Genomic DNA, 144,179 nt, shown 5'->3' on the forward strand with positions numbered 1-144,179 from the left:
TTGAAGGACAGGTAGTTAATGCCGGCCGCCAGTTTTGGCTCTAATGGCCGTCTTGCTCGTGGAGCTGCCAGGTAGCGGTCTACCACACCCAGCAGCTCTTCCTGGTCCTGTACCCCAAGCATACTCCCAACATCTTCGGCCAGTAACCCCTCTTCTTGACCAGTCCAGCCCTGGTCGCCAAAACTGCCCTCGGTTGAGGGGGAAGCGATGGCCAGTGCGTTGTCAGGCACTGTGGTGGGAGTGCCTGAACTCCCTTTGCGAGACTGCTCCATCTCCCGAAGCAAGTCTCGCTGGAGCATTTGCTCCATGAGCCTCTCCAGGCGGCTCAGGCGGCTGTCTCTGCCCCGCGCGGGCGGTGAGACGTCCCCGTCTGAGGAGTCGGATACCACCGGCCGGTTGGTCTTCCGTGCTGCTTTACATCCAGCCCGCTGCTCAGGCTGCGCTAGCGGGACTGTGCTCGGCACGGTGTCGGGGATAGCGGACCGCAGGGTTTGCGGTCCTACCGCTTCTTGCCCCCCACTGATGGAACGCTCCTCCGTTGGAGTCGAACGGGGGGCGGACTTCTTGACTTGTCTTGATTTGCTCATATTCCTGGTGAGAAAAAGCAAAACAACTTATTTTTGGAAAAAACGACCTCAGAATAAACTTACCTGACGGTCCGTCTTTTTTAAGCTGCAGCGGGAGCGCCCTGTACTCCCGTTCGTCGCTGTTGCACTGCGTGAACGCTCATGTCGCGCATGCGTGCTGGACGGGTTCTTCACGTAGTCACTCACGTGACTCCAAAGTAAAATTATAAAATGGATCAGTCTCAGACATGCTAGCATGGGAAGCAGGCACTCATCTATGGGAGCATCAGTGATTTACTCATCTCGCACATTCTAAAGCACTCATCCACATTTCACCTTTGCTCCATGTTCCCAGTTCTCAGTCCACAGGAAGAGTCAACAATGGCCTGTTTCCTTGACCATCGTTTGGTACTTTTTTGTACATTTTTCATTCATTTGTTCTATATCTCCCTACATCACCATCTATATCTCTCGTTTCCCTTTTCCTCTGGCCATCAGTCTGAAGAATCATCTCGACCCGAAACATCCTTTTCTCCAGCGATGCTGCCTGTCCCGCTGTGTTGCTCCAGCATTTGGTGTCTATCTGAAATTTCGACTGTCCATTTCCCTCCACAGATGCAACCCGAACTGCAGAGTTTGGTTTGTGCTCCAGATTCCAGCATCTGCAGAATTTGGGTCTCCGTAAGGAGAAATTTAGTAGTTAGGAATACAACGCCAGGCAGAAAGTGCAAATAAGTTTATACATTTTTTTTAATGTTTTTTTTTATTTTTTTTATCTTCTGTTTTTATTTAATTGGTCTCCAAGCATGAATGAACTTTTGTGTTTATGCACAGGACAGTCCAGACTAAGTACTTCTAAAATGTAATCACTTTAAAGACCTTTAAGTACAGCATGTATAAAAAGCACAGAATTCCAATTCCTTTTTTGTTAAGGGATAAACATCGACCAGCATGAGATGATGGAGAGGAACAGGATAGTGCTGGAAACAATTGCAGCTGAGAGGGTGAATGGGATCGCTGACTAAAAGAAGAACGTGCAGTTCTCCCTCGGTGTCCCACCTCAAAGAGATTTAGTTTTATTTCTGGAGTCATTGAGTCATAGAGTGATACAGTGTGGAAACAGACCGTTCGGCCAACATGTCCCAGCTACACTAGTCTCACCTGCCTGCGCTTGGTCCATATCCCTCCAAACCCGTCCTATCCATGTACCTGTCTAACTGTTTTTTAAACAATGGGATAGTCCCAGCCTCAACTACCTCCTCTGGCAGCTTGTTCCATACACCCACCACCCTTTGTGTGTAAAAGTTATCCCTCAGATTCCTATTAAATCTTTTCCCCTTCACTTTGAACCTTTGTCCTCTGGTCCTCGATTCCCCTTCTCTATCCCTCTCATGATTTTGTACACCTCTATAAGATCACCCCTCATCCTCTTACTCTCCAAAGAATAGTGACCCAGCCTACTCAACCTCTCTCTACAGCTCACAACCTCTAGTCCTGGCAACATCCTTGTAAATCTTTTCTGAACCTTTTCAAGCTTGACAATATCTTTCCTATAACATGGTGCCCAGAACTGAACACAATATTCTAAATTTCTACCCCCATTCTTCACACTAGCCATAAGTACTGAGGATAAAAATGTTATAGTGAATGCTATGTAATTGAGACTCTTTCTCGCTTTTACTCTTCCCCAAAGGGAAGCAGAACTACTTTGAAAACCCCGGCTGTAGTGCACACTGAAGCCTGTAACCGACCTAAAAAAACACATGCATTTTCATTGGCACAAAAAGCTGGAGTATCTCAGCAGGTCAGGCAGCATCTCTGGAGAAAAGAATAGGTGATGTTTCAGGTTGAGACCCTTCTTGGGACAAGGCTTCAGACAAGACACTTTGTCTGAAGAAGGGTCTTGACCCAAAATGCCACCTATTATTTTCTCCAGAGTTGCTGCCTGTCCCGCTGAGTTAAGCCCCGTCCCACTATCACGACCTAATTGGTCACCTCTGCCGAGTTTGCCCTTGACTCATACTCGCAGCATGGTCGCCACGAGGTCGCAGGAGGTCTTCGGAACTATTCCTCATGCTTGTGAGTGGTCTCCGCGTACTCGTGGCCTCAAGTAGGTCACGGCGTTTTTTTCCAGCCTGATAAAAAATGTCCACGAGTAAAAAAAAAGGTCGGCATGGAAAAAATTGATACATTTTACTCTTAGGTAGGTTGTAGGTAGGTCGTAGGTAGGTCGTGATGGTAGTCGCAGGTAGTCGTAGATAGTCGTGGGTCGTTAACTGGCCCGAGAAAAAAAATGCAAACATGACATCATTTTATTATGTGATCATTTTCTACTCGTAGCTAGTCGTAGATGGCCTTAGGTGTGGAAGACTGAGGTCAAGGGGGGTCATAGGAGGTCGTAGGAGGTCATAGACATAGTCGTAGGAGGTCGTAGACATAGTCGTGGGAGTTCGTAGACATAGTCGTAGGAGGTCGTAGACATAGTCATGGGAGGTCGTAGACATAGTCGTAGGAGGTTGTAGGAGGTCTTTTATTTTGGCGAGTCAACATGACCTTTACAATTTTTTCAACTGGTCTAGGGTCGTGGATTAGGTCGTCTAAGTGGGTCAGGCCCTTTACTCCAGCTTTTTGTGTCTATTTTGGGTTTTAACCAGCATCTGCAGTTCCTTCCTACACAGCATTTTAGGTTGTCTTACATCCCTTTAGAGTAAGGGTCCCCAACCTTTTTCATCCCGTTTACCCCTAGCAACTTTAATAGCACTTAACAATGTTATTTCATTTATTTATGAACAACTAATGATGAACAGATATACCAGAACCAAACACAGTCAGTCAATGAGAAAAAATATGTACAAATCCAGAATCAACAAATTTACCCCCTGATTTACCCCCCTCGGTAGGCGAAATTTACCCCTTGTGGGTAAATTTACCCCAGGTTGGGAACCCTTGCTTTAGAGTATCCCAGATTTAAAACCAGTTTAAAGGAAATTTAGTATCCAAGTAACGAGTCTCCACAAATATTAATCTGATAATTGTCAGGTTATCTATGTCAGTAGCTGGGGAAATAAATATTGCCTGGTGAATGTCCCCTGCTGTGAGTGTTTAAAACTCTGTCTGAGAAGCCGTAATCTGCCCTGGTTTGAGAGAGACCACATACAGCAATGCAAAACTCTCTCAGTACAATGCACCTGTACCAATACTCTCATGTGTTATGTATAGCATGGCATGAAAATATCAGTGGAGACTTTCATACATGCTTCAATAGATCAGAAGAATTCAAACACTTGATAGTTAAGGGCCTGTCCCACTGTACGAGGTAATTCAAGAGGTATTTCTCCCGAGTTTTCCCCTGAAATCGAAATCGGAGAATGTCCGTAGCGGGTCCGTAGGAGTTCGTGGATGTTTTGCAGCGGCTCGTACGAGTAAAAAGTAACACATTTTTTTCATCACGAGTGTTTTTTTACTCGTGGACATTTTTCACAGTGTTGAAAAAACGTCACGAGTTTACCGTATTTCCCGAGTTCCTACCGTTACTCGTACGAGCCGCTACGAAACATCCACAAACTCCTACAGACCCGCTACGGACATTCTCCGAGTTCGAATCAGGGAAAAACTCATGAATTACCTCGTACAGTGGGACAGGCCCTGTACATATTTCCTCTGTTGGAAATGAACGCAAGTGGCTCATTAGCATGTGTAAATGTTGAATTAATAGGCTGTAAGAGATAACTTGATTCATCCTAATGAAACTTCAATGCATTACATTGTTTATATTACTTTATGTCTTAAGACTGGGGAAAGACCGGCTTTCTTGGCTACATTGATATTTTGGTTTGATAGTTAAGAGGCAGTGATCATGATCATGTGATAGGAGCAAAATTAGGCCATTCTGCCCATCAAGTCTACCCCGCCATTCAATCGTGGCTGATCTATCTCTCCCTCCTAACCCCATTCTCCTGCCTTCTCCCCATAACCCCTGACACCCGTACTAATCAAGAATCTATCTACCTCTGCCTTAAATATATCCACTGACTGTCCCCACTACCTTCTGTGACAAAGAATTCCACAGATTCACCACCACCCGATGGTTTAGGTTGGGATTTTTTAATGGATTTTCTTGACTCATATTTAACAGTTTGTGTATTTTTACTTGATCCACAGAATCTACGCTTTTATCCTTTTGATGTCGATTGCTATGCCTGAGCCAACAGCATCAAAGCATGAAAAACATCTGAGCACCCTCACAATAACTGAGGGGGAGCAGTGAGAGAGGGTCTCTTGCAGAACGAGGAGGAACATGACTTCCAAAGTAGGCAGCTTCAATGAAGAAGTTGTCCTTCTCTCTCTGGTGGGAATTCTGCAAGACCCTCTCTCACTGCTCCCCCTTGGTGATTCCAGAGCTGCTGCCTGACCCGCTGGGTTACTCCAGCATTCTGTGTCCACCCTTGTTACCAACCCTTACCTGGGTTATAGCAAGATTGTATTTCTTCTCACTGGAACAGATTTGAGACCTCATAGACAGTTGCTATGCCAGGTGTCCCTCCATGTAGAATGTGGAGCCCTTTGGGTTAGCTTGTTAAACCTTCACTACGATATGATACAATAGAACTTTATCTATCCCAGGAGGGAAATTGATCTGCCTACAGTCATAGAAACACATGAAACATGAAACTAAAGTGACAAGTGGAAAGGTTTGGGGATGCGCAAAGATTGGGGGGGGGGGGGGGGGGAGTTAGTCTACCCAACAGAAGGGAGAGGATTTATACATATGGGTATGCATATGAGATGTGAAAATACCATTATCTGAACAAGGATTTTGAATTCCAGCCACTCGTGCAAAATGTCTGATGAGCAATTCAGATACATTACTGTCAAACTGGCTGTTGGGTTTGTCCTAACAGTTCCATTGGATGTTTTCAAATTTGTCATATTGGAAATCTCTGCAGTAAACTCGGCTGCAGGAGGCGGCTGATCAGGAGGTCCGGGCCGCTGAGGAGGAGGATGTTCACCGTCGGGGTTCGGCGTCGGCGTTCCACCAGCCCGGCGTGAGGGCCTGAACATCGGGCCACCCGGGGCGGCGACTGCGGGTGCTAGGAAGGCCTCGACCACGAGTGAACATCTGGGAAGAACGGAGGGGAGGCTGGCTGGACTATGGTGCCTTCCTCACCTTGGTGCCACTGTGTTATGTTGTGTCGTGGACTTTCAGTGTTTGTGCTTTTTTTAAAATTCTATTTTATTTTTAATATGTTTTATTATTTATTATTATTTATTTATTTTTATTTTTATGATACTGCCTGTAAGGGAAATTCATTTCGTTGTCTCTAACTGAGACAATGACAATAAATTTGAATACAATACAATACAATACAATACTTTGGAGAGGATATCAGCGTTTTGACATTGGAGCAAAAAACTGCCGATGATGGAAATCTGAAACAAAAAGACTGCATCATAGGTACACAAAAATGCTGGAGAAACTCAGCGGGTGCAGCAGCATCTATGGAGCGAAGGAAATAGGTGACGTTTCGGGCCGAAATCCTTCTTCAGACGTATGCATCATATGTTGATTGTTTATGGGATTCAATTTACCACATGTGTAGCTTTGCACAGTTGAGATTTTGATATTCTGGACCTTGTTTGGGAAGTTAGTGAACCCAGTTGCTAAAAAGAAAGTAACAAAGAAACACAAAACATAAATTAATATTTTATTTCTATTATACATGTTATTAAGTGGCATGACTGAAAATCTAAAGTGGCATTTCGGTGAAATTTTAAACATAACAAAATTCTAGTCAGTAAACAATATAATCATATAACCATATAACAATTACAGCACGGAAACAGGCCATCTCAGCCCTTCTAGTCCGTGCCGAACACTTACTCTCACCTAGTCCCATCTACCTGCACTCAGACCATAACCCTCCATTCCTTTCCCGTCCATATACCTATCCAATTTATATTTAAATGATAAAATCGAACCTGCCACCACCACTTCCACTGGAAGCTCATTCCACATAGCTACCACTCTCTGAGTAAATAAGTTCCCCCTCATGTTACCCCTAAGCTTTTGTCCCTTAATTCTCAAATCAGGTCCTCTTGTTTGAATCTTCCCTACTCTCAGTGGGAAAAGCTTATCCACGTCAACTCTGTCTATCCCTCTCATCATTTTAAAGTCCTCTATCAAGTCCCCCTTGAACCTTCTGCGCTCCAAAGGATAAAGACCTAACTTGTTCAACCTTTCTCTGTAACTTAGGTGCTGAAACCCAGGCAACATTCTAGTAAATCTCCTCTGTACTCTCTCTATTTTGTTGACATCTTTCCGATAATTTGGCAACCAAAATTGTACACCATACTCCAGAATTGGCCTCACCAATGCCTTGTACAATTTTAACATTACATCCCAACTTCTATACTCAATGCTCTAATTTATAAAGGCCAGCACACCAAAAGCATTATTTACCACCCTATCTACATGAGATTCCACCTTCAGGGAACTATGCACAGTTATTCCTAGATCCCTCTGTTCAACTGCATTCCTCAATTCGCTACCATTTACCATGTACGTCCTATTTTTATTTGTCCTGCCAAGATGTAGCACCTCACACTTATCAGCATTAAACTCCATCTGCCATCTTTCAGCCCACTCTTCCAAATGGCCTAAATCTATCTGTAGGCTTTGAAAATCTACTTCATTATCCACAACACCACCTATCTTACTATAATCTGCATGCTTACTAATCCAATTTACCACAGCATCATCCAGATCATTGATGTATATGACAAACAACAGTGGACCCAACACAGATTCCTGAGGCACCCCACTAGTCACAGGCCTCCAACCTGCCAAACAGTTATCCACCATTACTCTCTGGTATCTCCCATTCAGCCGCTGTTGAATCCATCTTGCTACTCCACTATTAATACCCAACAATTGAACCTTCTTAACCAACCTTGCATGTGGAACCTTGTCAAAGGCCTTACTGAAGTCCATATATACAACATCCACCACTTTACCCTCATTAATTTCCCTAGTAACCACTTCAAAAAATTCAAGAAGATTAGTCAAACATGACCTTCCAGGCACAAATCCATGTTGACTGTTCCTAATCAGACCCTGTTTATCCAGATGATTATATATATTATCTCTAAGTATCCTTTCCATTAATTTGCTCCCCACTGACATCAAACTAACAGGTCTATAATTGCCAGGTTTACTCTTAGAAACCTTTTTAAACAATGGAACAACATGCGCAGTACGCCAATCCTCCGGCACCATTCCCGTTTCTAATGACATTTGAAATATTTCTATCATAGCCCCTGCTATTTCTACACTAACTTCCCTCGATGTCCTAGGGAATATCCTGTCAGGACCTGGAGACTTATCCACTTTTATATTTTTCAAAAGTGTCAGTACTTCTTCTTCTTTGATCCTCATAGTTTCCATAGCTACTCTACTTGTTTCCCTTACCTCACATAATTCAATATCCTTCTCCTTGGTGAATACTGAAGAAAAGAAATTGTTCAATATCTTCCCCATCTCTTTTGGCTCTGCAGATAGCTGTCCGCTCTGACTCTCTAATGGACCAATTTTATCCCTCGTTATCCTTTTGCTATTAATATAGTTGTAGAAACCCTTTGGATTTACTTTCACCTTACTTGCCAAAGGAACCTCATATCTTCTTTTAGCCTTTCTAATTTCTTTCTTAAGATTCTTTTTACATTCTTTATACTCCTCAAGCACCTCATTTACTCCATGCTGCCTATAATTATTGTAGATCTCTCTCTTTTTCCAAACCGTCCAATTTCCCTTGAAAACCATATAACCATATACCATATAACCATATAACAATTACAGCACGGAAACAGGCCATCTCGACCCTTCTAGTCCATGCCGAACACATAATCTCCCCTAGTCCCATATACCTGCGCTCAGACCATAACCCTCCATTCCTTTCCCATCCATATAACTATCCAATTTATTTTTAAATGATAAAAACGAACCTGCCTCCACCACCTTCACCGGAAGCTCATTCCACACAGCTACCACTCTCTGAGTAAAGAAGTTCCCCCTCATGTTACCCCTAAACTTCAGTCCCTTAATTCTCAAGTCATGTCCCCTTGTTTGAATCTTCCCTACTCTCAGTGGGAAAAGCTTTTCCACGTCAACTCTGTCTATCCCTCTCATCATTTTAAAAACCTCTATCAAGTCCCCCCTTAACCTTCTGCGCTCCAAAGAATAAAGCCCTAAATTGTTCAACCTTTCTCTGTAACGATATTAATATAGTTGTAGAAACCATGTCTCTTTCCAATTTTTACTCTTTCCTTTCAACTGAACAGGGACATAAAGATTCTGTACTCTTAAAATGTCACCTTTAAATATCTTCCATTTCTCTACTACATCCTTCCCATAAAACAAAATGTCCCAGTCCACTCCTTTTAAATCCTTTTGCATCTCCTCAAAGTTAGCCTTTCTCCAATCAAAAATCTCAACACTTGGTCCAGTTCTGACCCTCTCCATAATTATATTGAAACTAATGGTATTGTGATCACTGGACCCGAAGTGCTCCCCAACGCATACCTCCGCCACCTGACCTGGCCAAACCTACCCCCCCCCCCCCGATGATAAAGGAATCAGGCCATTTTCAGTTGTGGGCTAGGTAAAACGAGTTGCAGACAATGAGACGCAACAAGACGAATTTGAAGCTGATTGGAGAAAGGGGGGATGCAAAGGTTACTTGGAGTTAGAGAAATCAATATTCATACCGCTGGCTTGCAGCTGCCCAAGTGAAATATGAGGTGCTGTTCCTTAAATTTGCTACAAATGCTACGATGCTAAAAAATGCTACAGGGATTGAAACCAATGATAAAATTTACAACACACCATCTTAGTCCAAACCATGATTAAATACAAGGTAATATTTCTCAAATTTAACTGCGCAAGATTATCTTCAAAAATATAATCAATCATACCAAACAAGCTTGCCAATAAATTGTGAACTTGCCAAAAAGCTGGAGGCTTAGGTTACCTTCCAAAGTGTATAATTAGAGTTCTAAGAGCTGGGACCCTGATAATGAAAGAGTGTCTAATAACAGATTGAAGTACACAAATATCCTACTTAACAGATTTGCTCTATTGCTACTTTTTCACACGTCATTCAGTGAGTCTTTGCCGGCTCGCTGTGCAATCACGTAAATCCCCTTCCCTCACTTATTTTCCTATTTCCTTATTCTCTCACACAGGCTCATCAACTCCCCTCCCTCATCTAATCTCCTCCACGCACCTACACCACAGTAGACCATTAACCCTACCAGCATGTCTCTGAGATGTTTCCAGTTTGTTAATATTCTACACATATATACAGTAGATATGATACTTTGGTTGCATAGGAAGGAACTGCAGATGCTGGTGTTGCTCAGCTAATGAACGGGTCTCGTTTCACAAGGCATTAGTAAGCTGCAGTCAGTTTCAAAGCGGAGGAAAACTATTTTGCACACTGGAGCAATATCAAGAGCTAAGCAGACAAAATGTGTAGAAAGAAATGCAGATGCTGGTTTACACTGAAGATAGACACTGAATGCTGGAGTAACTCAGTGGGGCAGGCAGCATCTCTGGAGAGAAGGAAGGAATGGGTGACTTTTCTGGTCGAGACCCTTCTCCGGACTGATCCCGAGACGTCACCCATTACTTCTCTCCAGAGATGCTGCCTGACCCGCCGAGTTACTCCAGCATTTTGTGTCAACCATTGAACAATTCCAGCTTGGAGCAATTGCAGAGCTTGCCAGGGTCAGGGGAGAGGGAGACACAGAGATATGGAAGTGTAAGGTATGAGAACGAGACATCAAAGGGGATGCAGATCAAGGAAAATGTGGAATAGATCATTGTTAGGTAGACAAAAGTGCTGGAGAAACTCAGTGGGTGCGGCAGCATCTATGGAGCGAAGGAAATAGGTAACGTTTCGGGCCGAAATCCTTCTTCAGACTAATGTAGGGTGGGTGGGGGGGAGAAGAAAGGAGAAAGGAAGAGGAGGAGCCAGAGGGCTGAGGGAGAGCTGAGAAGGGGAGAAGAAAGCAAGGGCTACCGGAAATTGGAGAAGTCAATGTTTATGCCGCTAGGGTGCAAACTGACCAAGCGGAATATGAGGTGCTGTTCCTCCAATTTCCGGTGGTGCTCACTCTGGCCATGGAGGAGGCCCAGGACAGAAAGGTCGGATTTGGAATGGGAGGGCGAGTTTAAGTGCTGAGCCACCGGGAGATCAGGTTGGTTAATGCGGACCGAGCGGAGGTGTTCGGCGAAATGATCGCCAAGCCAAGTCTCACCGATGTAGATCAGCTGGGAGAAGGTGACAACGAAGCATACAAAGATAAAGTTTAATCAGGGGGACAGTCAGACTGGTCGGAGAACTAGGATGGGGGAGGGATGGAGAGAAAGGGAAAGCAGGGGTTACTTGAAGTTAGAGAAGTCAATGTTCATACCACTGGGTTGTGAGCTGCCCAAGTGAAATATGAGGTGCTGTTCCTCCAATTTGTGTTGGGCCTCACTCTGACAATGGAGGAGGCCCAGGGTAGAAAGGTCAGTGTGGGAATGGGAGGGGGAGTTAAAGTAATGAGTAACCGGGAGATCAGGTAGGTTGAGGCGGACTGAGCGGAGGCGTTCTGAATGTTGACATTTTTTTTATTGGGGCAAAGTAAAAAAAAGACTATAGATACAGCGCGGAAATAGGATCTTCGGCCCACCGAGTCCGCGCCGACCAGCGAACCCCGCACATTAACATTATCCTACACATACTAGGGACAATTTTACATTTATACCAAGTCAATTAACCTACAAACTTGTACGTCTTTGGAGTGTGGGATGAAACCGAAGATTTCGGAGAAAACCCAGATAGCCACGGGGAGAAGGTACAAACTACGTACAGATAGCACCTGAAGTCGGGATCGGACCTGGGTCTCTGGCACTGTAAGCGCTGTAAGGCAGCAACTCTACCGCTGCGCCACTGTGCTGCCCACAATTATGGTGTAATAATTTGGTGTGACAACTCATTTCACCTATAAAAGACCCACTCGGTTTTTAATTTGATTTTTATTTGAGTTCTATCATGGTTATAGAGTTATAGATACATGGAGTCATACAATGTGGATAGAGGCCCTTTGACCAAACCTGCCCAAACCGCCAACATGCCCCATCTACACTAGTCTCTCCAGCCTGTATTTAGCCTATATTCTAAACCTATCCAATCCATGTACCTGTCCAAATGTTTTTTTAAGTATGGCGATATTACCAGCCTCAATCACCTCTTCTGGAAGCACATTCCATAAACCCACCATCCTTTGTGTAAAAATGTTGCCCCTCAGGCTCCTATTAATTTTTTCCCCTTCACCTTACACCTATGTCCTCTGGTTCTTGGTTGTGTGATCCATTCTCATTTTTATTCCTCAACTTCTAAAAGTTAATCTAATTACGTATGCAAGTTAATCTAATTACTTATGCAAGGTACTTAAGCAGACTATTATCTAAATGGTGGCCGATTAGGAAAAGGGGAGATGCAACAAGACCTGGGTGTCATGGTACACCAGTCATTGAAAGTAGGCATGCAGGTGCAGCAGGCAGTGAAGAAAGCGAATGGTATGTTAGCTTTCATAGCAAAAGGATTTGAGTATAGGAGCAGGGAGGTTCTACTGCAGTTGTACAGGGTCTTGGTGAGACCACACCTGGAGTATTACGTACAGTTTTGGTCTCCAAATCTGAGGAAGGACATTCTTGCCATAGAGGGAGTACAGAGAAGGTTCACCAGACTGATTCCTGGGATGTCAGGACTTTCATATGAAGAAAGACTGGATAGACTCGGCTTGTACTCTCTAGAATTTAGGAGATTGAGGGGGGATCTTATAGAAACTTATAAAATTCTTAAGGGGTTGGACAGGCTAGATGCAGGAAGATTGTTCCCGATGTTGGGGAAGTCCAGGACAAGGGGTCACAGCTTAAGGATGAGGGGGAAATCCTTTAAGACAGAGATGAGAAAAACATTTTTCACACAGAGAGTGGTGAATCTCTGGAACTCTCTGCCACAGAGGGTAGTTGAGGCCAGTTCATTGGCTATATTTAAGAGGGAGTTACATGTGGCCCTTGTGGCTAAAGGGATCAGAGGGTATGGAGAGAAGGCAGGTACGGGATACTGAGTTGGATGATCAGCCATGATCAGATTGAATGGCGGTGCAGGCTCGAAGGGCCGAATGGCCTACTCCTGCACCTATTTTCTATGTATCTATGAAAGAACGGAATGGGTGACGTTTCGGATCGAGACCTTTCTTTGGACATATATGAGGTCACTTATGGCAAGGAGGCTGATCAGGGTAGATAATTGTGTTGGGACTGCTCAGACATACAATAAAAAGAATCAGAGAAAATATACTAGATATTTGGAGCCCATTCGGCCCATCATGTCCATGCCAACTGAGCAAGAAGTAAAAAGAAATATCACGTGATCCATATTTGGCAAATATAGGCTCTATAAGGGTACAAATGCAGTTTTTTAGATAAAATGGTTTTGGCCTCTAACAGCCTTTCAGCAGTGAGTTTCAGACCCCTACCACCTTCTGGGTGAAAACTTCCTACCTCACTCTCCCTCCAACCCATCTGCTACTTAAGTTAAATTTATGCCATCCTGTTTTTGACCCCTCTGTTTTGGGAAATGCGTCTTTCCTATTTACTCGACCTAATGGGCCTATCCCACTTGGCGATTTTTAGGCGACTGCCGGCGACTGTCATAGTCGTTGCAGGTCGCCGAAAAACTGGCAACGTTCGGCGATTTTTTAGGCGACTGCCGGCGAATACGACAATGGAATTCACCGAAGTCAGCACCGGCGGCAACGTACGTCACCTAGCAACAACCTACATTAACCTGGCACCAACCTATGACAGCACCTACATCAAGCTGCGCTCATTGGCGTCAAACCCAAGGTCACCACTGTCGCCGAAAATGTTTCAACATGTTGAATATCCAGCGGTGCAAATGTCTCTCCTATTTGTGATAAATATCTCCTCCAAGAAGCAACCATAACCCATTCCTTTGCTTCCTGTACAAAATTACAAAACTTCCAGAGGGGAATTTTTGATATCTTTTCCAAAATACTTAAAATAAAATTAGATCAGGACATAAAATTGATCACGCTAGGTATGTCAGAGGCCTGTTCTGAGCTAACGTTATTTCAAAGACGTTTTCTTAACTATGGCCTGATAACGGCAAAAAAACGAATACTTATTTTGGAAACAGACAACAGTCCCTACAGTGAAGATGTGGATCACAAAAATGTCCGAGACACTACATTTGGAAAACATTAGGCTTGTCTTGGCGGATAAACCAGATCAATTTCTCAAGACATGGACACCCTTCATCGAATTCTTAAAAGGGGGGGGGGGGGGGGGGGGGGGGACGGGGGGACGAGGGGCAAGGTATATCTCCACCTTTCTTTTTCTTTCAGCCTCACTACCTTGGTAGTTTAGGGCTTTTTCTTTTGTTCTTTTTCGATATATCTTTTCACTTTTCACTTTTTTCTTCTTGTTTTCTTTTTCTTTTCTTTTTTCATTTTCAGGATATAAGGTTAAAAATGAAGTTGTACAACAATTGTATAATTTTAGATGCCAAATGTTTTATCTTTGTACAATTGCTTCTAATAAAAATATTTAAAAAAAGAAGAAAATCCAGCGGCGATCAGAAGGACGCTACGACCCTTTGGGCATCTGAGGAGACCATTCACGTAGATACAGGCGACACCCAGGCGACCATGTGGCGACAGCCTAGTGGTCAATAGTCGCCTAAAAAATCATCTTAGTCGGACAGGCCAATAATGCCCTCATCACTTTATAGATCGCAATTAAATCTCTTTTCAGTCATTTCTGCTTCGAGGAGAATAACCCCAGCCTATTCATTTGTTTCTCATACCTACAGTAAGTAACTAAAAGACTCCAGTCCTGAAAACGTTCTTGCAGGTCTCTTCTGCACCACAGATTGACACAAAAAGGTGGAGTAACTCAATGGGTCAGGAGGTACTCTGGAGAAAAGGAATAGGTGACGTTTCCCTTTCCGCTGACTCTCAGTCTGAAGAAGTCCCCTATTCCTTTTCTCCAGAGATGCTGTCTGACCCGCTGAATTAGTCCAGCTTTTTGTGCCTACCTTCGGTTGAAACCAGTGTCTACAGTTCTTATGTTTAAGAAGGAATTGCAGATGCTGGAAAATTGAAGGTCGACAAATGTGCTGGAGAAATTCAGCAGGTGAAGCAGCATCTATGGAGGGAAGGAAATAGGCAACATTGCCTATTTACTTTGCTCCATAGATGCTGCCTCACCCGCTGAGTTTCTACAGTTCTTACATTTCTTCTGCACCCCATTCAGTGCAATCACATCTTTCTTCCAAAGTAGTGAACAGGGCAGTGTACAAGATGTGATCCAGGTGGCAAGGCTGGTACCACAGTGTATCAACGATCAGACAGTGTGACACACTGACTTCTTCAAAGAACCATCACACCATCATATGCTCCAGATATTTTCTTCCTTAAAAATAATTGACCTGTACAGGTGAATAACTCACTTCATGCACAAAATTACATCATCAATTAATTGCCTGCAGGTTTGAAAGTACGAAATCAACTATTTTTTTACAAAAATATACCCACACGTATATAGATGAAATAAAACCCTGTAACAGTCTTCTCAGTTACAAATACTTCACTTATTAGATGTATTTAATATCCCAGGCACACATACTTCCAATGGATCACTTTTCCAGATAGACTTACATACACCTGATCTCCGTGGATTATCACCTTGTCATGGTGGAGAAGCTTGTGTGGACCTGAGATCCTTAGAGTGATGCCGTCTGGAGCTATGCTCCTGGTAGGGTCACCCATGGCGGTAAGGTCGAGGGGGAGGTCCCTGACAAAGAGCAATCCAACCAAGACCTCAACGGTGGGACAGGTGGAGGACGATGGCTGACCTTAGTGGAGCGTCACAACGGCTGGGAAGGCGGATGAAGGCTGCAGCAGAAAAGGGTCCCCGGTCGTCTTGGACTCCATGTCACTGGATCCTGACCCAGATTTGTCAAGGACCATGTGGTGGCTGTCTGTGCACCAGTCTCCCCACGTTAAACAAAGTCACGCACAGGCGTCCTCCCAAAAGAGGAGTCAATCTCGTTTCCAGTGACGGCCGATGACTGCAAAACAACTGTCGCTTTACCATAATTACACCCAGAACTATAAATGCATTGCAGTACATCATTTCTAAAACCATCTGTAAATGACTCTCATTTAATAGCCAATGTTAGATATTTTATATTTGGTACATTATTAGACACTGTCAACCCAATGCAGTATATTTTAACTTTGTTTCTTTTGTTGTGTCCCTGCTTTCATTAGCTCCCCTTTGATTCTCTGTTTGGACCAGAACTATAATCTTCCCTGCTGACCTTTTAGGAGTTACAAGGCCACTTCTTCAGCCTCTGCTCTGTGTTGTCTCCAATGGTCACAGCCCTCAGGCTACTGTTAACACATAAACCTGTATGTCTTTGGAGTGTGGGGTAAATCGAAGATCTCGGAGAAAACTCACACAGGTCACGGGGAGAACGTACAAACTCCGTACACACAAGCACCCTTGTCAGAATAGAACACAGGTCTCTGGCACTGTAAGGCAGCAACTCTACCGCTGCACCACCGTTCCGCGCCTCATGGTCTCATGTTTTCCATGGAAATGTTCCTGGGTTCTCCCCAGGCTATGACAGGGCTCTGTTCCTGAGAACTGTTCCTAAATCAGAAATGGACTGTAGCCACATATCGGAGAGTATCACAGACACAGCCTTGACAGGAGTGGGCATAAGTGAGTGATGAGTGAGTGTGAGTGAGTGAGTGTGTGTGTGTGAGTGTGTGTGTGAGTCTGAGTGAGTAATGGAGTGAGTGTAAGTGAGTGATGAGTGAGTGAGTGAGTGAGTGAGTGAGTGAGTGAGTGAGTGAGTGAGTGAGTGAGTGAGTGAGTGAGTGAGTGAGTGAATGAGTGAGTGAGTGAGTGTGAGTGAGTGTGAGTGATTGTGTGTGTGAGTGAGTGAGTAATAGAGTGAGGGATGAGTGAGTGAGTGTGAGTGAGTGTGAGTGAGTGAGTGTGAGTGAGTGTGCGTGTGAGTAAGCGAGAGAGTGAGTGAGTGAATGTGTGTGAGTGCGGGTGTGAATGAGTGAGTGTGCGTGAGTGTGTGTGAGTGGGTGAGTGTGAATGAGTGTAAGTGAGTGATGAGTGAGTGAGTGAGTGAGTGAGTGAGTGAGTGAGTGAGTGAGTGAGTGAGTGAGTGAGTGAGTGAGTGAGTGAGTGAGCCTGCTTTGCTCAGCTGGACCCAGACCCCAACTGTTGCTCAGAGGGTGGAATGGGCGGAGAGGGAACGCATGTGGAAATGCCCCATTCGCAACTGCCCCCAATTGTGTGGTAATTTGATGAAACAACTAATTTTCACCATGAAAGCCCCACTGTTTTCAATTTGAATTTGATTTCTATAATGGTTATAGAGTTATGGAGTCATAGTCATGGAGTCATACGGTATGGAAACAGGCCCTGCGGCCCAATTTGCCCACACCGACTAACATGCCGCATATTCACTAGTCTAACATGCCTGCATTTGGCCCTTATCTTTCTAAACCTGTCATATCCATGTACCGGTCCAAATGTTTTTTAGACAATGTGATAGTACCTACCTCAACTACCTCCTCTGGCAGCTTGTTCCATACACCCACCAGCGCCTGTGTAAAAGAGTTGCCCCTCAGGTTCCTCAGGCATCATCCACTTGATCAGAAGATGCCTGGAGTCCTGCTGGCCCATCAAATGTCCCTTCATGTGTATGGGTGGCGGGTGTATGGAACAAGCTGCCAGTGGAGGTAGTTGAGGCTGGGACTATCCCAACGTTTGAGAAAGAGTTAGGCAGGTACATGGATACGACAGGTTTGGAAGGATATGGGCCAAATCCAGACAGGTGGGACTAGTATAGCTGGGACATGTTGGCCGGTGTGGGCAAATTGGGTCAAAGGGCTTGTTTCCACATTGTATCACTCCATGACTCTATGTATGAGCCGTTCATAAGTCAAGCATTCATCACCTGAGGAGAACGTGCAAAGTTGCTGTCTATGCCTGCAGTCTGCCAATGTCTGGGAACACAGATTCTTTGGCATCTCTTAAGTCTTCCTGTGGCAATATCTGCCCCAGAGGAGTGAACTGTATACAAGGACATACTTCCTACTGATAAATGTGGCAATGATTCAGCGACTACTGTACATGACCTTCACGCAGTTCTCCACATGAATCTTACAAACTCAGCTTTAACACATGGTTTATACAGAATATTGAACTGGCAATTATCACACCACGAGTATATATTTAACACACCAAATGAGAGAGATTTCAAATTCCCAAGTAAAAATGTCTAAAAAATGTTTCCTCCACATTGTAGTAACTTTCTGTATGGAGCAGTGGAACCATCTAAAGACATACCTCTACTCCCTTAGAAGGAACTTAGGAAGTTTAGCATGTCCCCACCAACTCTCACCAACTTCTACAGATGCACCATAGAAAGCATTCTACCAGGATGCATCACAGCTTGGTTTGGGAACAGCTCCATCCAAGACTGCAAGAAATTGCAGCAAATTGTGGACGCAGCCCAGACCATCAAACACACCAGCCTCCCTTCCCTTGACTCCATTTATACCTCATGCTGCCTCGGCAAGGCCAGCAGCATAATCAAGGATGAATCGCACCCTGGCCACTCCCTCTTCTCCCCTCTTCCATCAGGCAAAAAGGTATAGAAGTGTGAAAACGCACACCTCCAGATTCAGGAACAGTTTCATCCCAGCTATCATCAGGCAATTGAATCGTCCTACCACAACCAGAGAGCAGTGCTGAACTACTATCTACCTCATTGGAGACCCTCGAACTATCCTTGATCGGACTTTGCTGGCTTTGCCTTCAACTGAACGTTATTCCCTTATCAAGTATCTGTATGCTGTAAATTGCTCGGTGGTAATCATGTATTGTCTTTCCGCTGACTAGATAGCACGCAACAAAAACTTTGGCTGTACTTTCTGCACATGACAATAAACTAAACTGAACTGAACATGGGGGTCAGGTTTGATTCTCACTTTGCACTGAGAGTTGTGTTGAGGCAGGGTCTGGTGAAATTCAGAGCTGGTACTTTAGTAAAGAGGTCAGGAGTATGTGTCCTGATCGCTGTCCAGTAAATGGCGATGAGGACTAGGATCAGCCCTGAGGCTCTGCTCTGAGAAGGACCAGGAGGAACTGAACTCCCCTGACGTCCAACATGGAATGTTGTCTCAGCAATGTGCCAAACCCCAGTGAAAAATGAACGAGGAGACTACTGCATCGTAAAGTAAGCATTATATGGTATAATTACTGCTTGAGAGTTCAATGCTCATCAAATTCTTCTTTAATTAGCACCTCCATTCTAAGCAGAGGAGGAAGCTCCCATCATTATGTCTGGCAATGCTTGGTGCAGCAAGTTAAGAAGGGAATGAGTAAGAAGGAAGGGTCTGAAGAAGGGTCTCGATCCAAAATGTCACCCATTCCTTCTCCCCAACGATGCTGCCTGTCCCGCTTTTGAAAGCCCCACTGTTTTCAATTTTATTTTAATTTGATTTCTATAATGGTTATAGAGTTATAGTCATGGAGTCATACGGCATTCCAGCATTTTGTACCTATTGAAGGAGGGAATGACACAGCTGAGAGGCTGAAAATGGAAGGTAGCTGTAGGATATTGTGTTCTTATTCATACGTTAGGCTCTAGTGCCAATGTATTTCACAGTACTGTCCATACAGTTTCAAAACCGTCTAAAATAAAACAAATCTGCTGTACTACACAAAAGTGCTACACCATAAAGGGCTCTCTGATCGTGTTATATATGCTTCCAAGATGGCGCCTAACCCAGGCGACAATTTGCCTGCTAGTCTCAGAAGCAGATTGCCAAACACACATTACAATCGCTCCACACTCTTAAATCTCTACTCCTACAGCAACATTTCTTACTTTATCTTTACACTGTAAATGGCTCGATTGTAATCATGTTTTGTTTTTCTGCTGACTGGTTGGCACGCAACAAAAAAACTTTCACTGTACTTCGGTACACGTGACAATAAACTCAACGGAACTGAACAGAACTGACATAGTCTTGAAATAAAATAAGAGCCCTTCAGATTAACTTCCCAACCAATTACTCCATGCAAAAATTGCTATATATTTTATCCTCCATCTGTTTTTAAATTATTTATGTTTCCAGCTTGAGTTATATTCTATTGAGCCAGTGCCCAGGTTTTATGGTGAGCGTAGACTTATCCTGTTCCAATGTCCATCTCTGTCCTGATTCACGGCCACAACAAAGAATTTTGGGGCCTAGCACTTTTTTTTGGATGAAGCCTAAGTTTAAGTGCAAGGCAAGCAGGCCTTATGCAAGTAAATGGCCATGGCCTCTCCTCTGCTACATCCACTAGTATGATAGTTCCTTGAGTGAAAGGGCAGAGCAGTTAGGTGCGTGATCTGAGGTTTCTATCCAGTTATAATGTGTAGGTAAGAGGATTACAATTACAAACCTCCCTTCCATTGACTCCATTTATACCTCACGCTGCCTCGGCAAGGCCGGCATCATAATCAAGGACTAATCACACCCTGGCCACTCCCTCTTCTCCCCTCTCCCATCAGGCAAAAGGTGTAGAAGTGTGAAAACGCACACCTCCGGATTCAGGGACAGTTTCTTCCCAGCTGTTATCAGGCAACTGAACCATCCTACCACAAGCAGAGAGCCGTCCGGAACTACTATCTACCTCATTGGAGACCCTTGGGCTATCTTTGGTCGAACTTTACTGCCTTTACCATGCTCATTAAATCTATTAAGTTAAAGCTATTAAGTTAAAGCTATTAAGTTAAAGCTCATTGAAATTTGCTTCCATTGTACTCCCCAACAGCCATTTGATAAGCCATTTGATAACCTTCTCATGAAAACCGACAATTAAGGGGTGACAGAAGCTGTCAATTCAGGAGAATAGACACAAAATGCTGGAGTAACTCAGCAGGACAGGTAGCAATATCTGCATAGAAGGAATGGACGACGTTTCAGGTCGAGACCCTTCTTCAGACTCAGGGGAGAGGGAGACACAGAGATAAGGATGTGTAAGGTGTGAGAACAAGACATCAAAGGGGATGAAGTTCAAGGAAGATGTTGAAAAGATCATTGTTAGCTAGGAGAAGGTGAAAGCAAACAGAGATAAAATGTAATCAAGGGGTCAGTCAGACTGGTCGGAGAACTAAGAAGTGGGAGGGTTGGAGAGAGAGAATATTCAAGATTCAAGATTCAAGAGAGTTTATTGTCATGTGTCCCTGATAGGACAATGAAATTCTTGCTTTGCTTCAGCGCAACAGAACATAGTAGGCATGAATACAGAACAGATCAGTGTGTCCATATACCATTATATAAATATATACACACATGAATAAATAAACTGATAAAGTGCAAATAACATATAATGGGCTATTAATGTTCAGAGTTTTGTCCGAGCCAGGTTTAATAGCCTGATGGCTGTGGGGAAGTAGCTATTCCTGAACCCGGTGGTTGCAGTCTTCAGGCTCCTGTACCTTTTACCTGAAGGTAGCAGGGAGATGAGTGTGTGGCCAGGATGGTGTGGGTCTTTGATGATACTGCCAGCCGACTGCGATAGATCCCCTCGATTAGGGCGCTCAAGTTGCCGAACCAAGCCACGATGCAACCGGTCAGCATGCTCTCTACTGTGCACCTGTAGAAGTTAGAGAGAGTCCTCCTTGACAAACTGACTCTCCGTAATCTTCTCAGGAAGTAGAGGCGCTGATGTGCTTTCTTAATAATTGCATCAGTGTTCTGGAACCCGGTGTTCTGGAACCAGGAAAGATCTTCAGCGATGTGCATGCCCAGGAATTTGAAGCTCTTGATATCAACGGCAACGGAAACTTTATATCAACGGCAATGGTTACTTGAAGTTTGAGAAGTCTTCGAGTTTGTACGGTCTCCCTATGACTGCATGAGTTTTCTCCAATATCTTCGGTTTCCTCCCCCACTCTAAAGACGTGCAGGTTTGTAGATTAATTGGTTTGCTATAAGTGTAAATTGTCCCTAGCGTGTGTAGGATAGTGTTAGTGTGCAGGGATCGCTGGTCGGTGTGGACTTGGTAGGCCAAAGAGCCTGTTTCCGTGCTGTATCTCTAAACTAAACTAAACTAAAGTCAATTAGACACTCTAAACTATCTCCAAACTAAACTAAACACTGGGGTGTTCGTTGCCCAAACTCAGGCGAATGTTTGCTGGGGCTTCTCCCAAGGCCCACTGAAGCCAATAGCAGGTGATCAATGAAGTTGGACTTCTCTCTCATTCCCTTGCTGCCGTTTTTCCACCTCTCCCCACAAGCTTTGACCTCGTGGTTACCAAGCCTTAATGTCTGATTGTCTCATTCCAGTCTTGTGCCTCCCTAACATTCTCTGGGGTACTTTGAGAGGAAAGTGAATGTCACTTCTGAGGTACAGATCTTGGGTTTGATTTCTTTCTCTGTGTTTCGTCACAGAGTCACGGCACCTTGTGCAATCATCAGGGCTGGGGGGAGGTGTAGGGCAAGTTTAACCTGTCTGAAAAATAGCACTGTCGGCTTTGTGTCTTTTTTTGTAACCTATACTTGGTCTCCAAGGATGCTGCCTGACCCACTCTGAGTTATTCCAGCACTTTGTGTATTTTGTGTGTAACCCAGCATTTGCAATTCCTTGTATCACCATCGATAGTGCAGCATTCTACCAGTCTGCTCCAAGTGTAAATGTGCTCAAGTTAGTGATGTGGTGTGTAAACTCACAAATCTCTAACGGAGGACCAGGAAACACCACTGAGCCACAACTGTTTTTTAAACTGTGAACTTTTGCACTCATTTTTTAACTGTTCTTTTTCAAGCTTAATTTCTATTTTGCCCTTGGTGCAGGCTACTGTAAAACTTAATGTGCTAATATGTTCTCAGAATTAGTTCTTACAATAAATATTTGGAACTTTAGCCCAGAATTTTGCTGCACCTGCCACTCGATTAATAATAAGAAGTAAGCCATTTAGAATGGAGATGAGGAAAAACTTTTTCACAAGGAGAGTTGTGATTCTGTGGAATTCTCTGCCTCAGAGGGCGATGGAGGCTGGTACTCTGGATGCTTTCAAGAGAGAGCTAGACAGAGCTCTTAAAGATAGCGTAGTCAAGGGATATGGGGAGAAGGCAGGAACGGGGTACTGATTGTGGATGATCAGCCATGATCACATTGAATGGCGGTGCTGGCTCGAAGGACTGAATGGCCTACTCCTGCATCTATTATCTATTGTCTATTGTCGACTTGAGGAGCTGTGAATAATGTTTTACAAGGAAATCAACAGATATGTCTACTTTTCTCCTTTCAGATGTATAACAATGTGATCTATATGCAAGTATAGCCAAACCTACAAGATGTATCAACGATCAGTGTGTATTTTGAGGAACCAGACTTAGTTCGAGAAAGGTGCAAGTATTTTATATCAATGCACAACTTACCAGTGTTCAATTGACAAAGTCATCCAGCAAAACCTTTTTCAAAAAAAGAGGGTCTACCCTGCATCAGCTTATCAAAAAACTGCCAAAATGAATATTATTGCAATGAACAAAGTTTTTCAAAGAGCACAGCACAAAACATTTCTCCCGGAAAGAGGATATATTTCAAGTGTTTTAATGGTCATTTCGTCATGTTTTGTCTGCAATGATTGCTAGGCAAATCAGACTCTGCTGATTGGACACAGTAATGTTTTTAACAAGGGGCCACTGCCTGTTTAAATGTGAGACAGGGTGTGTCATACAAATGATACCTGCATCGTAGTTGTAACCAAAGAGCATAGAGCGGATCTATGATCTTTGGCAGGAACTCACTCAATTGCACGACTGTTACATTGACATGAGCTCTTGCTCTCATCAGCCATACTTGACACTTGGAAGGACTGCCGACCCAAAATGGACAATTCCACAAAAAGCAAAGAAGAAATTGAGTGAGTATAGATTCATTTTCCGAATAGAAATGAAAGGATCTTGTAGCATTTAATGTGGTCATTGCATCTTTCTCTATTAGTTATCCAATGTAAGATTATTTCTAGCTACCAGCTAATGAACGTATCATGAAGACATTCTATTCCCTGGAGTCTATAATACAACTAGGAGTAACTAAGAGAAAAAATAGTTCTAAACATAGTTGTGCCAATACTAAGACTATTATTGCCTTTTTAATCTGTATGGAGTTAAATAAAATAAACAGGTGGCGCAGTGGTATAGTTGCTGCCTTACATCGCCGGGTTCAATCCTGGCCACAGGTACTGTCTGTATGGAGTTTGTACGTTCTCCCTGTGAACGTGTGGGTTTTCTCCGGGATCTCCGGTTTCCTCCCACACTCCAAAGATGTACAGGTTTGTAAGTTAATTGGCTTTGGTATAAGTGTAAATTGTCCCTAGTGTGTGTAGGATAGTGTTAATGTGCGGGGATCTCTGGTTGGTGCGGATTTGGTGGGCCGAAGGGCCTGTTTCCGTGCTGTATCGCTAAACTAAACTAGAGTAGAAATTAAGGATAAAGATGTCATTGTACAAACGCTTAATATACATTAAAGTAATTTAATATTTTCTCTGTGGCTGCAGTGAAGAACTTTATTCATTTGAGAGGTTTGATCAATGCAATAGATAATTGCTCTTCGAATATATTTATTGTGCATTTATTTGTTTGTGGGATGTATGTGCTTTTCATGAGATACATTAGGTAATACCTCAATTTGCAGAAGGTGGTAATAACTCAAAGCTCTCGCCATAAACAACAAATTAATTCAATTATTAATGAAATATTTTCATATTTAAATGTGTTAACCTGCCATGAAGTCAGGATGTTGCAACACGTTTGGTATGGTGGGTAAATAGCCAACTGTTTCTTTGTTCCTACCTTCACAACATGAAGGGGATGTTTCTCTGTCGCTGCTGCCTGTGTTTTGTTTTAGTTTAGTTGAGAGATACAACGCAGAAACAGGTCCTTCGGCCCACCGAGTCCGCGCCGACCAGCGATCCCCGCACATTAATACTATCCTACACACACTAGGGACAATTTTCAATTCATTCCAAGCCAATTAACCTAAAAACCTGTACCTCTTTGGAGTGTGGGAGAAAACCGAAGATCTCTGAGAAAAAACAGAGAAAATCTCGGAGAGAAGGTACAAACTCCGTACAAACATCACCCGTAGTCAGGATTGAAACTGGGTCTCTGACGCTGTAAGGCAGTAACTCTACTGCCACGCAACCTTAAGGTAGATAAACCTTACAGGTTATGAGGAGTACTGAGGAGTTTGTACGTTCTCCCCGTGACCTGTGTGGGTTTTCTCCGAGATCTTCGGTTTCCTCCCACACTCCAAAGACGTACAGGTCTGTAGGTTAATTGGCTTGGCGTATGTGTAAATTGTCCCTAATGTGTGTAGGATAGTGTTAGTGTGTGGGGTCCGCTGGTCGGTGTGGATTTGGTGGGCCGAAGGGCCTGTTTCCGTGCTGCATCTCTAAACTAAATGAAAATCAGAGGATAAAAGTGAGAACAAATTGAAATGTGTAAAATTATGAGATGTCGCAAGATGGTGAGAGGGAAGCACATTTTTCCATAGAGAAGTTGATAACAAGTCTATATAGAGTTAAATTAATTAGTGTAAGAATTAGAGGGATGTTGAGGACATATTTTCACCAGAGTGCAAATAGATTCCAAAGTGCTATTATCAGCTGCAATTGCTTTCTCCCTATACAATGCTTTAGGATTGAGGATGTGTTTCTTACACTCCAGTTTTGTGGGTTCCCAAGTGACTGCTGAGATTCTATCCAGGATGTATACAGGACTTCTGTCTGTTCCTCATGATGGCCTCCAGGTCCTCATTACCATCACCTTGGGTATTTTTAACGTGGAAATTGAAAAGAGTCTTGATTAGTAAGGGTGCAAAGGTCATGGAGGGAAGGCAGGAGAATAGTTGAGAGAGACAGATAGATCTGCCATGATTGAATGGCGGAGTGGGCAGGATGGGCCGAATGGCCTCATTCTGCTCCAATGACATGAACTTATGAGCTATCCTGAGTGCTCCTTCGTTACTTTGAGGTTTTATGGTCAAAGACATTCTCTTGCGTTTGGCCTCGCAAATTGGAGGAACAGTATCTCATATTTCACTTGGGCAGCTTACAATCCAGTGGTATGAATATTGATTTCTCTAATTTCAAGTAACCCCTGCACCCCTCTCTCTCCATCTCTCCCGCACCCAAGTTGTACCAGCTTCATGGTCGTCTTGTTGAGTCTCATTGTCAGTTCACATTTTCACCCAGCCCACAGCTAATAATGGCCTGTTTCCTTTATCATCGTTACTTTTTAGCATATCTTTCATTCATTTGTTCTATATTTCTCCACATCACCGTCTATATCTCTCGTTTCCCTCTCCCCTGACTCTCAGTCTGAAGAAGGGTCTCGGCCTGCAACGTCACCTATTCCTTTTCTCCACAGATGATGTCTGTCCCGCTGAGTTACTCCACCTTTTTGTGTCTATCTTTGGTTTAAACCAGCATCTGCAGTTCCTTGGTAGACACAAAATGCTGGAGTAACTCAGCGGGACTGGCCGCATCGCTGGAGAGAAGGAATGGGTGATGTTTCGGGTCGAGACCCTTCTTCAGACCGAACCTGCAGTTCCTTCCTACACATCCTGGAACCCTTTCTTCTGTTTTCCCAGTAATATCTTCACATGACTGAGCTGAGAATAATGTGTGTTTCAGGAGAACTTGCCCATTCAGCATGTTCCAAGCAACACACAAGATTTAACAAGATGTTTTGGTGTTGAATTTCTTTGAATACTGTGTTGTATTTTTATTAGTGTGCTGCATGGACATCAGAATTTCCCCTGAATAAGGGGATTAATAAAGTATTTATCTATCTATCTATCTATCTATCTATCTATCTATCTATCTATCTATCTATCTATCTATCTATCCCTTTATTATTTGAAATATTTGATTGGATGAGTTGGTGAGCACAGCATTAGATGTACTGAATTAGAAGGGAATAACATTCACAAATTGATTTCCAATCTTAATCGGGCTCTGCCTCGACCAACTGTATGGGGACAGGGCTCCAGTAAAGGCTCTGGTCAGACTGAGCTGAACTGAGCAGTCTATCTGCAGTGTGTTGCAGTCAGCAGCAAAATAACCCATGGAGCTCACTTAGAGAAAGTAAACAATCCCTGGACAAAACCCCAAAAATATACGTGACTTTGTAAAACATCTAATCCTTGTTTTCATTGAATTGAGCTTCACCAGATACAAAGAAAGAATTATTATTTAGATAATATATTTTCAAGGGTGTTTATGTGCATTTTATGTATGATTTACCTGCCTCAGCAGCATAATCAAGGACGAGTCGCACCCTGGCCACTCCCTCTTCTCCCATCGGGCAAAAGAGATAGAAGTGTGAAAACGCACACGTCCAGATTCAGGGACAGTTTCATCCCAGCTGTTATCAGGCAACTGAACCATCCAACCACAACTAGAGATCAGTCCTGAACTACTATCTACCTCATTGGAGACCCTCGGGCAATCTTTGATTGAACTTTATCAGCTTTATCTTGCACTAAACATTATTCACATAATTCCCTTCATCATGTACCTGTAAACTGTGGCTGGCTTGATTGTAATCATGTGTTGTCTTTCCGCTGACTGATTATCACACAACAAAAGGTTCTCACTGTACCTCAGTAAATGAGACAATAAACTAAACTCAATTTAAGTTTTTGTGTGGACAAAAATGCTGGAGAAACTCAGCGGGTGAAGCAGCATCTATGCAGCGAAGGAAATAGGCAACGTTTCAGGCTGAAACCCTTCTTCAGACATTTAAGTTCTTGTGTGTTGTCTGAGATGCTGCTGCTAGCAAGATTTTTTTATTGTATCTGTACCTTGCTGTATTTGTTTCCATGACAATAAACTTGACTTGACTTATCTCAATGGGATATGTACACAGTGATCCATTTAATTAATCAAGGCTTCATCTCTGTAAAACAATTAGGGCCTCTGAAAGCAAATCCCAAACTTTCCAAAACACAAACTCATACTGTAATCATGCAATACAGTAAGTTCAATTTAATTTGTAATATCCTAAGACTTGAGCTTCATCAAGGTAGATGTATACCTTTATCTCATCCCATTTACATCACCACAGATGTCTGTTCTTGTTCATCGGGATGGATGGACATGTAGTGCCTCCTCCATCATCCACTGAGCCCACTCACCATCCAGAACGACCAGATTAGTCTTTGTACTTAGACGCAGTTATAGTTTATTGTCACGTGTACCGAGGTACAGTGAAAAGCTTTTGTTGCGTGCTAACCAGTCAGCAGAAAGACTATACATGATTACAATCGAGCCATTACAGTTTACAGATACATGATAAGGGAATAACATTTAGTGCAAGGTAGAGCCAGCAAAGTCTGATCAAGGATAGTCCGAGGGTCACCAAAGAGGTAGATAGTAGTTCCGCACTGCTCTCTGGGTGTGGTAGGATGATTCATTTGTCTGATAACAACTGGGAAGAAACTGTCCCTGGATCTGGAGGTGTGCATTTTCACACTTCTATACCCTTTGCCTGATGGAACAGGGGAGAAGAGGGAATGGCCAGGGTGCAACAGGTCCTTGATCATACTGCTGGCCTTGCGGAGGTAGCATGAAGTATACATGGAGTCAATAGAAGGGAGGTTGGTGTGTGTGATGGTCTGGGCTGCATCCGCAATTCGCTGCGATTTCTTGCGGCCTAGGATGGAGCGGTTCCCAAACCAAGCTGTGATGCATCCTGATAGAATGCTTTCACTGGTGCATCTGTAGAAGTTGGTGAGAGTTGTAGACAAGTTCAGGCCTCCACCTCAACACCCGAGTCCTTCTGACTCCTGCATCCCCCGCCCACACAATAATCTGAGTCCTCAGTAGCTACTTGTATTAGATGTATTGAAATACAACCAGTAAAAGAAGACATTTGTTTTTAAACAGGTCAACTTGGGATTTATTTAATCTCCATAAAGTCCGGGATGAAGAGGAAAGTCAAACGACGTTGATGGGAGTAGTGAAGTTCCTTTGCTGCTTGAGCCTTGGACTCCTTGTTCTGGGTCTTGCCTTCCTTAGCAGGGTAAGTTGAAACATTGCTTCAGTGATGTTTTTTCAAATAGAGTTTGTTTCAGTGATTAAAGTTAATATGTTATTGTCCTCGATGAGCTGACTGAAGGTAAATCAAATCTCTTCAGTCTACAAGTATTCCTGACAGATTTGTCCTGCTTGGAGCTACCTAGAATCCATCTCATCAGATTCTGTCCACTGCATCTAAACAGTGATTTAGATTGGCACAGACACAGAATGCTGGAGTAACTCAGCGGGACAGGCAGCATCTCTGGAGAGAAGGAATGAGTGATTTGTAGGTCAAGCCCTTCTCGATCCAAAACGTCACCCACTCCTTCGCTCCAGAGATGCTGCCTGTCCCACTTAGTTACTTCACCATTTTGTGTCCACCTTCGGTGTAAACCTGCATCTGCAGTTCCTTTCTACACATTCAGATTGGAATGTTGGCTTGTGGCCCAAGTTGCCCAATTTGCATTCTTCTTTGTATGTATCATGGATAGCTCTACCCAGGATAGACAGAAAATGCTGGAGTAACTCAGCGGGACAGGCAGCATCTCTGGAGAGAAGGAATGGGTGACGTTTCGGGTCTGGAAACCAGCGTCTGCAGTTCCTTCTGACACAGCTCAACCCAAATGCCTGAAGATCCTTGATGGGCTGATTTCGCTCTCCGAGCCTTTTCATTCTATGACTTATTTATCAATTTTCCTCTTGTACAAAATCAGGCAAACCACTGTTCTCATGAAAGATTTTCAACCATAACGTTAGTTTGTTTTTTTTCTCTTCTGATGTTAAATGTCCATAAACAAAGTTCTAGAGATACACTTTATATATCAGATTAGTATGGAATACAATATTAAATGGAATGAGGATATTGCCCTCACTAGGGATGGAGTTTAGAAGAATGACCTTATTCAAGCATATCCGAAGGGGGCTTAACAGGGCTGATGTTGAGATATTTACACACGTGGGGATTCCAAAATAAGGGAATGGTCATTTAAAACTAAAGTGTGTAGAACCCTCTTCCCTCAAAGCGAGGTGGATCTCTGTAACTCTCCTCCCCAGAGAGTGGTGGAGGCCAGATCATTAGATATATTTAAGTTGGAAATGAGTAAGATTGAGGAAGTAAAGGTTATGGGGAACTGGCACAGAGGGGAAGAGGAGGCGAGTGATGATCAGCCATGATCATATTGAATGGCAGGCTAGGCTTCATGGGCTGAATGGTGTACTGTTTCCTTTTGCGCTGGTAGCATTAGCAAATTAGATTTCCTTCGCGGCTCTATTGCTGTGAAGTATTATATCCCTGTTCGTCATTTTCGCCAACATTGCCAGAGACCAGTGAGAGTTTTTACAACAGTGATCTCACGTGCAAGTCGCCTTCTTGGACTAGCTCGTGAGATACATGTACTGTTTGGTGCATCTCAGTTCATGACATGGTGGTCCGTAGAATGGCCAGCATGGAAAAAAACTCCATGAATACACACTATCTATGCTGGTGTTAATGGTTCACTTGAGTCTTTGACCATTCAGTCTCATCTGACTCCATTAGCAAAAGCCTGTCCCCTTCCCTTCATCCATCTTCCCAATAAATACATTGATATTATTCACCTCAAGCACACCATTTGCTAGTGAGCTTAACACCCTCGCCACTCTTTGGGTGAGAATTTCGCAGTTGTACTCCCAGTAACGTTACTGTATTCCATTTTATACTCATGTAGCAATGTTACAAAATTTTGAGATTTAAAAAATTAAGTCTGTAATTTATCCCATCAGATAAAGCATAAAAAGAAGTTTAATTTGACCCCTAATTCACTTTCATATCTCAAGTATTTAAAAAGTTATGGCCATTTTCATACTCGGAAATGAGCATCTTGTTCCCTATTGATTTTCTATGGACATAACAAAAAAGCTGTGATCGTGGACAGTCAAAAGCCCATAACCTTCTTAAAAATTAAGAGAACTGAATGAAATTTTCAGTTATCGTAGATTGAACCATTCTGAAACAAATATAAAATAATCTTTCTTGGATGACCTGAAATTAAAGCATATAATTAGTTAGTTACCCAAGTGTAGCTAATTTCAAACTTCAATTACTAGATCTAAACATCTATCCATTTCTTAATAAATGATTAACATTTTTAAATAGCCTAAGTGTCCAAATAATATTCATAAATAATTCACAATAAAACATGATTTTTAAATCTCATTTACATTAATTTATAGGCCAAATGGAAGGAATTTAGTGTTCAATTGCTGTAAATTAAAGTCCATTTTAAATCAGCTTTCTAGTGGGTTCCTGTGAACGCGCTGGTTTAGAACGTTCACATTGCGCTAGATTTGTGCCCTCAAATGCCCAGAAAAATACTGCGGGATATAATGCGCCCAAAATGAGCTACTCGCAATATTAAACTTTGTATAAAGGGATCTTAAGAAGCCCTTTTTAATGTAAAAATAAGCAGCCTACCTTCAATTGTTTGCTCTATGCGACCCTGACAGCTGCCGGTGGTTGCGGGTTTAGAGATTGATTTTTAAACTACTATAACTATTATACGAGGCCTTTAAAACTAATAATAGCTTTTGCGACGGGGTCTTCCAGCGATTTTTCGTTAATAATTAACTAGGCTGAACATCTTCGATTTGAACAGCCTAGAGAAAATCGCGTTTTAAACCCGCCCCCCTCTAAACGGCGCCAAAATCGCGCACACCCACAGCGACAGATTTTCAGCGACGCTTCGGGTAGGCTTTGCAACATACCTAACTCATGGCCTTGGGATTTTGTCCTCTATCTCAAGCAGAAATGCTCTCTTGTTTCCTTCTCTTCGAACCACTGACAGTTGTAGTGACATTCATATGGTCAAAAGTGATAGGACCAGAATTAGGCCATTCGGCCCATCAAGCCTACTCCGCCATTCAGTCATGGCTGATCTATATCTCCCTCTTAACCCCATTCTCCTGCCTTCTCCCCCAAACCCCTCACACCCATACTAATCAAGGATCTATCTATTTATGCTTAAAAATATCCACTGACATGGCTTCCACAGCCTTCGGGGCAAAGAATTCCTCAGATTCACCACCCTCTGACTAAAAAAATTCCTCCTCATCTCCTTCCTATAGGAATGTCCTTTAATACTGAGGCTGTGACCTCTGGTCCTAGTCTCTGTCACGAGTGGAAACATCCTCTCCACATCCACTCTATCCAAGACTTTCACTGATTAGTATGTTTCAATGAGGTGCCCCAATGGTGTTCGACAGCTTTCATCCATAGGTCTTCGGTCCTATTCATCCTTCCCATAAAATGCAAAGTCACAGTTACTAGGCTATCCTCATAAAAGTATTTTAGATCCTCTCCAGTACTGATTCCCTTTTTACAATACGCCAGTCTGGATCACACACACACATAGTTTGAAACATAAATTCTCTGCTTTCCATCTCTCTCCTCTGGTAAAGAAACATTGGTGTTTGGGTTTCGACCATCCCCAAACCTAACCATCCCCTCACTAACTGCATCCATAGTTTTATTGGTTCGATGGATAATTTATTGTCATGTGTACTTGGTACAGTGAGATTCTCAGTTTGCCTACTGTACAAGTTTGCAAGAGTCGCCACGTATATTGGTATGTGTGTTTGTGCTTGCAGATCCCTTTGCTCCACTATCTCAGTAGATCCACACTCTCCAGCACGCAAGGACTAATTTCTTTATTTCTATATCACAAACTGATGGAGGAAATTAGTTGTCAATTACGTGACTATTTTTCAAATTTGACCCCATGTCTGATGAGTTTGGCTTAATAAACTCATCAGGAAGGCTGGCTTCGTCCTGGGGGTGGAGTTGGATTCATGGGAGGTGGTCTTGGAGAGGAGGATGCTTCTCAAACTGTGGAAAATACAACTCACCCCCTCCATGGCACAATAGTCAACCTGAGGAGTACTTTCAGCAACAGACTGGTCCCACCAAGATGCAGCACAGAACGCCACAGGAGATCCTTCTTCCCTGTGGCTATCAAACTGTACAACTCCTCCCTCTTCTATCGTGGGGTAGACTGAGACTGACTCACCACCCCTCCCTAATCTTTCCACATCCCCAATCCTTTCCACTCGTCACTTTAATTTCACGTTTCATGTATTTTGTGTTTTATGACTGTTGGCAGATCAATGGGATAAATAAAGTTCTATCATATCATTTCATATTGTAAATATCTTGCCATTACTGAATAATCCTCCCTATTTGGTGTATAGCAACCGTTGCATTGTTTATAAGCTTTTAGCGACGATTGTGAACTTCTGCCATAAATGTGGTAATTTGTGTGGAATGGAGTATTTCTCCCTTCTGGTATTCTGGCCAACTCTCTCTCTGTCAGCTGTCTGTTCCAGCAACCACCCACATCTCTATATTTCCTGACCCTATTCAATGACTTCTGTGATGCACCTGAAGGCAGTTGAGTCCGTGGCACTGTCTTAAAGATCCCTTGGAGTGAAGAATAGTTTACATATGTGTAAGAAGGAACTGCAGATGCTGGTTTAAACTGATGATAGACACAAAGCTGGAGTAACTCAACGGGTCAGGCAGCATCTCTGGAGAGGAGGAATGGGTGACATTTCGGGTCAAGACCCTTCTTCAGACCGAAATGTCACCCATTTCGAGATGCTGCCTGACCCGCTGAGTTACTCCAGCTTTTTGGATCTGTCTAATAGTTCACATATTCTAAGTGATCAATACCATATCAAACTAAGTGATTAATACCATATCAAACTAAGTTATTAATACTATATCAAACCCCCCCTCTCCTCCCCCTCACCTGTATCCACCTCACATAGACACAAAATGCTGGAGTAACTCAGCGGGACAGGCAGCATCTCTGGAGAGAAGGAAAGGAACCCTTCTTCAGATTCGCCTACCACAAGCCAGGCTTCAGCCTCCCCCTCACCTCTCCTCCCCCGCACCACAATGTCTGAAGAAGGATTCAGACCCAAAACTTTGCCAATCCATATTCTCCAGAGATGCTGCCCTGAGTTACAACATTGCAACACTGAGTTACTCCAGCATTTTGTCTGACTTTTGCAAACCAGCATCTGCAGTTCATTGCGTCACCCTATCACCTCAGGAGTTTGATTAATACATATTGTGTATAGATGTAATATAAGTTTTATTTTGTGCTAACAAAGGCACTATTGTGTTTTATCCAGGTTTCACTTCTGCTGCTAATTTCGGCCACAAGCGATGGTTCAGTACACTTCACCAACAAGCCCTTCAGTCACTTAATCCTTGGCTGCATCTTGATAATTCCCAGCATTTTGACTGCTGCTAAATGTCTATGGAAACTTTCATTCCATACTGAGTCAATGCTCTCAGCAGGCAGCCTGGCAACGGTAAGTCATTGAGCTCAGAACATTTACATCGGGGAGACTCCGCTCAGTCCGCAATAACCTACCTGAACTCCCGGTGGCTCAGCACTTCAACTCCCCCTCCCATTCCCAATCCGACCTCTCTGTCCTGGGTCTCCTCCATTGCCAGAGTGAGCAACACCGGAAATTGGAGGAACAGCACCTCATATTCCGCCTGGGTTGCTTGCGTCCGGATGGCATGAATGTTGAATTCTCCCAGTTTTGCTAGCCCTTGCTGTCTCCTCCCCTTCCTTAACCCTCTAGCTGTCTCCTCCCATCCCCCCGCCCTCGGGCTCCTCCTCCTCCCTTTTTCTTCCTTCTCCCCCCCACCCCCCATCAGTCTGAAGAAGGGTTTCGGACCGAAACGTCGCCTATTTCCTTCGCTCCATAGATGCTGCTGCACCCGCTGAGTTTCTCCAGAATTTTTGTGTACCTTTGAGCTTAGAACATAAGTGAGTTTAGAACATAAATATATTGAAAAAAAAATCTACTTTCAAAAATAAAATTAGTTTCAGTTACAGCTTATTGTCACGTGTATCGAGGTACAGTGAAAAGCTTTTGTTGCGTGCTAACCAGAAAGACAATACATGATTACAATTGAGCCATTTACAATGCATAGATACATGATAAGGGAATAACGTTTAGTGCAAGATAAAGCCAGCAAGGTAGATAGTAGTTCAGGACTGCTCTCTGGTTGTGGTAGGATGATTCAGTTGCCTGATAACTGTCCCTGAATCTGGAAGTGTGTGTTTTCACACTTTTATATACCTCTTGCCTGGTGGGAGAGAGGAGAAGAGGGAGTGGCCAGAGTATGACTCATCATTGATTATGCCGCTGGCGTATAAATGGAGTCAATGGAAGGGAGGTTGGTTTGTGGGATGGTCTGGGCTGTGTCCACAATTCGGTGCAATTTCTTGCGGTCTTGGATGGAGCTGTTCCTAAACCAAGCTGTGATGCATCCTGATTGAATGCTTTCTCTGGTGCATCTGTGGAAGTTGGTGAGAGTTGTAGGGGACATGCCTAAGCCTTCTAAGGACGTAGAGGCGTTGGTGTGCTTTCTTGGTCATTGGTTCAATATGGGTGGTCCATGAGAAGTTGTTGGCTCAAAGGAACTTGAAATTTTCAACCATCTCTGCTTCGGCACTATCATCGCAAACCAATTGAAAAAATATCTTCTGACTTGGTAGCATTTGGTGATTTTGGTTAACGGAATGCAGCATAGGATATAATGTATAATGTACAGCATAGGATATAATGCAGCACAGGATCTAATATATAAGCAGTAAATATTAGAAATACTGGTTGAAATGCCAACAAGTTGTTGGAAGATAAGAAGATGCTGAGAGAGATCTAGTTAAATTGAGAGTTTGGAAAATGGATGTGAAATCCGGAGTGGTCAAAGAAGTCGGCAATGGGGAGGGCGGTGGGTGGGGGGAAGAAACATCGTTGTTCTGGACGTGTGTATCATGGAGGACTTGCAGGGTGTGGAGCTGAGGTCTTGGCTCAGATATATCCCGCGGTCTAGGCATAAGCTTAGGGGCGACCGTGCCTTTGCGGTTGCAGCTCCTAGACTGTGGAACAGCATCTCCTTTCCCATCAGAACTGCCCCCTCCATCGACTCCTTTAAGTCAAGACTAAAACTTATCTATACTCCCAAGCCTTTCCTGACGTCCACTGAGCGAGGGCTATATGTATATATGTATGTAGTTTGTTTGTTTATACTATTCTTATAACAAATGTAAAGCACTTTGGCCAACGAGAGTTGTTTTTTAAATGTGCTGTATAAATAAATGTGACTTGACATGACGATATCAGTTTGATATTAGATAAAGATGCGAGAAAAATGGTGAAAGCATAGCTAAGCATCAGATCAGAAGGATCTTAGAGGTCAGATGCAAGCAAAGAGGAGGAAGGAAATGGAGCAGTGCTGCGGACCCCAGCACCACCCTGCAAGCCCTCAATCATCCACATGTTCAACACAACAATGCTTCTTCCCCCCCACCACCCCATTGCCTAAGGTCTGTTGAAGTTTGTATCCCTCAACAACTTAAGGGCTGAAAATATGAATGAACACTTTTGTGAAAAACTCCAAGGAGGATTTCCCTAACATTTATCAAATAGTGACATGGGCTTTATTTTATCCATGTGAGAGGGCCTGGGTTGAATGTTTCAACACCACCCTGAAGTATTGGTCAGAATCACACACACACATCTCTGGAGTGGGACTTGACATGAAGATCTTCAGATTGAGTGCACAAGCACCCCCCCCCCCCCCCCCCCACCAAGCCAAGCCAAGACAAGGACACGAACAGGCCACAAACACATGCGTTTATCTGGATAGTCCAAACTATTCAGAAGCTGCACTGATCATTACGATTCTCTTGCTTTTCTTTCAGGTGTGCCTGCTGGAAGCAGTTGCATCCTTTGGTACGGCATCGCTGGTTGTCATCTGCCTTCCCCAATATGACATCCTGACAATGGTGTTCATTTCCAACAGTATTTGTCTCATCCCATCCATACTACAAGTGATCTCTCTGAACATCAGCCATCGCTTCAAAGTTGCAGCACCTCTGGCCGGGCTTCTCCTTCTCTTGGGTGGCTATGGTCTATTTCTCTTTGTCCAGATTTCCTTTACCTGAGGAGACACGATGGGATGTCCTTGGGTCTTGTCATTTTATTCTCAGTTTTAACTTCCCTAACCTGGTGGGAGAACTTCATCTCCAACTGGAAGCATCCAGTATTTAGACGTCTGAGATCTGACGTGGATAAATGCAGGAACGTGATGAGCCTGTGCATAAGTGTAGTGAGAACTCTTGTTACTGCCTGTGTTGTGGGAGCTTGGATTCCTCTTCGGGGGCTGGAGTGGGCAACTATCACTGACGTTGCATCCCATGAACTCAGAATAATCCTGGGCCTTCTGGGGGTGCAGGCGGGGGCATCGGTCTTGTGTTCCTGGTTTGGGGGCGTTGCATGTAAGATCCACGCTGTGAAGCGAAGCTTTGGTCTCCCTTTGATCCTCAATACTCCCGTGGTGCTGGCTGCTTTCCTGTTAGTGTTTAGTGTTCATTACAATGAGGTTCTGCAGACAAACAACGGTTTGAATCTCTCAGATTTCTGTGCCAGTTCCATTGGTGTTGCAAATAATATACCTCGTGTGGAGGTCCTGTATTCAGAAATCATTCGCAGCATCTGCAACCAGAGAGATATAGTCAATGTGCTCAGTGTGAGTTTAGTGGGAGCTGCTGGGGTGTGCTGGTGGGTTGGACTCATCCTCACAACAATCTACGTGTGGACCCAGAACGTCAACAGAATACAGCGGACGTCAGAGACCTTTGTTCGGAGAATGTACGAAGCTGCCTTCTTGGAACAATCCATGCTGCTGAACACAAGGCTTCACATCATTCCACAGCGCACAGAGGAGAGCGATCCAAGGTACTGATACTGTGGTGCGATGGCTAGTTAATTGGTCCCATCACCATTCTATTCCTATTTCTGTTCCTACTTAAATTGTTTTACTCTTTGATCAAATTTTAAATTATACCCCTTTCTGTGATTACACTATCCTGCATGCACTGGGGACAATTTTACAGTTATGCCAAGCCAATTAACCTACAAACCTGTACGTCTTAGAAGTGTGGGGGCACCCATAGTCGGGATTGAACCCAGGCCTCTGGCGCTGTAAGCACTGCGAGGCAGCAAATCTACCGCTGCGCCACAGTGTCGCCCCTTTTGTGGTTGTGATTTCCATGTTCTTGATATTTCCTGAAGGGGAATTTCACATCAGTTCTTCTTTGAAATAATATTCAGAGAACTTTAAAATCAGACCAACCCAGCTACATTTTCATCTTTAGGTGCGTGTGGTTGTGTTAGCCTGCCTGATATTTTCTAGTACTACCATTTTATTGTACAAGTACAACCTATCCACATCTGGTTCATTCAAATAATAATTGAAGTCAAAATTCTGCCTGTTGCTATTAAATTTTTTTTATTCTGCAGGAAAACGAGACGAGAAAATCTGATGATTTATATATGTGCTACCTTATGGCATGAAACTGCTGGGGAAATGCTCCGTTTAATATCGTCACTGTTCAGGTACTCAGGATGAGGTGTCTGGTTTGCGCAATTATATTAAATAGGAATTAATTAGGACATTACTGAATATAATGCTTATTTTTTAATTAAGTGCTGAAATATATGTGTCTATTCCCCTCTTAATGTGTCACGGAATCTAGATGAAGCAAAATGACTATGGCATGAGACTAACAAGACAGTAGGTTGTGAGGTTATCAGATGAATGCAAAAGGCATCAATTCTCATGAACCTTTCAATAGCAGTCAATGAGTAGAGATTCACTTTCACTGGGATTAAATGCTGCTCATCATCTACCATGCGGGAATCTCCAAAACACATCTTCAGTCATTTAGGTCAACAAACTTATTATTTGTTTGTAGAGTTGTGGGCATTGTTGGAAAGGCCAACATTAGATGGTCATCTCCAAGTGTTCCCTGGACTGAGTGGTTTACTGGGCCATTTCACTGGTCTGGGAAGAATCAGCCGCATTGCTGTAACTCTGTAGTCATAAGATCATGTGATCGAAGTAGAATTAGGCCATTCGGCCCATCAAGTTTATTCCGCCACTCAATCATGGCTGATCTATCTCTCACTCTTAACCCCATTCTCCTGCCTTCTCCCCATAACCTCTGACACCCGCTGCACCATCGAGAGCATCCTTACCAACTGTATCACAGTATGGTATGGCAACTGCTCTGTCTCCGACCGGAAAGCACTGCAGAGGGTGGTTAAAATTGCCCAACGCATCACCGGTTCCTCACTCCCCTCCATTGAGTCTGTCCAAAGCAAGCGTTGTCTGCGAAGGGCGCGCAGCATCGTCAAGGACTGCTCTCACCCCAACCACAGACTGTTTACCCTCCTACCATCCGGGAGGCGCTACAGGTCTCTCTGTTGCTGGACCAGCATGTCCAGGAACAGCTTCTTCCCTGCGACTGTTACATTACTTAACTGTGCACCTCGGTGACTGCCAACCCCCATGGACTGTCGGTACGTATATATATTTATTGCTCATTATTCTATGTTCTAGCTTCTGGGGAGAAGCTAACTGCATTTCGTTGTCTCTGTACTGTACACTGCACAATGACAATACATTTTGAATCTGATAAAGTTTGAATCTGAATCAAGAATCTATCTATCTCCCTGCCTTATCCACTGACTTTGCCTCCACAGCCTTCTGCAGCAAAGAATTCCACACATTCACCACCCTTTGACTAAAGAAATTCCTTCTCAGCTCCCTCCTAAAAAAACGTCCTTGAATTCTGAGGCCATGACCTCTGGTCCTAAACTAGTGGAAACATGCTCTCCACATCCACTGTCCAAGCCTTCACTAATCTGCACATTTCAACGAGGTCCCCCCTCATTCTTTTAAACTCCAGTGAGTACAGGCCCAGTGCCGTCACAGATAGGAGGGACAATCTAAGAATGAGGCCAATTGTAAGACCTGAAGAAAGGTCTCCACCCAAATAATCACCCCATTCCCTGTCCCGCTGAGTTACTCCAGCATTTTGTGTCTATCTTCGATTTAAATCATTTAAGGTCATTTAAGACTAAGGTGAGAAAATCTTTTTCACCCAGAGAGTTGTGAATTTGTGGAATTACCTGCCACAGAGAGCAGTGGAGGCCAAGTCACTGCATGGATTTAAGAGAGAGTTAGATAGAGCTCTAGGGGCTAGTGGAGTCAAGGGATATGGGGAGAAGGCAGGCACGGGTTATTGATAGGGAACGATCAGCCATGATCACATTGAATGGCTGTGCCGGTTCGAAGGGTCGAATGGCCTCCTCCTGCACCTATTAAAAAAAATAATAATCAGCATCTGCAGTTCATTCCTATCCATTAAGCCTTAATCCTTAAGCCTCTTAAATGCCACTATCGTATCTGCCTCTCTCACTATCCCTGACAGCCTATTCCAGGCACTCACCACCCTTTGTGTAAACAAAATGGTCCTCCACATCTTCTTTAAACTATGCCCCTCCCATCTTAAAGCCATACTCTCTAATCTTTGACATTTCCACCCCAGGAAAAAAGTTCTGTCTACCCTATCTATGCCTCTCATAATTTGATATACTTCTATAAGGTCTTCTCTCAACCATATAAAACCATATAACCATATAACAATTACAGCACGGAAACAGGCCATCTCGGCCCTACAAGTCCGTGCCGAACAACTTTTTTCCCTTAGTCCCACCTGCCTGCACTCATACCATAACCCTCCATTCCCTTCTCATCCATATGCCTATCCAATTTATTTTTAAATGATACCAACGAACCTGCCCCCACCACTTCCACTGGAAGCTCATTCCACACCGCTACCACTCTCTGAGTAAAGAAGTTCCCCCTCATGTTACCCCTAAACTTCTGTCCCTTAATTCTGAAGTCATGTCCTCTTGTTTGAATCTTCCCTATTCTCAAAGGGATAAGCTTGATCACAGAGTTGATGTCTATCCCTCTCATCATTTTAAAGACCTCTATCAAGTCCCCCCTTAACCTTCTGCGCTCCAGAGAATAAAGACCTAACTTATTCAACCTATCTCTGTAACTTAGTTGTTGAAACCCAGGCAACATTCTAGTAACTCTCCTCTGTACTCTCTCAATTTTGTTGACATCCTTCCTATAATTGGGCGACCAAAATTGTACACCATACTCCAGATTTGGTCTCACCAATGCCTTGTACAATTTTAACATTACATCCCAGCTTCTATACTCAATGCTCTGATTTATAAAGGCTAGCATACCAAAAGCTTTCTTTACCACCCTATCTATATGAGATTCCACCTTCAAGGAACTATGCACGGTTATTCCCAGATCCCTCTGTTCAACTGTATTCTTCAATTCCCTACCATTTATCATGTACGTCCTATTTTGATTTGTCCTGCCAAGGTGTAACACCTCACATTTATCAGCATTAAACTCCATCTGCCATCTTTCAGCCCATTTTTCCAAATGGCCTAAATCACTCTGTAGACTTTGGAAATCCTCTTCATTATCCACAACACCCCCTATCTTGGTATCATCTGCATACTTACTAATCCAATTTACCACCCCTTCATCCAGATCATTGATGTACATGACAAACAACAAAGGACCCAACACAGATCCCTGAGGCACCCCACTAGTCACCTGCCTCCAACCCGACAAACAGCCATCCACCATTACCCTCTGGCTTCTCCCATTCAGCCACTGCTGAATCCATCTTGCTATTCCTGCATTTATACCCAACAGTTTAACCTTCTTAACCAACCTTCCATGAGGAACCTTGTCAAAGGCCTTACTAAAGTCCATATAGACAACATCCACTGCTTTACCCTCGTCAATTTCCCTAGTAACCTCTTCAAAAAATTCAAGAAGATTAGTCAAACATGACCTTCCAGGCACAAATCCATGTTGACTGTTCTTAATCAGACCCTGTTTATCCAGATGCTTATATATATTATCTCTAAGTATCTTTTCCATTAATTTGCCCACCACTGAAGTCAAACTAACAGGTCTATAATTGCTAGGTTTACTCTTAGAACCCTTTTTAAACAATGGAACAACATGCGCAGTACGCCAATCCTCGGGGACTATTCCCGTTTCTAATGACATTTGAAATATTTCTGTCATAGCCACGGCTATTTCTACACTAACTTCCCTCAATGTCCTAGGGAATATCCTGTCAGGACCTGGAGACTTATCCACTTTTATATTTTTCAAAAGTGTCAGTACTTCTTTTACTTTGAAACTCATAGTATCCATAACTACTCTACTCATTTCCCTTACCTCACATAATTCAATATCCTTCTCCTTGGTGAATAACGAAGAAAAGAAATTGTTCAATATCTCCCCCATCTCTTTTGGCTCTGCAGATAGCTGCCCACTCTGTTTCTCCAATGGACCAATTTTATCCCTCGTTATCCTTTTGCTATTAATATAGCTGTAGAAACCCTTTGGATTTACTTTCACCTTACTTGCCAAAGCAACCTCATATCTTCTTTTAGCTTTTCTAATTTCTTTCTTAAGATTCTTTTTACATTCCTTATACTCCACAAGCATCTCATTTACTTCATGCTGCCTATAATTATTGTAGATCTCCCTCTTTTTCCGAACAAGATGTCCAATTTCCCTTGAAAACCAGGGCTCTTTCCAATTTTTACTGTTTCCTTTCAACCGAACAGGAACATAAAGATTCTGTACTCTTAAAATGTCCCCTTTAAATGTCCACCATTTCTCTTCTACATCTTTCCCATAAAACAAAATGTCCCAGTCCACTCCTTTTAAATCATCTCGCATCTCATCAAAGTTAGCCTTTCTCCAATCAAAAATCTCAACCCTAGGTCCAGTTCTGACCTTCTCCATAATTATATTGAAACTAATGGTATTGTGATCACTGGACCCGAAGTGCTCCCCAACGCATACCTCCGCCACCTGTCCCGTCTCATTTCCTAACAGGAGGTCCAGCACTGCCCCTCCTCTAGTAGGTACCTCTATGTATTGCTGCAAAAAACTATCCTGCACACATTTTACAAACTCCAAACCATCCAGCCCATTTACAGAATGTGTTTCCCAGTCTATGTGTGGAAAGTTGAAATCTCCCACAATCACTACCTTGTGCTTACTACTAATATCTGCTATCTCCTTACATATTTGCTCTTCCAATTCTCGTTCCCCATTTGGCGGTCTATAATACACCCCTATAAGTGTTGCTACACCTTTCCCACTTCTCAGTTCCACCCAAATAGCCTCCCTAGACGTGCCCTCCAATCTATCCTGCCAAAGCACTGCTGTAATATCTTCCATGACTAGCAATGCAACACCTCCACCTCTTGCCCCTCCAATTCTATCACACCTGAAGCAACGAAATCCTGAAATATTTAGTTTACAATCACAGCCCTCCTGCAACCATGTTTCACTGATCGCCACAACATCATACTTCCAGGTGTCTATCCAGACTCTAAGCTCATCCACCTTTCTTACAATGCTCCTAGCATTAAAATATGCACATTTAAGAAACGTCTCTTCTTCTCTGTTTATTTCCTTTTTTTTCTTTCTCCTCTTGTGTCCGAGTGCTTCCCTTTTCTGCTTCCTGCCTCCCATTCTGTCTACTAGCTTTCTCTATTTGAGTCCCTCGCCCCAACCATTCTAGTTTAAAGTCTCCACAGTGACCTTTGCAAATTTCCCCGCCAGGATATTGGTCCCCCTCGGGTTCAAGTGCAACTCATCCTTTCTGTACAGGTCCCACCTTCCCCAAAAGAAGTCCCAATGATCCAGAAACTTGAATCCCTGCCCTCTGCACCAATCTTTCAGCCACGCATTTATCCTCCACCTCGCTCCATTCCTACTCTCACTGTCGCGTGGTACAGGCAGTAATCCTGAGATTGTTACCTTTTTGGTTCTTTTCCTTAACTCTCCTCCCAACTCCCTAAATCCTCCCTTCAGGACCTCTTCACTTTTTTACCTATGTCATTTGTACCAATATGTACCATGACCTCAGGCTCCTCTCCCTCTGATTTCAGGATATCCTGGATGCGTTGAGACATGTCCGAGACCTTGGCACCAGGGAGGCAGACCACCATCCTGGTCTCCCGACTGCGTCCACAGAAACGCCTATCCGACCCTCTAACAATAGAGTCCCCAATTACTATTGCCCTCTTCTTTTTTTCCCTACCTTTCGGAGCAACAGGGCCGGTCTCTGTGCTGGAGGCCCGTCCGCTGTTGCTACCCCCGGGTAGGCTGTCATCCTCATCCGTACTCAAACAGGAGTACTTATTTGCAAGGTGTACCGACATTGGAGTACTCCCTCGTTCCTGCCTCTGCCCCTTGCCCTTCCTTAGCGTGACCCACATGTCTCTCTCCCGTGGTTTTGGAGTGACCACCTCCCTATAACTCCCCTCTATGACCTCGTCACTCTCCCTGACCAGACAGAGGTCATCGAGCTGCTGCCCCAGGAACCAAATATGGTCCCTTAGGAGCCCCATCTCTCTGCACCTGGTGCAGATGTGGACGTCTGGAGGGCCATCCGACACCATGACCTCCCACATCTGACATCCAGAACAGTACACTGCTCAGATTGTCATTCTCTCGCCTTACCCTGGATCCGATACCAGTATAATACAATAGAAACTGCTGGGAGAAATCAGCAGGTATCTGACACAAACAGCTGCTCCCTCTTGCCCTTTAAACTGCACCTTTATTATATAAACAAAAAGCACTGTACCTTTAGCCCACTGTACCCTTAGCTCACTGTACCTTTACTAAAGCACTGTACCTTTAGCCCACTGTACCCTTAGCCCACTGTACCTTTACTAAAGCACTGTACCTTTAGCCCACTGTACCTTTAGCCCACTGTACCCTTGGCTCACTGTACCCTTAGCTCACTGTACCTTTACTAAAGCACTGTACCTTTAACCAGAAAGCAGAAATGCTAACCTGAGGTTGCACCCAATCAGCTGCTTCCTCTAGTCTGCTTCTGCCAATCAGCGGCTTCCACCAGAACCCTCCCTATGAAGTGTGGAACGTTACGGGTTTTGGTAAAAGCCCTGACCCTCCTCCACTGTCTCCAACGGTCCCGGGCCTCTGTGAAAACAAGCCCCGTGCCCGATTTAAGTACTCACCGCCCTGACCCTCCTCCACTGTCTCCAACGGTCCCGGGCCTCTGTGAAAACAAGCCCCGCGCCCGATTTAAGTACTCACAGCCCTGACCCTCCTCCACTGTCTCCAACGGTCCCGGGCATCAAGGTCGATGTTTCGGGGAAAACAATCCAACCTCTTCTCATCCTCTCCTTTAATAGACGCAGTGGCTGGTAAACCTCATCTTCAGCCTCTCCAAAGCCTCCACATCCTTCCTGTACTGCGGCAACCAGAACTCTGCACAATATTCCAAATGCAGCCAAACCAAAGTCCTAGAAAGCTGCAACATGTCTTCCTGACACCTATCCTCAATATCCTGACCAACGAAGGCAAGCATACCATATGCCTTTTATACCACTCCATCCACTTGTGTTGCCACTTTCAGGGAGCTATGGGCTTGGACCTCAAGATCCCTCTGCACATCTGCTTTAAAGATCTTCCCATGAACTGTATATTCTCCCCTCACATTCGACCTTCCTAGGTGCACCCTTGCCTGGATTAAATTCCATCTGTCATTTCTTCACCTATTGTTATAGCTGATCCATACAATATTTTGTCATCCTTCCTCGCAGTCCACAACTCCACAAATGTTGATGTCATCTTCAAACCTACTAACTAAGTGGTCTACGTTTATGTCAGCAGAGGTCCCAGCACAGATCCCTGTGGAATACCACTGGTCACTGACCACCAGCCGGAATCGCTCCCTTCCACCACAATTTCCTGGGTTATCTCTATTCCCTATCTTAAGCAAAGGAACAACATTAGCTGCTCTCCAGTCTTCCGGGACCATGTTAGAGAAGATACAAGCAACTTTGTCAAGGACCATGCCATCTCCTCTCCTGCTTCTCTCTCAAACCTGAGACAGGTCCTTTCAGGTCCTGGGGATTAATCTACATTGATACTCTTCAAGAGCACGAACACCACCACCTTCTTGATCTGAAACTGCCCTTGCATATTAGCCTACCCCACAATAATCTCACAGTGTACCACGTCCTTCTCCATGGTGAATACAGGCGCAAAGTACTCATTTAGTACCTCGCTTACATTCTCTGACTCCGAGCATAGATTCCCTTCTTTATCCTTGAGCGGTTCTATCTTCTCCCTGGTTACTCTCTGGATTTTAATTTATCAAATAAAGCCTTGGCATTTACATCTGAAACCTCTCTATGAAACCTAGGAACGTTGAGCTGCCGGTTCCATCTCTCTCGCAACCAAGCTTCCAAAATGGCCACAAAATCATAGTATTAATCCAGCCTCATCTACTTTACAGATGATTCTCCTTGTGTTGAAATAAACTTACTTCAGCCCATCAGTTCCAACATGTCCATTAAACTCTTCCTGCCTGTCCTAACCTTTACCTTCCCATCAGTGCTTCCATTTGCTGACATAGAAACATAGAAAACATAGAAATTAGGTGCAGGAGTAGGCCATTCGGCCCTTCGAGCCTGCACCGCCATTCAATATGATCATGGCTGATCATCCAACTCAGTATCCCGTACCTGCCTTCTCTCCATACCTTCTGATCCCCTTAGCCACAAGGGCCACATCTAACTCCCTCTTAAATATAGCCAATGAACTGGCCTCGACTACCCTCTGTGGCAGGGAGTTCCAGAGATTCACTACTCTCTGTGTGAAAAAAGTTCTTCTCATCTCGGTTTTAAAGGATTTCCCCCTTATCCTTAAGCTGTGACCCCTTGTCCTGGACTTCCCCAACATCGGGAGCAATCTTCCTGCATCTAGCCTGTCCAACCCCTTAAGAATGTTATAAGTTTCTATAAGTTCCCCTCTCAATCTCCTAAATTCTAGAGAGTATAAACCAAGTCTATCCAGTCTTTCTTTGACTCTGGTAACCCCCCCCCCCCCCCCCCCTCCCCCCACCTACCCCCACCTCGGCACTCTAAAACCCTCCCAGATAGCACTAGTGAACCTTCCTGTGAGGATGTCGGTCCCCCTCCGGTTCTGATGCATCTCATCCCTCTTGTACAGATCACCTCAGCCCCAGAAGAGATCCCGATGGTCCAAGAATCTGAAACCTTGTCAGCTGGTTAGCTCACCCTCCTCCTTGAGAAAGGTCAGCCGCGGCTCACATAATGTTATTAAAGATGTAAAGACCCAGCATGATGGGGCTGACCTATCTCTCACCCACTGGTGGGAGAGTCTAGGACCAGAGTTTATAGCCTCAGAATTAAAGGGCGCTCTTTTAGAAAGGAGGTGAGGAGGAACTGCTTTAGTCAGAGGGTATGTGTCGGAAGGAACTGCAGATGCTGGTTTTAACCGAAGAGAGGCACAAAAAGCTGGAGTAACTCAGCGGGACGGGCAGCATCTCCGGAGAGAAGGAATGGGTGATGTTTCGGGTCGAGACGGGTCTGAAGAAGAGTCACCCATTCCTTCTCTCCGGAGATGCTGCCCGTCCCGCTGAGTTACTCCAGCTTTTTGTGCCTCTCTTTGGTAAGACGGAAGTTAATCTGTGAAACTCATTGCCACAGAGGGCTGTGGAGGCCAAGTCAGTGGATATTTCTAAGGGTTATGGGGAGAAGGCAGGAAAATGGGATTAGGAGGCAGAGATCAGCCGTGATTGATTGGCGGAGTGGACTTGATAGGCCGAATGGCCTAATTCTACACCTATAATGTGAATTTGTGTGAACTTACTTGCATCGTGCTGTGAGCTGCACTCCATTTGATTTCATGTTATGTGGTATGGTTTGTGGGAACCTGGTTAGGTCCTGACCTCCTGCAGACATGTACATCGTGCGATTTATCACTCTGTATTATAGTGTCAGACTGAGCAGAGGAATGGAAACCAACCTGCGTTACTTCAGCTGTTCCTGGGTAGGATACAGCTTGCTACATTTAAATGCTGCAGACTTAGTTCACACAGTATTGCCCACAGTCAAGCTTTGGACAGCTACTCTGTTCCCATTTCACAGTTGTTGCTTCTCTCAGTGGGCTGACGGTTTGTGAATCCATTTCTTTCCCCACCCACAGGCTGGACAGATTCAGGGAAAAGCGCTGGAAGACTTCGGATAAAAGTGATGACAGCTTTGACTTTGAAGTCCACGTCATTTTTGACGACGCCTTCAAGAATGTTACAGACAAGGAGGCGGGCACCAAGAAGAGAGTGATTAATGAATATGTTGAGTCACTTATCAGCGCCATCGATGAAACGTACAGGTATGGAATGCTTCTCTTCTGAGCTTTGCTTCTGACAACCAAGACTTTGCAGAAAACCTGACTAGAAACATATTGCACTAGGTTTAATTTTCATTTTTAATTATAGAGTCAAGGAGTCAGAGTCGGCTGCACAGAAACAGGATCTTTGGCCCAACCTGTCAATGCCGACCAAGATATAACCATATAACAATTACAGCACGGAAACAGGCCATCTCGACCCTTCTAGTCTGTGCCGAACACATCTAAGCTCGTCCCATTTCCCTGTATTAAGTCCAAATCCCTCTAAACCTTTCCTACCCATTTTCTTGCCCAAGTGCCTGTTAAAATATTTATTGTATTTGCCTCAAGTACATTCTCTGGCATATATCCACCACCTTCTGTGTAAAATAGTTGCCCCTCAACTTCCTATTACATTTTTCCATTATCGCTCTTGACTCCCATACGCTGGGAAAAAGACCGTGTGCGTTTATTCCCCTCATGATTTTATGCACCCTAGGATCATACTTCAGTCTCCTACACTAGAATCCTAGCCAGTCCAATATCTTCCCATAGCACAGGGTCGTAAATCCGGGCAATATTGTTGTAAATTTCTTTGCACACTTTCTAGCTTAATGGGATTTCTATAGCACGATGGAGAAATCTGAACACAATTCTCCAGATGCAGCCTCATCCACTTCTTGTACAACTGTAACATCATGTTACAACATCTATACTCAATTCTCTGACAAACCTTCTGGAATTTCTTGAGGATATAACTAGGAAAATGGACAAGGGAGAGCCAGTGGATGTAGAGAGCCTGGACTTTCAGAAAGCATTTGATAAGGTGACATGGATAGCAAATTGGCTGGCAGACAGTAACTAAAGAGTAGGTGATTAACAAGTCCCTTTCAGAATGGCAGGTAGTTACCAGTGGGGTACTGCAAGGCTCGGTGCTGGGACCGCAGCTGTTTACAATATATATTAATGATTTAGATGAAGGGATTAAAAGTAACATTAGCAAATTTGCTGATGACACAAAGCTGGGTGGCAGTATAAACTGTGAGAAGGATGCTATGAGGATGCAGGGTGACTTGGACAAGTTGGGTGAGTGGGCAGATGCATGGCAGATGCAGGTTAATGTGGATAAACGTGAGGTTATCCATTTTGGTGGCAAAACAGGAAGGCAGATTATTATCTAAATGGTGTCAAGTTGAGAAAAGGGGAAGTACAACGGGATCCGGGGGTTCTTGTTCATCAGTCACTGAAAGTAAGCATGCAGGTACGGCAGGCAGTGAAGAAAGCAAATGACATGTTGGCCTTTATAACAAGAGAAGTTGAGTATAGGAGCAAAGATGTCCTTTTGCAGTTGTACATGGCCCTAGTGAGAACACACCTGGAGTATTGTGTGCAGTTTTGGTCTCCAAATTTGAGTAAGGACATTCTTGCTATTGTGGGAGTGCAGCGTAGATTCACAAGGTTAATTCCCGGGATGGCGGGACTGTCATATTTTGATAGAATGGGGCAGCTGGGCTTTTATATTCTGGAATTTAGAAGGATGAGAAGGGATCTTATTGAAACATGTAAGATTATTAAGGGTTTGGACATGCTAGAGGCAGGAAACATGTTCCTGATGTTGGGGGAGCCCAGAACCAGGGCCATAGTTTAAGAATAAGGGGTAAGCCATTTAGAACGGAGATGAGGGAATACCTTTTCACACAGAGAGTTGTGAGTCTGTGGAAATCTCTGCCTCAGAGGGTGGTGGAGGCTGGTTCTCTGAATGCTTTCAAGAGAGAGTTAGATAGAGCTCTTAAAGATAGCGGAGTCAAGGAATATGGGGAGAAGGCAGGAACGGGGTACTGATTGTGGATGATCAGCCATAATCACATTGAATGGCGGTGCTGGCTCGAAGGGCCGAATGGCCTACTCCTGCACCTATTGTCTATTGTCTGTGAAGGCCAAATGTGATAAAAGCCTTCTTCACCACCTATCTACCTACAACTGCACTCAGGGAACTATGCACGTACTCCTAAATCCCTCTGCTAATTAGTTTATTCATGTCTGGGATTTGTTCATGTTCATGTTCATAGTTTATTCATGTGGGATTTGCAATTGACCATCCCTAACTGATTTGGAGACCCAAATTCCACATGTCTCCAATAACTTATAAACTTCTACAAATGCACCATTGAAAGGATACTGTTGGGTTGCATCTCAGTTTGGTTTGTGAACAGCTCTGCTCACGACCACAAGTAATTACAGGGAGTTGCGGATGTAGCCCAGTCTATCACACACAGACCAGTTCCCCAACCGTTGATTCCATCTATACTTACCTTGGAAAAGTATCCAGCATATATCAAAGACTTATCCACACTTCACATTCCTTCTTTTTCCTGCTCCAATCAGACAGGAGATATAAAAGTGGGAAAGTGCGTAAAACCAGACTCAGGAATAGCTTCTTCATCTCTGTTATCAAGCTTCTGAATGGTCCTTCCTTTAGCTAGATTACCGTTTGATTCCTTTCTACTCCATTGCTGATATTGAACTTCACCTCTGGAATATGTGTGCTACAATGCTGAGAACAATATTTTGCAGTCTCTATAATAATAATAATAATGGATGGGATTTATATAGCGCCTTTCTAATACTCAAGGCGCTTTACATCGCATTATTCATTCACTCCTCAGTCACACTCGGTGGTGGTAAGCTACTTCTGTAGCCACAGCTGCCCTGGGGCAGACTGACGGAAGCGTGGCTGCCATTCTGCGCCTACGGCCCCTCCGACCACCACCAATCACTCACACACATTCACACACATTCACACACAGGCAAAGGTGGGTGAAGTGTCTTGCCCAAGGACACAACGACAGTATGCACTCCAAGCGGGATTCGAACCGGCTACCTTCCGGTCGCCAGCCGAACACTTAGCCCATTGTGCCATCTGTCATCCCGCCATCTATAGTCATAGAGTCATAGAGTCATAGAGTGATGCAGTGTGGAAACAGGACCTTTGGCCCAACTTGCCCACACCGGCCAACATGTCCCAGCTACATTAGTCCCACCTGCCTGCGTTTGGTCCATATCCTTCCAAAATGTCCTATCCATGTACCTGTCTAACTGCTTCTTAAATGTTGGGATAGTCCCAGCCTCAACTATCTCCTCTGGCAGCTTGTTCCATACATCCACCACCCTTTATAACCATATAACCATATAACAATAACAGCATGGAAACAGGCCATCTCGGCCCTACAAGTCCATGCCGAACAATTATTTTCACCTAGTCCCATCTACCTGCACTCAGACCATAACCCTCCATTCCTTTCCCATCCATATACCTATCCAATTTATTTTTAAATGATAAAATCGAACCTGCCTCCAAAACTTCCACTGGAAGCTCATTCCACACAGCTACCACTCTCTGAGTAAAGAAGTTCCCCCTCATGTTACCCTTAATTCTGAAGTCATGTCTTCTTGTTTGAATCGTCCCTAAACTCAATGGGAAAAGCTTGTCCACGTCAACTCTGTCTATCCCTCTCATCATTTTAAAGACCTCTATCAAGTCCCCCCTTTGTGTGAAATAGTTACCCCTCAGATTCCTATTAAATCTTTTCCCCTTCACCTTAAACCTATGTCCTCTGGTCCTCGATTCACCTACTCTGGGCAAGAGACTCTGTGCATCTACCCCATCTATTCCTCTATTATTCCCTTTGTAATTCAGTTCAGCCTGATAGTGTTTATATGTAGTATTATGTGCACACAATACAAATCTTTTTACTGTACCTTGGTACACGTGACAATAATTAAAATAAATGTAAAATTCTAAGAAAGACCATGATATCCTTGTGATTATTAACATTGTTGTGTTTTAGAATATTTCAGAAAAATATCTCGACAAAGTCTTTGGGTGGTAAAGATGAAAGTTGTGCTTCAGGAAGGAAAGTGATTTCCACTCCCTATGGAGGACGACTTTGCTACACTTTACCTTGTGGAAATGTTCTACACATCCACCTGAAAGACACACAGTTTGTCCAAAACCGGAAAAGATGGTCACAGGTTCGATATGAAACTTTGCTGTGCTGTCATGAAACAATTAGGCTGTTGGCACTTTATTTCTCACATGTACTGAGGTTCAGTGAAATTCATCTTTGTATACAGTTTAGTACAAGTATCGCGATGCATAAACACTTAGATACATATTAGATAAATCAACAAAATAGAGAGAGTACAGAGGAGATTTACTAGAATGTTGCCTGGGTTTCAGCAACTAAGTTACAGAGAAAGGTTGAACAAGTTAGGGCTTTATTCTTTGGAGCGCAGAAGGTTAAGGGGGGACTTGATAGAGGTTTTTTAAATGATGAGAGGGATAGACAGAGTTGACGTGGAAAAGCTTTTCCCACTGAGAGTAGGGAAGATTCAAACAAGGGGACATGACTTGAGAATTAAGGGACTGAAGTTTAGGGGTAACATGAGGGGGAACTTCTTTACTCAGAGAGTGGTAGCTGTGTGGAATGAGCTTCCAGTGAAGGTGGTGGAGGCAGGTTCGTTTTTATCATTTAAAAATAAATTGGATAGTTATATGGGTGGGAAAGGAATGGAGGGTTATGGTCTGAGCGCAGGTATATGGGACTAGGGGAGATTATGTGTTCGGCACGGACTAGAAGGGTCGAGATGGCCTGTTTCCGTGCTGTAATTGTTATATGTTATATGGTTATATGGTTATAAGCATCTCAGATACAGTACAATGCACTGAGACAGTTTGGCGCCATTTTCAAGTCTCAGTTGTTGTAAGTGCAGGGATCTTGACCTGACCACGAAGGCCCATTGTCCTGATAGCATTGTGGGGTCGGCCTGGCCAAGCATAGCAGTGGTGTCCTTCACCGCTGCTCCACTACCGTAGTCAGCATCCTGTCCACGTGCTCGGCCTCTTGGAGCGGCACCCGGTCCAGCCAAACCCCAAGCAGTTGGCAGGGCCTCCAGCGGCCCGCTCCCCCCTTGAGGCTGTGCACTGCCATAACCGGTGAAGGGCCTGTCCCACTGTGGTGATTTTAGGAGAGTCTGTTCCCGCCACAAGCTCACAACATGATCGAGACATGGTCATAGATAGTCACTGGTAAGTCTCCTTCATGGTCGAGAGGAGTTCCCGCATAGTGGTTACTACTCTCGGCCTCAGTTTGGTCGCGGAAAATGTTTCAACATGTTGAAAAATTTTCTGCGAGCAAAAATTGATCGGCATGGAGAAAATCGCTACTTTTGAACTCGTGGTGTAGTGGTCGTGGGGTCACCATGTCGTTGTAGGTAGTCGAGGTAACTGTAGGTAATCTCCTTTGCTGACCGGGCATTTTAATTGGCTCATTGGGGAAAAAAAACGTAAGCATGAGTTTTCAGAACCAAGGAAAACCGACCGGTAACGTTAAATGTCCGCACCCACAGTGTTTCGGGGATTGCTGTTTCAGGAATTAGACAAACAGGTGATGAAAGACTGGCAATTTGGTGGCACGGTGGCGCAGCGGTAGAGTTGCTGCTTTACAGCGTTCAAGAACCGTGTTCAATCCTGACCACCGGTGCCTGTCTGTATGGAGCTTGCATGTTCTCCCCATGACCTGCATGGGTTTTCGCTTGCACCACCGGAGCTTGGGGAATTAACTAGAAATGGTCATTAATTCATTTTGTCCATTGTCAATAAATTATCTATAGCATAGTCCTCATACAAACAGCACCACATGCCTGAATTTCTGGACATTGTCACCATGTTTAGTGGTGGAAGGTCCAGGGGCTGAAGTGTACATGATCATGTTTATGAAATGGAGCTGTCTTCTGCTGAGGAAGGTCCCTACTTCTGTTCAGAGTGTTTGCTCCGTTCACAAGCCTTTCATGTAACAGTGATCATAGTGGCAGCTTATTCATCTTTCTGTTTCAATCTGTCCTTACCCCAAACCTTTAACCAGCACGTTTTCTGTGCAGGTGATGTGTATGTACTATCTGCTGGGCTGGAGACTGTACAGGAAGCACTTTGTCTGCCAACAGCTGCATCCAGAGGATGTAACTAAAATACATGCAAGGCTGGAGGTGAGTAGGATGTGAATACTGGTGGAGAAACACATGAGGCCGAACTCCGCGTGGAGCAAAACTCAACTCTCTTCTACTTCACAGACTGAGAAAAAGAACACGTACATTCTGACTCTGGATGGAGACACTGAATTCCAGCCATCTGCCGTGACTCTGCTGATCGACAGACTGAGGAGATACCCTGGAGTTGGAGCAGCTTGTGGACGGATACACCCAACTGGGTTTGGTAGGCCTTTCCCCTGCTGTTAAAGTCGACTTATTCACCAAAAAGGTTTTCTCCAAATCAAACCCCGCTGCCATTATCATTTCCATCGTTATATATAGGGCGGCACGGTGGCGCAGCGGTAGAGTTGCTGCCTTACAGCACTTGGTCCCGGTTACAGGTGCTGTCTGTACGGAGTTTGCACGTTCTCCCCGTGACCGTGCAAGTTTTTTCTGAGATCTTCGGTTTCCTCCCACAATCCAAAGACGCGCAGGTTTGTAGGTTAATTGGCTTGGTGTAAGTGTAAATTGTCCCTAGTGTGTGTAGGATAGTGTTAATGTGCGGGGATCACTGGTTGGTGTGGACTCGGTGGGCCGAAGGGTCTGTTTCCGCGCTGTATCTCCAAACTAAACTAAACTAAACGTTAGATCAGTAGTTTAGTGGATGGCAGGGAATTTAAAGTGCAGTTTAACAAAGATGTAATTGCATGGCACAAGAAAATGGAAGAGGTTTGGCTCCCTCTTGTCTCCATCTTGTTCACACCCAGTCTTGCCTGCAGCAATTGTAGATAGATTACACAGAATCATCTGATGAGAAGCGTTAAGTTCGTGATGTGGGATATTCCACTGGTCATTTGATTGGGTAAACCAGTGAGGAGATAACGTCATCAGAACTATGTACAGGAATAGGATTTAACAAAGGCCAGGTTAAAATTCAGGCCTGTTAAAATTCAGGCCTGTTTCAGAAAGTGTGGAGAAAACAGCCAGCATTCACATCCTACTCACCTGGAACTCTGCAAGCATTTTAGTTCCATCCTTTTGATGCCGCTGTTGTCATGTTTAAGCGGCACGGTGGCACAGTGGTAGAGTTGCTGGCTTACAGCACCAGAGACTGGGGTTCGATCCTGACCACAGGTGCTGTCTGCACCGAGTTTGTACGTTCTTCCTGTGATCACGTGGGTTTTCTCCGGGTGCTCCAGTTTTCCCCCACGCTCCAAAAACGTACAGGTCTTTTTAGGTTGATCGGCTCGGTAAAAATTGTGAGTTGCCCCTCGTGTGTAGGATAATGTTAGTGTGTGGCGTGATTGTTGGTCGGCGCGGACTTGTTGAGCCAAAGGGCCTGATTTCCACGCTGTATCTCTACAAGTGTCTTAAAGTCTAAACGGCCTGTCCCACTTACGGGATTTTTTTGGTGACTTGCCGGCACCCGTCATAGTCGCAGGATGTCGCCGAAAATGTTGAAAATGTTGAAAATGTAGTGGGGACCAGAAAAAGGTACGACTCTTTGGGTGACTACTCACGACCATACAGGCGTCACCCCGTGACATTAAAACCCGTTAAAAAGGCAAAATAAACATAAGCTCTTTTAAAAATGCAACGAGAAGTCCCCTGTTATAATTACAGGTGTGTAGGAAGGAACTGCAGATGCTGGTTTACACCGAAGATAGACACAAAATGCTGGAGTAACTCAACGGGACAGGCAACATCTTTGGATAGAAGGAATGGGTGATGTTTCAGGTCAAGAGCTTTCTTCAGACTGAGACTCAGGAGAGAAGGAGATACAGAGATAAGGAAGTGTAAGGTGTGAACATGGGGCATCAAAGGGGATGGGGATCAAAGAAGTGTAGAATAGATGCAGAATACAGGTGTTGCTGTCAATATGTAAATGGCGCTTCTCAAAGCACAGGAATCTGAAATCCAGTGAGGACAATTTTAAAATGAAAGACCTTTGAGCAATAGGTTAATGAATTGACATACAGTCTCCATCCTAACTATGTGGTTACTGCTATTTTAAAATACTTTTTTCTGCATCCTAGGTCCGATGGTGTGGTACCAGAAGTTTGAATATGCCGTCAGCCACTGGCTCCAGAAGACAGCTGAACACGTGCTGGGCAGTGTGCTGTGCAGTCCAGGTTGTTTCAGCTTGTTCAGAGCCGCAGCCCTAATGGATGAAAATGTTGTGAAAAAGTTTGCGATGAAGCCCACGACAGCTGTGGAGCATCTACAGTTTGATCAAGGTAAATGTGTGTCGGCCGCATACAGTCAGGGCACTTGGTTTGAGGGTGCAGAGAAGATGACTTCAAATATTGGCAACAAGACTCAAACTTCGTACAACTCAATCAAATTCTGTCCTGGAATTCCCTTCGCAGCAGCTCCCTTTTTCCTTTCATAGATATAAGGGAATCCTACAAGTGGATGTTCACAAGTTGACAAGGATGCTGCCAGGACTAGAGGGTCTGAGCTATAGGGAGAGGTTGAGTAGACTGGGACTCTATTCCTTGGAGTGCGGGAGGATGAGGGGTGATCTTACAGAGGTGTACAAAATCATGAGAGGAATAGATGCACAGGGTCCCTTTCCCAGAGTAGGGGGTAATCGAGGACCAGAGGACATAGGTTTAAGGGGATGGAGAAAAGATTTCAAAGAAATCTGAGGGGTAACTTTTTCACACAAAGAGTGGTGGGTGTATGGAACAAGCTGCCAGAAGAGATAGGGTACACAAAAATGCTGGAGAAACTCAGCGGGTGCAGCAGCATCTATGGAGCGAAGGAAATAGGCGACGTTTCGGGCCGAAACCCTTCTTCAGCCAGAGGAGATAGTTGAGGCAGGGACTATCCCAACATTTAAGAAGGAGTTAGACAGGTACATGGATAGGGCGGGTTTGGAGGGATATGGACCAAGCGCAGGCAGATGGGACTAGTGTAGCTGGGACATGATGGCCGGTGTGGGCAAATTGGGCTGAAGGTCTGTTTCCACACTATAACACTCCAAGTGGACTTGGGTGGATCTTGGATGGGTGAATCGTGTATTGTCTTTAAGCTGACTGGTTAGCACGCACAAAAGCTTATAACTGTACCTCGGTACGCGTGACAATTAACTGTGTGAAATGGAAACTGGGTGAATGTGTGATGTGATGCACTAATTCCAGGGACCTCTGTGGTAAATCTGCATGGCGTTTCTTTAAAGAAGGGGTGTTGTTTCCAAGACTGCTCATGCTTGTCCTCGTTTAACCAGAGCTTTGTACAGATGTAGCACACGTCCTACCCTCTTATATTCCCAACCTCCAGAAGCCACATATATCCTATCCACATATCCACATGTCTGAAGAAGGGTTTCGGCCCGAAACGTCGCCTATTTCCTTCGCTCCATAGATGCTGCTGCACCCGCTGAGTTTCCCCAGCAATTTTGTGTACCTATCCTATCCACATCTTCTGTTTGTTTTTGACAAAGTAGCTTCTAATTTAATAAACTAATGACTAAAATTAAACATATTATTAAAATAATATACCTCCAAAAATGTATCAAACGATATGGGTCACGTTGCCAGAAACTTAAGTAATGACATTCTTCTCCTTATCGAGTCCACACACAAGATTAGATGCTGTTCAGCCAGAGCTGAATCTTGGCATCTGCATACAATGGTGTCTGTCTTGTTGCTTCTTGTGCGTGGTGGTGGAAAGTTTGGTGGAAACAGGGCCGCGACGTGAACGCTCTTTCCTTGACCCCAATAATGACATTGATACTCACAGTCTTTGATATTACAATTCATGCGACATTATAGGCTGCTGTACATCAAATTCGAAATTCGTAATTCGAAAAAGCACAGGTACTTATCAGCTCCGCTCTGAGGACTTGTTCTTACTAACTGTACCTAAAGTCCGTACTGAACTGGGGAAAAGGGCATTTAGTTATGCTGCGCCCTTCGCATAGAACCAGCTGCAGAATGAACTGAAACTTAAGGAGCTGGTTTCTATAAACAGATTTAAATCCCTTCTTAATGATGTTGAAGCGGGCTCTTCTGTCTGTACATGCTTTGTTTGATGATGTTCTGACTGTGACTCTATTTATATGTTCTCTGTTGTTTTTTTTAAAAATTATTGTCTGTAAATGTGGAACTGTGCTGCTGCCTGTCTTGGCCAGGACTCTCTTGTAAAAGAGATTTTTAATCTCAATGAGACTTCTCCTGGTTAAATAAAGGTTAAATAAATAAATAAATAAAAAATAGTGATGTCCCAGTTGCTGCGAAGGCACCCTATGAGCTGCTTAAGTTCTTTAAGGGGCTGATTGCCTAATATTTTGAATTGAAATGAAAAATACAGCAAGGAAACATGTTCCCGATGTTGGGGGAGTCCAGAACCAGGGGCCACAGTTTAAGAATAAGGGGAAGACAATTTTGAATGGAGATGAGGAAAAATGTTTTCACCCAGAGAGTTGTGAATCTGTGGAATTCTCTACCTCTGAAGGCGGTGGAGGCCAATACTCTGGATGCTTTCAAGAGAGAGTTAGATAGAGCTCTTAAAGATAGAGGAGTCAGGAGATATGGGGAGAAGGCAGGAACGGGGTACTGAATGTGGATGACCAGCCATGATCACAGTGAATGGCGGTGCTGGCTCGAAGGGCCGAATGACCTACTCCTGCACCTATTGTCTATTGAAACAGGCCCTTCGACCCACCGAGTCCACGCCGAATATAGGTCAACTGTTCACACTAGTTCCGAGTTTCCCATCCACTCCCTAGACACTAGGGTCAATTTACAATTAACTTACAAGCCCACACATCTTTGGACTGTGGTGGGAAACCGGAGCACCTGAAGGAAACGCATGCAGTCACAGGGAGAATGTGGGAATTGTACACGGACAGTACCTGAGGTCAGGATTGAACCCAGGCCTCTGGAGCTGTGATGCAGTAGCTCTATCAGCTGTGTCACTGTGCTGCCCACTGTTTCACATTCGTTAAGGCGCTCAGCACCTCCTCGACTGTAATGTCGACTGTCCTCAAAATATCTCCATAGCTTGTCTCAATAACCTGTCCCAATCTTCATGTCTTCCTCCACAGTAAAACCAGAGGAGAAATACTCATTGAGGACCTTGCTTATCTCCTGCATCTCCACGCAGAGATGGCCGTTTGGTTACTGGGGAGACCCTACTCTCTTTAGTTTTAGTTTTAGAGATACAGCGCAGAAACAGATCCTTCGGCCCACGAGTCTGCACCGACCAGCAATCCCCGCACATTAACACTATCCTACACACACTAGGGACAATTTACACTTACACCAAGCCAATTAACCTACAAACATTTCGCCTTTGGAGTGTGGGAGGAAACCGTAGATCTCGGAGAAAGCCCACGCGGTCACGGGGAGAACGTACAAACTCCGTACAGACAGCACCCGTAGTCGACATTGAACCCGGGTCTCTGGCGCTGCAAGTGCAGTAAGGCAGCAACTCTAGCGCTGCGCCACCGTGCTGCCCTATACTATAAAATACTATAGATCTTTCCCCTTTGCTTTCACCATCATCCTTTTTTTCATTTAACCCTACCTGTCTTGCGTTAAAAGATCGTCCTCTTTGTCTTTCCTTTTCTTTTCTCCATATTCTGCAGTTTATATTTGTTAATGCGGTGCCTCGTTGGCTTCAATTTAGACCTGACAATGCCGAGAGCTCACTAATTATAAAGTGATACTTTACAGGTGAAGACCGCTGGCTTTCCCTCCTGCTGCTGCAGCAAGGCTGGAGAATCGAATACTGTGCAGGATCCGACTCCTACACCAACGCCCCTCGGGATTTCAAGGAGTTCTTCAACCAACGGCGACGTTGGGATCCTTCAAAAATAGCAAATGCCATTGAGTTGTTGGGTAATGGATTTGCAGCTTCAAGGAAAAACCCATCCGTTTCAAAACCATTTCTCCTCTACCAGATCTTATACTTGATGGCAACGCTTGTGGGGCCATCAACCGTCTGTTTTCTGATTGCAGGTAAAACACCAGCCACATAAACACCATCATTGCACTTAGTTTTGTTCTGTACAACAACACAAGGGCTACTGCCTTACAGCCCCAGAGACCCGGGTTCAATCCCGACTCTGGGTGCTGTCTGTCCGGAGTTTGTACGTTCTCCCCGTGACCTGCGTGGGTTTTCTCCGAGATCTTCGGTCTCCTCCCACACTCCAAAGACGTACAGGTTTATAGGTTAATTGGCTTAGTGTAAATGTAAAAAATTGTCCCCAATGTATGTAGGGTAGTATTAGTGTGTGGGGCACTGGTTGGTGCGGAATCGGTGGGCCGAAGGGCCTGTTTCTGCGCTGTATCTCTAAACTATACTAAACACATGTTTTAAAGGACCTCTGAATTAACAAATAAAATTGAGTTTTTAGGGAGTCCTGGATATCAGGACACAGTATGGGTATATGGGTGTCAGAGGTTATGAGGGGAAGGCAGGAGAATGGTTTTAGGAGAGGTTTGAAACTTACAGAATAGTGAAAGGCTTGGATAGAGTGGATGTGGAGAGGATGTTTCCACTAGTGAGAGAGTCTAAGACTAGAGGTCACAGCCTCAGAATTGAAGGACATTCTTTTAAGAAAGAGATGAGGAGGATTTTCTTCCAGAGGGTGGTGAATCTGTGGAATTCTGTCCCATTGGAGGCTGTAGAGGCCAAGAATTGATTTTTTTTAAGGCAGAGATAGATAGATTCTTGATTAGTACGGGTGTCAATGGTTATGGGGAGAAGGCAGGAGAATGGGGTTAGGAGGGAGAGATAGATCAGCCATGATTGAATGGCGGAGTAGACTTGGTTGGCAATATCACTGATGAGACACATAAACTATGACTTAGGAGGAGACATTGCTCACCTGTATTCATGATTGCTTCTTAATATTATGCCCACATTTGAGTGACATTTTATTTTTCCAACCCACTCCCACTCTGACCTCCATGTCCAGTCTGTCTTCCTGTATGAAAATAACAAGGTTTAAGGCTCAGCCTCTTATCTGTCATCTGGACATATTGCAACCCTCTGGGTTCTATATGGAATTCCACAATTTCAGGAAGATTGCTTTCGCTGTCCGTATCAAAACTGGCCATTCCTGCTGACACAGCTCATTTTTTCTCTGGCTCTCAATGTCCCTCATCTCATAGCTTTTGTTCCAATTGTCTCTCTCAAACAGGCTCCATGAAACCGTAGCTTGGATGATCATGGCCACTTACCCACAGAGCAACTCTGGCTTTACCCTGTTAGAAATATTCCTTGTCAACTCCCCATCCCTCCCTCACCGGCTCTGTAACTTACAGTCATTTCCTTCTTTTCCCATTCGGGAACAGGATCTTCAAGCTGAAACTTCAAGTTTCTCTCTCTGCAGATATTAACTGACCTGCTTAACCTTTCAGCATCCCTGTATTTATTTCAGGTTTCCTGCTCCTGCAGTTTTTGATATTCACATTGTGGTACAACTTAGTAGGGGGAATGATTTTATTCATCAACGCAACTAATAAGTCTAAAGGGGCTGTCCCACTGCAACGACCTAATCCGCGAGTTCAGAAGAGTTTGCCCTCGACTCATACTCGCAGCATGGTCGACACGAGGTCTTAGGAGGTCTTTGTAACTCTCCTTCATGCTCAAGAATAGTCCCCGTGTATTCGAGACCGCAGCTAGGTCGCGGCGTATTTTTCAACATGCTAAAAATGCCCGCGAGTAAAAAAAGGTCGCCATGGAAAAAAATCTAGATTTTCTTTTCTCGTAGGTTTAGTCGAGGTAGGTCGTAGTACGTCAGCATGTTATTCGTAGGTAATCGAGGGTAGTCAAAGGTAGTCGTAGATAGTTTTCAACATAGTCGAAGGGAGGTCGAAGGAGATCGAAGGAAGTCGTCTTCACTCTCCACTATTCAGTGTCCAATTTTTCTGAAGCTAGTCGAAGCTAGTCTTCCACATAGTCGAAGGAGGTCGAAGGAGGTCTTCCACATAGTCGAAGGAGGTCGAAGGAGGTCTTCCACATAGTCGAAGGAGGTCTTCAACATGACACTTTTTCAAACTCTCCTAAACTCTTCTAAACTCGCCAATTAGGTCGCCGCAGTGGGACAGCCCCTTAAAGCTCTCCATGCCTGAGAGATGAGGAAACAACCTTTGTAATTCGGGCAAATGATGTGTTGGAAGATAGACACAAAAAGCTGGAGTAACGCAGCGGGACAGGCAGCATCTCTGGAGAGAAGGAATGGGTGACGTTTCGGGTCGAGACCCTTCCGCGAAACCTCACCCATTCCTTCTCTCCAGAGATGCTGCCTGCCCCGCAGAGTTACTCCAGCTTTTTGTGTCTATCTTTGGTTTAAATCAGCATCTGCAGTTCCTTTCTTTGTTGGAGGGTTTACAATGCAATTGTGCAGTCAACAGATTACACGGACACTCACCACTAACTGAAATTTCAGCTGAAACTTAATCTTTTTTGAGAATCTTATTTTCTTTTTGTGAGGTCTTGATTATGAGGCATGTTCTTTCAGCAAACATAGCAGTGTAAATGAAATATTGGGAGAAAACAGCTGAGGGCAAGACCTTCATCTGAACAGCACCACAACTATGACACAGCAAAAAAAACTTGGTCATGAATGGATTTTTCTTTAATAACCACAATTTCTCCAGCTATTTCCATACAGGCAGAGGTGGAAATATGAGCCCAGAACACTTCTCAAATGATTGATGGCAGTCCCTTTAATGTAATCGTGGAAGCTTCTTATTCAATCACTAGCTGAAGACATTTCCCCTCATTGTTCTTCAACCAACGATGACGCTGGGATCCATCAACAATAGCAAATGCCATTGAGTCGTTGGGTGATGGATATGAATGTGTGGGGAAGCTTCAAGGAAAAATCCCATCCGTTTCAAAACCATTTCTCTGCTATCTGATCTTATCCAGATCATCAACTCTTGATGCCATTGCCTTAGAATAGAACCAAGCTGCCCATAATGTCCATGCACTCTCTGTGGGGTGGTTTTCTATATCTGATGCCCATTGCTCTTGGGTTCCAGAGGATCTTGTGAGCCCAGAACTAGTGACAGCAGCAAACAGGCTGAGTAAACAATCACTGGAAGAATCCTTCTAGACAGCACATTGACTTTAATTTAGTTTAGTTTAGAGATACAGTGCAGAAACAGGCCCTTCGGCCCACTGAGTCCATGCCAACCTGCAATCCCCACACATTAACACCATCCTACACACACTGGGGACAATTTACTTTTATACCAAGCCAATTAACTTACAAACCTGTACGTCTTTGGAGTGTGGGAGGAAACCGAAGATCTCGGAGAAATCCCACGCTGGTCACCGGGAGAATGTACAAACTCCATGCAGATAGCACACGTAGTCGGGATCGAACCTGGGTCACTGGCGCTGTAAGGCAGCAACTCTACCGTGCGCCAACTCGTATTTTAACATTTTGCAGGGATTAAAATAAACGTTGAAGAACACAAAACAAATTAAGGTAGATTTAGGTTCATGTTTATTATTGTCACGTGAACCATGGTTCAGTGAAAGGCTTTGCATTGCATGCTATCCGATAAGATCAAATAATATTATACATTAATACAATCAAGTCAAATTCAAATACAATAGGTAGAGCAAAGGGGAGGATACAGAGCACGTTATATCATTCTCAGCATTGTAGCACATCAGATACAGAGACAAAGTCCAATGCCTGTAATGGGGTGGAGGTGAATCGGTCAATATCCTGGTTTATGGAATGACCATTCAGGCTGAAAACAGAGGGGAAGAAGCTGTTCCCGAGTCTGGCGGTGTGCGCTTTCAAGCTTCTGTACCTTCTTCTTGACAGGAACAGGGAGCAGAAGGAATGACCCGGAAGAGACAAGTCTTTGATTATGTTAGCTGCTTTCCTGAGGCAGCATGAAGTGTAGATGGAGTCAGTGGGGAGGAGTCAGGTCTGTGTGATGGATGAGGCTCCATCCGCAACTCTTTGCAAATTCTTGCTTTCTTGGGCAGACCTGTCCTGAATGAAGCGATGATGCAAACCAATAGTGTGCTTTCTATTGAACATCTGTAGAAGTTTGTTAAGGCAATTTAGACGTCTTTTTCAGCGACAGCCAGAGAATATCCTGTCGCCACATGGTCGCGGGGTGACGCCTGTATTGTCACGAGTTCTCTCCTCAAGTCTCTTAACTTTTTTTTGTCGCTGCTGTATTTAGAAATTGTCATAACCTTTCGCCGACTGTGGGCTTGACGTTGCCTGTCTTCTCCTGTCGTAGATGCTGTCGTAGGTTGTCGTTAGGAATACGCCGGGTGACGTTGGTTGTCGCTGGGTGCTGACTTTGGAGAAAATCCATTGGCGACTACCTACAGTACGTCAACCTATGTCAACCGGCGACACGTACCGGCGACTGAATTGTCTTTTAGAATTAGAATAAAGGAAATTCTAATTCTAATTCTAATTCTAATTCTGAATTGTCTTCAGTTGTCGCCGACAGGGTCGTAGCTTGTTGTAGCTTGTCGTGGGTGGACGCAAGTTGACTTCGGTTGTCGTAGGCTGTTGCCTGTGTGGTCGTAGGTTGTCGTAGGTGTGGTCGAAGGTGGACGTCCCAAGTCGCGAGGAATTGTGTCGCCGGTTGACGTAGCTTGTCGTAGCTTGACGTCGACTAGGTGGTAGCTTGTCATAGACATTGTCGTGGGGAGGGGGGTCCAGAGAAACCGGTCTTTCAGCGTCCCGCTACGACTGTGACTGTCGCTGGCAGTCACCTAAAAATCGCCTAAGTGGGACAGGCCCTTAAGAGTCATTGGAGACATGCCAGATTTCCTCAGTACCCTCTGGAATTAATGTTGAAGTGCCTTCTGGGCTGTTGCAACAATGTGGTCTGTCCATATTAACACCAAGGAACATGAAGCTCTCAACATCTCAGCATCAGCACCATTGATGTTGTGTGGGGCACGGACTCCACCATGCTTCCTGAAGCCAATAACTAGCTCCTTCGTCCTGCTGACATTGATACTGCAGGTTTCTACAAAAGCAGAAGACATAACATTTTGATTGATGGAAATAAAAATCAACACACAAGTTACTTGGGGCCAGGGAGGTTTTAAATACTTAATCATTATTGTGTAAGATGATTAATAGCTCACCTACCCCTCAAGCGACAAGGTATAAAATGCTCAGTTTTTCTTTGTCATGTAGATGTCTTGTTACCACCTGTAATTCCTGTCAGGCCACTGTTGGTGTGATGAAGGCAGGTGTGAATCTGGCAACAGCTTCAGGATTTCCATGTTTCACAGCACTCGCACACACCACAAGTTTCATTTTAGTTTAGAGATACAGCGTGGAAACAAGCCACCGAGTCTACGCTAACCAGCGCTCACCCCATACACTAGCACTATCTTACACACTAGGGATGATTTACAATTTTTAGCGAAGGCAATTAACCTAAAACCCACACATCTTTGAAGAGTGGGAGGAAATTGGTGTTTAGTTTTGTTTAGAGATATACCGCGGAACCAGGCCCTTCGGCCCATCGAGTCTCCACCGACCAGCGATCCCCACACATTAACACTATCCTACACACACTAGGGACAATTTACACTAACACGAAGCCAACTAACCTACAAACCTGCACATCTTTGGAATGTGGGAGGAAACCGAAGATCTCGGTGAAAAGGTGGAGAACGTACAAACTCTTTACAGACAGCACCCGTGGTCGGAATTGAACCTGTATGCGCTGTAAGGCAGCAACTCTACTGCTGCGCCACTGTGCCGCCCGGTAGAAAACCCACGTGGTCACAGGGAGAATGTACAAACACTGTATAGATAGTACCCATAGTCAGGATCGAACCTGGGTCTCTGGCACTGTAAGGCAGCAACTCTACTGCTGCGCTACTGTGCCGCCCGGTAGAAAACCCACGTGGTCACAGGGAGAATGTACAAACACTGTACAGACAGCACCCATAGTCAGGATCGAACCTGGGTCTCTGGCGCTGTAGGGCAGCAACTCTACCGCTGCGCCACCGTACCACAAACGTTGTGCTGAGATTTCCAGGCCATTGACATTGTGTGAAAATGTTTCACTGGGGTCTTTGGTAATAATTGTTTTTGTTTCATTTGCAGCTGCTCTGTCGTTCTTCACTGGGTGGAATTACAACTGGTGCCTGATAGTTTCAATGATCCCTCCAATAATTTACCTCATTATCTGTTACACGACAACACCCGACACTCAGATCACAGTGACAGCTGCCTTTACTGTCCTTTATACCCTGGCAATGATTGGCGGAGTTTGTACCGCTTTTAGTGAGTATTTCTTTTGGACTATATGTCTGCACATGGTTTTCATTTTCATGATGTTCGTTTGCTTCATCAGACGGCAGATAAGCAACTCAACACTTATAGGAGAGAGGGGAGGTGGAAATGGAGGGAGAAATTGACACAGATTAATTTTACAATCCATTCGCCTTTTGACAGTAGCTTCACCTAAATTCCAAGATGTGGCTTCTCATTGCAATGAGTTAAGGGCCTGTCCCACTTGGTCGTCATTTGCATGTGATTTACACAACATAATTTATGCGCCGTGACACGCACGTGATGCGCGCATGGTGCACATTACGCGTGCATTGTGCATGATGATATAGGCAGTGACCCGTGGTCGCGCTCGGCATCCCAGGATTTTATGATGTACAAAATCTTCACGCGCCATCTGTGTGACACGCAAATGATGGCCAAGTGGGACAGGCCCTTTACTGAATAATTTGCATATGATGGTAAACTCACTTAACCTCTGATTTAAACTCAATTGGCATTTGTGGTGGTGAATATAGTCAAAATAGGTCACCAATGGAATTGGAGGCATGAGGTTTAGCAAATGGACATTCTTTCAGAAAGAAATTATTTTTTGTCCTTTAAGTCCAGCAGATTCAAAGCAGTTCCAAAACAAACAGTGGGAGGGGCAGTTTCAGAGCAACATATAGGCTACTTGGCCTATAGGTTTTGCCCCAAGGTGAAACTATTCGATGTGTCACTAAGTGAGTCTGTTTTAAAGGCTTGTATTCAAAACCAGATCAATCATCATGCTGCCCTGCATTTTAGTTTCCAGACAGAAGTACTGTAAAATAAATATATCTTCTTTTGGATACGTGAGTGACACTTAAATAGGTTTGCTCTTTTTGTTTATCAATGTCGCTAAGGTCAAAAAGTGATTCGAGTTGAAGGAATGAAGCTTCTTTTGAAAAGCAGTTTTTGATCAGTGCTGATCTCATGTTCATAAGTCATTAGAGCAGAATTGGGCCATTCAGCCCATTCTGCCATTCAATCATGGCTGATCTATCTCTCCCTCTCCTGCCTTCTCCCCATAACCCCTGATACCTGTACTAATTAAGAACACATCAATCTCCATCTTACAAATATCCATTGACTCCACAGCCCTCTGTGGCAATGAATTCCACAAATTCACCTCACTAAAGATATTCCTACTCACCTCCTTTCTAAAGGCCTTTCCTTTTATTCTGAGGCTGTGGTCTCTGGTCCTAGACTCTCCCACTAGTGGAAACATCTTCTACACAATCCACTCTATCCAGGCCTTTCACTATTTGGTATATTTCAATGAGGTCCACCCCTCATCCTTCTGAACTCCAGCGAGTACAGGCCCAGTGCCGCCAAATGCCCATAACAGAGGGAGGTGATCTGCATGCTACACTATAATTGCAAACTTTCAGTCATAGCAATGCATCTACCTCTTTTGAGAGAGTTGATTGTATTTTATTTCGGATTTAGTTCAGGTATAGCAACTGATGGGGCAAAAGTAACGTTTATTCAATTCACAAAATGGCTAATCCCTAATTAACAGGATGTTGCCATTGTGAACTGACTTAAGGGCCTGTCCCACTTAGGCGACCTTTACAGGCGACTGCTGCGACCCGTGATAGGTGGTGAGAGGTGGTGAGAGGTGGTGAGAGGTCATAAGAGGTCTCCTTTGGTCGTGAGAGGTCACCCGCAACATGTCGCCAAGGGGTCACTTGCATGGTCATGAGAGGTCTCCTATGGTCGTGAGAGGTCTCCAAAGAGTCGTAGCGTCTTTCGGACCTATCACGGGTCGCGGCTGTCGCCTGTGAAGGTCGCGTAAGTGGGACAGGCCCTTTAATTTGCTGAAACCATCTCTTTTATTTTTTAGGCATAATAATCAGTGATGGAACAATCGTATCACCAATTGGTATTTTCATTACTGCCCTTGTACTCCTTTACTTCATCACTGCACTGTTGCACCCAAATGAACTGCCTCTTGTTCTGTATGGACTGCTCTATCTCCTTTGCATTCCCACTGCCTCCATGCTGCAACCAATTTACTCCCTGGCAAACTTGCACGTCACATCTTGGGGAACGAGAGAGACCAGGGCAAAGGAGCAAAATGGAAGCGCACCCAAGGATCGCCACCTGAAATACAAAATAGGTCGCTGGTACCTTGAATGGGTAATTCATGGTCGGAAAGCTCAGCATCCCACTAAAGAGACGATTGAGAGGTAAATATCATTTATGAAATTCTGTGCCATTTGAAGGCTGTCAAAAAAGTGTAACAAAACTGTTTGGGGCATTGTGCTAATTGAGAGTGATTGCATCCTGCTGCATTATCTTGGTGGGGAATGTCAATAAGCTTTTCCATGGTCTTATTGCAAGTGTTTAAAGTTTAGTTTTGTTTAGAAATACAGCGCAGAAACAGGCCCTTCGGCCCACCTAGTCCGCCCCGACCAGCGATCCCCGCACATTAACACTGCCCTGCACACACATGGGACAATTTTATATTAATACCAAGCCAATTAACCTACAAACCTGTACGTCTTTGGAGTGTGGGAGGAAACCGAAGATCACAGAGAAAACCCACACAGGATACGGGAGAAGGCACAAACTCCGTACAGACACCACCCATAGACGGGATCGAACCCAGGTCTCAGGCACTGTAAGCGCTGTAAGGCAGCAACTCAACCGCTGAGCCACCGTGACCGTGACGATTAAAACACTATAAAAATCCTAGGTAGACACAAAATGCTGGAGTAACTCAGCAGGACAGGCAGCATCTCTGGAGAGAAGGAATGAATGACGTTTCAGGTCTCAACCCGAAACACGAGTCTGAAGAATGGTCTCGACCTGAAACGTCACCCATTCTTTCTCTCCAGAGATGCTGCCTGTCCCGCTGAGTTACTCCAGCATTTTGCGTCTACCTTCGATTTAAACCAGCATCTGCAGTTCTATCCTGCATCTTGTTTATTTCCTTTATTCTTCGAATATCCATCCTGTATGATTCTGAAATCCTCAATTGATATCATCTCAGACATCATCGATATTCTGACGTTACGATGACATCCCTACCACTTGAAAGAGCTCCTTTCATTTAGTATTTCCAATTCTTTCATCTCTGTTGGATCACCCTTTGTTAATCTTGAAATGTTACCAGAAATCAAATCTAGATGCATCCTGCTTATATCCCCAATGTCAGATTATGAGACATCCTCTCCAAGGCTTTCTCTCTAGAGATGCTGCCTGACCCGCTGAGTTACTCCAGCATTTTGTGTTTATCTTTGATTTAAACCAGCAACTGCACTTCCTTCCTCCACACTCTCCAGGGCCAATATATTACCCTGATGTGGTCCTCAGAATAGAAAGTATTATCCTAGTTATTCTAACCAGAACTGGTTACTCTAACTAGAGGTTTATACAGCAGCATCATTGAAATCCAATCCCTTTGATAAAAGGCTTAATATTTTATGAGCCTTTCAGATTAAGTTATATATTTGCTAACAAGGTTTAGTGATTTATGTTCTTGGACCTGATCATTTTCATTTCTGATTATTTTCTGCCTTTTTAACCATTTAGAAGATAGACTGAAATGTCATCCTCAGGACTAGAACAGACAGAAGATGGATACAAAAAGCTGGATTAACTCAGCGGGTCAGGCAGCATCTCTGGAGAGAAGGAATAGGTGACGTTTCGGGTCAAAACCCTTCTTCAGACTGAGAGTCAGGGGAAAGGGAAACAAGAGATCTAGACGGTGATATGGAGAGATATAATAGACAATAGATACAGGAGGAGGCCATTCGGCCCTCCGAGCCAGCACCGCCATTCACTGTGATCATGGCTGATCATCCACAATCGGTACCCCGTTCCTGCCTTCTCCCCATATCCCTTGACTCCGCTATCTGTAAGAGCCCTATCTAACTCTCTCGTGAACGGGATATGGAACAAATGAATGAAATATGCAAAAAAGTAATGACAAAAGAAACAGGCCATTGTTAGCTGTGGGCTTGGTGAAAATGAGTTACTGACAATGAAATTCACCAGGACAACATTGACAATAGACAGACACAAAAGGTTGGAGTAACTCAACGGGTCAGACAGCATCTCTGGAGAAAAGGAATAGGTGACTTTTTGGGTCGTGCCTTTTTTCAAACAGGTCACCCTTGGTTATGTTGGTCCATTTTTTTAAGCATTTCAATCGTTTATTTGATCTGTCAGCATCCCTTTGCAAACTTCTTTTTACTCCAGGCTTTTTCCTGTGGCCTATCTATTGTGTTGTCAGGAAAGTTCCTTTCTAAAAATCAATGAAAAATCAGTACAGGTCCTCGAGAGCATCAGTCATAACACATCCTGTCATCTGAATTTCATTTCAGTAATTCTTACTTCCTAACCAATTTTTCATCCTTGCCAATAGATTGGCAGAGAGTACCATGTTTGCTAATAGCTTCTTGCATGGAATTTTATGCAAGTCTGTAGAAATAACTTACATTGACAATCCCTTAACTACTTCTTCAAAGATTTAGCAAAGTTACTTGTACGTCTTAAATCGTTATGCCAGCTTTCTCTGAGGATATTCCTAATTATAGCAAAAGGATTTGAGTATAGGAGCAGGGAGGTTCTACTGCAGTTGTACAGGGTCTTGGTGAGACCACACCTGGAGTATTGCGTACAGTTTTGGTCTCCTAATCTGAGGAAAGACATTCTGGCCATAGAGGGAGTACAGAGAAGGTTCACCAGACTGATTCCTGGGATGTCAGGACTTTCATATGAAGAAAGACTGGATAGACTCGGCTTGTATTCGCTAGAATTTAGAAGATTGAGGGGGGATCTTATAGAAACTTACAAAATTCTTAAGGGGTTGGACAGGCTAAACGCAGGAAGATTGTTCCCAATGTTGGGGAAGTCCAGAACAAGGGGTCACAGTTTAAGGATAAGAGGGAAATATTTTTGGACCGAGATGAGGAAAACATTTTGCACACAGAGAGTGGTGTATCTCTGGAATTCTCTGCCACAGAAGGTAGTTGAGGCCAGTTCATTGGTTATATTTAAGAGGGAGTTAGATGTGGCCCTTGTGGCTAAATGGATCAGGGGGTATGGAGAGAAGGCAGGTACAGGATACTGAGTTGGATGATCAGCCATGATCATATTGAATGGCGGTGCAGGCTCGAAGGGCCGAATGGCCTACTCCTGCACCTAATTTCTATGTTTCTATGTTTCTATATTATTGCTTTAAACATCCTTGTGGTTGAATGTAGGTATTTTATTAACACCCTTCCCCAATTTCAATAAAGGTACTGTTATTTAAAAGGTAAATTTAGTTTAGTTTAGAGATACAGTGTGGAAACAGGCCCTTCGGCCCACCGAGTCCGCGCCGACCAGTGATCCCCGCACACTAACACTATCCTGCACACACTAGAGACAATTTACAATATTACCAAGCCAATTAGCTCACAAACCTGTACGTCTCTGGAATGTGGGAGGAAACTGGAGCACCCGGAGAAAACTTATGCAGATCACGGGGAGAAGGTACAAATTCCATACAGCCAACACCCGGCTCTCTGGCGCTGTAAGGCAGCAACTCTACACCCGGCTCTCTGGCGCTGTAAGGCAGCAACTCTACTGCTGCGACACCTTGCCACCCTGATGACATATTTTTTCAAAAATGCAAGGAGATAAATATTTTAATAATTTTAAAAAATGTACTTAAAAATGAGAACGTTTCAATGTTCTTGTCTAGACAACAGGACCTTTGTCTAGACCTGTTGTCTAGACCTTTGTCTAGACCTGTTGTCTAGACCTGTTGTCTAGACCTGTTGTCTATACCTGTTGTCTATACCTGTTGTCTAGACCTGTTGACTAGACCTGTTGTCTAGACCTGTTGTCTAGACCTGTTGTCTATACCTGTTGTCTAGACCTGTTGACTAGACCTGTTGTCTAGACCTGTTGACTAGACCTGTTGACTAGACCTGTTGTCTGGACCTGTTGACTATACCTGTTGTCTAGACCTGTTGACTGGACCTGTTGACTATAGTGAACCAACTTGCTCTGATTATTTTCCACCGTTATTTTCCAAGTACAAATGAAACAGACAAAGCCACGAAGGAACTGGACTTACCAATAGAAAACCGTGAGTGAACAACACTTCCAAATATTTATCAACCTTAATTGACCACCCATTGCTATAGTTTTTTTGCACAAAGTAACCTTAAAGTATTTGGATCGTGGTAAAAAATCCACCAAGACCATTGATGTTTTGTGCAGGAAAGCAGATTTACCATACATGCATGGACTGATTGAGTGATATTGCAGAGACACAATGTTCTCATTTATAATTACCGACACTATCAAGTACAAGCCGTGAACTACCGTGGAAGGATTAATTGGCATTTCAAATGCAAATGTATTATCGTGCAATTACTGGGGAGGGGGAGGATGAGTGGACATTTTATGAAGCTTATATTAGTGTATATGTCACTGGATGAAGTGGTTCCTAATCTCATGAGGTGTTCCTTTCCTGCTGAAACCTGATGCATGATTTACACATCAGTAATGATGCTCATGTTAGTCCAGCACCAAATGATTGGATATTAAGGAATTGAAGGGATATGGGGTGAGTCAGGGTGTTGAAGTAAAGGCTGAATCATCATCTTATTGATGAGCAGAACAATCTAAGGGCCGAAGGGCCTCCTCCTGCTCCTCTTCCTTAGGTTTTTATATTCAGTGTTCCACGAGTATAACTGTTATTATAACTCTGAGCTGCACCAACAGCAGAAACAATTGACTGCAAAGGATTTTGTCAATTTAGACGTCGTGGAGTATAAATATTATCTGAACTATGGTTTTTGTGTTTTCAAGGCTGGGTCTCTGAGCTGAACGAAACAACATTCTTTACCGAAGATTCCCTGGAAGAAGTAAGATAACGCTTGCACGATTCCTAGCATTAAGTAATAAATTGTACCCTCGCCTGAACTAGACTTTCCTCTTTCACACTTGGGCACAGAGTCTTGCTGACGAGCGCACAGAGGAAACCCTAGAGGCAGGAAACACATGTCTGTAATGTCTGTTCGAAAGAGAGTTAACATAAGTTCAGGCCAGCATGTTCCAGTAAAGGTGGACAGCAAAGATAAGGAAATCTTGGATGACAAAGGATATGTAAGGAATATGTAGACTGTATCTCATTTCCAGTTCCCTCCCCTCTACTTTCAGTCTGAAGAAGGGTCCCGACCCGAAAAGTCACCCATCCTTTTTCTCCAGAGATGCTGCCTGACTCGTTGAGTTACTCCAGCACTTTGTGTCTATCTGAAGATATGTAAGGTTTGATAAGGAAAACAAAGGAAGCAGATGGCATGTGTAGGTAACCACAATCAAGCGAGTCGCTTGAGCAATGTAGAAGTGTACTCAAGAAAGAAATTAGGAGGTAGACAAAAAATGCTGGAGAAACTCAGCGGGTGAGGCAGCATCTATGGAGAGAAGGAATTGGCGACGTTTCAGGTCGATACCCTTCCTCAGACATGTTCAGGGCAGAATGGGGTCTTGAAATATCCTTGACAGATTTTATTAAGTGGAAATCTAAGTCATTCTTGATATATTAGGAGCAGTACGGTGGCCAGGGAAAGTGTGGGATATTCTACTGGTTGTGGACAAGATGCTGAATGAATATTGAATTGATGATGAATTGGTGGGATCTTTTGTTTCAAGTCCATAGTTTCCTGAAAGTAGCAACACAGGTTGATGGGGTTGTGAAGATTGCTTTGCTTGCTTTCAATGGGCAAGTCATGGGTGTTGAATTTAAAATTAATTAATTGTTAATAATAAAATAATTTTTACAGCTCCTCTTATTTCGCTTGGGCAGCTTACAACTTAGCGATATGAATGTTGATTCATCCAACTTCAAGTAACACATCTCCGACTGGATCTACTGTCCTGATTAAACACGTAGAATGAACGTAGCGGGTTCGTCGGAGCTCGGGGACATCTCTTAGCGGCTCGTAACGCTAACGGCAGGTACTCGGGAAATGCGGTAAGCTCGGGAAGACTCGTGAAGATTTTTCAATGTGTTGAAAAAATGTCCACGAGAGCCCCGAGTACCCACGAGCGGCCATTACCGTAAATCTCCGAGTTTGAATCAGGGCAAACTCGGGAGAACTCTTTGAATGAACTCGTACAGTGGGACAGGGCTTTAACTCTCAGTCTGAAGAAGTACCTCGACCCAAAATATCACCCATTCCTTCTCTTCAGAGATGCTGCCTGTCCCGCTGAGTTACTACAGCATTTTGTGTCCATCTTTGGTGTTTAATTGCCATTTTTGACAACAATGGAGCAATTACATTCTTGGTGAATGTGGAGCTATACAGATAATCAAACTTCATTTTCAAAATGTTAAGTCTGAACGTTAGTTAAAGCCCTGTCCCGCTGTACGAGTTCATTCAAAGAGTTCTCCCGAGTTTGCCCTGATTCGAACTCGGAGATTTACGATAATGGCCGCTCGTAGGTACTCGGGGCTCTCGTGGACATTTTTCAAGATGTTGAAAAATCTTCACGAGTCTTCCCGAGCTTACCGCATTTCCCGAGTACCTGCCGTTAGCGTTACGAGCCACTAAGAGACGTCCCCGAGCTCCGACGTACCCGCTACGTTCATTCTCCGTGCTTACCACGAGTTTGATTTTTTCTTAAACTCGGGAGAGCTCTTGGAATGAACTCGTACCGTGGGACTGGGCCATTAGCTGTTAACTAGCATTTGTATTTAGCTATTGATTAAGTGTTCATTATTGTGTAGCTGGGGTTCACTGACCAATGGAAATGAGAGAGTTAATTTTATTCCAGATTTAGTAAATAAAGGTAACCAACATTAGAATGATCCAAATTACACAAAATAAATCTCATGTACATAATTAAGAGGTAAGCAATAAATATCATAAGATCATAAGTGATAGGAATAAATTAGGTCATTCGGCCCATCAAGTCTACACCGACATTCAATCATGGCTGATCTATCTCTCCCTCGTAACCCCATTCTCCTGCCTTCTCCCTGTAACCTCTGCCACTCGTACTAATCAAGAATCGATCTATCTCTGCCATAAAAATATCTACTGACTTTGCCTCCACAGCCTTCTGTGGCAAAGAATTCCACAGATTCATCTAAGTACTTAACATAAGGCTCTCACATATAGCTACTATCAGCATGGTGTAGTGGTAGAGCTACTGCCTTACATCGCCAAAGACCCAGGTTCAATCCTGAGTACGGGTGTTGTCTGTACGGAGTGTATTTCCTCCCACACTCCAAAGACGTACAAGTCAAGTCAAGTCACATTTATTTATATAGCACATTTAAAAAACAACTCTCGTTGGCCAAAGTGCTTTACATTTGGTATAAGAATAGTATAAACAAACAAACTACATACATATATACATATAGCCCTCACTCAGTCGTCAAGTCAAGTTTATTTGTCACATACATATACGAGATGTGCAGTGAAATGAAAAGTGGCAATGCTCGCGGACTTTGTGCAAAAAGACAAACAAACAAACAACCAAACTACAAACACAATGTAACAGAATCAGTGGACATCAGGAAAGGCTTGGGAGTATAGATAAGGTTTGTATCTATACAGGTACAGGTTGGCAGGTTAATTGGCTTGGTATAAATGTAAATTGGGTACAGTCTTGTGTAGGATAGTGTTAATGTGTGGGGATCGCTGGTCGGTGTGGGCCTGGTTCCACGCTGTATCTCTAAAACAAAATATGAAAAAAAAATCAGCAGGTTGACTGAATTAAAATGATGGGACAGATGAGGTCTCCACTAGCAATGCCTCCAGGGTGTGAATACTGAAGTAGATGGGGAATTATTCACAGGTCAGGGGGAAAGGGCAGGAGCAAGGGAATGTGTTCACTCCCTTAAAGATCCAGGCCAGGCACCAAGCACTAAAAGCCGAAAGCATCGCTCTGTAATTAGATCCGGACTGCAATTGGCACCGAATTAGGTCAAGTTGACCGATGTAGAGCAGAGTAGTTGACCTTACCGGTAATAATGAATTTACAATTGTTATTAATGTTTGTGGCTGGTGTATTTGGAATGACACCTTTCATTTGTAAAGTGATGCTGACCCTGCCTGAAAAGATAGATGACGTAAATGTGTTTATTAGTTCATTATATTCATGTTTTGATCTATTTATATTAGCAAGCCGTATTTCCCAGTAATTTATTGATTTTTAATGACTTCATGATTTACTTTGACTTAATATCTTTTGAAATGGGCTCATTGCCTGATGCCCGGTTATGTTTAATGGACCTGTCTACTTAGTGGGTCAAATATAGCAGCAAGGCCTGAAGGAGGATTACACCCACAGGCCACAATAAATAAGCCTGACCATGTAAGTTCATAAGTGATAGGAGTGGAAATAGACCATTCGGCCCATCAAGTCTACTTTTCCTTTCAATCATGGCTGATCTATCTCTCCCCTTCAACCACATTCTCCTGCCTTCTCCCCATAAACCCCTGACACCGCTTCCAAAATAATGGTCATTGAACCAAAGGAGTGGCTGATTGAAAATTATCCATCTGAAATAAATATATATTTCCAAACACTGAGAAATATTTCTCACCATAGTCAATGGAAAACGTAAAATGTCTGTTCTGTAAAATATTTAGATCAGTACCGGACCTGGCCATACTTTGTGAGTTGTTGGCAGGGTACAGTTTAAATATAATTTTAAAGTTTGCAGGCAATACCACTATGGTGGGCCGTACCACTAACAATGACGAGCTGATATACAGGGAGGAGATAGAGAACGTCGTGGCAGGGTGTCAAGGTAACAACCTCTCCCTCAATGTCAGCAAGATGAAGGAGCTAGTTATTGACTTGAGGAAGCATGGTGGAATACATTCCCCAACAGCATCAGTGGTGCTGAAGTGGAAATGGTTGATTCCTTCAAGTTCTTTGGCATTAATATTTCCAACGATCTGACCCGGACCAAACTCATTGAAGTGACTGCCAGTACAACACACCAATGCTTTTACTTCCTGAGGAGACTGAGGAAATCTGGCATGTCTCCGATGATTCTAACAAGCCACCATCGAAAGCAAACTGTTGACCTGCATCACAGCTTGGTTTGGGAAGAGCTCATCCCAAGACTGCAAGAAATTACTGAGAGTTGTGGTGTAACCCAGTCCATCACACAGAGCAGACTCCCCACCCTTGACTCCATCTACACTTCACAATGCCTCTGAAAAGCAACCAACATAATCAAAGATTTGTCCCATCTCAGACATTCCTTCTTCTCCCCCTTTCAGTCGGGTGGAAGGGTGGAAGATACAGAAGTTGATAGAGAATCCAGAAAAGTTTCATTCCCTGTGTTATCAGACTTCTGAACCGTCCTTCCATAAACTAAGGTGCTGTCAAATTCACCTCTACTTTATTGCAGACATTGGACTTTGTCCAAGGAACTTTGAAGTGCTCCAATGCTGGGAACTATATTACATGCTCTGTATTTTCCCCTTTACTCTACCTATGGTACTTGAGTTTGACATGATTGTATTTATGTGTAACATTATCTGATCTGATTGGGTATAATGCAAAATAAAGTTTTTCACTGAACCGCGGGTATATTTGACAATAGTAAACCATGGGCAGTCACAGTGGCGCAGCGGTAGAGTTGCTGCCTTACAGCGTTTGCAGCGCCGGAGACCCGGGTTCCATCCCGACTACGGGTGCTGTCTGTATGGAGTTTGTACGTTCTCCCCGTGACCTGCGTGGGTTTTCTCCGAGATCTCCGGTTTCCACCCGCATTCCAAAGACATACAGGTTTGTAGGTTAATTGGCTTGCTATAAGTGTAAATTGTCCCTAGTGTGTGTGGGATAGTGTTAGTGCATGGGGATCTCTGGTCGGTGTGGACTCGGTGGGCCAAATAGCCTGTTTCCTCATGGTATCTCTAATCTAAATACATTCTCTTCTCATTTTAGGATGAGACCTTATTTTGGAGTCAGCTGATTCAGACGTATCTACAACCTGTCCATGAAGATGCATGGCATTCGAAAATAATACAGAGAGAACTCCTATCACTCAAGGACAAGGTTGGAACAAAGGACTTTCTCAACAATGGCGTGAATATGAACATGGTTAGATGTTATAGAGTCAGAGAGTCAGGCCCTTCGGCCCAACTTGCCCACACCGGCCAACAATGTCCCAGCTACACTAGGCCCACCTGCCCACTCTTGGTCCAATATACCTCCAAACCTGTCCTATCCATGTACATGCGTGAAAGTCCCAGCCTCAGCTACCTCCTCTGGCAGCTCGTTCCGTACACCCACCATCCTTAGTGTGAAAAAGTTACCCCTCGGATTCGTATTAAATGTTTTCCCCTTCACCTTAAACCAATATCCTCTGGTCCTCGATTCCCCTACTCGGGGCAAGAGACTGCGCATTTACCCGATCTATTCCTCTCATGATTTTTATACACATGATTTTAGAACGTTTGCATTGAGACCTCCAGACCAACTTGCTGTGGTGATACAGGATAACTTTCTTCTGTAGGCACATTTTTAGATGTGTTTGAAAAAAATCTGACACACACGCACCTGAAAGTTCTACCATGAAGCGGATGGAGTGTGAACAGTCTGCAGTTTCCCCAATACTTTTTGTTGGGAAATCTATTCTCCCCAACCCAGCTTGATGTCTCCATTTCTTCCCCTGAACAGAGCTTTTCATGAGTGTGAGAGTTTTGCTGAACTGATTGAGTTAGTTAAGATATATTTAATTATTTTAAGTCATTGCTACTGGTTAAATATTTGAAAATATCTTACTTGTATCCTTGAATTCAAATGTTTTACATGTTTGTGAATGTCACAAATAGTTAAGTGGTTTGACAACTTTGATCATCAGTAGAGCCTAAGGATAGGGCTTAACCAGCCATTTTACTTCGGAGTCACGTGAGTGATTACGTGAAGAAGCCCGCCACGACGCATGCATGCCATATCGCTTTCACGCTTGCGAAACGACAGGCGGGGTGGAGCGTTCCCCCGCAGCGGTAACTTTGAAACCGCGACCTGCAGGTAAGTGATTTGCTCTGCGGTAGTTTTTGTCCCCGCGCTGTTTTTACACGGGGGGGGAAGCTGGACAAAATAGTGTCCACAAGTGCTGCGAGTGAAGCTGGCTGGGGAGGACCGCGAAGTTGCGGGAGCCAGCAGCAGCTGAAGGCACAAGCCCCGTAAGGGATCAGCTGTGCCGACTTTTGGTCCCGCGCCGGCCAGAACACCACGGCCGGGCGGGAGACTATTCAAATGGGGCCGTCGACTTTTGACAAGTCGAAAACGGCAGGAGGCGGGGTGGAACGACGTTCCCCCGTAGCGACAATTTAAACCTAGACCTGCAAGTAAGAGCTGCGGTCTTTTTTGTGTTTTTACCATGCTAATTACAGGTGGAGAAACCAACGGGCTGCGACAAAGCTGGTGGGCTAGCAGCGGCACTTGAATCACCTATAATGGGATCAGCTGTGCCCGATGTCGCCTCCGCACCGGCCAGGTCCACTCCGCGGCAAGGCAGTAAGGACAAAGCTGGTGAGGGAGGACCGCGGAGCAGCGGGCAGCCAGCAGCAGCCAGCGGCACTCGGATCACCGATAGTGGGATCAGCTGTGCCCGATGTCGCCACCGCACCGGCCAGATCCACGCGGACGGGCGGAAAGGCTAGACACAAAAACAAACAAGGTCGTGGACTCAGAGCAGTCCGACTTTGAACAACCGCGGGCGGCCAGCGACCGAGAGCGGTGTGTGGAGCATTTGCTCCAACGTGACAGACTCCGGGAGATGGAGTCGGGTCACTGTGGGCCCTATGATAAACCCACAGCAGTACCTCTTGAAGGGCTGCACAGTGCTCCTACCTCATCAGAGGGGAGCACTGCGGGTCAGTTCTGGGCTGACCTGGAAGAGGGGTCCGCAGAAGGAAAGACAAGTGTGCAAGGGGTGCAGGAACGAGAGAACCTACTGGACTAATAAAAGGGACTCCAACAAAAACCCACTACAGCCAAAGACAGCACCCCTACGAACCCACCAGCAGAACTGGTGAAAGCTCGAAGGCCCGGTACTCAAAACATGAGTCTTTTTTAGGCCATGGCCCAGGCCGGCCTTCTTGGAAGATGCGGGGACCTCCAACGCCAACCAAACTGAAAATCCAGACACCAGCGCAACAACAGCAGTGAAGAACCTACAAAAAGAAGTAAACCTGCCACTGGTAACTATGGAGGTAGGTGGGTCTGGTTCCCTACAAAATACAGGGAGCATGGAGGTTGGGGGGAGATTACACTCTTTTCTGAATGCATGGAGCATGTTAACAACCGATACTTACATCTTAAGCAGTATCCAGGGATATATAATAGAGTTTATACACAAGTACAGCCCTCCAGTTCAACATATACCGAACCGAATGTTCGTGCTTTCTGATAAAGAAAAATCAAAAGCGCAAGCTGAACTGGAGCGGCTTTACGTAAAAGGTGTAATTGAGAAAACTCAACACGAACCATTAGAATTTGTGTCCAATATATTTACCAAAAACAAAAAAGATGGTGGTTGTCGCATCATCATAGATCTGACAAAATGGAAACCTTTGTTACTGCTAAACAATTAATTTCCAAAGGTTACTTCATGGCCAGCATCGATTTAAAAGATGCTTTCTATTCAGTGCCTATACGAGGTGACCACAGTATAAAGCACTGCCAAATGGGTTATCATCAGCCCCAGGCTGTTCACAAAAATTTTGAAACCAGCCCTAACGTTTCTACGGAAACGTAAACACATGGTCATGGCATATTTAGATGACATACTCATTGTGGGCAAAACTTTGGAATTGGCCAAACAAACTGTAACAGCCACAAAACAGTTATTTGAAAAACTGGGATTTATTATCCATCCAGTTAAATCTAAACTAACGCCTTCCACTACTATGGACTATTTGGGGGTCACCATTGACTCAGTTCACATGTCGGTGGCTCTGCCTAAGGGAAAGGCTAGAGATTTAATAGAGGCTTGCAATAACCTCATTGACATCAGCAAACCATCCATCAGATTGGTAGCAAAAGTAATTGGCAAAATGGTGGCTGCCTTTCCAGCCACACAATTTGGACCTCTACATTACCAAAACTTACAGAGAGCAAAAATACAAGCACTCTAAATTAATGCAGGTCACTTTGACAGACCTATGAAACTACCAATCAAGCTAAAATGGAACTAAAATGGTGGATAGATAACATCTGGCTTTGTTCCAATCCAATCATTGTCAGTAACCCTTCCATGGTACTACAAACTGATGCCAGTGCGCTTGGGTGGGGAGCCACCAATACCATCACCAGCGGTGGAGGTAGATGGACTGCTCAGGAGGCATCATTATTACTCACACTGGGCATAAACTACCTGGAAATGTAGGGTGTATTCCATGGCCTAAAGTCATATTGTACTGGGTCATATCACCAGCATGTTAGACTACAGATAGACAATTCCACCGTGGTAGCATACATTAACCACATGGGTGGAAACAAATCGACATCATGTGACAATCTGGCTAATACAATTTGGCAATGGTGTATCCAGAGAGATATTTGGATATCAGCCACTTACCTACCAGGAAGACTAAATTTAGTGGCAGACACCAGGTCACGCAAATTTAATGAAAACACCGAATGGATGTTGAATAAAAAAGTATTTGCTGATATTACAGCAAAATATGGAACACCAGATATCGATCTATTCGCATCCAGACAACCACCAGTTATCAAATTATGTTTCATGGGAACCAGACCCTGGGGCAGCGGCGACAGATGCATTTTCGCTGCATTGGGGGGAAATTGTTTATTTACGCATTCCCTCCTTTCTGCCTCATCAGTCGGGTATTAAGGAAAATACAACAAGACTCTGCGTCTGGTATTTTGGTAGTACCCGATTGGCCTACTCCACCATGCTTCCCATTAGTATTAAACATGGTATTAGAACCATGTATCACCATCCCACATAGACCAGATTAATTGCTACGTCCCGTAACAAGGGATAGCCACCCATGCCATAAACATTTGAACTTATTAATTGTAGAGTTTTAAAAACACCTCTACTACAACTGGGACTGACGGACCGAACAGTGAACATGATCTCGGCGGCCCGAAGACAGTCAACCAAAAAACAGTATCTGGTCTATATCAGGAAGCGGGAGATGTACTGCCATTAAAACAACATCACCTACAGAGACATGAACATCCCGTCTGTTCTGGAATATCTGGCAGGCCTCCACTATGATGAGGGGCTCAGTTACAGTGCCATCAACTGCGCCAGAAGTGCCCTATCGACTTACCTATGGCAGGGGACGGAGCGTTACTCTGTTGGGACTCACCCACTGGTAACAAAACTTATGAGGGGAATTTTTAATACTAATCCCCCAAGAACCAGGTACTCCCAAATATGGGATGTAAGTATTGTCCTGAAGATGCTCAGGAATTGGTCTCCAGCAACAGCTCTGTCCCTACACAGACTGACATTAAAAACAGTCATGCTAATGGCATTGGTCACGGCACAGAGGGTACAGTCACTGCATAAACTAAGACTGGACAACATGACTTCCTCAACAGAAAATATTACGTTTCATATCTATGAGTTAGTAAAGCAGAACAGACAGGGATCAGCAGGCCTCAATATACAATTTAGGTCATACCCAACAGATGACCGTCTGTGTATAGTAAGACATCTGTCGTTATACATGGAGAAAATGAAAATCCTAAGAGGCAATGAGAAGGCACTTTTTGGTCAGCCACAAGCAACCACACAAAAGAGTAACGGTCCAGACCATCTCAAGATGGCTGAAACAGGTGCTAACACAGGCTGGGGTGGATACTAATATTTTAAAATCTCATTCCACCAGGGCTGCAGCTACATTGGCAGCGATACAGTTGGATGTACCAATGGACCAAATCCTCAAGGCAGCAGGATGGTCTGGGGAAAAAACATTCCAATTATTTTACAATAAACCAGTAATGAAACCTGGAACGTTTGCAGAAACAATTTTAAGTTCTGTAAATTAATTTAAACCCATAAAAAGGGGTTATAATTTTGTGTTAATAAATTTTATGATTTCAATGTCGAATTCATGTCCAAATTATGTTAACACAATTCCTCCTACAGTCATCAAGGCAGACGTGATGCATGGACTCGTTTCCACGGCATGAAATCACAGAGCTTTAAAATCTTCACAGTCACTCACGTGACTCCGAAGTAAAATAGTAAGATTAAACGAGAACTTACCAGTTTGAAGTTTGATCTGTATTTTATGAGGAGTTACGATGAGGGATTACGTGCCCTCCGCTCCCACCCTTGATCATATACTTAACTGGTATCTCTTCTCTAATCTTACTATGTTTAGTCATTACAGTTATCTGTGATTTCACACCGCTGCTTTGAAGAATGACACGCATGCGTCGTGGCGGGGTTCTTCACGTAATCCCTCATCGTAACTCCTCATAAAATACAGATCAAACTTCAAACTGGTAAGTTCTCGTTTAATCTTACTATTAAAGCATTTACAGTAGTTATAATCAGAGGATCCCTCACTGCATGAGGCCTCTATGAACAGGCTTTGACAGATTCAGGGACCTGGCGTGGAGGATCACTGTGGGGGGAAAGAGGGGGACAAGAGCAGGGCTCAGGTTGGGGTACCCATGTGAGGGAGTGGGTAAGGGGGAGAACTCTTCCGGTGGCGCTATGGAGGCTTGAGTCCAGCGCCAACTAGCTCCGTGCCGAAGAAATTAAAAACGGGAGAAAATCGGGTCTTACCTGCAGCGATCGCGATCTGAACGGCTGCCTGCGTGACGTCATCAGGCGCGCGACTTTATGGTATGTCGTCGCTACAACGTACCCCCCCCCCCCGTGGGACACAAAAAAAAGCCGGTAAAGGGAAACCGCAGATGGAAGAGGAAGGCCCTACAGAGGCCTCGGCCTCAGTTACACCGACGGCCCAGGAAGACCCTCCGAAGAAAATGAAACAGAAAAGGTCTGAAATGGAGGATCTTAAAATCTTTCTCGCTGCCGAAATGAAAACCTTTGGAGAGAAGTTTGGAGAGAAGTTTAAAGAGGAACTTGACTCTTTTAAGGTAGATTTTAAAGCAGAAATGCTTTTTACCGTTCAAAAAATGCTGGAAATCTGGAAGAGGACGAGGGAGGAAGAGATCAAGGATCAGATGGAAGTGCTGGAAACCAGGCTCGTTTCGGTGGAAACGAAGGTTAAAACGGAGGTGGACCCCATTCATCACGAACTTGATCAACATAGAACAGCGATAACCGAACTTGAGAAATGGGCGACCACAAGTACGGAAACTGTAAGTCGACTCCTTATTGAAAACCAACGCCTCTCCGATATGGTGATCAAATTAAGTGATAAGTGTATTGATTTGGAGGGGCGTCAAAGACGTAAGAATCTAAGAATTGTAGGGGTGAAAGAAGGAAGTGAGAAGGAAATGGGCACTCGGGATTTTGTGGCAGACCTATTACAAAAAGCCTTAAAATTGGATCACAAACCTTCACTCGGTCGAGCTCATAGAGCGCAGCGACGTCGTACACAAGATGATGTCCGTCCAAGACAAATTATCGTAAAGGTGCAATTGGATCATGAATTTGATGATATAATGAAGAAAATTGTTCGAGGCGGACAGCTCCTTTTTGAAGGTGTGAGATTCAGTATTTACCGAGATTATCCGGCAGAAGTCTTCAAGAAAAGAGCGCTGTTCACTGAGACAAAGAGAATACTGAAGAATGTACCTGATTTGAAATACAGCTTGTTTTATCCCGCAAGACTAAGAGTCTTCTACAAGTCCAAGGAGCACTTTTTTACAGACCATGAAAAAGCACTGGAATATGCCAAAGAAGTCAGTAACATGACCATAGACTGAAGAATTTACATTACTCCTTAGGAGTCAAGCCAGATCTAAAAGGACCTTTAAAGTTCTCTTAAGAGCTTTAAGGACATTCGGAAACCGAAATGGACGGAGGACATTGGATAAAACCGTGATCCTTGTATTTTTGTTTATTAATCAATATTATTATCTGTATATTCATACCTAACTATATGTGTAACAACTAATACTTATTAAATATCCATATTACCACTAAAATTATTAACACTAACATTTCTCATAAAAATGTAATACTGTATATGATTGATAACAATGATTAATAATTAATAGTCTTCGATTAACGTAGAAATGAATTACATACTTATATTATATAGGAAGATATGCAATTTAACGGTTTTTCTCTTTATTTTTCGATTTAAAATTAAATTTATAGATTTAGCGAAAAAATTAATATGATATGTAGAGAATAATAACGTTGTGAATTTTTGCTGTTTTTGAACTTTTCTGCAGGGTTACGTGCTTATGTATGTATACATATGGGTATATATATATATATATATATATATATATGTATATGTATATGTGTGTATATTGTGTGTGTGTATGTGTGGGTATGTAAATAAGTTTGTTACTCCCAAAGAAGTTATTTGAATGTTAGAAATAATCTTTTTTTTTCTTCTTCGGGCACGGAGCTGGAAATTGTTTTTTTTACAAAGGCTACGGAAGTCTTTAGAATTCTAGCCACATTAGTGTGGCTATCACTAACTACACTAATTGTAGATGTAGTTCTTTTTCTTTCACCCTATACTAACCAATTCTATCACTTTTTTCACTTTAAATATGTTTATAACTTAATGTTTGAATGGAAAAATAAGACTGATACAAGGAGATGTGTTCGGAAGAGCGATGTATATGATTTTAAATTCATCTATTTGAGGTTCGGAAGCAGGGTCAGGTTCTATGTGTTGTACCTTCTGCTCGGTTATAGACCACCTTAGAAACAATATGCAAGATATTAATATGACAAGAGGGGGTCAGGGAATAACATTTTGTAGTTGGAATGTCAAGGGAATCAATGAACCAATTAAGAGAGGTAAAGTGTTGGCACATCTAAATTTAATCAAAACAGATATAATATTTCTTCAAGAAACACACCTTAAAAAGGAATCTCAACATAGACTTAAAGCTAGGTGGATCGCTGAATCATATCATTCCTCCTTTTCCCATAAGTCCAGAGGAGTTGCAATACTAATTCGTAAAGGAATACCTTTTAAGAACTCTTCAACAATAGTGGATATTGATGGTAGATATATTATATTAGTTGGAGAGTTAAATGGAGAAAAAGTGATTCTTCTTAATGTTTATGGGCCTAATTTTGATAACCCCAAGTTTTTTAATAAAACATTTAATAAAATTCCTGAATTTACACAATATAAATTAATAATTGGAGGAGACTTCAATTGTACATTAGATCCATACTTAGATAGATCATCAAGGCAAAAAAAAGTAAAATCTCAATCAAGTGTATTTCTAAATTCATTTATTAATACCACTAATATTAAGGATGTCTGGAGAATAGAAAACCCAACTGGACGGGAATATTCATTTTACTCTCCAGTACACAAAACATACTCAAGAATAGATTACTTTTTAGTTGACTCTACGTTTATCCCATTTATTTATAATTCAAAATACCATAACATAATAATCTCAGATCACGCACCTGTAACATTCATGATTAAATTAAATGGAATGTCCGAGAAACAAGCATATTGGAGATTTAACCCACAAATTTTGAACGAAAGATCATGCCAGGAATATATTATTAAACAGATTCAAATATTTTTTGAGGTAAATGACAACCCTGACACACCTACTTCTCTTATGTGGGAAACGTTTAAAGCGTATGTTCGAGGTACATTAATTTCTGCTCAAGCATTTTATAATAAAGAGAACAGGATTAAGCAACAAACATTGGAAAGTGAAATCAAGCAACTAGATATAGAAAATGCGAGAATGCCATCTACTTTAAAACATAATAAAATTGCTGTATTGAAATATAAATTAAATAAAATGTATTCAGAACAAGTAATAAAACTTTATCAAAAAACCAAACAATTACATTTTGAATTTGGAGACAAACCACAAAAATTATTAGCACGTCAGTTACGAAAAATGGAAGGGGAAAAAACAATTCATAAAATTAGAACAGAGACAGGAGAATTATTAAAAATGCCCAAGGACATAAATGATAGATTTCTCCAATACTATCATAACCTTTATTCAACTAAAACCGTAGCACAATCAGAAGGAATAGCAGATTTTTTAATAAAATGTAATTTAAAAGGTTTAGACTCAAACGATAGAGAATTATTAGAAAGGGAGATTACGATAAAGGATATTGAGGAGTCTATTGGCTCTTTAAAAAATGCTAAAGCAGTAGGACCAGATGGTTTAGGCTCCGAATTTTATAAAAAAATTTATGATTTGCTTAGCCCACGTTTACAAAGACTGTATGAGTATATATATACTCAACAGAAACTTCCAGACACTTTAAATGAATCTATAATAACACTTATTCCTAAAGCTGATAAAGAACCGGGAGACCCGGGATCATACAGAGCAATTGCACTTTTAAATACAGATCAGAAAATTTAAACTAAAATACTAGCGCATAGATTAAGTACAGTGATGAATAAATTAATACACCCTGACCAAACAGGCTTTATTCAGAAACGGTACTCATATTATAATCTAAGAAGATTATTTAATATTATATATTCCAAGAGAATTATTAATGAAGATCTAGCAATAATTTCACTTGACGCTGAAAAAGCATTTGATCAGGTCGAATGGCCTTACTTATTTTCGGTGATGGAAAATATGCAGCTAGGGGAGAAATTCTGTACATGGATAAAACTGTTATATACAAATCCCACGGCTAGAATATTTACAAACCAAAGGTTGTCATCTAAATTTAGCCTATCTAGAGGTTGTAGACAAGGATGCCCATTATCTCCATTATTATTTGCGCTTGCTATTGAGCCACTGGCAGAAAGAGTAAGGGGGCATCCGGAAATACATGGGTATAACACAAAGGACACAGTGAATAAAATTTCTCTATACGCAGATGATGTATTAATTTACATTACAAAACCAGAAATTAGTATTCCAAACTTATTAAAGTTAATAACCCAATTTGGTTCACTTTCAGGATACAGAATAAATTGGAATAAAAGTGAAATTATGCCAATAAGGGAACATAACAAACAGATAATACAACAATTTCCATTTAAAATAGTAAATGAAAAATTTAAATATCTAGGTATTTATGTAACTAAGATATATACATCATTATTTAAAGCAAATTTTCCCCCATTACTGAACAAACTACATAAGAATATTCAATACTGGAAAACACTTCCTATCTCAATGGTAGGCAAAATCAATGCCATAAAAATGATTTTTTTACCGCAAATTTTATACCTTTTTCAGACAATTCCGATATATTTGGCAAAAAACTTTTTTTTTAAATTGGACTCTATTGTTAATGCGTTTTATCTGGGATTATAAGAATCATAGGATAAACAAAAGACACTTGTGTAAATCAAAAATAAATGGAGGCTTGGTTTTACCCAATTTTTTTGTTTTATTTCTGGGCAGTTAACATTAAAAATATGAATTTCTGGTTGGAAGAAATAGATCATCAACCAGACTGGTTAAAAATGGAAAAGGAAGATTGTTTACCTTTTGATATCGGTTCGATATTATTTGCTACGTCTAAATTAAACAAAAAAATGTATAGGGAAAACCCTATAATATTTAATGCTATACGAATTTGGAAACAATTAAAAAAGACATTAAAATTAGATAATTTATCACTTTTTCTTCCAATTGTGAATAATCCTTTGTTTAAGCCTTCATGGTTGGACGGGGGTTTTACACAATGGAAGAATTATGGTATTAAAAATATGGGACAACTTTACAAGGAAGGCACTTTTCTGACATTTCAGGAGTTGCAACAGACTTATGGACTTCGAGGAAATGATTATTTCAGGTATCTTCAATTTAGAGATTATGTAAAATCGAACTCCCAAAATTTTCGAATTAAAAATTCAGAAATTCTTGATGAATGTTGGAACAAACATCCTAACACAGAAAAATTAATATCTTATATATATAATACCTTATTAGACAGTGACATTCCTTCGACGGACTTACACAGACAAACATGGGAAAAAGAATTAAATCAAGTAATAATGAAAGATACTTGGGAAGAAAGTTTGCAACACATACATCAGTGTTCACTAAACGCCAGACATTCTCTAATACAATTTAAAGTAATACATAGGTTACATTATTCAAAAACAAAACTACATAAAACTTTTCAACATATCTCACCTATATGTGATAAATGTCAACATTTAGAAGCTACATTATCTCATATGTTTGCAAACTGTATAAAAATTAAAAGATTCTGGGTAAATATTTTTAGTATAATATCTAAAGTAACCAGCACACAATTGGACCCAGATCCAAAATTAATAATACTCGGAATATTAGAATTAAATCAAACACTTAGAACAACACAAAGAAACTTTATTGATTATAGTTTAATAACAGGAAAAAAATTAATTCTAAAATTTTGGAAAGGCCCTACGGCCCCCACAATCAAAATGTGGATTATAGAAATGACGGAGACCTTAAACGTGGAAAGAATCAGATTTTCCCTGTTGGACAAACAGGAATTATTCGTTGGAACATGGTCTCCTTTTATTGATTATTTAAAGGGTCAGAATGGTTCAGCACAGGAACCTGACTAGCACGCGGGCTAAAGAATGGATGAAATACTATACTCTGAAATGTACGAATATATCTCGAATGAAGTCTTTTTTATTTTAATAAATTTTTCCATTCTTCTTTAACTATCTTTTTCCTTTTTTTGTTTTTTTTTTTGTTTTTGTTTTTGTTTTTCTTCTTTTTCTTTTATTACTTTACTTCATCTATCTCTTTAGTTCTATCTAGTTTAAAAAAAAAAAGGCAAAAAGTATTGGAGACAATGTAATAATAATTGACAATATTATCAATTCAAAAATGTAAGTGTAATGATGTAAATAGGTTATGTACCTATGTACCTATGTACCTATCTCCAATAAAAAAATAATTATAAAATTAAAAAAAAAAAAAAAAAAAAAAAAAAAAAGGGGGAGAACAAATGATGGCCCATCGTGCGGGGTCGCCGTGAGGAAGGGGGGTGGGAGAACATGGGTGGACCTGGCACGGAATTCAAACTAAGATTCAAACAAAGAATTTCACTGTGACTTGTCTCATTAGACAATAAAGTATTCAATTAGTTCAATTCAAGAGGCCACTGAAAGTTTCGAAGTTAGAGCAGATTGGGCAGGAGGCCAGAATCACACCAAAGGCGAGATCTGGGCTTCACTTCATACAATCAGTGAGTCACAGTAGGTCAGAGAGCATCTGAGGAGAGAGGATTTTTTTGTTTTGTTTTTTTAGTTTAGAGATACAGCGCGGAAACAGGCCTTTACAGCCCACCGGGTCCGCGCCGACCAGCGATCCCTGCAAATTAACACTATCCTACACCCACTAGGGACAATTTTTAAATTTACCAAGCCAATTAACCTACAAACATGTATGTCTTTGGAGTGTGGGCAGAAACTGATCGTAGAAAACACACACAGGTCACGGGGTGAATGTACAAACTCTGTACAGACAGCGCCCGTAATTAGGGGCGCTGCATTCGATGTAAGGTAGGAACTCTACCGCTGTGCCACCGTGCCGCCCCAACAGAGTGGTAGATATTTCAGGACTGAAACTTTTTTTGTTAGATGCACGTTTCCTTGAGGGTGGGGTCGCAGTTAAATCGGGTGGTCAAAGAGGCTTTTGGCACATAGCTCTTCATCAATCAGAGGATTGAAAATAGTTGTTGGAAGGTCATGTTGCAGTGGTATAAGATGTTGGTGAGGCTGCATTTGGGGTATTGCATTCAGTTCTGGACACCATGTTAGAGGAAAGATATTGTCAAGCTGGAAAGGGTAAAGAGAAGATATGCGAGGATGTTGCCAGGGCTCGAGGGTCTGAGCTATTGGTAGAGGTTGAGTAGGCTGGGACTCTATTCCTTGGAGCGCAGGAGGATGAGTGGTGATCTCCACGATGTATGATCCTATGATAGAAGGACAGAATGTGTACAGCATCCTGAGATATAGCATGAAAGGTGATCTTATAGAGGTGTATAAAATCATAAGAATAGATCGGGTAGATGCACAGGTCTTGTCCAGAATTGGGGAATTGAGGACCAGAGGACATTGGATTAAGGTGAAAGCAAAAAGATTTAATAGAAATCTGAGGGGTAAAATTTTCCACGCAGTGGGTGGTGGGTGTATGGAACGAGCTGCCAGAGGAGGCAGTTGAATCAGGGACTATCACAAAGTTTAAGAAACAGTTAGACATGTGGATAGTGTGCAGTCTGAAGAAGGGTTTCGGCCCGAAACGTCGCCTATTTCCTTCGCTCCATAGATGCTGCTGCACCCGCTGAGTTTCCCCAGCACTTTTGTGTACCTTAGACATGTGGATAGGACAGGTTTGGAGGAATATGGGCCAAATGCAAGCAGGTGGGACTAGTATAGCTGGGACATGTTGGCGGGTGTGGCCAAGTTGGGTCGAAGGGCCTGCTTCCACGCTGTATCGCTCTATGACTCTATAACTCTATAACATTGAAAGAGAGAAAACTAAGGTAGACACAAATGCTGTAGAAACTCAGCGGGTGCAACAACATCTATGGAGTGAAGGAAATAGACTGGCTGAAGAAGGGTTTCAGCCCGAAACGTTGCCTATTTCCTTCCCTCCATAGACGCTGCTGCACCCGCTGAGCTTCTCCAGCATTTTTGTCTACCTTCGATTTTCCAGCATCTGCAGTTCCTTCTTAAAACAAGAGAGAAAACTATTCAGAGCCTCAGGGTAGAACAAAGGAAATACCTCTGAAAGGCCAAGTGAGCTAACAAGTAAGTTAGAAGTACATTGTGCTTCTTTTGATTGAGTTACTTTATTTACTTTGTTGAGTTATTTTAATTGAGTGAATGTGCTTCTTTGTCTGCTTTATGTGTTGCTATTTGCAGGGCTGCAGGCCATGCCTAGCTGCCCAACCTATAAACTAGGAGAACTAGGACAACGAGTAAAACTAAATCAAAATCACAGCTGAATTGCCAGTAGAAATCTCATGTTCTGAGTTACCAAACGTTGGAGAACTTACATAGAAACATAGAAACATAGAAAATAGGTGCAGGAGTAGGTCATTCGGCCCTTCGAGCCTGCACCGCCATTCAATATGATCATGGCTGATCATCCAACTCAGTATCCTGTACCTGCCTTCTCTCCATACCCCCTGATCCCTTTAGCTACAAGGGCCACATCTAACTCCCTCTTAAATATAGCCAATGAACTGGCCTCAACTACCTTCTGTGGCAGAGAATTCCAGAGATTCACCACTCTCTGTGTGAAAAATGTTTTCCTCATCTCGGTCCTAAAAGACTTCCCCCTTATCCTTAAACTGTGACCCCTTGTTCTGGACTTCCCCAACATCAGGAATAATCTTCCTGCATCTAGCCTGTCCAACCCCTTAAGAATTTTGTAAGTTTCTATAATATCCCCCCTCAATCTTCTAAATGTACAAGCCGAGTCTATCCAGTCTTTCTTCATATGAAAGTCCTGACCTCACAGGAATCAGTCTGGTGAACCTTCTCTGTACTCCCTCTATGGCAAGAATGTCTTTCCTCAGATTAGGAGACCAAAACTGTACGCAATACTCTAGGTGAGGTCTCATCAAGACCAACTTGATATTGAGTTTTGAAGTCTGCAACATGCCCAGAAGCAAGATGAGCTGGGTTTTTTAGCCCTCGTTTTTTTTTAAGAGATACAGTGCGGAAACAGGCCCTTCGGCCCACCAAGTCGGCACCGAACAGCGATCCCTGCATATTAACTCTATCCTACACACTCCCGGGACAATTTACACTTATTCCAAGCCGATTTACCTACATACCTGTTCGTCTTTGGAGTGCGGGAGAAAGTTAAAAATCTCGGAGAAAACTTACTCAGTACACGGGGAGAACGCACAAACTCTGTACAGACAGCACCCGTAGTCGGGATCGAACCCGGGTCTCCGGTACTGCTGCGCCATCGTGCCACCACTGAAGTTTGCAGAGGGCTTCATTGTAACAATGCAAGGAGGCTATGGACACTCACGTCAGAGTGAGAGTGGAAAGGGGGAATGAAAGTAGCAATTACCTGGAACATGAGACTCACATTCATGGACTGAACACAACCCACTCCTTCAATATCTGAATAAGTTGAACATAGAGGTGTAAATTTGTGTGGAAGATGTGTTTCCCTCACATTTTTAATAGGCTTTGCAACATGCAAGAGTTTTCACTGAGGAAATTTGGCATTTTACATTTAAAAATGTGCTCAACTTAGTTTATTGTCTCGTGTACAGAGTTAAAGTGAAAAGCTTTTGTTCCGTGCTAACCAGTCAGCAGAAAGACAATACATGATTACAATCGGGCTATTCACCGTGTATAGATACATGATAAGGGAATAACATGGTTTTTCTCTTTTTGTTTTTTAAAAATATTGCTGACATCTTTGCATGCTGTTTAATCTTCGTGCACACTGAAATTAATAATGATTTCCTTTATTGTAAAGTATCCAAATATTTTAATGTTTGCGGTGCAGGAGAACAAGTTCTAAGAAATACATCTCACTGTCTGTGAAGGAGCAGAGCCTTAAGCATTTCACATAGATCATGACTAAACTCTATGCTTTTTCAAAGGTGTATCCATTATTAGAAATTGCAGAACAAATTGGACAACAAGAAATCAATTAATGCACCCAAATTGCCTGATAGGAACTGGTTTTCCCTTTGGTGCTTTGAATTAATCTGTTTCTCTATGAATTAATTTTAATAAATTTCAATTAATTTCTAATAAATTATATTTATTAATGCTTTTATTTTTCTATTCCAATTCCACCAGGCTATCTTCTTGTATTTGATGATTAATGTGCTCTGGCTGGGAGGAACATTTCTCCTACAATTACTTACTGATGGAATCGTCAGCCCCAAAATCATAAACAATGGGACAGTTGTGGAGGATGGGTTTCTCAGGATACAACCGGTGTCATTTGCCTTTCTAGCCACCTTTGCAGTTTTAATCTTCATTCAGTTTGTGGCGATGCTCTACCACAGGTAAGTGATGCCTGATGAAATTCACCGTTCCATCATTCTTTGTCACTGCTCATATAATTCCCAGAAAAGAAGGCTTGCACACTCTTGAAGGTTGTGGCCTGATGAAATTCATGACATACAGGGGTGGGATTTTCAAATTATTTCAAGTGAATTGTGTTTTAAAACGTTCTGGTAAAAAGGTTTGCTCAATGCCCCGTTGTATAAACTGTATCGTGCAAGTGACTTACTTACTTACTTACTGCCTATTCTGCCTCCTGGCATGTAGGGCAGCAACGAAGGTCCTCCACTCAATAGTGTTAATTCCTTCAGTTGCTGTTTCCGTAACATATTTGTTTTACGAGACAGGGTTGTTAGCCCTGTGCTCAACCCCCAACCTGGAGGACCAGTGGACCGCTCTTCGTCTCGCCTCTACCCTTCGACCTGTCCAGCATGGGAGACCCTAACAGGAGACGAATCTCCCGCTGGCATAGCTCTAGGGGTCACTGAGACACACAAGCTCCCCGACCCCGACAAGGTTGCAATCCAACGCAAGTGAGAAGTGAGGAAATGAGAACAATACCATCATTTAAAATGGGGAATTTTATTCTCACAGAGTGTGTTGAATCAATGATACTCTGCCCTCGAGGGTTATGGAAGCTAGATTATTATAGAAGGAGAAAGTGACGGGAATTATGTGTTTCGGTCAAGTGGATCAAACACATTTTCTGCACTGGATGTGCATCAGTTGAAGTCGTCATGTAAAGGCTGCCATGGATCCTTGACAAGGAAATAAATTCATGCTGGCAATCTGGGGACAATCAGGTTTTCAAAAAGTAATTCAGGCTAGGTTTCTATTCATACAATTCATCCTTTTAGTTCAGTTTGCTGTCGTGTACTGAGTTACAGTGAAAAACATATGTTGTGTGCTATCCAGTCAGTGGAAAGACAATACAGGATTGCAATCGGGCCATTCACAGTGTATAGATATATGGTAAAGGAATAAAGTTTCATGCAAGGTAAAGCCAGCAAAGTCCCATCAAGGATAGTCCGAGGATCACCAATGAGGTAGATAGTAGTTCAGCACTGCTCTCCCTAAACTCCATCCAATTGTACCTCCCTGATTGGTACTGACCCTGAATCACCTATCTCCTGAATCAAGTGGCCTATTCCCCCTTGCCCCTCACCCTTTCACCCCACGACACTCATCTCCAGCCACCACTAATCTTCCCCCTCATTGCTGACTAGACCCTTGATCCTGAGTCAGCAATTCCACCCCCTCCCCTCTCCTCCAACACCCCGGCAACAAGCAAAGGAAACAGTGCTATTTTATTTGTGTCCTGAACCAATCTTTAACAAGCTTTGCAGCACTTGGACCATGGAGTTGGTACACTGCACAAAGACTTTGTATTTGGGAGGCTGTAGGAACTTAGGGAGACCACTTAATACCAGATTGCATTGTAATTTATACCTCACACTGCCTCGGCAAGGCCAGCACCATAATCAAGGACAAATTGCAGCCTGGCCATTCCCTCTTCTCCCCTCTCCCATCAGGCAAAAGGTATAGAAGTGTGAAAACGCTCACCTCCAGATTCAGGTAGACAAAAATGCTGGAGAAACTCAGTGGGTAAGGCAGCATCTATGGAGAGAAGGAATAGGTCCTGGGTCGAGACCCTTCTTTAGAAAATCCCTCCAGATTCAGGGACAGTTTCTTCCCAGCTGTTATCAGGTAACTGAATCATCCTACCACAACCAGAGAGCAGTACTGCACTAGTGTCCAACTCTTTGGTGACTCTCAGACTATCCTTGATCGGACTTTGCTGCCTTTAACTTTGCACCAAACGTTACATCCTATCTATCTGTACACTGTAAATAGCTCGATTGTAATCATGTATTGACTTTCTACTGACTGGATAACACTCAACAAATGTTTTTCATTGTACCTCGGTACACATGACAATAAGAAACTAAACCAAACTAAATAAGATTTTAAATCAGTTTAAACATTGTAGAATGATTGAGTGAAATGATGCCAAAAGTGAAACTTTACATCCATCAAGAAAGTTAGAGCTGTCTTTCCTCCAAAAAAAATAAAATAGAAGAGTGATTGAATATCCTGTAGAGTTCTTTATTTATTGACAAATTAATGGATAAATAAAAGATCTTTCCAACAGTGTTGGGAGACATGGATACAAGAAAGTCACTAATTAATCTGGGGGAGACTAGAGACTAAACTGCAGTGTCTAGAGGTTATAACATGGAACTCACCACCACGTGATGAAGATGAAGTTAAATGGTCACTAGATAAACACATGAGGGGAACAAGGGACAGGCTGGAGAGGTCAAATGATGAAAGATGGGGGAAGATAATGCAGATCATTGTACATGAGACTAAATGGGTCCAGTGACCAACTCTGTGCTATTGACGCTGTTAATATATCATTATCACAACCAGAACAGTAGATAAAGTAGCGCGTAAGAGAGGAAAATAAATTGTACTGTGTTCATCCTCTTAATGAAGTGCGCCCTATCATGGCTGAGGAATAGATGTAACATGCTGTGCTGTGTCTGGCATAATAACTTGCTCCAAGCAGGTTATCACTTGAAGAAACTTGATTTGGATCAAAGGTGTCCAAGATAAAATAAATCTTCTGCAAGTGAAGCTGCCAAAGCTCTGCTCCTGCATGTTCCAGGAGTGTTTTAGCTTCAGTGGAAGTCAGAAAGTGACAAAAGTGGCTGATTCATCATCAATGTGCAAAGGCTTGGATAGAGCGGATGTGGAGAGGATGTTTCCACTAGTGGGAGAGTCTAGGACCAGAGGTCATACTCAGAATTAATGGATGTCCTTTAGGAAGGAGATGAGGAGGAATTTGTTCAGTCAGAGGGTGGTGAATCTGTGGAATTCATTGCCACAGAAGGCCTGGGAGGCTGTCAGTAGATTTTTGTTTAGGAGAACGGAGTTAGGGCGAAGAGATAGATCAGCCATGATTGAATGGCAGAGTAGACTTGATGGGCTGAATGGCCTAATTCTGCATTTATGACCTTATGACACCTTATTATCCGCAATTGCGGAAGATTACTGGATCATTTACAAAATGCCAATTAATAAATTAGAAGATTCCCCCATCCCCTCCCAAGAAATTATCTGCTCAATGCAAAAACATTGAATGAAAACATCTGATTACTAAACAGAGTTAGGTCCTCACCGTCTGGTTCGAGCCAGATGGAAAATCCTGTATGTTCCTTGTTTTTAATTATCTTACACAATGGGCTGCTGGTTGGCCTCTTACACAAATAATCTTGCACAATGAGCTGCAGTAGCATCAAAAAAAAAGAAAGACACTTTCAGATATCCATCACCCAAGACGTAGAATTTGCATGGGCAGCAGAGGGTGAAGGCCCACACAATGTAGGTGAGGTCTGATTCAGTGCTACCCAAAGGGGCCACCGTGACTAGCCATGTGGCCATGGAGCCCAACATAGGAAAGGCTTGGGTAGAAGTGGATGTGGAAAGGATGTTTCCACCAGTGGGAGAGTCTAGGACCAGAGGTCATAGTCTCGGAATTAAAGGACGTTGCTTTAGGAAGGAGATGAGGAGGAATTTCTTTAGTCAGAGGGTGGTGAATCTGTGGGATTCGCTGCCACAGACGGCCATGGAGGCCGTCTATAGATATGTTTAAGGCAAAGATAGATAGATTTTTGTTTTGTATGGGTGTCAGGGGTTAAGGGGAAAAGGAAGGAGAACAGGGTTAGGAGGTGGACATAGATCAGCCATGATTGAATGGCAGAGTGGGCTTGATGGGACGAATGGCAAGAAGGAATAGGTGACGTTTCGGGCTGGGACCCTTCTTCAGACTGGAAATCAGGGGAGAGGGAAACAAGAAATAAAGATGGTGATGTAGAGAGATATAGAACAATGAAAGGTATACAAAAAAGTAACTATGATAAAGTAAACAGGCCATTGTTAGCTGTGAGCTCGGTGAAAATGAGTTACAGACAATGAGACAACTTTGAAGCTGGTGTGACTTGGGTGGGGGAGGGACAGAGAGAGAGGGGATGCAAGGGTTACTTGAAGTTAGAGAAATCAATACTCATAACACTGGGTTAGAAGCTGCCTAAGCGAAATATGAGGTGTAAGTATCTCCCACACCTTTCCTGCCACCACTCCTTAACATTCATCCACCTACCCTCCAGCCTCGCGTTTATAACCAGGCCGTTGGCAGAACAGCCTTTGTTCATGTTCAAATGTCTGAGGCTTTGGCACTGGTGTAACAGAACACCGTTGCAAATAAAAACAAGCAGTGACCTGGCACATTGCTGGTTAAGTGTGGCTGTTGAGGTGTGGACAATTTGTCAGCCCATGAAGCAGAGCCTCTGGAGGTCCTGGAGACATCCTTGCAGGCCTCACAAAGACCCTTAAATGCAGATCTCCTACGAATCTGAATCTCAACCAGTCATCAGGCTTTGCACATCATTACCATTCTTACCGGACTTATTTTCAAAATGTGTTTTGTGCATTAAATTCCCAGGTCCAGTGGCTTTAACCATCTCACTCTATTCTCAAACTGAAATCAAATGACCGCTGATAACTTACAAATATTGTACTTGGTCAAAATGTAGTGAACACTACTGTTTCAAAATCTACAATAGCATTAATTATTATAACAGAACAATATGCATTAAATTCCAGAATCTACACCTTCATCCACTTGATATCACACAGTTCAACAAACGTGTCTCAGTCACACAACAAAGATATTTGGTCTCAGGCTACAGAAGACGGTAAGATATTTACACATTTACACTGATTCACAGTACAATTATTTGTTTGAAGAAGACTAATAATGGGCCTATCCCACATAGTCTCCTGAAAAACCGGCAACTGGAACGGCGACTGTCAGAATGGAACACTCACATGCACGCACGCACGCACGCATGCACACACACATCGCTTCCTTCACAAGCCCGTTATGCAGGCGGGGGACAGGGCAAGTGGAGGGAGCGCTGTCTGAGTGAAATTCACATGGTGCAAAGCCAATGTGATACAGACACACACTGCAATGAACAGGAATGTCGGCGCTGTAATTAAGACGGTGAAAGCACAGTGTACGATAAGTCCTTTAAGAGAGGGAGAGGAAAGGGGGGGAAGGAGGGAGAAGGAGTGGAGACAACTTTTAAGAAGCCAGAGATACACGGCTGTGAAGCTCTGTGATATTTAACATTTCCAGTCAGTTATCCTTGGTTCTGAAAACTGCTTATGTTTTTTTCCCCCAATGTGCCAATGAAATTCATCAGTCAGCACCGGCTACATAGTGCATTTGATAAGGTCTCACATAGGAGATTAGTGGGCAAAATTAGGACACATGGTATTGGCGGTAGAGTGCTGACATGGATAGAAAATTGGTTGGCAGACAGGAAACAAAGAGTAGGGATTAACGGGTCCCTTTCAGAATGGCAGGCAGTGACTAGTGGGTTACTGCAAGGCTCGGTGCTGGGACCGCAGCTATTTACAATATTTATCAATGATTTAGTCAAGTCAAGTCAAGTCACATTTATTTATATAGCACAAAAAACAACTCTCGTTGGCCAAAGTGCTTTACATTTGTTATAAGAATAGCACAACAAAACAGACTACATACATATATACATGTGGCCCTCACTCAGGGGACGTCAGGAAAGGCTTGGGAGTATAGATAAGTCTTTAGTCTTGACTTAAAGGAGTCGATGGAGGGGGCAGTTCTGATGGGAAAGAGGATGCTGTTCCACAGCCTAGGGGCTGCAACCGCAAAGGTGCGGTCACCTCTGAGCTTATGCCTAGACCGTGGGATATTCAGCAACCCCAAGTCGGCCGACCTGAGGGGCCTGGAGGTGGAGTGGTGGGTGAGAAGACTTTTTATGTAGGTGGGGGCAAGCCCATTGAGGGCTTTGTAGACATGGAGGAGTATTTTGAAGTTTATACGGAACCGCACAGGGAGCCAGTGGAGAGAGGCCAGGATCGGGGTGATGTGGTCCCTTTTTCGGGTGCCTGTCAGGAGTCTCGCTGCGGCATTTTGGACCAGTTGCAGGCATTTAGATGAAGGGATTCAAAGTAACATTAGCAAATTTTCTGATGACACAAAGCTGGGTGGCAGTGTGAACTGTGAGGAGGATGCTATGGGAATGCGCGGTGACTTGGACAGGATGGGGGAGTGGGCAGATGCATGGCAGATGCAGTTTAATGTGGATAAATGTGAGGTTATCCACTTTGGTAGCAAAAACAGTAAGGCGGGTTATTAACTAAATGGTGTCGTTGGGAAAAGGGGAAATACAACGGGATCTGGGGGTCCTTGTTCATCAGTCAAAGAAAGTAAGCATGCAGGTACAGCAGGCAGTGAGAAAGCGAATGGCATGTTGGCCTTCATAACAAGAGGAGTTGAGTTAAGAACAAAGAGGTTCCTCTGCAATTGTACAGGGCCCTAGTGAGACCACACCTGGAGTATTGTGTGCAGTTTTGGTACCCTAATTTGCGGAAGGACATTCTTGCTATCGAGGGAGTGCAGCGTAGGTTTACAAGGTTAATTCCCAGGATGGTGGGACTGTCGTATGCTGAGAGAATGGAACGGCTGGGCTTGTACACTCTGGAATTTAGGATGAGAGGGGATCTTATTGAAACATATAAGATTATTAAGGGTTTGGACATGCTAGAGGCAGGAAACATGTTCCCGATGTTGGGGGAGTCCAGAACCAGGGGCCACATTTTAATAATAAGTGGTAAGCCATTTAGAATGGAGATGAGGAAACACTTTTTCACACAGAGAGCTGTGAGTCTGTGGAATTCTCTGCCTCAGAGGGCCGTGGAGGCCGGTTCTCTGGATACTTTCAAGAGAGAGCTAGATAGGGCTCTTAAAGATAGCGGAGTCAGGGGATATTGGGAGGAGGTAGGAACGGGGTATTGTCTATTGTCTATTGTCTACAAGAACCTATGAGAACCTTCGACCACCTGGCAACCCACTAGGACCTCCTGGCGACCCACCTATGGCACGAGAATTCTCGCTACTCTCCATGGCGGCTTCATTCTAGTCGCCGCTAATTTTTCACCATGTTGAGAAATTCACGGCGAACATAATGAGGCTGGGACTAGATCCCAGAATGCGGGAACTCCTCACGACCATGAAGGCGACTCCCCGGCAACCACTCGCGAACATGTGGCGACCATGTGGCGACTGCATAGTCTCCTGCAGTCGCCTAAATAGTCGCCTAAGTGGGACAGGCCCATTACTTTAAATAAACTCCAAAATATAATAAGCAGACACAATTTAGAGATTGGACCGTTTCACATATGCTTTTTGATCGAAGATTGCAAGCACAATTAAAAAATAAGCTAGGACAGACACAAAGTGCTGGAGTAACTCAGCGGGTCAGGCAGCATTTCTGGGGGCAATTTAAGGGCCTGTCCCACTTTCACGACCTAATTCACGACCTCTGCCGAGTTTGCCCTTGACTCATACTCGCAGCATGGTTGTCACGAGGTCGTAGGTGTCGTAGGTAGTTCTTAGCAGGCAGTTATGCTAGTCGTAGGTACTCCTGGCATCAAGTAGGTCGGGGCGTTTTTCTAGTCTGATGAAAAATGTCCACGAGTAAAAAAGGTCATGAAATTGGGACAGGCCCTTTAGGTTGGGATCCATCTTCAGACTGATATTTCAGACTGATAAAAAAAATAGGCCAAGTGTTATTACTCTGCAGTGGATTTTATACACTGTCTGGTAGACACTATGTTTTACAATCGTTAAACCAGTTCGTAGCTATGAGAGTATCACGTTATTGTGCCCCTGTCCCACTTAGGAAACCTGAACGGAAACCTCTGGAGACTTTGCGCCCCACCCAAGATTTCCGTGCGGTTCCCGGAGGTTCCCGGAGGTTTTTGTCAGCCTCCCTACCTGCTTCCACTACCTGCAACCTCCGGCAACCACCTGCAACCTCCGGGAACCGTACGGAAACCTTGGGTGGGGCGCAAAGCCTCCAGAGGTTTCCGTTCAGGTTTCCTAAGTGGGGCAGGGGCATTACTGTGACTATCTTCATTTTCTTTGTACATACATTTATGTTGAAGCAGCAAATGTTGAAAGTAATATTTCCTTTTATCAGGTAACCTGAAGTGGAAGAAAGACTTGATTATGCCCCTGAGCCCGGATGCTACTGAAATGAGTGAGGACTCGGAGAAACACAGCAAACAGTTCGAGGATTGAGTTCAGTGATAATGGCAACGAGAGCGTCACCAACTACAATGACCCAGACTGGCTCAGGAATTAACCATCACATTATCGAAAGGACAGTTTCATCATTAGATATACCGACCGATGGAATCTTGTTGGATACCAACAGGTACACTAACAAGAAACAATTTACATCTTCAATCAGATCAAATTAAATCAACGAAGATAGACACAAAATGCTGGAGTAACTCAGAGGGGCAGGCAGCAATAAGCAATATTTCGGGTCAAGACCCTTCTTCGGACTGAGAAGAAGGGTCTCAACCCAAAACGTCACCCATTCCTTCTCTCCAGAGATGCTGCCTGACCCGCTGAGTTACTCCAGCATTTTGTGTCTATCTTCTGTGTAAAACAACATCTGCAGTTCCTTCCTACAAATTAAGTCAATGGTGTCATCGACTGGCTACCAACTGTTGCAATAACCCAGAGAAGCATTGCTGTAAAGGATGTCCATTGAAACAATTAAAACACAATTAAAATTGGGAACCGATAAAGGTGGAGTACCCAGGCCCAGTACATTAACTGAAAAACAACAAAATGCAGACAGATCTCATATGGTCATAAGTGATAGGAGCAGAATTAGGTCATTCAGCCCATCAAGTTAACTCCACCATACAATCATGGCTGATCTATCTCTCACCCCAACCCCATTATCCCCATAACCCCTGATCAAGGATCTATCTATCTCCACTTTAAAAATATCCATTGGCTTAGCCCGCTCAGCCTTCTTTGGCAACAAATTCCACAGATTCACCACCCTCTGACTAAAGGAACTCCATCTCATCTCCAGATCTAAATTACAAACTTGTAAATGAAGTCTCCATAGTAGTGTTCGTCTCTTGTAATGGGCAGAAACATGGCTCCTCTTGCCACAGTTAAACCCGCATCTGATATAACGCAGTAAGAACTGTCAACAATTACTTCATAATAGCAAATTATTGTGTTGCTTTTGGTAGATTAAATAAACTATTGTCAAGACAAAAGTCAGATTTATTCCAGGTAACTAACTTGTCCCTCGTTAATTTATTTATTTAATAAAAATGGATTTGAGAGTGACAATTCACAAGTGAAGGTTTGTGTTGTTGAGAACCAATGAAGGATTATTTCAATTTATTTGATTTTGAAAACTTTTATGTACATTTGCAATAAGGAGACTGTATCCCTATAGGAACAGAAAATGTTAGCAAAATTAAAATTATCTCTCAGTTTTCTGTTGAAATTAAGCACGTTTTTCCTTTCATTGAAGTGATATATCTCTCAGGATGTTGCACACATTCTGTCCTCTTAGTCCTAGTCATAGGGTCATACATCGTGCAGATCGCCCCTCATCCTCCTGTGCTCCAAGGAATAGAGTCTCAGCCTACTCAACCACTCCCTATAGCTCAGACCCGCGAATCCTGGCAACATCCTCGTAAAACTTCTCTGCACCTTTTCCAGCTTGACAACATCTTTCCTACAACATGGTGCCAGAACTGAACACAATACTCTAAAAGCGGCCCCACTAACATAGAAACATAGAAACATAGAAAATAGGTGCAGGAGTAGGCCATTTGGCCCTTCGAGCCTGCACCGCCATTCAATATGATCATGGCTGATCATCCAACTCAGTATCCTGTACCTGCCTTCTCTCCATACCCCCTGATCCCTTTAGCCACAGGGACCACATCTAACTCCCTTTTAAATAAAGTTTCTTTGTTGAACTGGCCTCAACTACCTTCTGTGGCAGAGAATTCCAGAGATTCACCACTCTCTGTGTGAAAAATAACGTCTTATACAACTGCAACATGATCTCCCAATTTCTATACTCAATACTGACATGGCCATTGTACCCAAAGACCTTTTGACCACCTTGTCTACCTGCGACGCCACCTCCAAGGAGGTGCAAACTCTACTTGTAACAATTACAAACCATTCTATCTTGCATCTAGACACCAAAGTTTAGAATTCCCTCACCAAACATCTCCCCTTTAAGGATAACTTTGAAACCTTTCTAAATAACAGTGACTACATTACTGAAAGATGCTGCAGAAGCAACTTTTCTCTTCACTTTGTATTTGTTTTCCAAAGTTTCTCGGGACTTTTCCTTCATTGAAGCTTCAGTCATGAAACACGTTGTGGTTGCATTATCTCCAGAAAGGGTATTGCATCAGGTCACTCACTTGTCCAAGAAGGGTCTTCCAGCCTATCTTTTCAGTCCCAAAATTGTATGTTGGTCAGTGACAGAATCTATAGTGATGCTGCTTAAATGTGCTTTGATATATTTGACTGTTAAAAATACCATATAAATATCAGCTCTTGTTGCAATTATATTGCAAATAAAGCCCCAAGGCTGAAACTATCAACAAGAATCAGAGCTCCGAGCTGTTGGAATGTAATTTGTTGCTGAAGTTCTCATTATAATTATTGTGAAGCAGATGCCCTGGGCTCATGCAAATACTGGTTTCTGTTATCATTGTTTGATTGTTCAAAATTTATTATTATAAAGTTATTCTATAACTTATGTAGAAGTTTACAGGTTCTATATACTGCTTATATATGATTTTCAATGTAATAATTTCTTCAAAAATGGGAATAAAGTGATCAATGTTTCAACAAATGTTTACCATACTAAAGAAAATGGGTGATTATTCTGATGCCAGTAACTTCTTTTCTCAATGCTTGTTTTCTCTGTTCTAGTTTGGAAAGGAGGTAAAAGTGAACTGCAGTTAATCACTTTCCACTATTATTATTATTATTATTATTATTATTGTTGTTGTTGTTATTGTTATTATTATTTCAGATTTGCAGCATTTATAACCATATAACCATATAACAATTACAGCACGGAAACAGGCCATCTTGGCCCTACTAGTCCGTGCTGAACACGTATTCTCCCCTAGTCCCATCTACCTGCACTCAGACCATAACCCTCCATTCCTTTCCCGTCCATATAACTATCCAATTTATTTTTAAATGATAAAATCGAACCTGCCTCCACCACCTTCACTGGAAGCTCATTCCACACAGCCACCACTCTCTGAGTAAAGAAGTTCCCCCTCATGTTACCCCTAAACTTCTGTCCCTTCATTCTCAAGTCATGTCCTCTTGTTTGAATCTTCCCTACTCTCAGTGGGAAAAGCTTATCCACGTCAACTCTGTCTATCCCTCTCATCATTTTAAAGACCTCTATCAAGTCCCCCCTTAACCTTCTGCGCTCCAAAGAATAAAGACCTAACTTGTTCAACCTTTCTCTGTAACTTAGTTGCTGAAACCCAGGCAACATTCTAATAAATCTCCTCTGTACTCGCTCTATTTTGTTGACATCCTTCCTATAATTAGGCGGCCAAAATTGTACACCATACTCCAGAATTGGCCTCACCAATGCCTTGTACAATTTTAACATTACATCCCAACTTCTATACTCAATGCTCTGATTTATAAAGGCCAGCACACCAAAAGCTTTCTTTACCACACTATCTACATGAGATTCCACCTTCAGGGAACTGTGCACAGTTATTCCTAGATCCCTCTGTTCAACTGCATTCCTCAATTCCCTACCATTTACCATGTACGTCCTATTTTGATTTGTCCTGCCAAGATGTAGCACCTCACACTTATCAGCATTAAACTCCATCTGCCATCGTTCAGCCCACTCTTCCAACTGGCATAAATCTCTCTGTAGACTTTGAAAATCTACTTCATTATCCACAACACCACCTATCTTCGTATCATCTGCATACTTACTAATCCAATTTACCACACCATCATCCAGATCATTGATGTACATGACAAACAACAGTGGACCCAACACAGATCCCTGTGGCACCCCACTAGTCACTGGCCTCCAACCTGACAAACAGCCATCCACTATTACTCTCTGGCAATTCCCATTCAGCCACTGTTGAATCCATCTTGCTACTCCACCATTAATACCCAACAATTGAACCTTCTTAACCAACCTTCCATGAGGAACCTTGTCAAAGGCCTTACTGAAGTCCATATATACAACAACCACTGCTTTACCCTCATCAATTTCCCGAGTAACCTCTTCAAAAAATTCAAGAAGATTAGTCAAACATGACCTTCCAGGCACAAATCCATGTTGACTGTTTCTAATCAGACCCTGTTCATCCAGATGCTTATATATATTATCTCTAAGTATCCTTTCCATTAATTTGCCCACCACTGACATCAAACTAACAGGTCTATAATTGCTAGGTTTACTCTTAGAACCCTTTTAAAACAATGGAACAACATGCGCAGTACGCCAATCCTCCGGCACTATTCCCATTTCTAATGACATTTGAAATATTTCTGTCATAGCCCCTGCTATTTCTACACTAACTTCCCTCAATGTCCTAGGGAATATCCTGTCCAGACTTGGAGACTTATCCACCTTTATATTTTTCAAAAGTGTAAGTACTTCCTCTTCTTTGAATCTCATAGTTTCCATAGCTACTCTACTTGTTTCCCATCCCTCACATAATTCAATATCCGTCTCCTTGGTGAATACCGAAGAAAAGAAATTGTTCACTATCTCCCCCATCTCTTTTGGCTCTGCAGATAGCTGTCCACTCTGACTCTCTAATGGACCAATTTTATCCCTAGTTATCCTTTTGCTATTAATATAGCTGTAGAAACCCTTTGGATTTACTTTCACCTTACTTACCAAAGCAACCTCATATCTTCTTTTAGCTTTTCTAATTTCTTTCTTAAGATTCTTTTTACATTCTTTATACTCCTCAAGCACCTCATTTACTCCATGCTGCCTAAAATTATTGTAGATCTCTCTCTTTTTACGAACCAAGTGTCCAATTTCCCTTGAAAACCATGGCTCTTTCCATTATTTACTATTTCCTTTCAACCGAACAGGGACATAAAGATTCTGTACTTTTAAAATTTCACCTTTAAATGTCCTACATTTCTCTTCCACATCTTTCCCATAAAACAAAATGTCCCAAATCACTCCTTTTTTGCAGTGATTTACTTTTTCATGCTTTAGTTTAGTTTAGAGATACAGCGTGGAAACAGGCCCTTTGGCCCACCGAGTCCGCACCGACCAGTAATCCCCGCACACTAGCGCTATCCTACGCACGTTAGGGACAATTTACATTTATACCATTTAACCTACAAACCTGGAATGTGGGAGGATCTTGGAGAAAACCCAAGCAGGTCACGGGGAGAACGTACAAACTCCGTACAGACAGCACCCATAGTCGGCATCAAACCCAGATCTCTACCGCTGTGCCACCTGCCAGTTAAAGTCTCAACATCTGAGGATGTTTGGGCAACCAAAAGATCCATATCTTTACTTGACATAATAATCCTTCCCTCGCCTCCATTCATGGATCCTAGCAGGCCTTCTAGGGAAGACAGAGGTTCACATGCATCTCTTCAAACCTCATCTACAGCATTCGGTGCACCTGATATGGCCTCCTAAACATCATTGAGACCAAGCGTAGACTGGGAAAATATTTTGCCAACCATTGCGTTCGGACTGCCAAGCCTGCTGAATCTCCCAGCTGCTAACCACTTAAACTCTCATTCCCATACTGACTATTATTCTATAGTAGGTATAGTCTGAAGAAGAGTCTCGACCCGAAACATCACTCATTCCTTCTCTCCAGAGATGCTGCCTGTTACTGAGTTACTCCAGCTTTTTGTGCCTATCTTCTGTCTATTCTATCCTGGGCCTCCTCAATTGAAGATCTTTCCTGGTCCAGAACACTAATGCAATTATCAAGAAAGCTCATCAGCGCCTCTACTTCCTGAGAAGTTTACGGAGAGTCGGTTTGTCAAGGAGGACTCTCTCTAACTTCTACAGGTGCACAGTAGAGAGCATGCTGACCGGTTGCATCGTGGCTTGGTTCGGCAACTTGAACGCCCTGGAGAGGAAAAGACTACAAAAAGTAGTAAACACTGCCCAGTCCATCATCGGCTCTGACCTTCCTTCCATCGAGGGGATTTATCGCAGTCGCTGCCTCAAAATGGCTGGCAGTATCATCAAAGACCCACACCATCCTGGCCACACACTCATCTCCCTGCTACCTTCAGGTAGAAGGTACAGGAGCCTGAAGACTGCAACAACCAGGTTCAGGAATAGCTACTTCCCCACAGCCATCAGGCTATTAAACCTGGCTCGGACAAAACTCTGATCATTATTAACCCATTCTCTGTTATTTGCACTATATCAGTTTATTTATTCATGTGTGTATATATTTATACAATGGTATATGGACACACTGATCTGTTTTGTAGTAAATGCCTACTATGTTCTGTGTGCTGAAGCAAAGCAAGAATTTAATTGTCCTATCAGGGACACATGACAATAAACTCACTTGAACTTGAACGACAGAGTGAAGCCACGTGTAAATTGAAGGAACATCACCTCATAATCTACTTGGGTACCTTACAGCCAATGGTATGATCATTGATTTCTCAGATTTTAAGTAACGCCCTGCCTTCCCCCTCTCTCCTTCCTGGGCCACCATACCGACCCCCACTCCCCCCACCCCGTTCTCGACCCTGCTATGCGCCCATTGTTCCACTTTCACAGGCCTCATCCCCACCACCCTCATCCCCTTCCACCTATATCCCTCTCTCATTTTATTTCTCACCCCTCCTCTCTCATTTAGTTCAGTTTAGTTTATTGTCACATGTACCAAGGTACAGTGAAAAGCTTATGTTGCGTGCTATCCAGTCAGCAGGAAGACAAAACATGATTTGAATTGATACATGATAAGGGAATAACGTTTTGTGCAAGGTAAAGCCAGCAAAGTACGATCAAGGATAGTCCGAGGGTCACCAATGAGGTAGATAGTTGTTCAGCACCGCTCTCTGGTTGTGGTAGGATGATTCAGTTGCCTGATAACAGCTGAGAAGAAACTGTCCCGGAACCTGGAGATGTGAGTTTTCACACTTCTCTACCATTTGCTCGATGGGAGAGGGGAGAAGAGGGAGTGGCCAGGGTGAGACTAGTCCTTGTTTATGCCGAGGCAGCGTGAGGTATAAATGAAGTCAATAGAAGGGAGGTTGGTTTGCATGCTTCCTTATCTGCACCCTTTTATCTCGTTAATTTTTAGCTTTAGGCACTTTATCATCCACCTGCCATTTACTCCACCCGTGCCTAAATACACCTAAGACTTACTCAGCTTTATTCCACCCCTACCTCTCTCTTCCAGCTTTCTCTCACCCCCCCCCCCCACGACAATCAGTCTGAAGAAGGGTCCCGACCCAAAACGTCACCTATCCATTTCCTCTTGAGATACCGCCTAACCCGCTGAGTTAATTTACCACTTTGTCTTTTGCTCAAGATTCCAGCACCTACAGTTCCTTCTGCACTCACATGTGTACTCCTATATATTCACGTCTTTGTTTCACCCACTGCGTGAACTCGTAAAGGCATCTTCAACACCTGCAAGCACCCAGTACTTGGCAAATGATCATTGTTCCTCACAGTTGGGACCTTCTTGCCAGTAAAGGTGAGTGGGTTTAGCGAACTGATATTGACGCTGTAGGTTTACCACATCACAACCTGGCTCAGTCAAGCACACAATGGCTCCATCTGGTGAGACTGTTGATCCTCTGCAACATTAAGCATCAGTGCAGTTTTTTGAGGAGATGACTAAAGTAATCGATAACCATTTCATAAAAACAAAGGAAGAGGTTTCTGTGTTGCTGTGTTGTCTGTGTCTCGTTATAAGTTAATTAATTGACAAGACAGAGGGCAGATTTATTCCAGGTAATTAACATCTATTTATACTTTAGTCTTAGTTTTAGAGATAGTGCAGAAACAAGCCTTTCGGCCCACTGGGTCCACACCGACCAGTGATCCCCGTACATTAACACTATCCTACACCCACTAGGAACAAATTTTACATTTACCAAGCCAATTAACCTACAAACCTGTACTCTTTGGAGAGTGGGAGGAAACCGAAAATCTCTGAGAAATCCCACGCAGATCACGGGTAGAATGTACAAACTCCGTACAGACAGCACCCGTAGTCGGGATCGAACCCGGGTCTCCGGCGCTGCATTCGCTGTAAGGCAGCAACTCTACCGCTGCGCCACCGTGACCGCCCTAAACCTCTTGTAAACATGCCAGTTCAAACAAAGTGAAGGTTTTCTTGGAAAATGTAATCAATGCAGATGTAAGAAATCTGGAAAAATAACAATGAGTTACCTGGGGTACACAAAATTGCTGGGGAAACTCAGCGGGTGCAGCAGCATCTATGGAGCAAAGGAAATAGGCGACGTTTCGGGCCGAAACCCTTCTTCAGACTGATGGGGGGTGGGGGGGGGGGGAGAAGGAAGGAAAAGGGGAGGAGGAGGAGCCCGAGGGCGGGCGGGTGGGAGGGGGGGAGGAGACAGCTAGAGGGTTAAGGAAGGGGAGGAGACAGCAAGGGCTAGCAAAATTGGGAGAATTCAATGTTAATGCCATCCGGACGCAAGGTCCCCAGACGGAATATGAGGTGCTGTTCCTCCAATTTCCGCTGTTGCTCACTCTGGCAATGGAGGAGACCCAGGACAGAGAGGTCGGATTGGGAATGGGAGGGGGAGTTGAAGTGCTGAGCCACCGGGAGTTCAGGTAGGTTATTGCGGACTGAGCGGAGGTGTTCGGCGAAACGATCGCCCAACCTACGCTTAGTCTCCCCGGGTTACCTGGGTCCATTTACCCCAATTTTTCAAAGAATCAATGAAGGATATTTTCAATTGGTTTGATTTAGGAAACGTATTTAGGTGCAATTGCAATAAAGCGACTGTGTCACATATAGTAGAAAATGTTGGCAAAATTAAAATTATCTCGCAGTTTTCTGCTCACATTAGGCACATTTTCCCCTTCCATCAAAATAATATACCTTCCTTATGTTTCCTTACTCCTTGTTTTAGGATGTTTCAAATATTGTGGCCTCTTGTACAAACTCCGCTCTCATGATTGGACACCATTCAATGATCCCAAAGTTGAAAATTTCCCTGCCAAACTTCTCTTCTCCTTTAAGAATACCTTTAAAACCTTTCTAAATTGCAATCTCTTTTTCAAATGTTATTCTCATTTGATTTCCAAAGTATCTTGCAACATTTCTTCCATTGAAGACATAAAGTGAGACACACTGTGGTTGAATGATCTCCAGAATGGAATATTGCATCAGCTCAAATTGTCCAATACAATACAATACAATACAATACAATACAATACAATACAATACAATACAATACAATACCTTTTATTTGTCATTTGAACCTCACATGAGGTTCAAACGAAATTTGGTTTCTGCAGCCATACAAGAAAAGAACCAAGACACACACCAACACAATTCACACAAACATCCATCACAGTGAATCTCCTCCTCACTGTGATGGAAGGCAAAGTCTTATCTCTCCCCTGCTCTCCATTCCTCTCCTGAAGTCGAGGTCAAAGGCCCCGGCGGGCGCTAGCAAGTCCACGGCCACTCAAAGCCACGCAGGGCGATGTAAGGCCCTGCCCCGGGTCTTGATGTTGGAGCCTCCGGCAGGCGCTAGCAAGTCCGCGGCAATTAAAAGCTACGCCGGGCGTTGTAAGGCTCCGCTCCAGGTCACTCTGAACCCCGCAATTCGAGCGGGAGAAGTCGCCGTTGCCGGTGCCCCGCAAAGCAGTCTCCCACCGGGGACCCGCGGGCTCCCGGTGTCACCATCCACCAGAGTCGGGTCGCAGCAGCTCGCCGCCGCAGCTCTCCGCGCTCCGAAGCTTGCTAGCTCCACGAAGGTAGGTCCGCAGCTCCACAGCTCCGTGGCTCCACAGCTCCACAGGCTCCGTGACTTGAGCCTCCAGGTCGTTCCGGTTGGAGGCCGCTCCACGGCGCTAGGCCCCAACGGCAACGGAGACCCGACAGGTAAAATGTCGGGTCTCCATGCAGGGAAGAGATTTAAAAGTTTCCCCCACCCACCCCCCACCCCCCACACATACAAATTTAAAAACCCCCTACAAATTAAACCTTCAACAGGACAAAAAAATAAAAAATACACAGACAGACTGCAGAGGCCGCTGCGACGTCGGTCGCGCCGCCGCCCATTGTCTAGTCTGACAATGTGTAGAAAGAACTGTAGATGCTGGTTTAAATCGAAGGTGGACACTAAATGCCTACCTTGTGTGGCTGGTAGCATCTCTGGAGAGAAGAAATGGATGATAACATTTTCCAATGTTATATTTCCAGATTTCCAACATCTGCAGTGATTAAGTTTTTCCACATTTTTTGATACCTGTGCAATTCACTGATTGGCAACGTTCTAACTTGCTGGGTTGATGGGGCAGCCAAAAGATCCATATCTTTACACTCACCTCGAAAGAAATAACAGCAGGCGCTAGTTTACAAAAAAAGTCACAAAGTGCTGGAGTGACTCAGCGGGTCAGGCAGGATCTCTGGAGAACATGGAGAGGTGATGGTTCAGGTCAGGACTCTTCTCCAGACTGATTGTAGGCTAGGGGGAAAAGAAAGCTTGACAGGTAAAAGGTGGATACCGCTGAGGGAGGCTTTTGATGGGCAGACAATTGGACAGAGGCCAGAGATTAAAAGACAGAAGATCTGAGACAAAGGCATTGAAGAGTTACGAATTGTGAAGCTGGAGGAAGGAATGTGGGTGGAAGGGAAGAAATAGGTGCGAGTCCAGATGGAAGGCAGCGTGAAGTATAAATGGAATCAATAGAAGAGAGTTTGGTTTGCGTGATGTTCTGGGCCGTGATGTTCTGGGCCGCGTCCACAATTCGCTACAATTTATTGAGGTCTTGGATGGAGCTGTTCCCAAAACAAGCTGTGATGCATAAAACGCTTTCTAAGCCACATCTGTAGAAGTTGGCGAGGGTTCTATGGGACATGCCGATCTTCCTAAGCCTTCTTCGACCCGAAATGTCACCCTCTTCCTTCTCTCCAGAGATGCTGCCTGTCCCGCTGAGTTACTATCTACCTTCGGTGCAAACCAGAATCTGCAGTTCCTAATGCCCTTGTCCCTACACATTGCATGTGGCACCTTCATCCCAGTAAACGTGAGTGGGCTTTGATGATCTGATATTGATGCTGTAAGTTTACTGCAGTAAACTCTGTCCCAGTCAAAACACAAGGAACTGCAGATGCTGGAATCTTAAGCAAAACATAAAGTGCTGGTGTCAGGTAACACCTGGTCTCAGTGTGTCAGGTAACACCTGTGGAGGACATGGATAGGCAACATTTTGGGTCAAGATCATCCCTCAGAGTGAAGGGTCTTGACTGAATCTGAACAAAGGTCCCAAACCAACGTATCGGCTCTCCATGGCCTCCACAGATGCCGCTTTACCCGTTGTGTCTCTCTAGCTCTTCTCCAGTTCCAATCAGTTGGTGGGCGGCGCGACTCTCGTCAGCAGCGGCCTCTGCAGTCCGTCTGCGTTTTTTATTATTTTATGTCTATGTTTTTATGTAGTTTTTGTTATTTTTGTTGGGGTATGTGTGTGGGGGGGTGGGGGTGGTGTGGGGGGGTTGGGGGTAACTTTTAAATCTCTCCCTGCACGGGAGACCCGACCTTTTCTTTGTCGGGTCTCCGTTGTCGTTGGGGCTGCAACGAGGAGCGGCCTCCAACAGGAAGACCGGGGGCTGTGGTGCCGACTACTCACCTCACCGTCGCGGAGCTGGCCGAGTCCAGAGCGGGTGGAGCTGTGGTGGACGCTGCTGCGGCCTGACCTCTGGAGTTTCGGTGGCTGCAACTGCGGGTTTGGCGGACGGCACCGGGAGCCCGCGGGTCCCTGGAGGGAGTCCGCTTTTCAGGGACAACGGCGACTTCTCCCGCCCGAGTTGCGGGGTTGAAGAGCTCCTGGAGCGGGGCCTACACCACCGCCCCGCGCGGCTTGGAATGGCCGCGGGAGTTTGCGAGCGCACACCGGGGGCTCTAACATCAAGAACCCGGTGTGCGGCCTTGCATCACCCGGCGTGGCTTTAATGGCCACGGGACAATTCGCCATCGCCCGCCGGGGGCTTTGACTTTGACTCTGACATCGGGGGGGAGAGTGCAGTGGAGAGATAAGTTTTTTTGGCCTTCCATCACAACGATGTGATGGATGTTTATGTAAATTATGTTGTGTCTTGGGTCTATTTGTTTGTAATGTATGGCTGCAGAAACGGCATTTCGTTTGGACCTCAAGGGGTCCAAATGACAATAAATTGAATTGTATTGCATTGTATTGTATCAAGCATGCAATGGCTCCACCTGGTGGGACAGTTGCTGCACTGCAACCTTTAGCATTATACGATACGATAGAACTTTATTTATCCCAGGAGGGAAATTGATCTGCCAACAGTCATAAAAACATGAAATACATGAAACATGAAATTAAAGTGACGAGTGGAAAGGATTGGGGATGTGCAAAGATTGGGTGGGAGGGGGAGTCAGTCTCAGTCTACCCCACGACAGAATGGGGAGGAGTTGTACAGTTTGATAGCCACAGGGATGAAGGATCTTCAGTGGCGTTCTGTCCTGCGTTTTGGTGGAACCAGTCTGTTGCTGAAGGTACTCCTCAGGTTGACCAGCGTGTCAGTGTGTGAGCTGTATTGTCCAGGATGCTCCGCAGTTGAAATCAAATCCCAGTTGGAATCAAATAGCACAAGGAAGTAAAACAAAGTGACATACTGTTTCCAGGGTTTCACCTTTCAAAAGCTAGGATCTACAGCCAGAAGCCGTGAATACGTTGACCCTGGCATGGGCAAGGTTTCATCCGCAGGCATGATACAAATGGAAGAAATTTTGCCTATCTCCTCTGCCTCCATACATTGATGGCCAATTGGGTTTCCAAGGGGTTCTGTTCTCTCTCAACTTGCTCTTTTTCCCTTAATGTAAAATCTCTTTGGATTCTCCTTATTCTTATCTGCCAGAGTTATCAAATGCTCCCTTTTCCACTCCTGTTTTAGTTCTTAGGGATGTTCCTTAATGGTGGCATGGTGGCGCAGCGGTAGAGTTGCTGCTTTACAGCGCTTGCAGCGCTGAGACATGGGTTCGATCCCGACTGTGGGTGCTGTCTGTGTGGGGTGTATCTGTTCTCCCCATGACCGTGTGGGTTTTCTCCGAGATCTTCGGTTTTCTCCCACACTCCAAAGACGTACAGGTATGTAGGTAAATAGTAAGATTAAACGAAAACTTACCAGTTTGAAGTTTGATCTTTATTTTATGAGGAGTAACGTTGAGGGATTACGTGAAGAACCCACCAGGACGCATGCGTGTCAATCTTCAAAGCAGCGGTGTGAAATCACAGATAACAGTAAATGAACTGAACATAGTAAGATTAGAGAAATAGGATACCAGTTGAACTTTATGATCGAGGGTGGGCGTGGAGGGCACGCAATCCCTCAACGTTACTCCTCATAAAATAAAGATCAAACTTCAAACTGGTAAGTTCTCGTTTAATCTTACTATTTTACTTCGGAGTGACTACGTGAAGATTTTAAAGCTCTGTGATTTAATGCCGTGGAAACGAGTCCAGGCGTCATACACAGCATCAGTAGGCCAATGATGAGTGAACATTAATATAGCATTCAGTCATGACATAGATATAGACATGTTGATGCTATTAGAATAGAATAGAAATAATTTTATTGCCACACAACCAAGGTCGGTGGTATTTGGGTTGCCAGCAGCGGTACAATAATAAAGAACACAACCACATTAAAATTTTACACAAACATCCACCACAGCATTCATCACTGTGGTGGAAGGCACAGAGCTTGGCCAGTCCTCCTCCATTTTCCCCCATGGTCGGGACCACCACCCTCCACAGCCGTTGCTGCGGGCGTCCAGGTGGTAAGGGACTATTAATGAACAATAGTGGGAATCGTAACCTCCCTCAACCTGGAGGAAGTATGAACCATACCTAACATAGAGTTGGCAAATACCTCCGATCTGGCAATAGGTTTATTCTGAATATTTGTACAGATTAATAGTTTGACCATTCTGCAGCCGCTAGGATGTGGTCCATAAGCCTGTTGCTGAGGTATAGCGGTCCTGGTAGAGTGGGACTCAATTTCAATGTACACTCCTGTATATGCCAGACCCATTTAACCCTCTGGAGAAGATTTGTAGTGATTCCTTCTAACGAGGTTTTATGTAACTAACAACTAGACTAAGTGGGACCCGTTGGGTCCCAGCATCACACAGGAGGGCTGGTCATCCAACGCAATATTCCACCTCTCCACCAATTCTAATATTGGTGGCCAGTTGGGGGGGCTTTCTGGAGCGCTAGTATGGGTGTTGTGGGCTGAAGGGACTGGTTTCCAGAGGGCTAGTATGCAAATTGTGCGCCAAATGGATTCTTGGGCTGGCGTCTCTGTCAATCAAGCATGTTGTGCTGGCAACTCGCTCACTCACGGCTGGTGGGCTGGTAGTTGACTCACGGCTAATCCTTGAAATTCTATTTCAAGCAGGGTATCAGGCCACCAAATTCAAGTGCAGTTTCTTACCACTTCTAGCAGGGTGCAAGGCCACCAAATTCAAGTGCAGTTTCATACCATTTGAAGTATGGTGCAAAGCCACTGAAGACAGCGAGTCGTGACCTCTCCCTCCTCCATCTTGCAGAGACTGAGCTACACCCACATTTCCGGGTTTTATAACCCCTCCCACCCACCCCACCGGAAAAGGTGTGGCTTTCATGGAGTGATTGACAGGAGAGAGATTCTCAACATTTAAAAAAAAAACTAATAACACTTTTATTATTCATTGATGGGAAGAATTCTCCGCATCTGCTCAGCGGAGGGGGACTGAGTAAGATGGCCAAAAATCACATCCGTAAGTGGTAGCGTTTTTTCTAAAATCAATATACAGTGCTAACAGAAAGTAAGTGCATTTACAGTAGTGCCTTTTAACTTCAAGCCAATGCACCCAAGCCACCATCTGCAGTAAGAAATGCCTTTCAACTTCAAGCCACATCCAAGCTACCATTTGCAGTAAGTAGTGCCTTTCAACTTCAAGCCACACCCAAGCTACCATTAGCAGTAAGTGGTGTCTTTCAACTTCAAGCCACACCCAAGCTACCATTTGCAGTAAGTAGTGCCTTTCAACTTCAAGCCACACCCAAGCTACCATTTGCAGTAAGTAGTGCCTTTCAACTTCAAGCCAAAGCAACCAAGCCACCATTTGCAGTAATAGTGCCTTTCAACTTCAAGCCAAAGCTCCCAAGCCACCATTTGCAGTAAGTAGTGCTTTCAACTTCAAGCCAAAGCACTCAAGCCACCATTTGCAGTAAGTAGTGCCTTTCAACTTCATGCCACCATTTGCAGTAAGTAATGCCTTTCAACTTCAAGCCAATGCACCCACACCCGCCATTTGCAGTAAGTAGTGCCTTTCAACTTCAAGCCACACCCAAGCCACCATTTGTAGTAAGTAGTGCCTTTCATCTTCATGCCACCATTTGCAGTAATTGGTGCCTTTCAACTTCAAGCCACACCCAAGCCACACCCGCCATCATTTGCAGTAAGAAGTGCCTTTCAACTTCATGCCACCATTTGCAGTAAGTAATGCTTTTCAACTTCAAGCCATTGCACCCAAGCCACCATTTGCAGTAAGTACTGCCTTTCAACTGCAAGCCAAAGCACCCAAGCCACCATTTGCAATAAGTAGTGTCTTTCAACTTCATGCCACCATTAGCAGTAAGTAGTGCCTTTCAACTTCAAGCCACAATTTGCAGTTAGTGCCTTTCAACTTCAAGCCACACCCAAGTTACCATTTGCAGTAAGTAGTGCCTTTCAACTTCAAGCCAAAGCAACCAAGCCACCATTTGCAGTAATAGTGCCTTTCAACTTCATGCCACCATTTTCAGTGCCTTTCAACTTAATGCCAAAGCACCCAAGCTACAATTTGCAGTAAGTAATGCCTTTCAACTTAATGCCAAAGCACCCAAGCCACCATTTGCAGTAAGTAGTGCCTTTCAACTTAATGCCAAAGCACCCAAGCCACCATTTGCAGTAAGTAGTGCCTTTCAACTTCAAACCACAATTTGCAGTAAGTAGTGCCTTTCAACTTCAAGCCAATGCACCCACGTCCCCATTTGCAGTAAGTAATGCATTTTAACTTCAAGCCATTGCACCCAAGCCACCATTTGCAGTAAGTAGTGCCTTTCAACTTCAAGCCACACCCAAGCCATCATTTGCAGTAAGTAGTGCCTTTCAACTTCAAGTCAAAGCTCCCAAGCCACCATTTGCAGGAAGTAGTGCCTTTCAACTTCAAGCCAAAGCAACCAAGCCACCATTTGCAATAAGTAGTGCCTTTCAACTTCATGCCACCATTTGCAGTAAGTGGTGTCTTTCAACGTCAAGCCACACCCAAGCCATCATTTGCAGTAAGTGGTGTCTTTCAACTTCAAGCCACACCCAAGACACCATTTGCAGTAAGTAGTGCCTTTCAACTTCAAGCCAAAGCAGCCAAGCCACCATTTGCAGTAATAGTGCCTTTCAACTTCAAGCCAAAGCAACCAAGCCACCATTTGCAGTAATAGTGCCTTTCAACTTCAAACCAAAGCTCCCAAGCTACCATTTGCAGTAAGTAGTGCCTTTCAACTTCATGCCACCATTTGCAGTAAGTAATGCCTTTCAACTTCAAGCCACACGCACGCCCCCATTTGCAGGAAGTAGTGCCTTTCAACTTCAAGCCAAAGCAACCAATCCACCATTTGCAGTTAGTGCATTTCAACTTCATGCCACCATTTGCAGTAAGTGGTGTCTTTCAACTTCAAGCCACACCCAAGCCACACCCAAGCCACCATTTGCAATAAGTAGTGCCTTTCAACTTCAAGCCACAGCAACCAAGCCACCATTTGCAGTAATAGTGCCTTTCAACTTCAAGCCAATGCACCCACGCCCCCCATTTGCAGTAAGTAGTGCCTTTCAACTTCATGCCACCATTTGCAGTAAGTAATGCCTTTCAACTTCAAGCCAAAGCAACCAATCCACCATTTGCAGTTAGTGCATTTCAACTTCTTGCCACCATTTGCAGTAAGTGGTGTCTTTCAACTTCAAGCCACACCCAAGCCACACCCAAGCCACCATTTGCAATAAGTAGTGCCTTTCAACTTCAAGCCAAAGCAACCAAGCCACCATTTGCAGTAATAGTGCCTTTCAACTTCAAGCCAATGCACCCACGCCCCCCATTTGCAGTAAGTAGTGCCTTTCAACTTCAAGCCACACCCAAGCCATCATTTGCAGGAAGTAGTGCCTTTCAACTTCAAGCCACAATTTGCAGTTAGTGCCTTTCAACTTCAAGCCAAAGCTCCCAAGCCACCATTTGCAGTAAGTACTGCCTTTCAACTGCAAGCTAAAGCACCCAAGCCACCATTTGCAGTAAGTAGTGTCTTTCAACTTCATGCCACCATTTGCAGTAAGTAGTGCCTTTCAACTTCAAGCCATAATTTGCAGTAAGCAGTTTTTTGAAAGCTTTAGAACCACTAGACATTTTTTTGCAAGCATTTTAGAACCAATAGACATTTTTTTGCAAGCTTTGGAACCAATAGACATATTTTTGCAAGCTTAGAAACAATAGACATTTTTTTTGCAAGCTTTAGAACCAATAGACATTTTTTTACAAGCTTTAGAACCAACAGACATTTTTTTGCAAGCTTTAGAACCAATAGACATTGTTTTGCAAGCTTTAGAACCAATAGACACTTTTTTTGCCAGCTTTAGAACCAATAGAGACACTTTTCGCTAGCTTTAGAACCAATAGAGATTTTTGCAAGCTTTAGAACCAATAGACATTTTTTTGCAAGCTTTAGAACCAATAGACACATTTTGCAAGCTTTAGAACCAATAAACATTTTTTTGCAAGCTTTAGAACCAATAGACATATTTTGAAAGCTTTAGAACCAATAGACATTTTTTTGCAAGCTTTAGAACCAATAGACATTTTTTTGCAAGCTTTAGAACCAATAGACATTTTTTTGCAAGCTTAGAACCAATAGATTTTTTGCAAGCTTTAGAACCAATAGACATTTTTTGCAAGCTTTAGAACCAATAGAAACACTTTTTGCAAGCTTTAGAACCAATAGAGACACTTTTTGCAAGCTTTAGAACCAATAGAGACACTTTTTGCAAGCTTTAGAACCAATAGACATTTTTTGCAAGCTTTAGAACCAATAGACATTTTTTTTGCAAGCTTTAGAACCAATAGACATTTTTTGCAAGCTTTAGAACCAATAGACACATTTTGCAAACTTTAGAGCCAATAAACATTTTTTTGCAAGTTTTAGAACCAATAGACATTTTTTGCAAGCTTTAGAACCAATAGACATTTTCTTGCAAGCTTTAGAACCAATAGACATTTTTTTGCAAGCTTTAGAACCAATAGAGACATTTTTTGCAAGCTTTAGAACCAATAGACATTTTTTTGCAAGCTTTAGAACCAATAGACATTTTTTTGCAAGCTTTAGAACCAATAGACATTTTTTTGCAAGCTTTAGAACCAATAGACATTTTTTGCAAGCTTCAGAACCAATAGACACATTTTTGTAAGCTTTAGAACCAATAGACATTTTTTTGCAAGCTTTAGATCCAATAGACACATTCTGAAGGCATTTTAGAACCACTAAGGGCACTTACATTTGAGTAGACATGTGTTCAGTGTTATTCACAGCTCTGCCTTCCTCCAGCTTGCAGACACTGATTGAGGCACACCATATAACCATATAATATAACCATATAACAATTACAGCACGGAAACAGGCCATCTCGACCCTTCTAGTCCGTGCCGAACACATAATAGAGACATTTTTTGCAAGCTTTAGAACCAATAGACATTTTTTTAGACACTTCCTGGTTTTATAGCTCCTCCCCCTGCCGCCAGCGGGGGCAGCAGAGAGAATGGGGAATTTTGTAAAAACATTAATATCTCTGTCATTTTTAATCGACGGGAAACATCCTCAGCACACATGCGGCGGAAGGGAGCTCTGAGCGAGGTGGCCAAAAATGTCGGCCGTAGGTGGCGGAGTTCTCTCGGAAATCGCAGCACAGATCGCCAAAACCGGTCAAGAACAGAGTTTTAGTAATATAGATATTGTTAGTCAGAGTCTATGAGGCTCTTATGGACCTTGACATATTGGTGTAGATGCGTGATCACACGCAACCCAAGGTCCATGGTATATGCAACATCTGGTTTGGTCTGTGTCCCTGTCTACTCTGCTTGACTAATCATAAACAAAACATGTTATTATAGCCCACAGATATGATCATTCTATCCAGTGTAGCAATGACTGGACCAGTAGCGCTGTACTCAATGCTATGGCATAACCACTAGTACGTGAGTTTGACCAAGGACAGGGATGTTGCTGGTGCCTATCGGCGAAGTGACGTAGCACAATGTTAACAACCCATATCTCTGCGTCCCTAGGCCTAGGAGGTTTTTAGTTGACGATACCCTTCATAATCTAGATGTCAGAGGGTGAGACCGGAAATAGTGGTTTATATACTCCGCAGCCAAATGATGAGGAGGTAATTCAGGCACAGTAAATGGAATTTTAACTTGATGTTATAATCCCATAAAACTGAATTTCAATGTGTCAGTCATCCGTGCCGAGTTAAACGTGAAGAAGAATAAACAATCTCTATTCGGTTTGCTGCTATTTGTTGCTATTCCTGCAATCTGCAGTGGGTACTCCTAATGCTTATGGTTAGACAACCCGAGCCGCAGGAAACGGTCTCTCAGAGTCTGTAAGTCTATCAATTGATTATATCATGCAGAGGATGGTTTCAACATCACAACTGAACCAGCATCTTTTTTATCCGGAAATAACCATGTGAGGTTTTATGCTCATTCCCCACATCAGCGGGAATCATGAGTGTATAACCCAGGCAGGGACTATGAACCTGGAAGCGGGAATCTTGCTGAATTTTGCATGACCCGTCTATTGAGGCCAAATGGAGGAAGACATAAAGAACATTCCTCCCTTGTGTAGCGAGAATGCACCCTTCGCCACTAATATGCCTTGTATTTTTTGCAACTGTTGATTGAGCCTGGATGCAAGCATCTCAATCGATAGTGTTCCATCGATCCACAATGTTATTAAATGCTTTGTGATCACACATTCATTCTGTGTTGTCATTGATTTTGCATGATAATACACCAGTGCTAAATGCGGTTAGGTAAAACTATCACCGGATACTTTGATTTGATTGTACCTTTGTGATTAACATATACCACCACCAAAGTGTATCACCTTGGACTTGTGCATGCAGGTTATGTATATCCACATGACCTTTAATGCACATCCACATGCCCTTTAATGCACAGAATGCACCTGGTGTCCATTGGCAGTTGATACCATAACTGAACACTTGATAACTCCTGCTAATCCCATCTGCCTCCGTAACTAGAGATGGTATTAGTAGATTTCCCATCTTTGGGCAATAGCATCAGTTTGGAAATGACTGAAGATTTACAGATGAGATGGTTTTAGAGGAGCAACTCTGAATACTGTTCGTCCATCATTGTGACTTTGTTAGTTTCAGCTGAGAATAGCAGAGGTCTAATCTTTTGTCTCAGAGCTGATCCCAGACAAATAAATGGTTTGATTGTATCCCAATAATCAATAGTTTCAGTTGGTATCAACTTAATTTGAATTTAACTGGACGGGTGAGAACCTCAATTTCTCAAATACAGCTATGTGGCTGATAAGGATAATTTAGTAAAAAACAGTATGTTCAATATCATCCAGATTGGCCATGCCACTTATTTGTTAGCTCTGTGCAGTCAAAGCACTGATTGTAGTGATTTGGTAATAATCTGGAAACTGAAGTTAGCCCTTTTTGCAACGCAACTGAGTGTATCATTGCCTCATCCAGTTAAATTTCAAATATCTTCTGTGAAAGGAAATGATCACATGGAAGTTATTCAGAAATGTCTATACTGCACATGCGGGTTGAGGCTGTTGACATTGATCAGTCCACATCCCATATTGTGAGCCTGCCTTGAAAGGCAAACTCCATCATACCTGTTGTGCAGTATAAACTAATCTTATGTTATCCCAAACCAGTGTAAATATTCAAACCAGTTTAAGTATTACCAACTTGTATCCGTGATGGGAGACGTCATCGATGTGGCTCCATACCTTTATCCGAATGGGAGGACTTATGCAACTCGACCCAGGAGCTGCCTCAACCATGTGTGCATGATTTTGCACTTCTGCTCCTGAGAGGTAGAGGAGCTCGAGTACGGGGTTGGCGCATCTTCAGGAAGGCCGTTCTGGGCTATGGCCAAAAAAAGACCTTTGTTCTGGTTGGTACAAAAATGCTGGAGAAACTCAGCGGGTGCAGCAGCATCTATGGAGCGAAGGAAATAGGTGACGTTTCGGGCCGAAACCCTTCTTCATGGGATATCCCTATGGTCCCTGTGAAAGGGCGTTGCAACTTTGTTCTGGTTGTACGGCCTTCAAGCTTTCACCAGCTTCAGTGCATCATGGTTTGCTGGTGGGTGCGTAGGGGTGCTGCCGCTGGAGATGTGAGGTCTTGTGTGATGATGTTGCCTTCCTGAGCCCGATGGCCCTCGTCGAGCTCCTGCTGCTTGTTTTGTTGTTCCTGCACCCCCTGCACACTTGTGGTATCTTCAGCCAAAAACCCCTGTCTTCAGAGTCAGCCCAGAAGTGACTCCTAATGCTCCCCTCTGTCGAGGGAGATGCATTATGCAGCCCTCAATAAGGTGCTGCCTTGGGCGTCCTAGGACCCCATGGTGACTAGACTCCATATACCGGAGCATGTCACATTGGAGCATCTGCTCCATCAACCGCTCCATGCGGGATATGCGATCACAGTTGCTCCCGCCGGCGGTGAGTCTTCACAGCCCGACTTGTCCGAGTCTTCGGGCCTGTCCGACTTTGCTTGGCCTTCCCGTCAGTCTGAGGTGTCGATTCCGACTGTGCAGGTGCCAGGTCGGAGACTGATGATCGATTAGCGGTCCAGGTGTAGCCAACCGCTGCTGACTGCCCGCACTCCCGCGGTCCTCCGCAGTCAGTCTCCATTTGGACTCAGTCCATGGTTCCTTTCCTGTAACACATCCTCACAGAAATAGAACTAAACAACCTGAGAGTAAAGAATTTACCTGCAGGTCCTGTTTTAAAACTTCTGCTGCGGGGGCAACGCTCCACCCCCCTTCGAGCTTGGTCTCGAGGTCATTATATGCAGTCGGGGTTCCCTAGTAGTCAGGCCTTCCCCCCGCCGTGCTGGATATCCCCGCGGTTCCTGCAGCAGGGATATCCCCATGGTCCCTGTGAAAAGGATAGCCGCGATATACATTGTTGGGTGGTTTCCCCGCTGTATAGGTGCCACTGGCACCAGTATGAAGCCGTTGGCTCCAACGCCAACGGCCCAAGAGACGACTTCTCCGCCGCCCGCTACCCATATTTCGGGGTCTTTCAAGCGGCTGTGTGTCGGGGTATCCTCGCTGTGTTTCCCAGGTGCCGGTAATATGAGGCTGCTGGCTCCAATGCCAGCGGCCCGAGAGGTGAATTCACCGCCGCCCGCTCCCGCATTCCACGGTCTTTAATGCAGCTATATGTCGGGTATGCCCGAGGTCGTATTCCCTTGACTGGGTCCTCCGGACCTCGCCCCGGGCTTTAACAGGACCTCTAAGTAGAGGTTCCTGTAGGAGATAAAACCTAGAAAAAGTTTTAAAAACTTACCTTCAGGTCTGACTGTTGGCAGGAGAATCACGTTCAGCCTGCCAGTCGTACGCAATGCGTTAGACGATATGACACGCATGCGTCCTGGCGGGTTCTTCACGTAGTCACTCACGTGACTCCGAAGTAAAATTGGCTTGGTAAATGTAATAATTGTCCCTAGTGTGTGTAGGATAGTGTTAAGGGCCTGTCCCACTGCACGAGGTTATTCAAGAGTTCTCCCGAATTTCCCCTGATTCGAAATCGGAGAATTACGGTATTAGCCGTTCGTAGGTATTCGGGTCTCTCGTGGACATTTTTCACAGTGCTAAAAAAACTTCACAAGCTTACCGCGTTTCCCAAGAACCTGCCGTTAGCGTTATGAGCCGCTAAGAGACGTATCGAGCTCCGATGTACCTGCTACGTACATTCCACATACTTACCATGAGTTTGATTTTTTTTAAACTCGGGAGAGCTCGTATAGTGGGACAGGCTCTTTAATGTGCGGGGATCGCTGGTCAGCATGGACCATGTGGGCCGAAGGGCCTGTATCTCTAAAATAAAACTAAACCAAACTCTTCAATCCCTTTACCCCTCTGAGAAATGATGAGCTGCTGAGACTCACGTCAGTGGTTGGGAAACTGTTGGAGAGGATTCTTTGGGATAGGATTTGCATTTAGAAGAGAATGGTTCAATTAGGAACAGTCAGCATGGATTTGACGGCAGCGGATCATGTCTTACGAACTTGATTGAGTGTTTGGAGGAGCTGATGAAGGGGCAGTAGATGTTGTCTGTATGGGTTTTAGTGAGGCATTTGATGAAGATCCTCGTGGTAGGCTGATCCAGAATATTAACATGCCTGCGAACCATGATGATCTCGTCATTTAGATTCAAATCCGGTTTACTGATCGAAGACAAAGGGTTGTGGTGGAACGGCCTCATCCATGCCGGCCACAACGACCCATCTAAACTAATACAATTTTCCCACATTTTGCCCATATCCCTCTCAACCTTTCCTATCCATGTACCTGCACATGTGTCTTTTAAATGCTATTATAGTATCTGCCTCAACTACCTCCTCTGGCAGCTCATCCCATTTACCCACCACTCTTCCGTAAGAGTTACAGACTGTTCCGTAGGGATCTGTGCTGGAACTTTTGCTGTTTGTGATATATAAATATAAACAAATTGGACATAAATGTAGAAGGGTTGGTTAGTAAGTTTGCAGCCGAAATCTAAATTAGTTGAGTTGCAGATTGTCAAGTACACAGCAGGATACAGATCGGGTACACAAATGGGCAGAGAAATGGCAGATGGAGTATATTTCGAGGTGTTGCACTTTCGGAAGTCTAATGTAAGGGCTGATCTATCTCTCCCTCCTAACCCCATTCTCCTGCCTTCTCACTATAACCTCTGACTCCAGTAGTAATCAAGAATCTATCTATCTCTGCCTTAAAAATATCCACTGACTTGGACTACACAGCCTTCTGTGGCAAAGAGTTCCACAGATTCACCACCCTCTGACTAAAGAAATTTCTCCTCATCTCCTTCCGAAACGAAAGTCCTTTAATTCTGAGGCTATGACCTCTGGTCCAAGACTCTCGCACTAGTGGAAACATCCTCTCCATATCCACTCTATCTAAGCCTTTCACTATTCTGTACGGTCCCCTCTAATCCTTCTAAACTCCAGCGAGTACAGGCCCAGTGACGACAAACGCTCATCGTAGGTAAACCTACTCATTCCTGGGATCATTTTTGTAAACCTCCTCTGGACCCTCTCCACAGCCAGTACACCCTTCCTCAGATATGGTGCCCAAAATTGCTCACAAGGCTCCAAATGCGGCCTTACCTGCGCTTTATAGAGCCTCAGCATTACATCCCTGTTTTTGTATTCAAGCCCTCTTGAAATAAATGCCAGCATTGAGTTTGCTTTCTTTACTACCGATTCAACCTGCAGATTAAATTTTCGGGAAACCTGCACCAGCACCAAGTCCATTTGCACCTCTGATTGTTAATGGCCCTTAACAACACTGGTTTACAGAGGGATCTTGGGTCTAAGTCCGTAACTCTTTGAAAGTGGCAGCACAAGTATATAGAGTGGGTATAAAAGGTAAATGGTATTTTTGTCTTCATTGTAGGGGACGTTGATTAGAAGAGTCTGAAAGTCATATTGCCGCTTTATACGACTGGTTAACCCACATTTGGAGTATTGTGTGTAGTTCTGGTAGTCCCATTACAGGGAGGATATTGAGGCTTTGGTGCAGAAGAGACTTATCAGAATGTGGTGGTGAATCTGTGGAATTCCACAGAAGGCTGTGGAGGCCAAGTCAGTGGATACTTTTAAGGCAGAGATAGATAGATTCTTGATTAGTTTGGGTGTCTGGGGTTATGGGGAGAAGGCAGGAGAATGGGGTTAGGAGGGTGACATAGATCAGCCATGATTGAATGGCGGAGTAGATTTGATGGGCCGGATGGCCCAATACTACTATTTCTTATGACCTAATGTTACCTGGATTAAAGGGTGTTAACTATAAGCAGAGGATGGACAAACGTGGAACACAGAGAGAGGTGGGAGGGGTGATGTTGGAGGCAGATAAGATCATGGCATTAAAGAGGTTTTGAGATAGGCACGTGGATATCCAGGGAATAGATGGATCTGGATTGTGTGGAAGCAGAGGAGATGCGTTTAACTCGGCATCATGTTTGACACAGGCATTGTGGGCTGACGACTTGCTCCTGTGCTGCACTGTTCTCCGTTCTATGCTGCATGCATATACGAGATCCCTGCTGCCTGTACATGACCTATGCCTCCACTCTCCTCACCAGAGAATGAATTTCTCTCATCATCCAAGACTCCCTTCTCCCACCCACCTTGCCCTTCACCATAACGGGGACAAGCTTACCTTGTACTTCCTGGACACAGCTTTGGCAGCAACAGGACGTCCCTTTGCATGAAAGGGCAATGAGGGACGTTGATGAACCGAAGGACCGTGGGGTTCATATTCATAGTTCCCTGGAAGTGACAGCACCAGGGTGAGAAGGAGGTATATGGCATGCTTGCCTTCTTGGATTGGAGCATCGAAAATAAAAGTCAGGATGTTGTGTTGCAACTTTGGAGTTTAGATCGCCACAGTATGGCAAGGACATGGTTGCACTGGAAGGGGTGCAAAGGAGATTCACATCGATGTTGCCTGGAATGGAGGGCTATTGGAGAGATTGGATAGACTTGGTTTATTTTGCTTCAGCAAGCGAGGCTGACAAGTGACCTGAGAAAGACATAGAAAACTATAAGTACTGTAGCTAGAACATTTTTCCCATGGCAAGGCTTTCACAATCACAGACCAGAGATTCAAGGTGAGAGGAAAGAGTTTTAAAGGGAATTTAACAGTGGTGTTTTGTTTACATCTAGAGTGGTTGGTATCTGGAACCACGTGCCACTGAGGTGCTCCACCATGGAAGGCACTATCGCCCGGACAAGACCAAATGCATTTACTAGGTATGTTGCAAAGCCTACCTGAAGGGTCGCTGAAAATCTGTCGCTGCGGGTGTGCGCGATTTTGGCGCCGTTTAGAGGGGGCGGGTTTAAAACGCGATTTTCTCTAGGCTGTTCAAATCGAAGATGTTCAGCCTAGTTAATTATTAACGAAAAATCGCTGAAAGACCCCGTCGCAAAAGCTATTATTAGTTTTAAAGGCCTCGTATAATAGTTATAGTAGTTTAAAAATCAATCTCTAACCCCGCGAACACCAGCAACCGCAGGGTCTCATAAAGCAAACCACAGAAGGTATGCTGTATATTTTTACATTAAAAAGGGCTTCTAAAGATCCCTTTATACAAAGTTTAATATTGCGAGTAGCTCATTTTGGCCCCATTATATCCCGCAGTATTTTTCTGGGCATTTGGGGGTACAAATCTACCGCAATGTGAACGTTCTAAACCAGCGCGTTCACAGGGACCCACTGGAAAGCTGATTTAAATGGGCATTTATTTACAGCAATTGAACACTAAATTCCTTCCATTTGGTCTATAAATTAATGTAAATGAGATTTAAAAATCATGTTTTATTGTGAATTATTTGTGAATATTATTTGGACATTTAGGCTATTTAAAAATGTTAATCATTTATTGAGAAATGGATAGATGTTTAGATCTAGTAATTGAAGTCTGAAATTAGCTACAATTAGGTAACTAACTAATTATATGCTTTAATTTCAGGTCATCCAAGTAAGATTATTTTATATTTGTTTCAGAATGCTTCAATCTATGATAACTGAAAATGTCATTCAGTTCTCTTAATTTTTAAGAAAGTTATGGGCTTTTGACTGTTCACGATCACAGCTTTTTTGTTATGTCCATAGAAAATCAATAGGGAACAAGATGCTAATTTCCCAGTATGAAAATGGCCATAACTTTTTAAATACTTGAGATATGAAAGTGAATTAGGTGTCAAATTAAACTTATTTTTATGCTTTATCTGATGGGATAAATTGCAGACTTGATTTTTAAAATCTCAAAATTTTGTATCATTGCTACATTTACATGGTCATCATCTTGTTGGGGATCAGGAGCCTGAGCCTGAGCCAAGCCAGGATGAATCCCAAGTTAATGGATATTCAGACTTTATCTCAAGGGCGACTGACCAACAGGTGACCCACACCAGTGGTCAACCCTTGACTGCCAAGTGGCCCGATGATGCTGCGCAGTGCAAGGGTATCCAGGGATGGACAATGAATGCTGGCCTTGTAAGTGACACCCAGAGCCATGGAGCGACACAGCATGGAAATATACTCTTTGGCCCATTTCGCATTGACTGCCCATCTACACCAATCCAAATTAATCTCATCTTTAAACATTCTCTCCACATTTTCATCAACTTCCACAATTGGAGGCATTTTCATCAACTTCCACAATTGGAGGCCAATTAAGCTTCCGACCCACACATCTTTGCGATGTGAGAGAAAACAAGAGCACGGGGAGTAAACCCATGCAGTCAAGGGAGAACGTACAAACTCCACACAGTCAGCGCCAGAGGTCTGGATTGTACCCGGGTCTCTGGAGCTGTTGAGGCAGTGGCTCTACCAGCTGTGCCACTGAACAAACTCAAATTGTTGAATAGGCCAGAGTTCTTTACTATAGGAAAAATAGTTGCCAATTAAATTAGCAACTACAGAAAGCTGTTTCAACTATGGATGGAGACTAGGACTAGGGGCTGTCAATATCAGGGAATCACTAACAAATCTGGTTGTATCAAGAGACATTAAAACAAACATTTAAGGCATACTTAAAATAGACAATAGACAATTGACAATAGGTGCAGGAGTTGGCCATTCGACCTTTCGAGTCAGCACCGCCATTTAATGTGATCATGGCTGCCCATTCACAATCAGTACCCCATTCCTGCCTTCTTCCCATATCCCCTGACTCCGCTATTTTTAAGAGCCCTATCTAGCGCTCTTGAAAGCATCCAGAGAACCTGCAGCGAATGCAACGGACTCACCACTCTCTATGAGAAAAAGTGAGAAAAACAGAGAAGATACAGCTGCACCATACCAAAAAGAATGAGCGTTATTCTTTGTTGCAAAGATTCTTCTGCAAATACAAGAGTTGTAATACTTCCCATTTCACGTCTTCCCTTTTACCACCCAGCGACCCAAACATTAATTCCAGGTGAATCTAGGACTCTATGACACTGATATAGTTGAGTCATTGTGGTGTGAAATGTTCCCTGTTCCCTGGCAATGCGTCTCTGGTACTGAACTTGCCCAAGTGTAAAGAGTGCACAATGGCTCAACACCAAATCTAACATTCCAGTTTGATTTTCATCCACACTGTATCAGGCACTGCTCGTTCACTGCAGTGCCACATTTTACCAACCCTGAACACTTCCAAGGATGTTTTTTTTTAATGGCCAGTTGCGTTAACCCTTGCTCACATCTTACAGACTGCTCACACTCAGCTTTGACCATTCTTGTCTCTTCGAACAGCTTGTTGTAACAAAAACTGCTTTCCAAAGATGATTTGGTTTAGTTTAGAGATACAGCGTGGAAACAGGCCCTTTGGCCTACCGAGTCCTCACCGATCAGCACATCATGCACATTAACACCACCCTACACACAAGCTAGGGACAATTTTACATGTACACCAGGCCAATTAACCTACAAACCAAGATCTTTAGCATAATTCATAGCTGGAAGGTAGCCTGGTGCCAGAGCCTTACCTCTCAATTATTTCTTGACATCATATGGAATGAATCAAATTGGCTGAACACCATCCTAGCCACACACTCATCTCACCACTGCCATCGGGAAGAACGTACAGGAGCTGAGAACTGTAACATCCAGGTTCAGGAACAGCTTCTTCTCTACAGCCAGTCTCTATGTCTCTAAACATGTTCCGAACTACAATAGACTATTGCACTTTTCTTGTTTGTTCTTTGTATTCAGAGTTTTTAAAATATTATTTATTATGTTTACATATTCTGTTACAGTTCTCAGCTCCTGTACCTTCTTCCCGATGACAAGCTTCCCTCCATCAGTCAATCAGAAGCGTGAATCTCTGTGTAAGATGGCTCAATATACAATTCAATTCAGAACTCCTGATTAAATGCAGTCAGTCACAATTTAGTTGAGTTTAGTAATGAGATACAGCGCGGAAACAGGCCCTTGGAAACAGGCGCTGGTGCGCGCCGACCAGCGAGTGTGGGAGGAAACCGGAGATCTCGGAGAAAGCCCACACAGGTCACGGGGAGAACGTGCAATCATTATTCAGACAGCACCCGTAGTCAGGATCGAACCCGGGTCCCTGACGCAGCAAACGCTGAAAGGCAGCAACTCCACCGTGCCGTCCACAACAGTTTGCAGGAAGACCGTCATTTATTGAGAAATTCTGAATGGCAGACACCATGAATATAGTAGACATGAACGAACATGAGCATGAATATGGCCAGAAACACTGGACCACATGCTCAGTATTCTGTTGAGGGTGACTTATTAGACCTGCCAACTTCTACAAGACACAAATCAGGAACGTGATGACTTCCACTTCGCTTGACTGGATCATTCAGTTCTAACAACACTCAGGAAGCTCAACGACAAACAGGGCAAAGCAGCCCACTTGCTTGCCATCCATCAAACCACAAAGAATGTTAAATAGAATTGAATGGAATAATTTATTCTTTGCTTGCATACCCAAGGTATGCAAATGGTCACCACATAAAGGGCAATGACAAAGTTACCAAGTAGCCCGCACCAGGTCAACCCTTGCTCTCCTCCCCCCCACTGCCCTCTATCACATCGGTTCCCCCTCGCAGGGTCCTCCTGTAATCTTCCCCCTCCCTCCCTCCCTCATGGTGATCCACCCACTGGGCCGAGTCCTCCTCATTTTCCCTCCACCACCAACACATCACAACTGCAGTGTGTACCATCTGCAAAGTGCACGGCAGTTACTTAGTTAGGGTAATCTAACAGCATCTTCCCGACCATCAAGGACAAGAGCAGAAGGCTCAATGGAATATTTCCACCTGAATATTTCTTTCCAAACCACACACCATCATGACATAGATAATATCATTGGACCTCCATCATATCTATAGGACTTTATCTTTGAACTTAGTTTAGTTTAGAGATACAGTGGCCCACCGACCAGCGATCCCCGCACATCAGCACTATCCTACACACACTACCGACAATTTTACATTTACTCCAAGCCAATTAACCAACAAACTGATGAGGGTAATTGATGAGGGTAAAGCAGTGGATGTTGTGTATATGGACTTCAGTAAGGCCTTTGACAAGGTTCCTCATGGAAGGTTGGTTAAGAAGGTTCAATGGTTGGGTATTAATGGTGGAGTAGCAAGATGGATTCAACAGTGGCTGAATGGGAGATGCCAGAGAGTAATGGTGGATGGTTGTTTGTCAGGTTGGAGGCCAGTGACGAGTGGGGTGCCACAGGGATCTGTGTTGAGTCCACTGTTGTTTGTCATGTACATCAATGATCTGGACGATGGTGTGGTAAATTGGATTAGTAAGTATGCAGATGATACTAAGATAGGTGGGGTTGCGGGTAATGAAGTAGAGTTTCAAAGTCTACAGAGAGATTTATGCCAGTTGGAAGAGTGGGCTGAAAGATGGCAGATGGAGTTTAATGCTGATAAGTGTGAGATGCTACATCTTGGCAGGACAAATCAAAATAGGACGTACATGGTAAATGGTAGGGAATTGAAGAATGTAGGTGAACAGAGGGATCTGGGAATAACTGTGCACAGTTCCATGAAAGTGGAATCTCATGTAGATAGGGTGGTAAAGAAAGCTTTTGGGGTGCTGGCCTTTATAAATCAGAGCATTGAGTATAGAAGTTGGGATGTAATGTTAAAATTGTACAAGGCATTGGTGAGGCCAATTCTGGAGTATGGTGTACAATTTTGGTCGCCTAATTATAGGAAGGATGTCAACAAAATAGAGAGAGTACAGAGGAGATTTACTAGAATGTTGCCTGGGTTTCAGCAACTAAGTTACAGAGAAAGGTTGAACAAGTTAGGGCTTTATTCTTTGGAGCGCAGAAGGTTAAGGGGGGACTTGATAGCGGTTTTTAAAATGATGAGAGGGATAGACAGAGTTGACGTGGAAAAGCTTTTCCCACTGAGAGTAGGGAAGATTCAAACAAGGGGACATGACTTGAGAATTAAGGGACTGAAGTTTAGGGGTAACATGAGGGGGAACTTCTTTACTCAGAGAGTGGTGGCTGTGTGGAATGAGCTTCCAGTGAAGGTGGTGGAGGCAGGTTCGTTTTTATCATTTAAAAATAAATTGGATAGTTATATGGATGGGAAAGGAATGGAGGGTTATGGTCTGAGCGCAGGTATATGGGACTAGGGGAGATTATGTGTTCGGCATGGACTAGAGGGGTCGAGATGGCCTGTTTCCGTGCTGTAATTGTTATATGGTTATATTATATTATATGGTTAAACCTCTACATCTTTGGAGTGTGGGAGGAAACCGTAGATCTCAGAGAAAACCCACGCAGGTCACGGGGAGAACGTACAAACTCTGTACAGACAGCACTCGTAGTCGGGATCGAACCTGGGTGTCTGAGGCTGTAAGGCAGCAACTCTACTGCTGCGCCACCTGTTCACACACATTGTTCAATTTTATTATGTATATCCAGCATGGTTTTGGTTGGTGTAAAATACAAAGTGCTGCGGTAACTCAGCAGGTCAGGCAGCATCTCCTGAGGGGAATGGACAGGTTGGGACTCCCAAAACGTTGCCTGCTCATTCCCTCCAGAAATGCTGCCTGACCCATTGAGTTAATGCAGCACATTGTGTTTTACTCAAGATTCCAGCATCCGCACTTCCTTGGGTCTCCTCGTGGATTAGTTTGCTGCTGGTCCACCACAGCTAACCAGCAGGGGGAGACAGAGGCAGTTAGAACAGCCCACCAACACTGGCAATGCCTTTAACAGAAGGATATCATTGTAGTTGGGTTGGTCAGTAAGTTTGCAGACAACATCAAGATTACTGCCTTCACCATCTGTGAGGAAGGCTGTCATGGTATCCCATAGGAGAGAGATCAGCTACAAAAATGGGAGGACAAGTAACAGATGGTTTTATCCGAGCAAGTTTGAGGTGTTGCACTTTGGGAGGTCGAATGTAAGGACAGAATACAGTTAAAGACAAAACCCTTAACAGCATTGATGTATGGATGGATTTTGGGGTCAAAGATCCCTGAAAGTGGCAACACAAGAAGACATGCGGTATCTGGCCTTCTGTGGTCGGGGCATTGAACATAAGAGTCATGAAGTCATGATGCTGCTCTCTGAGACTGGGGTTAGGCTGCGTTTGGAGTATTACATAGAAACATAGAAACATAGAAAATAGGTGCAGGAGTAGGCCATTCGGCCCTTCGAGCCTGCACCGCCATTCGATATGATCATGGCTGATCATCCAACTCAGTATCCTGTACCTGCCTTCTCTCCATACCCCCTGATCCCTTTAGCCACAAGAGCCACATCTAACTCCCTCTTAAATATAGCCAATGGACTGGCCTCAACTACCTTCTGTGGCAGAGAATTCCACAGATTCACCACTCTCTGTGTAAAAAATGATTTTCTCATCTCGGTCCTAAAAGACGTCCCTCTTATCCTTAAACTGTGACCCCTAGTTCTGGACTTCCCCAACATCAGGAATAATCTTCCTGCATCTAGCCTGTCCAACCCCTTAAGAATTTTGTAAGTTTCTATAAGATCCCCCCTCAATCTTCTAAATTCTAGCGTGTACAAGCCGAGTGTATCCAGTCTTTCTTCATATGAAAGTCCTGCCATCCCAGGAATCAGTCTGGTGAACCTTCTCTGTACTCCCTCTATGGCAAGAATGTCTTTCCTCAGATTAGGAGACCAAAACTGTACCCAATACTCCAGGTGTGGTCTCACCAAGACCCTGTACAACTGCAGTAGAACCTCCCCGCTCTTATACTCAAATCCTTTTGCTATGAACGTGCAGTTCTGGTCACCCCATTACAGGAAGGATGTGAAGGCTCTGGATTCCTGGATGCTTCCTGGATTCGGGGATATTAGCTACAAGGTCAGGTTGGACAGACTTGAATGTTTTCTGTGGAACGCCGGAGGTGGTAACAGACATGATAGCAGTACATGAAATTATGAGCGGCTTCGAAGGAGTAGACAGTCAGAACTTTTATCCCGGTGTAGAAATGTCAAAAACTGGAGCACGTGGCTTTAAAGTGAGAGGAGCAAAGTTTACAGAAGATGAGTGGGGCAGGATTGTTATACAGAGAGTGGTGGTGGTGGTGGTGGTGGTGGAGGCAGCTACAATAGTAGTGTTTAAGAAGCTTTAACATAGGTGCAATTATATGCAGAAATTGGAGGGATATGAATCATGAGATTATATTATCTTGGCATCATGTTGAGCATGCACATTGTGGGCCAAGGGCCTGTTCCTTAGCTGTACTGTTCTATGTTCTAATAGCTGGATTCACCATTAACCTACCATCTGAAGCTAATTTGTGGGGCTCCTGAGATAGGAACATACCATAGGTCATAGTGCACAGTTACCCCAAGTACATTGTTTCTGATTCACCCAGCCCATCAGAAAGAAAGCTAATGAAAGGTTGTCAATGTAAAATGTTACTCTGTCCCCTGAAGTGATCTGACCTAAAGACTGCTTAGCTTAGTTTAGTTTAGAAATACAGCACGGAAACAGGCCCTGCAGCACACAGAGTCCGCGCCGACCAGCGATTCCCACACACTCGCACTATCCTACACACTAAGGACAATTTACAGAAGCCGCTTAACCTACAAACCTCTACATCATTGGTGTGTGGGAGGAAACTGGAGCACCCGGAGTAAACGCTCATGGCCACGGGGTGGGTCTATTAAATCTGTACAGGCAGCACCCATAGTCAGGATTGACCACGTTGGTCCCTGGCGCTGTAAGGCATCAACTCCACTACTGCGCTGCCGTGCTTCCTATATTTTCTGTTTATCAATGCAAATTTCAATCATCTGCAGGTTTTTGACCTCCATTTACTAGATGATGATTTTTAACTCTGCTGACATCTCCATATTGCATGCATTCCATCCAAAAATTATGTTCTTCAGGCTGGGGAGCACCTGAGGCATTCACGTGTAAACAGACACATTCTCCATGTGTGACTAATTGGACCCTGTGTCCTATCTCTAGCAGGAAATAGAGGTAACATCATATTCCATACAATCGCAAGCATAGAAGGTGGCTAATCGAGTCCATGCTGGCTCACAGAGCACATCCATTCCCCCACTAACTTTCATTGCAACCTCCCACCTCAAATTGCCATCAAATTCTAACACTGTCCTGGAACAATTGGGTCAATATAGTGGCCAATTAACCCACATGCATTTGGAGTGTAGGAGACACAAAATGCTGGAGTAGCTCAGCGGGACAGGCAGCATCTCTGGAGAGAAGGAATGGGCGACGTTTTGGGTCGAGACCCTTCTTCAGACTGATGTCAGGGGAGGGGGCGGGACAAAGATAAAAAGTAGGAGAAGACAGTAAGACTAGTGGGAGAACTGGGAAGGGGGAGGGGGTGGGGAAAGGAAAGAGAAAGGAAAGGCTATCTGAAGTTGGAGAAGTCAATGTTCATACCGCTGGGGTGTAAAGTTACCCAAGCGATATATGAGGTGCTGTTCCTCCAATTTGCGCTGGGCCTCACTCTGACAATGGAGGAGGCCCAGCCAGGACAGAAAGGTCATATTGAGAATGGGAGGGGGAGTTTAAGTGCTGAGCCACCGGAAGATCAGGTAGGTTAAGACGGACTAAGCGGAGGTGTTCAGCAAAACGATCGCCGAGCCTGCTCTTGGTTTCGCCGATGTAGAGAAGTTGACCCCTGGAACAGCGGATACAGTAGATGAGGTTGGAGGAGGTGCAAGTGAACCTCTGCCTCATCTGGAAAGACTGCTTGGGTCCTTGGATGGAGTCTAGGGGGGAGGTAAAGCGACAGGTGTTGCATCTCCTGCAGTAGCAGGGGAAAGTACCCAGGTAGGGGGTGGTTTGGGTGGGGTGTAGGAGATAATGTAGCAATAGAAATAAATCCATGCAGTCACAGGCGAAATGTGTAAAATCCACACAAACAATAGCCAAGAACAGGAATCAACCCAGATTGAACACCTTTGCTCTGTCTGCTTAGACCTTCCAGATCTTCCGGTTGCTAAACACTAATGCCTGGCAGCACCATAACAATACCCCCTCCCATTCCCATACTGACATTTCTGGCCTGGGCCTCCTCCACTGTCAGAGTGAGGCCAATGCAAATTGGAGGAACAGCATCTCATATTTCGCTTGGGCAGCTTACACCCCAGTGGGATGAATATTGATTTATCTAACTTCAAGTTTCCCTCTCTCTCCATCCACCCCTCATCCTAGTTCTCCAACCAGCCTGACTGTCCTCCTGATTAAATTTCACATTGTATGCTTCATTGTCACCTTGCACTAGCTAACAATGATCTTTTCTACATTTTCCTTGAACTTTGTCCCCATTGATGTCTCGTTTTCACACCTTGCCCTTCCTTACCTCTGTATCTCCCTCTCCTGTGTTGCTTGTTGCCAGTCTTACTGAGCTTCCCACATTCTCCCATCCCTTCTCTCTAGAGATGTTGCCTGTCCCGCTGAGTTACTCCAGCATTTTATGTCTATCGGCAGACGACAGGTATCAAGCGACAGCATCTCTATTAGCTGCTCCACAATACCATCCCTCCTCCGCAACCTCAGGAATCTCCCAGACTCCCAGCAATTCTCCCAAGATCTTCACATTGCTTCACTTCTGGCTTGATCAAGCAATATAATGAAGTTTGCAGGAGAGGTGGGGCGGATGGATATCTTGGCTGAGTTTACACCTGCATACAAAAAAGTTCCCCAGAGGGATGTGGAACACAATTGTTTCAAGGCCGATGTCTCTGACTACATCTTTAAAATCTCCTCTATGCTGGAATGAGTTATCACTGAAAATGATGAGGTGAGTCTCTGGAAGAATGTGACTGTGACTGACGTGGTAGCTCTGGCTTTATGTTATTCCGTTTGTGGATGAGGGATGTCTGTGTCTATGGTGGTGAGTGAGATCGTCGTAACTAAACCACTAAGTGAGGGCCATTTGTGCCATCAATGAGTTTGTGTCCGGATGAGTCTGTGACTTGAAACGTAGCCACAAGTGGCCATGACAGTGATTGTACCATGAGGGAGGAAGCCAGTGTGCGACAGTGACACAGTGTATGACTGCCTGCTGGTGATTGCGGCCCTGAGTGTGTGTGAACAAATGTGTGCAGTGTGATAGGGGAGGTGATGAGAGGGGCTAGTGACTTCATGCCTTGGCAGGTGAAGGCTAAAGGAAAGAGAGTCAAGGCACCGTGGGTGGCACAGTGGCACAGCGGTACAGTTGCTGCCTTTAAGCGGTTGCAGCGCCGGAGACCTGGGTTCAATCCTGACTACGGGGGTTGTCTACACGGAGTTTGTAAGTTCTTCCTGTTGTTAAAGTCCGATTTGCTTCAAACAGATAACAACACAATAAAGTTAGTGGTAAAGCAATAACGTCTTTATTTCACCCAGGTGGGCGTGGGAGGCAACTCTAAACACAGGCTACAGAGTTCCTTGTGTTCCACACACAGATGTAAGTGGAAGTTGCGGTCTGCCAAGCAGCTGCGGCTCGCCTGCAGTCCGTCTGTCTTTTCCTTTTTTTTTTGTTTTGTTTGGCTTGTTAGATGTATGTTTTAGTTTATTTTTAGTTGTGTATGTGTGGGGGGGGTGAGGGAAACTTGTTTTAGTCTCTTCCTTCATGGGGATGCGACCTTTTCTTTGTCGTATCCCCGTCTCCGTCTCCGTCTGCGCTGAGGCCTAATGGCGGAGCTGGCGGCCTTCAACTGGAACCGACCTCGAGGCTCCGGAGGCAGAGCCAGGACTCACCGTCGCAGAGGATGGCCGATTTCGGAGGCTGTGGTGGCACTGCAGCGACGGCCCGACTTCGGAGCCTTGGAGACAACATCGGGAGCTCGCAGGTCCCAGGTTGGTGACCGATTCTCCGGAGCTCCCGCAACAACAGCTTCATCCGCTGGACTGGAGGGTGGCAGCTTTGTCCGCCCCGGGCCACGGAGTTTAAACCAACCCGTTCGCGGAGATCGGATTCGGCCGCGGGACTTACCATCACCTGGCGGGGGGCCAACCATCGGAAGCCTGGATCGCCTCAATGCAGAGGGAGAACAAGGAGGTAAGAGATAAGACTTTAAGAATTTTTGCTTTCCATCACAGTGAGGAGGTGCCTGGTAGACTCATTGTGGTGGATGTTTGTGTTAAACTGTGTTCATTGTGTGTTCTGTTACTTTATTTTCTGTCATGACTGCAAGGTACGCAATTTCGTCTAAACTAAAAGTTTGAATGACATTAAAGGAAACTAAAAAACTCTAAACTCACTAATGTTCAATCAGATGTACAAACCCCAATAGTCAGCAACTCAGCAATTCTTTATCTTACAGAGCATTGTACAGCTTATTGCCATGTCCATATATGGTAATATTAAAGATCGATAGTTTCTTTCGATAGAGGAAAGGTTACAGTATGTCCATATATGGTTTTGCTCGAAGGAACTATTCCTTATCTCTGCAGATTTAAACGGTCTTGTTTTTTTACCTTGATTACTCATCGTCTGCACATTGCAATCTGGTTGAATATCCAGAGTAAAAGGTAAGGACCCAGTGTTCTGTACATCTTGTTGAGTGTTTAGAACATCGGGCAAAGCATCCAGTGATTGTGCACTTAAATCTTACTGAGTAAGGAGAGTATGGAGAGTATGGAGAGTATGGAGAGTATGTAAGTTCTCCCCGTTGTTAAAGTCCGATTCACTTCAAAAGTATTTAGAAAAGTGTTTGTGCACTTTAATCTTGCTGAGTGTGGAGAGGAAAGGGCAAAGCATCTTTGTGTATACTTCAAAATCTACAGCAGAATCCATTTGGTAACCTACTTCCTTTAACTCTTTCACTGTGACCACGTGGGTTTTCTCTGAGATCTTCAGTTTCCTCCCACATTCCAAAGATGTACAGGTTTGTCAGTTAATTGGCTTGGTATAAATGTAAATTGACCGTGGTGGGTGTAGAATAGTATTAGTGTGCGGGGATCGCTGGTCGTTGCGGATTCGGTGGGCCAAAGGGGCTGTTTCGGCACTGTTTCTTTAAACTAACCTAAACTAAACACTACCAATAAGCCTGAAGAAAGTCTCATCCTACAGTATAGAATCTCAAACGCATTAATGTTACTGCTGCATTCTCATAGATATTCAGAGGTGAGTGCTTTGAGAAAGGCAACCAACTTGGCTATTTACATTTTGTCCGATAAGAGCAAAGTCTTTTTTAATATAATGGGTACAATATTATATATATATAATATATATAATATAATATAATGGGTACAATACAATATTAATTGTAGGTAGGAATAAGTAAAGGATAGCTTTTTGTATCTCTACTGAAATAAAATGTTACCCATGTTGTTAATCAGATGAAAATAGATGGTAGACAACTTCCATGCAATCTCTTACACTGCACATGTTCCACTGAGTTCAATTCCGGTCTCCTTGTAACAATGTGGGTGGAAGCATTAGAGAAGGTGCAGAACACACTCATAACAGCAACATTAAAATCGAAAGGATGATGTGACATAAAGATGTAATAGGCACGGGTCCTTTGTCTGAGTCTAATGAAGGTATTTTGGAATGGAATTGAGTACGTTATTGTCAGATGTGTTCAGGCACAGTCAACTCCTTTGCTACAGACCTAATGTATACAAATAGCGGCCACCTACAGTGCTGACAAAGTTACAAAGCACGCCGGCTCCTCCTATAGTCCCCCACCCCCCCCACAGCGGTTCCTCCCACACCAGATCCCCATTGTTTTCCCCCTCCCCCTCATCAACCATCAACCGTGGGTCGACCTGCGAGGCATTGCCACCGCCGCGAGGCTTCATCATCGCTGAGGCCCCATTGTCGCAAGGCCTCACCACTGTTGATGCCCCACATCATGCCCCCATGATGCCAATCCGGGCCCCATCATCGTGAAGCCCCGGCTCCTCCGTCTGAAATGCGAGGCCCCGGCTGGGCCCCGACCTGGGCTTCATCGCGACCGCAGCATCTCGATAAAGGCCTCCGGCCACGTTCCCAGTCCGCAGCTGCGGCATGGCCCGCCGGAAAGCCTTGGTAGCCTAAAGCAGCGGTAGAGTTACTGCTTTACAGCGCCAGAGACCCGTGTTTGATCCTGCCTACTGGTGCTTGTCTGCACGGAGTTTGTAACTGACCTGCGTGTGTTTCCTCCGGGATCTCCGGAGGAGTAACCATATAACAATTACAGCACGGAAACAGGCCATCTCGACCCTTCTAGTCCGGAGTACTCCACACTCCAAAGACATACAGCTTTGTAGAGTGTTCAAAAGGGTTTGTAGAGTAGAGTAATTGGCTTGATGTAAATATTCCCTAGAGTTTGTAGGACAGTGTTAGTGTGCGGGGATTGCTGGTTGGTGCGGACTCAGTGGGACAAATCTCTCGGCTAATCTCTAAACGTAACTAAACTAAATTTCCTTTATTCACTCTGCACTCGGTACAGGTGACAATAATAAACAAAACTAAAACTAAACAAGGTTTTAGTGTAAGGCATTTGATAAAGTTCGCTGGGGAAGGGTGATGCAATAGTTTAAGTTGCTCGGGATTCATAGTAAATTGATCGTATGGATAAATTCCAAACTGGAATGTAATACGGCCAGTTTACCCTTAAGCGAAGCAGCAAAATGCAGATGGCACCACTCAACCTCGCTTGGAGCGAAAGCCACTTAATGTAAAAAGTAGAATGTTTATAGCATGGAGAACCATTATGCTGACTAGACGTTGCATTTATGCCTCTCCCTCCCTGTCTGCCCATCCAAATTCTATTACTTTCCCTCTCAATAACCTTAAAATGTAAAGGACATTAGGTACCCGATGAAACTGCCAGCAGAACAAGATACAAGATACATTTATTTGTCACATGTGCCAGTTGGTCACCATACAGCCATACAATAAAATAAATACAACACACGATAGAGTTCAACATAAAACATCCCCACACAGCAGAATCAAATGTTTCCCACTGTGAGGGAAGGCACCAAAGTCAGTCATCTTCGGAGCCCCCCGCAGTCGCCACTAGGGGCAGCCCGCCGCTCAGGCTCACTCGCCGCGATGTTGGCACTCCGACGTCGGAACGGGAGGCCAACCTCTGCGGCTTGGACCTCCCAATCGGCCGCTTCCCACTGGAGTCCGCAGCTCCCGACGTCCCCAGGCTGTGCCGGGCGGAGATTCAACGCTGGTGGCCCTCGGCAAAGGGTCCCAGGGACTCCACGATGTTAGTTAGTGCCGCCCGCATTGGGAACTCTGTGAACCAGAGCTCTACGATGTTGGAGCAGTGGACCCAATGCTCCGGAGCTTCAAACGGCGATCCGGTAAAGCATCGTCCACTCCACTGTGAATTCAGTGCCGTGCCGCCGCTGCCGAAGCTCTGGTCCGGTCCCTGGTCTCCGGTGGGAAAGGCTGTGCCAATCCATATGGTAGGCCGCGAGGTGGGGGGTGAGGACGTGACTCGGAGAAATAGTCGCATCCTCGCCAGTAAGCAACTGGGAAGCGGTTTCCCCCTTACCGCTCCCCCACATAGAAAAACTAAAGAATCCCCAAACAAAACTATTTGGACAAACTAAAATTTAAAAAAAGATAGTAAAAACAGACAAGCTGTAGGCAGAGCCGCCTTCAATGCAGCTAGTGTACGTCACAGAAACTGGAGGAATTATTAGCATACTCCACTGATGCGTCTAAGGTAGACACAAAATGCTGGAGTAACTCAGCGGGTCAGGCAGCATCTCTGGAGAGAAGGAATGGGCGACGTTTCGGATCGAGACCCATCTTAGATACATAGATACATAGAAAATAGGTGCAGGAGTAGGCCATTCGGCCCTTCGAGCCTGCACCGCCATTCAATATGATCATGGCTGATCATCCAACTCAGTATCCCGTACCTGCCTTCTCTCCATACCCCCTGATCCCTTTAGCCACAAGGGCCACATCTAACTCCCTCTTAAATATAGCCAATGAACTGGCATCAACTACCCTCTGTGGCAGAGAGTTCCAGAGATTCACCACTCTCTGTGTGAAAAGGTTTCTTCTCATCTCGGTCCTAAAGGATTTCCCCCTTATCCTTAAGCTGTGACCCCTTGTCCTGGACTTCCCCAACATCGGGAACAATCTTCCTGCATCTAGCCTGCCCAACCACATAAGAATTTTGTACGTTTCTATAAGATCCCCTCTCAATCTCCTAAATTCTAGCAAGTATAAGCCAAGTCTATCCAGTCTTTCTTCATATAAAAGTCCTGACATCCCAG

The 144,179-nt window shown here is 43.8% G+C and overlaps 1 protein-coding gene across 1 annotated transcript; it reads left to right on the forward strand.

Annotated features, from left to right (window-relative positions):
- Positions 1 to 23,467: 23,467 nt before the first annotated feature.
- On the forward strand, positions 23,468 to 102,893 carry LOC116975810 (chitin synthase chs-2-like). Its single transcript, XM_033025033.1, has 19 exons — positions 23,468 to 23,656; positions 28,688 to 28,823; positions 33,992 to 34,174; positions 36,586 to 37,621; positions 38,186 to 38,281; positions 47,850 to 48,035; positions 51,881 to 52,064; positions 53,973 to 54,077; positions 54,162 to 54,303; positions 56,096 to 56,296; positions 59,744 to 60,028; positions 66,139 to 66,318; positions 68,192 to 68,537; positions 72,381 to 72,433; positions 73,162 to 73,217; positions 78,268 to 78,378; positions 94,230 to 94,441; positions 99,108 to 99,199; positions 102,539 to 102,893. Exons 4-19 carry the CDS (start codon positions 36,843 to 36,845, stop codon positions 102,637 to 102,639), a joined length of 3,129 nt encoding a protein of 1,042 aa, XP_032880924.1. The 5' UTR covers positions 23,468 to 23,656; positions 28,688 to 28,823; positions 33,992 to 34,174; positions 36,586 to 36,842; the 3' UTR covers positions 102,640 to 102,893.
- Positions 102,894 to 144,179: the final 41,286 nt, after the last annotated feature.

This window comes from Amblyraja radiata, chromosome 8 (genome assembly GCF_010909765.2).
Source record: "Amblyraja radiata isolate CabotCenter1 chromosome 8, sAmbRad1.1.pri, whole genome shotgun sequence".
NCBI classification, from domain to species: domain Eukaryota; kingdom Metazoa; phylum Chordata; class Chondrichthyes; order Rajiformes; family Rajidae; genus Amblyraja; species Amblyraja radiata.

Bases quoted from the DNA above. Each gene is read 5' to 3' on its own strand.
- LOC116975810 (XM_033025033.1), top strand. From the start codon at position 36,843: ATGTCCTTGGGTCTTGTCATTTTATTCTCAGTTTTAACTTCCCTAACC. The intron at 52,065-53,972 runs GTTCGATATGAA...TTTTCTGTGCAG, and splicing joins ACCGGAAAAGATGGTCACAG to GTGATGTGTATGTACTATCT. The intron at 68,538-72,380 runs GTAAATATCATT...TTATTTTCCAAG, and splicing joins ACTAAAGAGACGATTGAGAG to TACAAATGAAACAGACAAAG.